General features: G+C 37.5%; 1 protein-coding gene across 1 annotated transcript; it reads right to left on the bottom strand.

The window, feature by feature from the left end:
• Nucleotides 1-2,121: 2,121 nt before the first annotated feature.
• On the bottom strand, nt 2,122-85,664 carry CMC1 (C-X9-C motif containing 1). The gene is made up of 4 exons (XM_028107229.2): nt 85,475-85,664; nt 60,542-60,631; nt 5,624-5,714; nt 2,122-2,368 (listed from the first exon to the last, which is right to left on the bottom strand). Exons 1-4 carry the CDS (start codon nt 85,491-85,493, stop codon nt 2,248-2,250), a joined length of 321 nt encoding a protein of 106 aa, XP_027963030.1. The 5' UTR covers nt 85,494-85,664; the 3' UTR covers nt 2,122-2,247.
• Between the last annotated feature and the right edge of the window lie 26,050 nt (nt 85,665-111,714).

The following is a 111,714-nucleotide window of genomic DNA, read 5'->3' as shown; positions in this document are numbered from 1 at the left end:
GACCCTGAGATCATGAACTGAAAAATTTTATGTTGAGTTCTTTCATACTGCTTGAAATTTACTCCAAAGGGCTTTCCTTGGAAATTTCTTTAATCTTTAGATTTTTATAACCCAGTTCACATTTCACATAACAGAACAAAGAGAACACAGGTAAGGACAAAAAGCCACTTACTCCTTCCTCGATCTCCCATTAGCGAAAATACAATTTGCATCTTCTCTTTAAAAGGAAACGGAGACTCTGCCAAAATGGAACCTAATTCCTAAGCAGAGCAGGGACATGTCTATGTGAGACAATTAGAAAACCAAGTAAGTAGGGGAAAATTTAGACTTAAATTGAGACCAAATCATGCAAAAACCATAATGATCTGATCCGGAGAGGCTACTTCAACAAGGTGAATCTTCAGGGGAAGAAAATCTGTGCACTGTTTCTTAACAGAAATAGTATCAGCCAGAGGTATGAATGAGCAAGCAAGACAACAAATGAGGCAGCTGTACTAGTCAGAGAAGTAGACAAGTGTGGTGGCTAGGCATGGATATCCTGAAAGCTGTGATAAATGAGTAGCTTCTGACATTACAGAAGAATGAACATATTTATATAACCTACTGTCCAGCACCTGTGGGGAAAGTGACATCTACATAAGTGAATTTTCTACATAAAATTGAAGGTGGCTCCTCTGATTCTCATCCAAATTAGAAATCAGCCACACATTATAAATTTTACCAGCTTTTTAAAGCAACGGCCTTTTCTTCATTTGCACCATTAAAAATAAAAATTAAGGTCCTGTGCTCTAGGAAATGTACCAATACCAAAAGGCCAACAGAAGAATATAGGCTTGTTTACTCCTATGGTATGTGGTCTCTAGGTTTCTATATTTGCTTTGCTTTTATCTGCTCTAGTAATCTTCCTTTTGATCTGTGGCCTGGGAAAATGTGGTTTCTTTGGGTTTCAAGTAAGAGTAAAATAGTTCTTTGAGTGGTTCAGTTGAGTAAAGTATGGAACTTGAACATCACATTGGTTCCTTAGGATCCTATCTGCTTTAAACTAAGTCCTTAAAAAACAAACAAACAAAAAAAAAAAACACCTCATCTATTTTATGGGATTGGGGTCAAAGTTAAATCTTGTTCTAGTATGTAGTAATTTCTATTTGTGATTTTAATGAGAACTATATATATATATATATATATATATAAAACTTATATATATATATATATATATATATATCCATACATTTTTTTTTATTTACTTGGAAACTGGTTGCCATGGCTATAGTGAAGAGTTAACAGCTCACGGAGGAAAAGGAAAGCAAGTTTTGATATAAAAAAAGCTCAACCTGGAACCAAATTATTGTATTCGGACAATTTTTTACATTAGCTCCTGAAATCATTAAAATATTTTTGGGGCACCTGGGTGACTCAGTCGTTAAGCGTCTGCCTTCGGCTCAGGTCATGATCCCAGGGTCCTCGGATCGAGCCCCGCATTGGGCTCCCTGCTCCGCGGGAAGCCTGCTTCTCCCTCTCCCACTCCCCCTGCTTGTGTTCCTTCTCTCGCTGTCTCTGTCAAATAAATAAAATCTTTAAAAAATATACATTTTTTTCAGTAGCCAAATTAACAGGTCAAGGAACGTAATAATTCATTTTAGGAAATTTTCCATCAAATATGTAAGTAAAATTAATTCATGTGTAAGTACTTTCTTCATCTGTTTCCAAATAATCTTTTACTACTACTAACAATAACCATTTAAGAGCATTTGCCACATCCGAGGCAGTGTCCTACATACTCTACTTACCTGCAATAGTCCTCACAATAACCGAAAATCATTTCCATGGTTACATAACTAGTAAGTGACACAACCAGGAAGGATTCTAATTCATCACTATTCTGCTGTACTGCCTTATTAATACCTTTGACGGCTGTCCATTCCTACTTTCCTTTGGTTACTTCTGGTCCCTATGATTAGCCACTGGACGAAAGTAATATAAGGTCTATATAGAACCCTAAAACTCAGTATCTCTGTTACAGAACTGTAGTTGTAGAAAAATTTACAAAAAATGCATGACGACCAGGCAGACCGTATCCCACTTCACTATTTACTACTCCCATCTCATTTAATAAAACTTGACTTTGAAATTTAAAAGGAAATCTTTATTATTTCTGTAATCTGGGATAAAGCAAACACTTCCTTGAGTCCATTATTTTAGGTGATAATGATTTCCATGAGTATCAGGGCTAAGTATCTGCGTATTTGCCTACATGCTTGTGGGAAGTTTCTGTAGCCTTTTCTTGGCAGGAATTCCAGTTTTTCTGAATTCTTCCCTTTCCTTCAGGTATTCCATTTTGCATTCTTCATAAAAGGCTGGATCATTATAACTACAAGAAGGAAATAAAAATCTTTTAAAAAAATGAAACTGCAAGTGTTTAATTCTAACTACAAGAAGGAAATAAAAATCTTAAAAAATGAAACCAAGTGTTTAATATAAGCTTGCTTTAATAATGTTCAGACATTTCATCAGGTGCAGTCTTTAGAAGTAGATTTTAAGAAATGGTCATAAATTTACTGTAAACATTAGGCTATCAAACTGGATAAGAGGGCGAGGGGGAAGACCCAGTGGTTTGTTCTTGAATGGCAGGATAGAGCGATGAGAAGCACAGCGCGTATCCTCAGGGAGTGCATGGTGTTGTGGGACAGGTAAGTAAAGGCTGCACAACAAGGAAGTATACAAAGTGCTGTCCCAGAGGCATGGCCCCGTGCACCATGGAGACCTCAGAAAGAAGTGGGGAAAGGAGAGATGGCAAGCAGAAGTGCAGAGTTGCACTTTGAAGGACAAGAGAGATCCAGATTGAAGGTACACTGGAAAGGCACAAAGACGAAAAACAAATGAAGCAACTGCAAATAAATAAGTATCATGACGGCAGATTATGCACGTAAGAGAAAGGGCCTGGGATGAAGCTAGACAGGGCATGGGCCACATCATGAAGGTCACTGTATGCCACACCAAGAAGTCGAAATCTATCCTGAAGGCAATGGGACAATATTAACAGAGCAACTCTGAAGATCAGTTTTGTGTCTTAGATGATTCTGACAGCATGTGACAGGCCAAAAGGGGGCAGCAGGGTTAGATGCAGGATGCCCAGTAAGTAAACTACCACAATAACCCAGGAAAGAATGATGAGGGCCTAAACTAACAGGAGAAGTTGGGATTAAAAGGACAAAATGGATCTGGGGGAGATTTAGGTAATAAAATCAATAGAAAATTACCATTTAGAGTTAGGAGACAAGGAGGATTCTAAATTCTAGATGCATGACGCAGGAGGAAGAAAAGGAGGTGAGTTCAGTTTTGGATCTGAAGAGAGCAATGTCATGACCTATAGGAAGTAACTGAATGCATGGGTGCAAACAGCTTTCACCGACGTAAGCATGAGGAGAGAACCGGGAACCCACTTTAAGAAATCGGTTAGGGAAGAAAATGCCAAGAAGAAATAAGATGTTGGGGGAACAGGAAAGAGTATAAGGGAAGCCGGATAGAAGGGAATTTTAAGGAATTTCTGGAGGGAAGCCAAGTAAAAGAATGAAAAGCAATTCACTGCATTTGGCTACCTGGAACCCACTAGAAACTTGAGGAGGAGCAGTGTCAGTGGAAGGGGGCAGAAGTGAGACTGCCTTTTACTAAGGAATGAAGATGAGACAGAGATAAAAGAACAAGCATTCATGTTTCAAGATGTCACTATGAATAGATGAGAGGGCAGTGGTTAACTTCATGCAATGTCAATAGTAAAGCAGAGCACTTTCTTATTCAAAGATGAAGAAATAGAGTGTTGAGACTTAAGGTCAAGTAAAACCCTTAACTCCATTTACTTTCAGCAAATGTCACAACCGTCTTTGTTTCCTTCACTGTTTCTCTCTCCTGAACAGAAGCAGCCTCCTCCAACCCTTCCCAGCCCCTTCCCCCCAAATAGACCACAAGTTCTCTATTTCCAGGGGTAAAAGATGGAAGGATTCTTAATGATTAAAATTCAGTTAACAAAAGCTAACAAATACAATTTTAAAGAGCTACCATTTATTGACTACCTACTATGTGCCACGCACTGCTGTAATGAGTTTACGTACAGTCCCTCCCAACCACTCCATGAGGAATAATTTTCCCGTCTTCTGTGAGGAACTTGCCTGAGGCCGCACCGCTAGCTAAGCTCTGGCTGGTCCAGAAGGTAAGCCCAGGCTGCCCTCTCCACAGCTGGCATTCCTGACCCTCTGCTCCAATGATGCCCATGGGAGGGATAATATGGCAAACTAAGAACAAGTTATTATGATGGCTAAAACTGAGGTGTGAAACCCCTTTAATATATAAACTTCTTTGTGACTGAATTTAAATTTTTAACAGGTTCATTTATTCATTACACATCTCTTGGGAGCATGAGGGAATAGAATTGGAAGAAAAACAAGTCAGAGAAGGAACTCTTACTCTATGATGAAATGCTTAGTGCAGGTCCTGGCCCATAAATAAGGGTATTTCCTCATCCATAAATGCAGAGATTAGGAGACTTGAGAAGTTAAATTAACTACAGAATTCTAAAATAAGTTCGTAAATTCAAATACATATGTACATTATTTGGTATCAAAATCGAAAACTAATATTTGATTCAGATAATCACTTCTTTTTATGTAATTCCCTAAGGAAGCATCAAACCATGCTGACCTATATGTTTCACAGGCTAGAGAAGTACAGAAGGAAATAAGGGATAACCACAACTAAGACCTCACAACTATCACTTAAACAATACTAACGTATTCTGCAATACTATCAATAACGCAGACAATGAAATGTGTGGGGAGATACAAGAGAAAGCACTCGGGGCACCTGGGTGGCTCAGTCCGTTGAGTGTCCGGCACTTGGTTTTCGCTCAGGTCATGATCTCAGGGTCATGAGATCGAGCCCCACCTCAGCCTCCGAGCTCAGCATGGAGTCAGCTTGAGATTCTTTCCTTCTCCCTCTGCCCCTCCCCCTGCTTGTGCTCTCTCTCTCTCTCTCTCTCTCTCTCTACAAATTAAAGTCTTTGAAAAAAGAAAGCACTTGCATTCAAAGAACTTTGCAAATTTTTATTTTGATATTCAACTAAATGTCAGTGAACATATTTAAGAATTATTTTAAAATCGATTAACTTCAAAAATCTAAACTTACCTTTGTATCCTTTATTTGATTACAACTTTCCCAGGAGTTAAATTATATTAATTCCCGAATCACAAGGCAGACAAATCATCTAATTCAGTAACTTTTCATTAAGAGAGACAAATATAAGCCCATCTATAATGTATTCTACAGATCAACCTGTTCATGAAAAGGAATTTGCTAAGTCATATGAAAAATCCTGTATTTTTGTTTGCTGACCTCATATGTTTAATCAGATACAATGGTGACCCATGTAACTTGACAAGACCTCTCATAAATATGTTGCTTAATATTTAACAAACTGAAATCTCAGATTGAGCTAACAGTATCAAAGGTTTGAGGGGGCAAAGTACAGAATCTATTACATGTAATGAGTTAAGTAGCATACTCTTACCTGCTACATATATTACACACATACACACACACACACACAGAGAAGCACAATGTGGTGACTACTTACTGAGCAGTTAGACATTCTTTCAATGCAGAATTTTCTTTCCGGCATTTTACTACCATAAGGATTCCAGAGTCCTTGCAACATTTTGTAAAATCTGAAAAAGTTTAGAAAGAAAAAAACGACTTGCAGTTACATCAAAAATTTTTTTTAAAGATTTATATAAGAGAGAGAGAGAGAGAGAGCACATGCGTGGGGCTGAGGGGCAGAGGGAGAGGGAGAGAGTCCCAAGCAGATCCCGTGCTGAGCACAGAGGCCAACGCAGGGCTCGATCCCATGACCCCGAGATCATGACCTGAACCAAAACCAAGAGTCAGCTGGCTACTCAACCGACTGTGCCACCCAGTCACTCCTAATTTTTAACAGCTCTAAAATACTCATCCATTTAACATCTATTACCCAGATTATGCTTAGCACATAGTACACACTCCACAAAAGACATGCATACAAATAAAGGGCAGAACAGGATGAGTGCCATTAACTTTGCAGAAATAAAGGATGAACTCCAAAAGGGGGGAGAGAGGACCTCTGAGGAGGCCTCATGAGGATAGAAGGGATGGGGAGAATCAGGAAGACTCCCAACAGAGAAGAAGGGCACCCTTTACAAGAAATGAGTGAGCGTAAAAGGGGAGATGGTTCCAGACACGGGCCTCTGGCGTCTAGTCTCCGCAGGTCACCTGAGGGCATCAAGGCACCCGCTTTAAGACAACCCTGCCAAAGGGCCTTCATACCTGATAACAGAGTTCCCACTCCTTTCCCAAGTCAACTCTTTGATGTCCCTGAAAACAGATTTCTGTCAAATTTCCATTCTGGTAGTTTGCCTTTTAAATTGTACTGCTCCCTTGGTATCCTGCCTTCTCAGCACTCCCAACTCTGAGAAGCCTGGCGCCATAATCCAGTTGGCTTTGGAAAGTCAGACTCGGTCCTACCTTTTCCTTCCCACAGGACAGTGTGCTTTGCTGCAGCTACTCTCCTAACTATTCTGGTCCTTCCTCTTGTCCACTGGCTACTCTAGTTTCAGCTCTGCCACCTCCAGTCCGCTGTAAGTAACGAACCATTTCCACGTCAGACTTCAATATGATACCATCCTCACACAGAAGCTGTAGGTAAAACAGTGTTTTCTGAGTGTCTTTTATAACTCCTTTAATGCAAAATTATCAAGATTTCCCTCTTTTCTTGGGCTATTACCCGTCTAGTTACTAAAGAATATAATTTATAATTGTCTTAAAGCAAGCAGATTAATTCAGGGGTCTCCATGTTACAAAATATGTAACAAAAATAGTTTTAAACCCAAGCAAACTGGAAATGACTGAGATTTAGTAAATGCATAAACAACCTCAGGAGAGGGGCTTTGCTGGGACAGGAGCCCCACAGCACAGACATCTGTATGTACCTGAAGCGGCACAGCATAGTCTGAAGGCAAAGTGGTAAAACAGGAACAAGGACAAAAGATGCAGGCAATGACTTTAATTCAAACAGTTTAATGCGTGTGATCACATGAAAGTGGATGACATGCAATAATTCTCCACATCAAAGACACACCCAGGACTCGCTTCCTTTACCTGCTTGTTCTCCAGTCCTGGCAGCCCCACCGCTGCTCTCTGACCCCTGAACCCAGTCAGCTAGCTTTTTTGCTTCAATTACAAATATTGTGTTCCACTCTATGCACATGAGCTGAGCTCGTGAGCCCAATCACACTGTGGGAATTTCCTCTGTGCCCTCTAACTAAGGACTCCCTCCAACTCAAAAAGGCAGAACAGACTTACAATCAGCTCATTATCAGGGGAGATCCTAAGGGGTGGCTACATGGCTATCAAAAAGTCTATTAATTTTCACTCTGAAATGTCATTAGCATTCCTACATGTGAATTTTTCTACTTAAAGCATGGTATTAAGATTTACTTTTCAACAAGCAATGGTTATGATGCTAATGAAGAATTAAGACATGGGAACCCCATTTGTGGGCACCTGGATGGCTCAGTTGGTTAAGCATCTACCTTCAGCTAAGGTCATGATCTCAGGGTCCTGGGATAGAGCCCCACACTGGGCTTCCTGCTCAGCGGGGAGTCTGCTTCTCCCTCTCCCTTTGCCTCTCCCCTCAACCTGTGCTCGTGCTTTCTCTCTCTCAAATAAATAAAATCTTAAAAAAAAAAAAAAAAGACCTGACAAATCCTCAAAGGGCATATGTATGTAAAGTTAACCCAGATGTGACTAAATCTGGCGAAGGTCTTCTTTAAGGGAACTGCCATATTCCATAGTGGTGACAAACCATGGGCTGATTGCCCTGCATCACCCAAACTTACTATAATCTCACTAGACCTACAGCAGACCAGTCCATGCTCAGATAGTGTCTAGAAGAAAGATCATTAGCATCATGAATTTGCCCAATGAAAATATCCTAGGTGATCAAAACCCTCCTTTCCTGGAGAGCACAAACACAATGGCTATTATCAAAAGTCCACTTTCCAAGTTTATTAAACCCAATACATTTGATAGATTCACAACAGAATGCTTACACACTGCATTATTTTCAGATGCGTTTTCCCTAATATGAATAAAAATATTCTCAGCAGGGAATTGATGCAAGATAGCATTTACATGTTCTGACCACAATAAAGGCACAGTCTGTATATTTTCACACTTGTCCAAATCTCTTGGAAAAACCGTGACTGGCCTAAAGCCTCAAGCTGTTTGTAAGGTTTCTGTCACTTGTTTAGCTACAAGATTTTAATGAGGATCTTGCTTTCATACCACATTAGCATACATTCATATAATAATGATGTTGCTAATACTGCCAACTGATTTCTAAAGTGGTATTCTAAGACATCCATATAAAGTCTTTGTCTTTCAATGTTAAATGTTATAAAGCTTATATGCCTATATATAATTTAATATTAATTACCACTAAAGATTAAGAAAACAAAATTTCATGCATTTAAGTATATCTTAAGGAAATACAAATGAGTATCAATAAACAGTAAGAACAGAGAGCTTTAAAAGTTATTTCAAAATTTAAAGAAACGTACTTAAAGATAACATTCAAGGCTTTTTTTCTTTAAGAACATGGTACCTATTCTTCTCAAACTATTCCAAAAACTGGAAGAGGAAAGAAAACTTCTAAATTCATTGTACCCCTGATACCAAAACCAGATAAAGAAACTACAAAAAAGGAAAACTATAGGCCAATATCTCTGATGAACACAGATGTTTAAATCCTCAACAAAATATAAAAAAAGTTCAACAATAGTGGAATTTACTCCAGGGATACAAGAGTGGCTCACTATTCACAAACCAATCAATGTGATACATCACATTAACAAGACAAAGGGATTAAAAAGCACTTGATCATCTCAACAGACGCAGAAAAAGCATTCGACAAAATGCAAGAGCAAACTAGGTTCAGAGGGAACATACTTCAACATAATAAAGGTCATATAAGAAAAACCCACAGCTAATATCATACTCAATAGTGAAAAACTGAGAGCTTTTCCTAAAAGTCAGGAACAAGACAAGGATGTCCACTCTCACTGCTTTTATTCAACATAGTACTGGAAGTCCTAGCTGTAGTAATTAGACAAGAAAAAGAAATAAAAGGCATCCAAATTGGAAAGAAGAAATAAAACTGTCACTATTTGCGGAAGACCTTAAATACTCCACTGAAGAACTATTAAAGTGATAAATGAATTCAGTAAACTTGCAGGATACAAAACTAATACACAGAAATTGACTGTGTTTCTATCCAGTGATAATGATGTAACAGAAAGAGAAATTAAAACAATTCCACTTAAAATTGCACCAAAGGGAATAAAATATGTAGGAATAAACTTAACCAAGGAGGTGAAAGCCCTATACCCTGAAAACTATAAAACCCTGATGAAAGAAATTGAAGACAACACAAACCAATGGAAAGATATTCCATGCTCATGGATTGGAAGAACAAATATTGTTAAAATGCCCATACTACACAAGGAGACCTACAGATTCAAAGTAATCCCTACTAAAACACCAATAGCATTTTTCACAGAACTGGAACAAAAAAATCCTAAACTGATTTGGAACCACAAAAGAACCTGAATAGCCAAAGCAATCTTGAGAAAGAACAAAGCTAGATCACAACCACAGATTTCAAGATATAGTATAAAGCTTTAATAATCAAAACAGTATGGTACTGGCACAAAAACAGACACAGAGATCAATTAAACAGAATAGACAGCAAAGAAATAATAAACCCACACTTATAGGTGTAATTAATCTTTGACAAAGGAGGCAAGAATATGCAATGGGGAAAAGACAATCTCTTCAACAAATGGTGCTGGGAAAACTTGATGGCTACATGCAAAAGAATGAAACTGGGCCACCATCTTACACCATACACAAAAATAAATTCAAAATGGATTAAAGACCTAAATGTGAGACCTGAAACCATGAAACTATATAAAACTCCTAGAAGAAAACATTAACAGTAATCTCTGACATCAGCCTTGGGAACATTTATTTTTTTTTTTAGATACGTCTCCTAAGGCAAGGGAAACAAAAGGAAAAATAAACTACTGGGACTACATCAAAATAAAAAGCTTTTGCACAGCAAAGGAAACCATCAACAGAATGAAAAGGCGACCTATTGGATGGGAGAAGATATTTGCAAAAATCTGATATTTAAAATAAATTAAAAAGCTTGAGGGGGGATACTCAGATTCATTATCTCCATTTGTTAGAACATAAAGGGGAATAACATGTGATTCTGACAAAGAGCATTTAGTATGTAGCACCTGGAACACAGATGACTTCTACTTATGGAAAACCAAAGGGCAATGATACACTAATATTGGGCAGGTTCTAAAATGGTTTTTGGAGATTTTCTGGAGAAGACTGCAAAGTAGGAAGACTCTAAGCTCACCTTGTCCCATGATACAACTAGATAACACTCACATCAGTATAAATAACCCAGAAAATTACCCCAAGACTGGCAAAGCAAACCATGAAATGTAGAGAAGAGAGCACCTCAAAGAGAGTAGGAAGGGTGGAGACATGGTGGGGAGGGATGGCAGGTGTGTGGAGAGGAAAGAGAAACAGACTCTCACACTGGAGAGCCCACATGGGAAAGACAAATCCCCGTAACATTTGGCTTTGAACACCAAAGGGGTCAAATTTCATGAGTTCTTACAATCAGCAGAGCTTAACACAGGCAACACTAAATATCAGTGGACTCAAGTTCTTGGAGAGCTGGGAGGACAAGAGGAAACTGAGTCCCCATCCTTAAAGTAGACAGCACAACAAACAGCCTTCAGAGATGCAGCATGGAAGTAGAAGTTTGAAAAATGTCTGGGGCACAGAGAAAGAAGAGTTATTTTAGTCATCTCAGAGCTCATCCTGGAGGGATAAGGATCACTGGGGGACTCCTCCAGGGACAAAGGAACTGGCAAGCACCATTTCTCTCCCCTGTCCCCTAGCATATACACACAGCTACCTGCGGGAACCAGCGGGGCACCAACCCTTGCCACCTGACTTGCTAACAGTGTGCCATCCCTCTGCCTGCAAATGTTGCTAACACTGCACCTCCCACTACAATGAGCTTCTACAAAGCTGCGCGTTCCAATACACTCTTGACCAGAGCCCATCCAAAGCAGAACCACAAGCCTGGCAGTGTGCAAGCAGCCATGACAGGGACCAGTGCCACTCCAAAGTGACTCCTGCCCTGGACAGAAGGGAAGATAACCACACACACTAGTCCGAATGCAACTACCCAGCAGTGGTGTGGGGGCAGACGGGAGTCTGATTGCAGGTTATGCCCACCAATGAAAGCTTCTCAACACAGGGAAAGTGTCCTGCAGTTTGGTGCTACTGCCCTCTAGTCTAACTCAACTCAAGCCCAAGGTGGCCCCTGACTGGTCCACTAACACCGCAGGAACCAAACACTGCCCACAACAGGCAGAGAGCCACTGCAGACAACCGGACTAAAGGAAGGAGCCAAATCACAACACCAGGGTGAATGCAACACACATAGAAGATACCCCTGAAGTGCCAGGTTCTGGTGAACAGGGAACACTGACTGCAGGGCACTACAGGACCTCTTCTTCATTAGGCCACTACTTTTAAGAGCTGGAAACATAGCTGACTTCCCCAACACACAAAAACAGACATGGAGTTAGGCAAATTGAGGACAGAGGAAAATGTCTCATATGAACGAACAGAACAAAATCACAGCAAGAGACCTGAGCAAAATGGAGAAAAGTAATATGCCTGATAGAGAATTTAAAGCAATAAATCATAGGGCACCTGGTGGCTCAGTTCGTTAAATGTCTGCCTTTCGCTCAGGTCATGATCCCAGGATCCTGGGATCAAGCCCCACATCAGGCTCTCTGTTCAGTGGGGAGCCTGCTTCTCCCTCTCCCTCTGCTTGTCACTCCCCCTGCTTGTGCTCTCTCTGTACCTGTCAAATAAATAAATAAATAAAAGCTTAAAAAAATAAAGTAATAAATCATAAAGGTAACTCACTGGACAGTGAGACCCTTAACAAAGAGACAGAAAACATAGAAAAGGAAAATTCATAGAAGAACTCAATAAATGAAATTAAAAATACACCAGATGGAATAGTGGACTAGAGGAAGCAAAAGAACAAATTAGTGACCTAGAGCACAGAGTAACGGAAAGTAATCAAGCTGATTAGGTGAGCGACAAAAAAAAAAAAAAAAGGTATAAAAATAGACCTAGGGAACTCAGTGACACCATCAAGCGTAATAACATCCACATTATAGGGATATCAGAAGGGTAAGAGAAGGGAAAGGAGGCAAATACATACTTGAAGAAATAATAGCTGAAAACTTCTCAAATCTGGGCAAGGAAACAGAAATCAAGATCGAGAAGGCACAGAATGCCCCAAACAAAATTAACCCAAGGAAGTCCACACCAAGACACAGAATAATTAAAATGGCAAGAAGTAGTGATAAAGAGAATTTTAAAAGCACCAAGAGAAAACAAAACAGTTACATACAAGGGCAACCTCTTAAGACTATCAGCTGATTTTTCAGCAGAAACTTTACAGGCCATAAAAAAAGGTGGCATGATACATTCAAAGTGCTGAAAAGAAAAAAAAAAAATCTGCAGCCAAGATTACTCAATCCAGCATGACTATCAGTCACAATAGAAGGAGAGATAAAGAGTTTCCCAGACAAACAAAGGTTAAAGGAATTCATCACCACTAAACCAGCACTACAAGATATGTTAAAGGGGACTCTCTGAGGGAAAAGGAAAGACCATAAGCAGGAATAAGAAAAGTAGACAGCACAAAAGCAGTAAAAGTATGTTTATATGTCAAAATCACTCAAGGGACAAAATAAAAGGGTGTAAAATGTAAAACCACATACCTAAACATGGAGGGGAGAGGCATAAAAAATGGATTCAAACTTAAGCAATCATCAAATTAATAGAGACTACTATATTCAGATGTTATAAACAAACCAAAATTCAAAAACCAGTAGTAGATATGCAAAAAATAGACAGGAATTCAAGTATATCACTAAAGCAAGCCAAATAATCGTGAGAGAAGAGAGCAAGGGAAGAAAGGAACAGAGAACTACAAAAACAACCATAAAACAAAAATGGCAGTAAGTATCTACCTGTCAATAATTACTTTGAATGTAAATGGGCTAAAGCCTCCAAACGAAGACAGAGGGTGATGGAATGGATAAAAAAAAAAAAACAAAAAAACCAAGACCCATTTATATGCTGCCTACAAGAGACTCATTTCACACCTAAAGAAACCTGCAGTTGAAAGTGAAGAGACAGAGAAACATTTATCATGAAATAGATGGGAAAAGAAGCCAGGGTACCAATACTTCTATCAGACAAAACAGACATTAAAACAAACATTGTAACAAGAGACAAAAAAGGACACTATAAAATCATAAAGGGGACAATTCAACAAGAAGATATGACAATTGTAACATCAGAGCACAGAAATACATACAAATACATAATAAAGGTTAATAACAAACAGAAGAGAAGTAATCAATAGTAAATATAGTAATAGCAAGGGATTTTCATGCCCAACTTGCATCAATGGGCAGATCATCCAAACAGAAAATCATCAAGGAAACAGTGGCTTTGAATGATACATTGGACCAAATGGATTTAACATCAGAACATTCCATCCTAAAACATCAGAATACACATTGTTTTCAAGTGCACACAGAACATTCTCCAGAACAGATCAACTATTAGGCCACAAAACAAGTCTCAACAAATTCAAAAAGACTGAAGTCATACCATGCATCTTTTCTGACCACAATGTTATGAAACTAGAAACAAACTTCAAGAAAAAAATCTGGAAAAGAGCATAAATACATGCAGCTTAAATATCATGTTACTAAACAATGAATGGGTCAACCAAGGAATCAAAGAAGAAATAAAAAAAAAATACATGGAGACAAATGAAAATGAACACAATGGTTCAAAATCTTTAGGGTGCAGCAAAAGTGGTCCTAAGAGGGAAGTTTATAGTAATACAGTTCTACCTCAAGAAGGAAGAAAAATCTCAAATCAACAACTTAACCCTACACCTCAAGGAACTAGAAAAATAACAAACAAAACCTCAAACCAGAAGGAAAGATATGATAAAGATTAGAGTACAAATAAATGAAATAGAAACTAAAAAAAAAATAAAAAAAAACCAATAAAACAGATCAATGAAACCAGTAGCTGGTTCTTTGAAAAGATCAATAAAACTGATAAACCTTTACCCAGATTCATCGAGAGAGAGAGAGAGAGAGAGAAGACTCAAACAAAATCAGAAATTGAAAGAGGAGAAATAACAACCAACAGCACAGGAATACAAATAACTATGAGAATATTATGAAAAATTATATGCTAACAAGCTGGACAATCTAGAAGAAATAGAGAAACTCCTAGAAACAGATAAACTACAAAAACTGAACCAGGGAGAAATAGAAAATTTCAACAGACTGATTATCAGCAATGAAACTGAATCAGTAATCAAAAAATTCCCAATAAACAAAAATCCAGGACCATACAGCTTGACAGGTGAATTCTACCAAATATTTAAAGAGTTAATACCTATTCTTCTCAAACTATTCCAAAAAATACAAGAGGAAGAAAAGCTTCCAAATTAATTCTATGAAGCCAGCATTACATTGATACCAAAACCAGATAAAGACATTACAAAAAGAAGGGAACTATAGGCCAATATTGCTGATGAACATAGATGGAAAAATGCTCAACAAAATATTAACAAACTGAATCCAACAATACATTTAAAAAATCACCACGATCAAGTGGGATTTCTTCATGGGATGTAAGGGTGATTCTATTCTGTATTCCCAAATCAATCAATGTGATACATCATATCAACAGGAGAAAAGATGAAAGCCACATGATCATCTCAACAGATGCAGAAAAAGCACTTGACAAAGTATAACATCCATTCATGATAAAAACCCTCAACAAAGTAGAATTAGAGAGAACATACATCAATATTATAAAGGCCATCTGTGAAGAATCTACAGCTACTACTTAATCAATAGTGAAAAACCGAGAGCTCCCCTAAGATCTGGAAAAGACAAGGATGTTCACTCTCACCACTTTTATCCAACACAGTACTAGAAGTCCTATCTGCAGCAATCAAACAAGAAAAAGGAAGAGAAGGCATTCAAATTGGTAAGGAAGAAGTCTAACTTTTACTATTTGTAGATGACATGATACTGTATACAGAAAACCCTAAATACTCTACCAAAAATCTACTAGAACTGGTATCTGAATTCACACAGGTCACAGGACACAAAACCAATATACAGAAATCTGTTGCATTTATATACACTAACAATGAAGCAGCAGAAAGAGAAATCAGGAAAACAATCCCATTCACAACTGCACCAAAAATAAGAAAATTCCTGGGAATAAACTTAACCAAAGCAGTCAAAGACTTGTACTCTGAAAACTATAAAACACTGAGATGAAAGAAACTGAAGAAGACAGAAACAAATGGAAAGACCTTCCATGCTCATGGACTGGAAGAACAAATATTGTTACTCAATGCCATCTACAGATTTAATGCAATACCTATCAAAACACCAACAGTTTTTTTTTCACAGAACTAGAATGAACAAATCCTAAGATTTGTATGGACCCACAAAAGACCTTGAACAGCCAAAGCAATTTTGAAAAAGAAAAAACTGGAGCAATCACAATGCCAGGTTTCAATTTATACTACAAGGCTGTAATAATCAAAACAGTATGGTACTGGCACCAAAATAAACACATTGACCAATGGGACAGAACAGAAAGCCCAGAAATAAACCCACATTTATATGGTCAACTCATCTTCGACAAAGCAGGAAAGAACATGCAATGGGAAAAAGAGACGTGTCTTTAACAAATGGTGCTGGGAAAACTGGACAGCAACATGCAAAAGAATGAAACTGCACCACTTTCTCACACCATACACATAAACTCAAAATGGATTAAAGACCTAAATGTGAGACCTGAAACCATAAAAATCCTAGAAGCATTTCTCTGACAGCAGTTGTAACTACATTTTTCTAGGTATGTCTCCCTGAGGCAAGGGAAATAAAACCAAAAATAAACTACTGAGACTACATCAAAATAGAAAGCTTCTGCATAGGAAAGGGAACAATCAACAAAACTAAAAAACAACTTTCTGAATGGGAGATGATATGTGCAAGTGATATATCTGATAAGGGTTTAGTATCCAAAATATATCAAGAACTTCTACAATTTAACACCAACAAAACCCAAATAATCCAATTAAAAATGGATGGAAGACATGAGCTGACATTTCTCCAAAGAAGATATACAGATGGCCAGCAGACACAAGAAAAGATGCTCAACATCACTGATCATCAGGAAAATGTAAATCAAAACTACAATGACATCACCTGACACCTGTCAGAATGGCTAAAATGATAAAAGAAACAAGTGTTGGTGAGGATGTAGACAAAAAAGAACGCTCGTGCACTATCGGTGGGAAAGCAAACTGGTGCAGCCACTGTAGAAAACAGTATCGAAGTTCCTCAGAAAATTAAAAATAGAAAAACCATATGATCCATGATTGCACTACTGGGTATTTACCCAAAAACTACATAAACACTAATTCAAAGGCATACCTGCACCCCTGTGTTTGTTGCAGCATCATTTACAATAGCCAAATTATGGAAGCAGCCCAAGTGTCCATGGAGAGATGAATGGATAAAGAAGATATGGGGTACACACACACACACACACACACACACACACACACACACACACTCTCGACTATTACTCAGCCATGAAAAAGAATGAAATCTTGCCATTTGCAACAACACAGATGGCTCTATAGAGTATTATGCTAAGCAAAATAAGTCAGAGAAAGAAAAATACCATATGATTTCACTCATATGTGGAATTTAAGATACACAACAAATGAACAAAGGTAAAATGAGACAAACCAAAAGCAGACTTAACTATAGAGAACAAACAGATGACTACCAGAGGGGAGGTGGGTAGGGGGGTGGTTGAAATAGGTGAAGGCATTAAGAGTACCCTTATCTTGACAAGTACAGAGTAATGTAGAGAACTGCTGCATCGCGATATTGTACACCTGAAATCAATATAACACTGTATGTTATCTATACTGGAATTAAAATTTTAAAAATTATAATTAAAAAATAAAATATGCATAAAGCTGTAAAAAATAAGTAAATAAAATGGTTCCTTTTTAAAAAGATTTCATTTATTCATTTATTTTGAGAAAGACTGTGCCACCACGGGGTGGGGAGCAGAGGGAGAGGGAGAGAAAGAATCTCAAGCAGACTCCACACTGAGTGCAGAGCCCGACACGGGGCTCGATCCCACCACCCTGAGAGCATGACCTGGGCCAAAATCAAGAGTCAGTTGCTTAATTGACTGAGCCACCTAGGTGCCCCAAAATAGTTCTTAACTCTTTTCTCCATTAGAAGAAACTGATTTCAGGTGGCTGTTTTGTTGGTTTGTTTTTCCATTTTCCCACGTAACTTCGTAATTCCTTTCAAGGTTTTTAAAGGTGTTAATAATAACAATAAGAACAAAATGATAATGGCAACTAAAATATGCTGAGCATTTATTATGTACCAGATACTGAGTACATTAGCTCACTTGAATTTTATAAAAGCACTATCAGATAAGCACTATTATTATCTTCATTTACCAGATGAGGAAATGGACCTTTAGGTTATGTCATATTTCTAAGACCACAGAGCCTGGCACAGACTAGCCTAGAACCAGGCCTCTTCTAATTCCGGAAAAATACTTGTAACTACTATTGAATCCCACTTACTCCTTCCACAATAAGAACATAAGAAAAATCTCCACATCTAGCTGCGATTTCCATGGTCACAGAGTAAACTAAACCCAGGCCAGTTAGCTCACGTGAGGTCACAACTGAAAAGTGGGGAGTGAGCGGGGGTGGCTCAGCACACCCCTATCATCACCACAGGAAAAAATAAGCTGTAGGCTTCCTGTTCAATTTTATGCTCTCATCTGAAATTAAGTAACACCAGATACCTCACTCTCTGGTCCCACCCTGTTTTCTAGAATTCCTATAAAATATATTTAAATATTTAAAGGATTTTACACACTAGAAAGTGGCTTCTCCAAATGGTATATAAGGAAATGCTAAATTCTGTGTTTCAGATTTTAAGTGCTACCAGCATTTGAAAGGTACACATTAGCACAGCCTAGTGTTGCTGAGGAAAGCACCCACCCAGCCCATCTTTTTTAAAAAGACTGCCTGTAAGAGATGCTTTAAGTCTCCTCAAATCACAGTATCCATGATCATTAATAATAGCAGAGGTGGAGGATTTAGAAGGTGATAAAGCAGGGGAAATATAAGTGAATGAGTCTGGTTCATGCCGTACGTTTTTGTTACATGTTCCTCTCTGCACCCACTGCCTCCAAAGTTCAAAGAGCTGTCCATTAACAGGCACTGATCCAAGCAGCTAACAAAGTGGCACATCTCTGAACATGGAGCCTTCCAGGCTTCCCTGCCATCTCCTGTTGGATGCTCCGCCCTCTCCCTCCTCTCACGAGAAGGATGATCACACAAAAGTAGGATCAATGCTTTTAATAATGCAAAGTAATGCTAGCAATAAACTAACCTGCCGTACTTTTTCACTCTTGCAAGAAGTTTTACAGCCTCTTCTGGGGATGAGTATGAGCCACTAGTGACCATTTACCCCAATTCCCAGAGGGTCCAGGGAAGAACGAGCTGCCTTGTTCCAGACTGCTGGGACTGAAATGGTGAGAGTGGGAAGGACTTCACAGGCCACTTAATCTAAACTCTTACTCGGTTCAAAAGGTCCTTGTTAACCATCTCTCTGTTTAAACACTGTGACAAAAACTCCTTATCTCCCACGGTTGCTAGTTCGTGTGTGTGTGTGTGTGTGTGTGTGTGTGTGTGTGTGTGTGTGTGTGTGTGTGTGTGTGTGTGTGTGTGTGTGTGTTATCTCCCACGGTTGCTAGTTCGTGTGTGTGTATGTGTGTGTGTGTGTGTGTGTGTATCTAATGCTGCCTCCTCATCAAATGCTACAGGAAATAACATCCCTTGTTTCCTTTTCCTGGTTCAGAGGCAGTGGGAACACTGTTCTCTCCTCCCTAATTGGGTCAGCTTTCTCGATTACTGACAAAACCTGGCCACCCTCCTCATAATCTTCTCGTTTGTCAAATTTATTTATGTATTTAACACCTTGCTTTGCTCCCAAAATGATCTAAAAGAGCTTGGCATCTCCCTTACAAAACACAGTAAGTTTTGCAAATTCAAACACAGTAGGCAATTAAAATATGAAAATGACCATGGCTAGGTCTTTCTTAACAAAAATGAAGATATAAATACATACATAAATATCAAAAATCCTTCGGAGGGAATCACTAAGAGAATGACACATTACTAACCTTTCCTCACTCTACCCTCTCTGAGCTGAAACAAAAAAAGATTTTTACCTAAGTAAAAAATAGCCTTTGACACCACTAAAAACCACTTATCAGCCTTCTTTTACTCTAACACAGTCATATCAACAACCGAAGGAGAAATACTATAGCATGAAATGCTATGCAGCCACTAAAAAAAAAACAAAACAAAAAACAAAACACACACACACACACAAAAACAAGGCACACTAACAGGAAATGATCCCTAGGACTCCACTGAAAACCAAGGTGCAGAGCCGTACAGTGCATGTTACCCTTTCTGTGTAGAATAACCCAGGTTTGTGTACGGGTGCATATCTATGTATCTATACAGACGGATGTTTATACAAAAGAAGAACTGGTAATTGGGGTTACCTCAGAGGAGGAAAACTGGGGCTCTGGGGGGCAAGAAATAAACACATTTGTACGTGTCTGGGTAGTAGACACATGTGTCAACCTTCCAAATCTAATTTAAAAAAAAAAGCAAGCAAGCAAGCAAGCTCTGGGTGGAGGGGAGAGTGGAGTCCGGCTCAGGCTTTGATGAGCAGTGTGAAAAAATACTCTGCGATTTCCTTCTTAAACAAGTGCTTCTCCCTGAAGGCTACTCAGCAACGACTGGGTGGGGAACCCCTCTATATCTCACTAAGAACACCCCGTTCATCACGCTCTAGGGATATTTCTGCACATATGGCTTCTTTTCATTAAATGCTAATTGTTCTCAAATACAAACTTGGACATTCCTTTTCACAAAATACACAGCTACATAGATCCTACTATTCCCATTATACCAGTGCCAAGTGAAAAGCACTATTCCAAGGTAAAATGACACTATCAAAAGTCACACTACTGACTTTCTTGTAATTTAACACGGTCACACCAACTGCCAAAACGGAAGAAATCTGACAATAACATGTGCTACCTTACTCATAAATAGGTCCAAATTCTCAGTTTTAAAAAGAAAAAAAAAAGAATAAAAGACATGCTATGCTAAATTTAGACATTTACTAAGTGTAGTGTCCCTAGTTAACAAGGCAAATCGATCCTTTCAGTTCTGGCTGCAGTTTATTTAAAGACTTTACAATTTTACTACTTAAGAGCAAGTCCTATGGAGGTGTTATCTCACCATTTATATTTTCACAACACTTATGATATTGCTATCACACTCTTAAAATAAATGAAAAGCCCATGCCACATTTCAGACCAATGTAATGCTACAGACTCTATTTTTATTTCTAGAAATAAACATTAATTCTGTATTGCTCATTTTATTCTTGCAATGTTGAACATTAAAAAAAAGTAAAACTAAGATTTTTTTTTTTTAAGTCCAAGGTATACTTGAAAAGCAGAAGTTAATCACTTGGCTTTAAAATTAGGCACTAGAAAAACACAACATTATAAAATTCTCACAACAATAGCATTTTGTGACAAAATTATTATGCTTTTAATTTTCTATTAAATTGTGATTTATTAGCTTGCTACTTTAAAGATTAGTTTGTGTATAGAACGAATTTAGTGGTGCATTTAATGAGACAAGAAGTTAGAATGATGAACATGAAAAGATCATTTCACATTGTAGTGCATGAGCTATTTGATAATTCTAACATAGTACAAAAGAAAGCTTCTCTCTAGATTGATCACGGTTCAGTTAACATCACTGAATATCTAATACCTCCAACTCAATTAATTCTCACCTGATTAAGATCAGGCTGATATTCAAACTAAATCATCTCTCCAGTCAAGTAGAAATCAATATTTCTGATTTTACTTTTAAATTACAAAAGAAAATAAAATGCACGCATCTTCAATATGCCAAGAGTAGCTTTTCTATTCTAGTCTACCATGGCATGGATAACACAGTTGATTAAAGAATTATTCTAATTTGAGCACCGATATGTAGCAGAATCTGATTAATTTGAACACAGAGATGGAATAAAGTAATTAAATATATCTTATACAGGGCAAACAGAAAATTGACATAAAGTAAACTTGACTTCTTTAAAACAAACCTCACTATTTATCAGCTCAAGTAGTTAGGAACATGGGCTTATTAAAGATTGATTACTCTGACAGAAGAGTCTTATTTCAGGCTCAGATATTTACAAGATGGGCAGACACAGTTCTTTTTAGATCATACTTTTTCTATCACGGTGACCTCCAAAAAGCATGCATCTAAACCTGAAAACGACCACATAATGACTTTTCTAGAAAAAAGACATACTGACTCATTCTTGCTAAGCAGGGTAAAAATCAGTGAATCCTAAAATAAGAAAATACTTAGATATTTGTAACTCTTACTACTGAGGAAAACACAAAATAGATTTTCCTTCTCTTTCATTCCTTAATGCCACTTCAAATTTAAGATGGAGGAGAAGAGTAAAGCCAAATTATTTGTTGGATTAATTGAATATAAAGTATTGCTTTGTTTGTTAGCAAACTTAGTAATTCAGATGAAAAGGACAGAAAATTTTCAAACTTTAAACAATACATTGAAGAAAGCAAAATCACAGCTAAAGGTACTATTAGAAGTGAAAATAATAATCCAATTTGGAGAGTACTTACTGTGTGCCAAACATTGTGCGTTATATACATTTACTATATATAATGTATATATCATATGAAAATACTTCTATAAAGTACTTTAAAAATATGAGAATTTATATAAAATATCTATTTCATACACATTATTCTCAAACCTCACAAAATAGGTTATTACTATGTACCTAATAACTCATAGGTGCTTACCTTAGATGTACCTTTTCTGGTGTCTTAGACATGTCAATTCATAGAAAAGAATATGAGGAACCAAAAATTATGCAAACTGGCCTGGAAATAAAGATTCCCAAAACCATACCCTATAAGAGACAGTCACAGAAGTTAGTTATATGTGATAGCTAAGGATATAAAAATTTAGATTTTATGTTAAGACAGGATACTCTCCAAAGACTTGTAGAATCTGATGCTGGGCTGCCTGGACAACTTGCACGTACACATGCAACTTGGAAGGTGGGCCACTTGTATGTTATACACAAAAGGACCATCCTTACTTTCATGAAAGACTGTTCTATTTTTGTTGAATCACACAGACATTTCAGTTTGATTTTCCTACTTATGACTGAAGCACATTATTTTTGGAGAAATATTTTATATATATGTGTGTGTGTATATATATTATAAATATATATTATGTATTTTATGTGTGTGTATATATATTTTATAGTATTTATATATACATATATATATATGTATAAAATAATTACTCCAAATACAGAAAGTAACAGTGCAAGCAGACTGTAATGAACCAGGGCACATGCCCCCCCCCCCGTTTAAAGGTATAGCAGTTACTTCATTCCAGATAACTTGTTTGCCTTGCAGGAATGGGAAACACATCATTTCCGGATCTGAGAATTTACATTTTTTTTAAGCTGGAATTTTTGTTTTAGGTAAAATCTCACAATTTTAAATAGTTTAGCTAACTTTGTTTTCTAAGACACTGCACAGAGGAAAAACAAAATATGTCTACATAATGGGTCTTGGTTGGAAAGCTGATGGTCTGTGTCATTGACGTGAAAGGCTTTCTTGAACACTTCACCTCTAGAATAACTATGCACATGTGGTTATCCATTCAAAAACTACTATCACTCACTTGACAACTACTGAAGAAGTCTCATAATTATTCTAAGTAACATCGTAGCCACAGAAGCCAAGTAAATGGAGACTCCCCAATCTTTCCATGATCCCATGAGACCATCTCTGTCATGACGGATGTGGTGTGTTTACCTCCTTCCAAGAACCAACAACAGGGAATCAAAATGGGCCCTTAACTGAAAGTTTACAGGTCCTTTGGGTTAAACATCTCTGTATGCTCCAAGAAGCACCTGAGGTAAGAAAAATGTTTCCTTTGAGTGGATGCTACTTTAAAAAATAAAGGGATTTCTTTTCCTCCTCTGTTAAATTACCAGACACTTGGTAACCTAACAAATCGTCTGTCTGCTGCCCTCAAGAAATGTCTAATGGAGCAGCAAAACAATGACACCCTTAAAATGTTAAACAATACAAAATAAAACTGCAATTATGGAAAAATGACAAATATCACATGACAGTAAAAGACCGACTGCCCAAAGAGGGCATGTGCAATGACTGATAATACCAGTCCACAGGTCCAAGGGCACATCTTAGCCTACTGGAAAGCAGCACAACATTTAAAGGACAACCCACCCCCCATTTGCAAACACGGATGGAAGAATTCCAAGAAATGTAAAACAGCCATCTCTATCTTTTTCCCCCTACTAGTCTATTAAACAATCTGTGAGTACAAAGGATAAAATGAAGAATTCTTTAAAGTATATCTAATAATTTTACATTCTCAGAATCCCATATAATAGCAGTTAATTATACTCATGCATAAAGCATTATGGCAAAATCTAACAAGTCAACAACATAGGGGTTGGTCTTCAGCTACTTAAAAGACACTGCTAAGTAAGAATTTTACTTTTGTTCTATATTTCACTAGTAACTTTCATTAAGATAATAAAAATAAAATATAAAGTATAAAAATAAAAAAGGATTTGGAAATGTTCTGTCGTAGGAAGTAGAGAAAGTAGTTGTCACAAAGTCTTATGTTAGAGTCCACAAAGAATATTTTTAATTTTAAAATAGAATGTCAACAGGGTTGATTGAAATAAAGAGAAATAAATTAATGCTAAATAATTACTAAGGAAGTTTTGTTTATGGAAATGAATAATTCAGTGTTTTACAAAGTAAATTCAAACAGCAGCTGCTTTGCTGACATTAAGCTTTCTCAAAATGTACAAACTTTAAAACTACAGAATCATCATTTTTTTTTTTAAAGTCAAACAGAAAGAAGTTATTTCCTAGGTCTTCTGGTTTTAGTATAAAATATTACATGGTTACCAGGGTAATCAACCAACGATTTAAAGAGTCTCAGCATTACATTTTTCATGGAAGGTATCTGACATTCTTGTTAACTGAATATATGCATAATTCCTGGCTTGTTAAGTCTAAGAACAGCTGGGGGAGAAAGGAATTCAGATTTCTAGCAATCTGTTCCCAATCCACTTGGTCCTGGGTTTTATTCAGATCTCAAAATAAATCTTATGCTTGCCTTTAACTCCACGGCACTTCCATGTCTGTCTCTTAACTACCACTTGCTCCCGTATATTGGATAGGAGCTCTTCCTCCTTCCAAGGGAAATGAACTCAAACGTAAAACAAACACACTTTAAAGAAATTGCACGTATTACAAATTAAGTTCATTTTTACTAAAATAGTGTATCCATAGCTTTTATCCAAAATTATTTTATCCAAATAATTGATCCATAAAATCAGTATCTCATAACAGCAGATAAGAGATATGGAAACTTGAAAAATAATGTTGCAAGTACCCTCAAAGATCAATCTGAAATTCGAGCAAGATACTTCCCAACAGTCACATAAGACAAAAAGAAAACCAGGTTCTAGTTACATAAGATTATTTTAGAATTATCTGTTGTATAAGGCAAACTACAGTCTGCAGTTTTAGTGCATCATGAAAATTTAGTAGATTACAAATGGTATTTGTTTTCAAAAATAAAAGAAAATAGGGGCACCTGGGTGGCTCAGTAGGTTAAACGTCCAACACTTGATTTTGGCACAGGTCATGATCTCAGTGTCATAAGATGGAGCCCTGCATCAGGCTCCTGCCCAGCGGGGAATCTGCTTGAGAGTTTCTCTCCCCCTCCCCTCCCCCTTCCCCTGTTCTCTAATAAATCTTTTAAAAATGAAAGAAAATAGGAAATATCAACATACACTATGCATTTCCTCTATATAAACCTATATATCTAGGGGTGTCTGGGTGGCTCAGTTATTAAGCGTCTGCTTTCAGCTAAGGTCATGATCCCAGGGTCCTGGGATTGAGCCCTGCATCAGGCTCCCTGCTCAGTGGGGAGTCTTCTTTTTTTTTTTTAATTTTTTTTACATGTTTATTTATTCATGAAAGTCAGAGAGAGAGAGAGAGAGAGAGAGAGAGAGAGAGGCAGAGGCAGAGGGAGAGGGAGAAGCAGGCTCCCTGCAGAGCAGGGAGCCCAATGCGGGACTCAATCCCAGGACTCTGGGATCATGACCTGAGCCGAAGGCAGACGCTTAACCATCTGAGCCACCCAGGCGCCCAGCGGGGAGTCTTCTTGAGATTCTCTCTCCCTCTGCACCCCCCGCCCGCTCATGCTCTCTCACTCTCTTTCTCAAATAAATCAATAAAATCTTTAAAAAATAAAAATTAAAAAATAAACCTATATATCTATATAAATATATTTCTATATACCAAGTCCTATTCTAGACACTTGGGACAAATGAGCAAAACAAACTCAGGATCTCTGCCCTCGTGAAACTTATCCAACAGGAAGAGACATAATATTGTATAGTATGTTCAAATATGATAAGAGTTGGAGTACCTAGGTGGCGTAATCAGTTGAGCATCTGACTCTTGGTTTCAGCTCAGGCCATGATCTCCAGGTTGTGAGATTGAGCCCTGCAGCAGGCTCCGTGCTCAGCGTGGAGTCTGCTTAAGTTTCTCTCTCTCTCTCCCTACACTGCCCCTGCCACTGTGCATGTGCACGCTCATTCTCTCTCTCAAATAAATAAATCTTAAAAAATGTATATATACGGTAAGAGTTATAGGGACAAAGGAGAGAGAAGTAAGGCGCATTATGGGAGGGTGGTGACAGTGGGTTGCATTTGATGTAGGGTCGTCAAGGTAGGCCCTTCTGAGAATTTGAGGGAAAAACTTAAAAGAAGTGGAGGAATGAGTATCATCATTTATACACCGAATGACAGCGTAATATAAATTCTTTAGTTTCTAATTCTGTACATGACAAATCAAAAAATATTTATAAGGCAAACAGACCTGAAGACAGAATTACTGTAGCTAAAACTAAATTTCAAGAACTGGATTCCTAAGCACAATACAGGTGGCCACTCCAAGCACCAAAGAGAAGGCAATGCTACTAATGTCAACAAAGTTGCTCTTGTGGGAATCAGAGCTTAATTTTAGGATGTCACTAAAATGAAAATAAACACTAAAGACAAAAGAAACACATAAAAAGTGATTTAAAATCTAAAGCAAAATGAGCTCAGATCAAAATGCATCTATTGAAAAAAACAATATTCACTAAAGATATTTCTAGGGTAGCCAAGCGTGAGAACAGCATTCTCCACTTCTAGAGTCTACGGATTCTTCTGTTTTCCTAAAAAAAAAAAAATCAGTAAATACCATAAATTAAGCATCTCTGCAACTTTTTCCTGGGTAACAAAGAATGAAGAAATGAGTTTAGTTAATTAACCCAAGCCTGATTTCTAATATAATAAGCTCCTTGAGTAATAGGGAACATGAGTATTGGCTGATGTTTTGGAATGACAAAACTGGAAGTAAGATTATATAATGCATGTACTAAGGACCTATGTCCTCTTTTTTTTCTAGTCAGAAAACACAAATATATTTCCTTAAAGAGAAAGTAGGAAAAATAATGTTACATCCTAGGTTAAAACCATGTTCTTAATTCATAAAAATGAAATAGCATGAGCAAATTTAGGATCTGGTATTGTTACTTTATGTTGACTTTCACTTATCTATGTTAGTTTCCATTCATGCTTTAACTTGCAATTAAAGAGGTTTATTTCTTTTTATTTATGAAATACAAGCAGTACTTAACTTCTGATACTTATCAATAACCATGTAGCTATACAAATATTTTATCTTACCTATCTTATAAAATCCTATGAAAAATTTTCTCAAATCCATCTGAAATGGTTAGTAAAATTTATTTCTCCTATATTGTAGAAAAGAGAAATTTATTTCATATGACAAAAAGGAAATATTATCCCCAACTTTTGCTATTTAACTATATAATCTGCAACTTCAAGCTGTTCTGTAAGAAAATAAGGCAATTTTTGCATATGAATGGGGAAAGATGTTTCTGTTTTGTACATACAACAACCGAGTCAGGGTCTCATAATTGCAATGCCAGTTCTGTAACTTTTTTGATGGAATTAATTTATGTGATTGCCCCAGAACTGGCACTGATTAAGGGTGCTTAATGGGTGTATACAAGTTATGGTAGATGGGATCCACTGAAAACTCTTCTACACAACTGGACATTAATTAAAAAAAAAAAATCACTAACTTCACATTTATTTTACCCAATTAAAATGAGTTCAAAAAAATTACAGTTATCTTCTTCCCTTATTTGAAATTCACACAGTTCAAATTTAATCATGCATCCAAACACACAAGGTCTTAGAAAGAAAATTAACACAGAGGGGTTCCTGGGTGGCTCAGTCGGTTAAGCATCTGCCTTCGGATCAGGCCATGATCCCAGGGTCCCGGGATCGAGCCCCACATCGGGCTCCCTGCTCAGCGAGGAGCCTGCTTCTCCCTCTGCCTGCCGCTCATCCTGCTTGTGTTCACTCTCTCTCTCTGCCAAATAAATAAATAAAATCTTAAAAAAAAATTAACACAGATTTTACAGAACTAAAGGGTTTTTGAGTTAAAGAAAGGTATATGTTTTGCTTTAAAAAAAACTCTGTTGTAATGCCTTATATTAGAGACCTAAGACACAAAACAAATTTTTGTTAAAAGCTGGGTATCTTCTTAACTATGTCTCAATTCACTGACCTCAAACTTAACATGTCCAGGTTCCCTGCTTCCTGCAAATCGCCTGAAGTCAAACTTTTGACATCATCACACTTCAGGGGTCATCTTTCCAGTCACTAAGTGCTGCTAATGTTTCCTCTGATGCTTCTCATTCTCACCGGCATCTTCCCCAAAAGAGGCCCTCTGCTTGTAACTTAGTGAAAGGAAAAGCATCCCCTTTCTCTAACATCTCCTCCTCCACCCAGCCATCCCCCATAAATAGAACAATCACTTGTTTTCTCTCATGTCACCAGAGGTGTGACGTGACGAGATAACAAGGACGCAACTCCATTGGAACTACTGCAGCTACCCTCCGGGAAAGTTCCTGTTTCTAAGAGAGACTTACATAAAAGGCATGATTAGCATCATATCAATTTAAGGGAGGACTGACTTGAGATTCAAAATAATCTCAACAATATGGACAACCAGGGGGAAAAAATTTAAGGTGAAATTTCTCAGGGATAAATGCAAACTCCTGCATTTAGGTTTAGGGAAATACTTCCAAGTTTTAGAAGAGAATGACAAATAAACTCAACGTGATCCAACAAAATGAAACACGATAAATAGAACACCTAAACCCATCTTAGTATCAGTGTCCCAGTCACAGTGGCACAAACTCACAGATATCTTGTGCCCTTCTCTGGGGACCACATATTTGTTTAGATGGATCTTGACAAATAAGCATGTTCCTAAAGAAAGATGATCAGGAGACTGAAAGAAAAACCACAGTGTATATACAGTTGACCCTCGAACAACATGGGTTTGAACTGTATGGGTCCACTTATATATGGGTTTTTTTTCAATACAGTACAATAGTATAAATGTATTTTCTCTTACGATTTTAATAACATATTCTAACTTAAAGAATACAGTATATAATACATATGCAAAATATGTGTTGACCGTTTATGTTTTTGGTAAGGCTTCTGGTCCAGGGTAAGCTAATAGTAGTTAAGTTTTGGGGGAGTGAAAAGTGATACGTGGATTGTCAGCCACGGAGACAGGGATGAGGACATTGGCATCCCTAACCCCCATGTTATTCAAGGGTCAGTTGTATACACCATGTTATGTACTAACTACATCTTGGAAATCTACTCAGGGTATGCATGGGAAAATACAGAAATTTTCAATTTAACCTGAAATGAGCTCAAGAAAGGAAACGAGACTATGATTAGTAAAGTAGGCTTAAATAAAATCTTGGAAGACCTTAAATGTAAGACTTTAGACCTGATCCTATCGGCAGTGGAGAATGACATGAACTAAACTGTATACTTCAGAAAGTTTTACCTAGCAACTTTTAGGGTAAAGTTAGGGAAGATGAAGGAAAAGAAATTTTCTAGATAGGGAGAGCTAGTCTATATGCTAATAAAACAATTCAGACAACAGATACTGAGGATAGTTCTGGGTTAAAAAAAAAAATCATAGGATACTGCAAGCTCATAAACTCTTCCACAGTAAGATAAACAAAAGGAGTTTCAAAAGAGGAAAAATTGTCCAACTGCCACAATACAAGGAAAGAGGTAATATATAGTCTCATACCTAAACTTCAAAAAAATAATAGGAAAGAAAGAAAAGACTGGCAAACTCAGCATGGTGAGGCTCAGCATGGCATGGCCACTAGTCCCATTTCCACCCCTTAGAACACACTGGGGAAAGAAAATGAATTTTAAAAAGTACTGAGAATCTCCACTAGTAGCACTCCTTATTCTTGAGAGCAGCAGACCGAGGGCATAAATAGGAATCCTAGAGAAAAGTAAAAAACAAAACAAGACCCCTTAGAATAAAAGCCTCTACCCACCTACAGAGGATCTCAGCAGGGGTGGAAAAGCCCACAGTAGGCCATTTCTCTCAGGGCTCCACGCTTTAATAGAGAGGATAACCCAAAGGTAACCCCACAGGAAAAAAGGAAACATTCCTGAAGGCTATTTAACCAAAACACTGCATTGGCCAGTATGCTCCTTTTCTCCCCTCCCTCCAGGCTTCAGGAAAGTACAGAGAAGAACACCTCAGCCCTCACACTATAGCCCACAAGGGAAGACAAACATATCAGAGAAAGGTGGCAGGAGTGTTAAAGAGAATTCACCCACAATTTTTCAGAGAAACAACAGGGCAACTCTGCAAACATACCCTAAGGAAAAAAAGATTCATCTCAAATGTCACACTATGTAAGAACTTAATAAAAATATAAATTCAAGAAAGCCAGACTTCAAGGAAGAGTTGATAAAACTGAGATTTAAGAGGAGATAAAAATCTAAATTAAAGCTCTAAACAGATCTGTAACAGTGCTGATATATTAGAAATATATCAAGAAGAGACTACACACAGCTAAAATTTAAATGAGAGATTTTGTGAGAATGACTTTAGATAATCATAGTAAATATAGAGGAAAAAATTTAAAACTTTATGCAAACACAGAGAAAACCAAAACGTGGTAGGCAGCTTCTAAGATGGCCTCAAAATATCCCAGTCTCCTGGTATCCATGCCCTAGAAGAAACCACTTCCCTTGAGAACAGGCTAAACCTAGCGGTTTCCTTCTAACTAAAGAACATGGCAATGTGAAGAACAGGATGTCACTGCCATGGTTAGATGACAAAAGAGCCTGACTTCTGTGTTGTTACCAGATGTTCTCTAGTCCTTTCCAGTTTGCATGCTCTGATGATAAAAACTGCCATGAGGGAGAGACTCATGTGCAAAGAACAGAGGGATGTCCTCCAGACAACAGTGAGCAAGGAACTGAGACTGTCAGCACCATATCCCACAGAGGAACTGAATGCTGCCAACAACCACTGGATAAGCTTCCCAAGTTGAGGCTTCAGATGAGACTGCAGACCCTGAGCCAACTCCTTGATTGCAGCCTTGTGAGAGAGAGACTAAAGCAGAGGACCCAGCTAAGTCATGTTAGATTCCTGTCCCACAGAAACTGTGAGGTAATAAATAGGTGCTGTTTTGGCCACTAAGTTTTGAGGTAATTTGTTACATAGCAAATAGCATCAAGTGGTAACCCTGTTTCAGTGTTCCAAGGATGACGGGTCTCTCTGAGGTAGAAAATCCAAAAAAAGAAAAGAAAAAAATATTTTACATGATAATTTAAGTTTTCTGACATGAAGAATTGAATCTGCAAATCAAAAAGACACCATATATTCCAAAAAGAACTGATATAGAACAATAACCACCTAAGATATAGCCTATAGACCTAACCAAAGAATTAAAAAAAGAATTTTTCTACTCTCCAAGAAAAATCAAAACTCCTATGGCAGGATAGTCATGAGGGAGGGATGAAAATCAGGCTCAGAATTCCCAGAGCAACATTCAATGTCATAAAATACTAAAACAAGGTGTACAAATTTCCAAGGGAAAGAAAATATGACCTGATAATTTTATACCTGCCCTATTACGTCATACACGTATAAGGCAACAAGCAGTCATTTCCAAACATGATAGATATCTAGGATTCTAAAACCCAAAGATTCTTAAACAAATTATTTGATAATGAAGTCTAGTCAATCAAGCAATGAATCAAAACAAAGAATAAAGGGAGGAGATGTGATGAGCACTGAATTTATGGTTACAGAAAAGAACGGATGTATTATAAATGTCAACAATAAAAAAAAAAAACTTATAAAAAAATGGAACCTAAAAGGCAGGATGTGGGGAAGTATAATTTCACCTTCAAAGCAAGGAATCAATTGATAATGCCCCAAACTAGAATATGAACTTTAAAACGCACAATGATTCAAGCTTATTAATGGCTTTTACATAATTTTTTCTTAAGATCTGAGGCACATTAAGCAGTAATACATTTTTTAACCAGGAAAATTTTACCTGAACTTCAGTAACTCTTTCAGTCTAGTTTAGTTTTGCTAAATTCAACTTTAAAAAATAGTGCTTTTTATATAATCCATTCTGTTTATGTTCACAGAGATACCTGTATTTGTGAATGCTGAGATTTAGGGTATGTTTTTGGAAGGGATTTCACCTTTTTTATATTCTTTACATTATATAAATGGAGTATTTATAATTTGTAGTAAAAGATATTTTTCTAAAAAATTAACAGTAACATGTAGGGGGAGTAAGTAATGAAAGCCTCAATCGGCATAGAGGTATTGAAAATAGAAATTTTCACATATTATTTGAAAGATTCCTGAACTGGGACTAGTAACCCTCAAAGGCTCCATCTAATGCTAGGTTTCCAAGATCACAGAATTTCTCCTATATAAAAATCTAGGCAACATGAAAATCCCTGTTTTCTATTATATCATTAAGTCTAGACTTCTTTGTTTGGCTTTCAAGGAGCACCAAAATACGATTCCAACTGCAACTAGTTTTACATAATTAGGCCAATCTGCTCACTGTCCCACAGATAGCTTGCACTGTATTCAGCTTTCATGTTTTAACTCCTATGTGGGATATCTTCTAAATAGTTGGATATTGAGATGTTACCAATTTATAGGCTATTTCATCCCCAATACTTAATAAGATAGACAGACTTGAGTTTTAAAAAAGCTATCTAAATCTAACCTAGCTAAAACGTCTATCTGCTGCATAGAATTCTTCCTAAACTCTTAGAAGTTAAAACATTTTTTTTTCAGAATTTCTAGAGCATTCAGACTTTTCTATATAAAAACTCTAAATTAATACTGTTATATAAATTTGATTAGTCTTAACACAAAAAATTTAAAAACCTGGAAGAATAGAAAAAGTAGTAAATATTAGGTTAAATATATTTAGTTAGAAAAAAACTTAAAAGAAAAAATTTTAAAGTTTTTAATTAAAAATAAAATGAAAGGGTGATACAAATAATTCTGATATGAAATATGTTCTTAAACCTTTGATATGGTCTTCCCAATCAAATATTTCATATTAGGTATTTTTAAAAGAGAATTTTATGCATTTATATAGAATGCTACAGTTTACAAAGTGTTTTAATGCTCTTTTACCTCTAAAAATAATTTTACAATTATAATTATCCACAAAAGGACAATGAGCACATTGAAAAACTAGAAAACTATAAAAATGAAAATTTTAATTGCTTCAGTAAGAAACAGTTTATGAAACATCACAGATTTATCACAGAAACATATTCATCAAAATCCTCTTTACCAAGACAAAACTACTTTTGCGAGTAAGCAGCTAAAGCTTTCTTACTTGTTCTTCCTCTCAGCCATGATTAAAATATTTATATTCCTTGTTTCAATATTCCAACATTCAGAATGGTAGCTGTAATTCTGTTTTTCCCCTTCATTGTAATTTTAAAATCTAAAATTATCTTTAGCTGATGCCTTGAGTAACAAAACTTTATTAATAAACCCTAACATTTAATGTTACATTTAGAGTAATGGGAAGGAGCATAAGTCAATGTAAAGATGAATATGGCTTAACTATATTCTCCTAAGAAAAGCATTTCCATATATTTCTACCACAAGATGGAGATAAAGTAGACATATTTACATATGTCTAAAAGATATAATTTTTATTAAAATATTTGATATCATGTAGTTCATAATTAGAAATATATGCTGATCTTTATGAGAAATAGAAAGGTAACACTAGTTCATATGACATCAGTTTCAATTAAAGTCATTTCCAAAATATTCTTTTGATAAAAGAAAACATAAAGACATACAATGTTTTCATGTTTCAATTCATTTTACACAGGAAACTACCAGTATATTAAGATTATTTTTAAACATACACTGAAAATGATTCATATGTCTATACCGGCGCTGTCCAAAAGAACTTTCTAAAATGACGGAAATGAACAATAGTCTGCATTATCCAATGTGGTACCCACAAGCCACACGTGGCTGTTGAGCATTTGAAATGTGACTAGTGCTAAGAAAAATTAAGTAACTAATAGGACTAGTGACTACTAGCTACTACTAGCTACTAATGACTACTAAATCTATATCATAGCCAGTTTAATATTTTAATTTATATCAACACCTAATGGAGTTTTCAGATATTAAATAAAAACCTAAAATATAATTATGAATTAATGATACAAAAATGTGTTCTGACAATAATCGAGGTTTTTCCATAACCATGAGGAAAAAAAGGGAAAAACTCAAACTACAGGGATGAAAAAAATATTGCACATTAGGGGTCAGTCGTTAAGCGTCTGCCTTCGGCTCAGGTCACGATCCCAGGGTCCTGGGATCAAGCCCCGCATCGGGCTCCCTGCTCCGCGGGAAGCCTGCTTCTCCCTCTCCCACTCCCTCTGCTTGCGTTCCCTCTTTTGCTGTGTCTCTCTGTCAAATAAATAAATAAAATCTTTAAAAAAAAGATTAAAAAAATAAAAGAAATAAAGTTTTATACCAACCTTCAAAGGGAATAAAAGGGCATTATTAAAACATACACAATACACACAAATCTTTTAAAAATATATTAATGACCATATGAACTTTCATATTTGATTTAGAAATATGCTTAAATATTCAAAATATTAAATATCAAATAATTGTACACAAAATAAACTCCATATTTACCACTTAATCAAGTCAAAGTTTAGTTAACATTTTCAAAAAAAAAAAAAAAAATTGCTCCCTCTTACCTAACAGTAAGAGTCTAACTCTGCAATTACAAAGTAGAGCACTTTGCAACAGAGAGAGATTCCAACAAAAATCCACTGGACCTCAATCAATTCCAAGCTGGGTACCATTTAGACTAGAGAGCCAATAGCCAGGGTGTTTCTAGCTAGGAGTACTCTCACCATCCAGACAAAGATGCCAGTCACAGGTGCTGAAACCAAAAGGAAAAAATTTCATGACTGCATCCTGAAAGCATAAAGATTCATGACCAAACCACTTTACTCATGTCTTTACTGGGTTTGGGCAGATAAGGGAGGGAGCTGACCTGAAATGTTATCAAAGCAACACTGAGGAGGTAAGAGTGTAGAAAAGAATTTGTGGAATGATCAGCAAATAATTCTTGAAAATATGTCGACGGCTGGACTATTCTGGCACTGGTGCTCTGACTTTAAAACAAAACAAACAAGAATATTTAATTATGTTTAATTATCTGTAGGTTACAAAATTAGGATGTTCTCATTCCCAATAAATAGTCAAAATCAGCCTGCCATTCAGCAGATCTACCCTTCCCCCAAAAGATCTCATTAAATGATTTCTACATGTGCTGTGTTGAAACTGAACCCCTAGAGGGCAACTGAGCTTCAATTTTTACCTCATAATATACTTCAGTTCCTAACCAGTTTATAGATACCATGACCTATTTCCTTATACCTTGGAACTTTTCCTTTAAAACAAAGGGAAATGGAAAGAAGAAAACTAAGATATTCCACCCACCAATGAAAAATACCATTACGGAATGTGCTCTTAAACACTGATAATTCAAAGATGAAGAATATGGTGTATTCTTATAGATGTATTCCTGAATAACACAGATCATAAACGAGTATCTGAATATTAGCACTCTCAGTAGGAACCATGTAGCAGATAGGAAAGTTATACTTAATGAGTCTATTTAATATAAATGCTTTGCATAACTTTACATTTGTTAAAGGACAAGTTAAAATTTATAGGGAAAAAAGGTGAAGAACCCAATCTCACTAACAATTAACCCTATATAAACTACCCAATATAACTCACTATAGGAAAACCAGTGGCCCCTTCAAAGTAAAAAATGTGACAAGATTTCCTAACTGCCCATCTCAGCTAATTCTATACCATGAGGTACAAGTGTTGATACTCAAATAGGCCTACTTAAAATACTGACATACCAAAAAAAGAAAGAAAAAACAAAACATTAATGTATCAATGTGAAAAAATACTAGCTAGCAAGGCCACTAACCTATACAATGCAACAATGACATATTTGATTAGCCTTTTTTTTAGTGAAACTTGAGAAATTAAGCATATGTAAGCCTAATATGTATATACCAGCAGAGAAACATAGCAGCATGAGTTGAACATTTACCTGGATGATATATGAGGTTATGATAGTAACTTGATTATTCGTGGTTTTTTTTAAAATCCAAAAAGATTTTTAAACAATAAACTCTCATATTTGTATATTTACTTTACAATATGTACTTGTTAATTGGAACAAAACTTTAACTCAATCCATAAGGTTGTTTTAAGATTTATTAATTTGACAGAGAGAAACAAAACAAGAGAGGGAACACAAGCAGGGGGAGTGGGAGAGGGAGAAGCACGCTTCCCACGGAGCAGGGAGCCCGATGCGGGGCTCGATCCCAGGACCCTGGGACCATGACCTGAGCCAAGGCAGACGACTGAGCGACCCAGGAGCCCCGGGTTTCTTTTTTAAGATTTTATTTATTTATTTGAGAGAGAAAGTGAGTGAGAGAGCACAAGCCAGCAGGGGAAGCCGAGGGAGAAGGAGAAGCAGACTCTCCGCCGAGCTGTATGCCATGGGATCATGACCTGAGCCGAAGGCAGACGCTTAACTGACTGAGCCACCCAGGTGCCCCCAATCCATGGAGTTTTTGAGTGTGAATGTGTAACCACACAAGGCCTTCCTCCCCACCAGGGTATGTCACCAGTGGCTCAGTGCCAGAACCACCATCCTCTGGAAGGCAGAGACTACAAGCACATGCTGGTTAAAGACCCTTTCTCCATGTCACAGTAATTTTCTTCACTAACTTTGCTGTAAACTAATCACATGTGCAATTACTTGTAATTATTCACATTACATCCTATGGACTCACAGATCTAAAATGATCACAAATCAAACTCTGCTCATGTAGATTAGAATCTGTATATAAATATGACAAATTAAGCATGGACTAATGGAACACAGAGAAGAGAGAGGCTGCTGAGAAGAGTGAAGTTTGTGTGCCATGAGGTCAGTAATTTTCAAAATAGGAAAGGGGGACAGGGAGTAGTATAGGATAAAAAGGAGGCAAGGGTTAAGACCTCAAGAGCATACTTGGGTTCATCACTTCCTAAGATTCTCTGGCCCCCTAGAAAAGAATCTGAAGGCTCGCCTAGAAAATGTGGTGCTCAACCTTGAAGATGGAAGGAAAGGAAATAAAGTTTCAAAAATAGAAAACACACACAGTCACAACAGCAACAACTAAAAGCTTCTGGTTCATACATAGAAGTGCTCTAGATAGTTAGGTGTGTATCTTGAAGATACACCAAATGAGCTGCAGATAGGAGTAAAATCCGTACGGCCTGTTCCCTGGTGCTGCTTTAAGGAGCAGTTCTGTGTCTTTGGCTAATCCCTTGGTTCTCAACCTTGGCTGCACATTCAAATCACCATGCGAGCCTTGAAGAGAAAACAGAAACATCCAACATTGACCTTTCTTTGTGGAGAGAAGCCTGTGCACTGGCATTGTTAAAAAGATTCCCAGATAACCTTGATGTACAGGAAAGGCTGAAGACCACTGATCTAGTCTGTGTGTGAGAGGATAAAATCACAAAGGCAGAGCAGAGGTTCTACCCTAAGAATATGACAATTTGAATCTCATCATCTGAAGAGATTTGACCAGGGAAGGAAGATGTGGAAGAAAAAGATAACACAGAAGAAACGGCCCAAAGCCTTTATCATTGAGGCATTTAATAAATAGGTCCACTCTGAAAATCATGGGGGTACTAATGAAATTAGATTTCCTTAATAAACTCAACCACATATAAGTCAACCATAGGTCTCGTCTCTTGAGGACAAAATAAGAAAAAAAATCACCTTTTTCACACTAGTACATAAAAGGTATGGCTGGTCAAACCTTCAATAAGATCGGAATTTTTCAGAAGTGTTATGAGCTGGGCATATCTATGGGAGATATGCCAGGCAAAGAATAGGATGCAACATATCTTCAGTTTTTACCCTGTACTGACACAATCTAGGATTCAGCTCCCTTTAAAGTGAGTTTCAAATTTCCAAACATAGTCTTGACTCTTCTAGGATGGTCTAGTTCACAGTTTGTGTAGGTGAGTGATAAGAAAAGTAAACAAGAGCTATACCTGCATTAACCTGCCCTGAGTTGGAATAGAACTGTTCCTACTGATCCAATAAAGGCATCTTCCACCACAATACAGGGCTACTATCTGTCTGGAACAGTCAGAACAGAAGTGAAATTACCCGAGCTCAAGGATCCAATAGACTTAGAAAGACAATTTAAAGAGTGAGACAATATGTTGATGCAGAAAGAGCTCAGTTCTAATCATGTATTTGATATTAACCTATGGTTTGAACTAAGGTTAGTCAATTACCTAATCTCTTACATAAAAGACACTGGAAAAGATGATACTTAAAAAGATTCTACCCATCCCTTAAATTCTATGTAAGACTTGGCTCTTTGGCAGTGTCAGTGACTAAGGAGGTGTAAATATGGGGCTGAACTAGAGAAATAATTTGTAATAAACACATGGTAAAGTTTAGAAAATCAAGAGGAAGCTGAATTTGTGTGTGATGACCTGGAAATCTTACTAAATATAATAAGTCCTAATAAGTTAAATCCAATAAGATTTTCTCAAACTTTGCTAAGAGAGAGATTTAAAATAAAGACAGACATCTAATAATACTGTGCTGTATTTCTGAGTTTGGTCATCATTAAAACTGGTTTTAGGGTTATGGTGCAGAATCAAAGGGATAAAAAAAATCAATGCAAACATACATTATTCACTCATGCATTTTAAAGGTTAAGGACCTGGGTACTGTATCAGAATGCGGAGTAAGACTACTGGTGGGGGGGTGGGGGAGGGTGGGAAGCAGCAGCCTGACAATGTCAACTTTCAAATTAGGTATGCAGCAGAAATCAACTCCATTAAATTAAGGGAATAAGCTGCCGGTTGGCTATTTAGCCATTCTTAGATCAAAGAAAGTTTTTTTTCTTCAGCTTTAAGGACTCAACATAAAATGTTATAAAAATCTGACAAATCAGTTTGTCTAAAAAAGGTAGTAATATATGCCTAAGGACACCTGTAGGAACAAAAAAAGATATGTCGCAGGTAACTCTGTGGAAGTATTACATGCAGTTAATGCTCAGTAACCTGACACTTTTCAGAAATGCCAGGGGTTCTGTTGCAGCAGCCGGTGACGGGGTGCCCCTTTAGCTCTGGCAAACACACATCACTGCCTGTCACTTTAATGAAGAATACCTTCTAGTTTTAGAAAAATGTAGAAAACCAGACTTTAGAAAGGAAATTTGTTAATATAGCCTGTGTTTTGCTGCAGAACTAATCTTTCAATTCTATGTGTATCGAGTCTCTTCCTGGAAAGGGAGGGAGAAAGAAAGAGAGGGAAGAAAGAAAGGGAGGGACAAAGGACAGACTTCAGATGCTTCTGGTTTCTTACTGGAAAACAAATCTAAACTTTTGCTGTAGATTTTTTAAGGCACTCCAAAATCAGGCTTGACTCCCAGTCTTTACTTGTCAATATTCCCCAAATGCACCACTGGTCTCTTAAGGTCGATCTCCCTACTGCTGTACAGACACACTGTGCCCATTCTTACCTCTGTGCCTTCAATCCTGAGTCTGTGGTATAAAATGCTTTTCCAGCATCCCTGTACTTACCCAAATCATTAGCCACCCTTCAAGGTCCACTTCATAGCCCATGTTGTTCTTCTTTCAGTCTCACCTGATTAAATTGAAACTTATTGGCTTTTCTTTTTTCGAAACTAACATGCAGATATTTTATTATAAATTGCTTTACATGATGTACTTCTATTTTACGTATGCCTGGTTTGTCTCTCATCAATCTCATCAACCAGACAAGTTTCTTAAACCAAGTTTCCTACTAGGCCTCTATAAAACTTCTTACAACGTTGAACATGTGATAGGCAGTCAATAAATATGTAATAAGACTATTACAATGAACTCTGTAAATTAAGGGCAGTACTATTCTTTAAAAGGGTTTTAAAAAAGGTTTGAGCAAATGTCTGCTTGTCTACTTAATCTTCTTGATCTATCTCCAATAAAAAATAATTGATGAGTATAAGAAAAATCTAGAAAACTTAGAAAAAGAACAAAATTTTTAAAAAGATTTTAGTTTTAAGTAATCTCTGTACCCAATATGGGGCTCAAACTTACAACCCCAAGGTCCAAAGTCACACAATCCACCAAGTGAGCCAGCCAGGTGCCCCAAGAACAAATTTTTTAAATCACAAATACTTCCAACATTTATATAAGTAACTTCTGTTAACATTTCTTCATAGTGCTCTTTCTTCACAGTATTGGCCATAATTTTAATTTGAACACTTATTGAATAACTACCTCCCCTGGTTAAACCCAGTAAGAACAAGGACTGAATCTATTTCTGTCATACTTATGTGCACAGTGTAGTGTATGTGCAATGCTTGGTCCATGGTAAGTGCTCATAAAAAACTTACGGAATGAGTTAATTTTGGTAAGCCCTTCTTGTATTTTTTAATTAAACCAGGGGTGAGGAAATTTTTCAGTAGTCACATGGTAAATATTTTCGGCTTTGTGAGTTATGCGGTAATTTGTTGCAACTATTCAACTCTACTACTGCAGTGTGAAAGCAGCCATAGGCAATACAGAAGTGATGGGCATAGCTGGGTTCCAATAAAGCACAGAGACGGGCAGTGGGCAAGATTTCACCATGAGACTGTAGACTGCCAATCCCTGAAAGAAAATAGTACGGTGTGACTAGTCTTTCATGTCAACAGTGGACTTAATTATGATCGCAAAGGCATATGTATCATTTCCCATAACATAATTTACATAGACTCTGTTGATATCCAAGTTTTGGGCAATATTCCATGTTATATATAATGCGGTACTGAATATACTAAGCCGTGTTTTATTGGATACCTCTGATCATTTCCTTAAGAGACACTCCTCCCACTGTAAATGCTAGGTTAAGCAGTAGCCACATGTATGAATTTTTGTTAGGAAAAAGAAATACTCAAACTGGGGGAGCTTGGGAAGATGGTGGAGCAGGGGGAATCTGAGCTCACCCCATCACACATTTACAACTAGGTATCATCCACATTCAAGTCAATAAACCAGAAAGTGATCAGAAGACTGGCAGAACAAACTCCACAACTAAATATAGAGAAGAAGCTGCATCTGAAAGGTTAGAAAGGTAAGGAAGATGGAGGTGATTACCGGCAGGAGGGAAAAAGCTCCTCACCTAGGGAAAACTAACTCCCGTAATCTCTGGCTTTAAAATCCAAAGGGGCTGAATTCAGTGAGTTTGTAAAACAAGTGAGACTCAGAACCTGGAGCTTTCGAAGTCAGCTGACTCAGCACTGGGCGAGCCTGGAGTGTGAGGAGAGCTGAGTCACTGCCCTTAAAGAGAAAGCAGCCCCAGCGGAGAGGCAAAATGAAAAAGGGCAGTTTACAAACAACGGGGCCACACAGGGGACAGATCTATTAATACTGATTTCAGAGAGTGTTGGGGCTTCTCCAAAAACAAGGGAGCTGGCAGGCACCATTTCCTTCCCCCACCTGCCAGCATAAACAGAGAGGCACATGCGGGAGGCCAGGCTGCAGACACTTGCTACCTCGATTGCTAGCAGTGGGCTTCCCTCACAAATTCTCCTCAGGACTCGCCTGCTCAAAGCCTGTTAGCCTCAGCTCTGGACTCAGGGCAAATTTTGTTAGTACACGTGCACCACGCCCACCACCAGATGCATAGCTACTGCCTCCCACAGTGCCCACGCACGCACCCCTAGCACCATCACGTGCTGGGCCCAGCCACGGGCCAGTCATCATCGCATTCCCCATCCAGCCACACACCCTCGACTGCCGCAGCACTTTGGGAGATCTGACATGGGACTAGGGGCCCTGCGCAAATTTTTCTACCACCACTGCCCGGCTGACAAGTACCCCGGCAGGCACACCCCTCAGAGCTGACCTGACTAGGTCCCACTAACATGAGAGAGAGCAAGCACAGCCCACAACAGGCAGAGTCACTGCCAACAACTGCACCCAAAGGAAAAGTGACTCAGACATGACAGCAGGACGTAAGCGACACACACAGGCTGCTCTCCTGAAGTGCTAGATGCTGGTGAACAGGGGACACACACTGCAGGGACTCCAGGACCTCCTCTGCATAAAGTCACTGCATGTAAGAGAGAAGACACAGATGATTTTCTTCACACACAAGAACACACACAGAGAGGCAGACAAACTGAGAAGACAGAGAAATGAAAATGAAAGAACAGGACAAGGCCATGGCCAGAGATCTAAACAAAACAGATATAAGTAACATGCCTGACAGAGAATTTAAAGCAGTGGTCATAAGGATACTCACTAGGTTTGAAAAAAGAATGGAAGACATGAGGGAGACCCTTTAAACAGAGGTAAGGAATAACATAGCAGAGATAAAGGGCTCATTAAACAAAATGAGAAAGATGCTTGGTGGACTGAACAGTAGGATGGAAGAAGCAGAGAAATGAATTAGCCACCTAAAAGACAGAGAAATGGAAAGTAATCAACCTAAACAAAAGAGAGAAAAAAGAATTCTACAAAATGTGAATAGACTTATGAGGGAACTTGGTGACCATCCAACGTAATAGCATTCATATTATAGAAGTCCCAGAAGAAGAGAGAGAAAATAGGGCAGAATATTTATTCGAAGAAATAACAGGTGAAAACTTCCCTAATCGGAGGGAAGAAACAGATATCCAGATCCAGAAGGCAAAGAGAGCTCCCATCGAAATCAACAAAAGCAGACCCACACCAAAACATATAATTAAATTCACAAAATATAGTGATAGAGAAAAAATTTTAAAAGCATCAAGACAAAAGAAAAACAGTAATTTAGAAGGGAAAACCCATAAGGCTGGCACAAGATTTTTCAACAGAAACTTTGAATATATCATGCCACTCCCTCTGGCTTGCAAAGTGCTCAAGGAGAAATTTCTGCAGCCAAGAATACTCTTTGCAGCAAGGCAATCACTCAGAATAGAAGGAGGAAAAGAGTTTCCCAGACAAATAAAAACTAAAGGAGCTCATGACCATTAAACGAGTCCTATGACAAATATGAAAGGGCACTCTTTGAGTGGAAAGGAGAGATCAAAAGTGACAGGATAGAGGCAGGAAACACAAAAGCAGTAAAAATGAGTATTTCTGTAAAAAATCAGTCAAGCAACTCAGACACACACACAAAAGGATACAAAATATAATAGCATATACCTAAAATGTTGGGAGGAGAGGAGAAAAGATTGGGTTCAAATTTAAACAACTATCAGCTTAATACAGACTGCTATACGCAGAAGAGGTTATATACAAACCCAACAGTAACCATATATCAAAAACCACAAATAAAAATGCAAACAAGAGAAAGAAACCCAAATATATCACTAAAGAAAATCACCTAACAGGAAAAAGAGACAAGAAAGGATCAGAGAAAATCTTCAAAAACCACCACAAAACAGCTAATAAAATGACAATAAACACATATCTGTCAATAATTACTTTGAATGTAAATGGATTAAATGCTCTGATCAAAAAGCATAGAGTGTCAGATCGGCTCAAAAAAACAAGGCCCATCTATATGCTGCCTAGAAGAGACTCATTTCAGACCTAAAGACACATGTAGCTGAAAGTGAGGGGACAAACAAACAACTATCATGCCAATGGATGCCAAAAGGAAGCCAGAGTAACGATACTTCTGTTGGACAAAATAAACTTTAAAACAAAGACTGTTAACAAGAGACAAAGAAGGACACTTTACAATTATAAAGGTAACAATCCAACAAAAAGATGTAACAGTTGTAAATACTTGTGCACCCAACATAGGACCACCCAAATGCATAAAACATTTAATAACAAACATAAAGGAACTAATCGATAATAATAGAGTAAGAGTAGGGGACTTTAACATCCCACTTATATCAATGGACAGATAATCTAAAGAGAACAGCAACAAGGAAACAATGGCTTTCAACGACACACGAACAGATGGATTTAACAGATATATTCAGAACATTCCTTCTTAAAACAGCAGAATACACATCCTTTTCAAGTGCACATGGAACATTCTCCAGAACAGATCACATATTAGCCCACAAAACAAGTCTCAACAAATTCAAAGACTGAAGTCAAACCATGCAACTTTTCTGAGCACACCACTATGAAAGTAGAAGTCAACCACCAACAAAAAATCTGGAAAGACCACAAATACATGGAGGTTAAATAACAAGCTACCAAACAATGAATGGGTCAACCAGGAAATGAAAAGAAATTAAAAAGTACAGGGAAACAAATGGAAATGAAAACACAACAGTCCACATCCTTTGGGATGCTGCAAAAGCAGTTTTAAGAGGGAAATTTATAGCAATACAGGCCTACCTCAAGAAGAAAAACCTTAAATAAACAACCTAACCTTACACCTAAAGGAGTTAGAAAAAGAAAAAGCAAAACCTCAAACCAGGAGAAGGAAGGAAATAATGAAGATTAGGGCAGAATAAATGGTAGAGGGAAAAAAAAAAAAAAAGAACAGACCAATGAAGCCAGGAGCTGGTTCGTTGAGAAAAAAATAAAATCAATAAAATTGATAAACCTCCAGCCAGACTTATCAAGAAAAACAGAAAAAATGACTCAAGTAAATAAGATCACAAATGATAGAGGATAAATAACAATCAACACCACAAAAACACAATCATAAGAGAATACTGTGAAAAACTAGATGCCAACATATAGAACTACCCAGAAGAAATGAATAAATTCCCGAAAACATATAAACTACCAAAACTGAAAAAGGAAGAAGTAAAAATATTTGAACAGACCAATAATCAGCAAAGAAATTGAATCAGTAATAAAAAAACTCCCAATTAAAAAAAAAAAAAGCCCAGGACTGGATGGCTTCACAGGTGACATCTACCAAACATTTAAAGAAGAATTAATACCTCTTCTTCTCAAACTATTCCAAAAAATTGAAGAGAGGAGAGCTTCCAAATTCATTCTATGAGGCCAGCATTATCCTGATACCAAAGACACCACTAAAAAAGAGAACTACAGGCCAATAACCTGATGAACACAGATGCAAAACTCCTCAGTAAAATACTAGCAAACTGAATCTAACAACACATTAAAAAAAATCATTGACCATGATCACATGGAATTTACTCATGGGTTGCAAGGGTGGTTCTATATTTGCAAATCAATCAACAGGGATCAATGAGAGAAAGGATAAGAACCATATGATCATTTCAATAGACAGAGAAAAAGCTTCTGGTAAAGTACAGCATCCATTCATGATAGAGATCCTCAACAAAGTAGGTTTAGTTGAACATACTTCAACATAATAATGGCCATCTATGAAAAACCCACAGCTGACATCATCCTCAATGGAAAAACATTGAGAGCTTTTCCCCTAAGGTCAAGAACAAAGATGTCCACTCTCACCACCTCTATTCAATATAGGCCCGGGAGTCCTAACCACAACAATCAGACAACCAAAAGAAATAAAAGGCATCCAAATTAGTAAGGAAGAAGTAAAACTTTCACCTTTTGCAGATGACATGATACTACATAGAAAAACCCAGAAAACTCCACCAAAAATTACTAGAACTGATTGAAGTTGCAGGACACAAAATCAACGTACAGAAATCTGTTGCATTTCTATACACCAATAATGAAGCAGCAGAAAGAGAAATTAGAAAAACAATCCATTTACAACTGCACCCAAAATAAGAGACCAAGGAATAATTCTAACCAAAGGGGTGAAAGATCTGGACTCTGAAAACTATAGAACATTGATGAAAGAAATTGAAGACAACACTAAGAAACAGAAAGATAAACCATGCTCATGGACTGGATGTCCAAATATTGTTAAGATGTCTATACTACCCAAAGCAATCTACACATTTATGCAATCCCTATCAAAATACTAACAGCATTTTACACAGAACTAGAACAAAGAATTCTAAAATTTGTATGGAACCACAAAGACCCCGAATGGCCAAAGCAATCTCAAAAAAGAAAAGTAAAGCTGGAGGCAATGCAATTCTGGACTTTAAGTTATATTACAAAGTGGTAGTAATCAAAACAGTATGGCACTGGCACAAAAATAGACACACAGACCAAAGGAATGGAACAGAAGACCCAGAAATAAACCTACAACTCTCTAGTCACTTAATCTTCGACAAAGCAGAAAGAATACCCAATGGGAAAGACTGTCTCTTCAACAAATGGTGTTGGGAAAACTGCAGCAACATGCAAAAGAACGAAACTGGATCACTTTCTTACACCATACCCAAAAATAAATTCAAAACAGATGAAAGACCTAAATGTGAGACCTGGAACCATAAAAATGCTAGAGGAGAACCCAGGCAGTAACCTCTTTGACTTTGGCCATGGCAACTATTTTCTAAATAGATCTCCTGAAGCAAGGAAAACAAAAGCAAAAATAAATTATTGGGACTACATCCAAAATAAAAACCTTCTGCACACTGAAGGAGATAATTAACAAAACCAAAAGGCAACCTACAGAATGGGAGAAGATATTCGCAAATGACATATCCAATAAAGGGTTAGTATCCAAAATATATACAGAACTTACAAAACTCAAACCCAAAAAACAATCCAATTTAGAAATGGACCGAAGACACGTACAGACATTTCTCCAAAGAAGACATGCAGATGGCCAACAGACAAATAAAAAGATACTCATCATTACTTACCATCAGGGAAATGCAAATCAAAACTACAATGCAATGAGATATCACCTCACACCTGTCAAAACAGCTAAAATCAAAAACCTGAGAAACAACAGGTGTTGCTGAGGATGTGGAGAAAAAGGAACACTTGTGCACTGTTGGTAAGAATGCAAATTGGTGCAGCCACTGTGGAAAACAGTATGGACATTCCTCAAAAAGTTAAAAATAAAACTACCTCATGAGCCAGCAATCACACTATTGGGTATTTACCCAAAAAATATGAAAGTAATTCAAAGCGATACATGCACCCCTATGTTTACTGCAGCATTATTTACAATAGCCAAACTACGGAAGCAGCCCAAGTGTCCATGGATTGATGAACTGATAAAGAAGATATGGTATATACATGCAATGGAATACTACCTGGTCATAAGAAAAAAAAAAAAAAGAATGAAATCTTGTCATTTGCAACGACATGGATGGAGCTAGGGACTATTATGCCAAGTGAAATAAGTCAATCAGAGAAAGACAAATACCATCTAATCTCACTCATATGTGTAATTTAAAAAACGAAACAAACCAGCAAAGGGGAAAAAGAGAGACAAACCAAGAAACAGACTCTTAACTACAGAGAACAAACTGATGGTTACCAGAGGGGAGATGAATGCGGGGATAGGTTAAAAAGGTGATGGGGGGGGCGCCTGGGTGGCTCAGTTGGTTAAGCGACTGCCTTCGGCTCAGGTCATGATCCTGGAGTCCCGGGATCGAGTCCCGCATCGGGCTCCCTGCTCGGCAGGGAGTCTGCTTCTCCCTCTGACCCTCTTCCCTCTTGTGCTAACTCTCATTCTATCTCTCTCAAATAAATAAATAAAATCTTTAAAAAAAAAAAAAAGGTGATGGGGATTCAGAAGTGCACTTCTCAGTGATGAGCACTGGATGATATATGGACTGTATTCAGCTGTATTGTACACCTGAAACTAATGTAACACTGTATGTTAACTGGAATTAAAATAAAAAAGAGAAAATACTCATAAACCCCTTTCATGACATTGTGCTGATCTGTATCTCTAGCCAGCAGTGTGCATACCTGCTTCTCCAAAGCCTCTTCAACATTGTACACGATAGGTTTTCTTACCCACAAAGACTTCATCGTGGACATGATTAGAATTCTATACTTGTTTACCTTTTTCTTATAACAGTTACATACAAGGAAATAAATCTTAAGTATAGCACTCCATGAAACAAAATATACACACCTCTGCATCACAAACCAACAAAATACAGAACATTAAAAATCACTCCAGTAAGTTCCTTTAAAGTTCCTTTCCAATTAGTCCTACTCGCACCCTAATGGTGCAACCATCATTTGGATTAGTTTAGCCTATTCTAGAACATAGCTTTTTTTTTTTTAAAGTATGTACTTTTATATTTCTTTTATATTTTACTCAGAATAAAGTTTTGAGATTCATCTGTGTTGTAATGTATAACAGGAGTTATTCAACTTTATTGTTAGAGTATTCCGTTGTACTTGTACACCGCAGTTAGGCTATCCCTTCTCCTTTTGAGAAATATCTGGCTTATTTTCCATTTTTGGCTCTTATAAAAAATCTACCATAAGCATTATTATACAGAAATGAAACTAACGTTGAAATGATTCGTTTCTCCCGGGTAGAGTTGCTGGGTCATTGTGGGCAGGTATGTGGTTAGTGAATATTTTCAGTGTTTTAACTGTGGGATCCTATCTCCCCTACAACGTATAGTGGGTAGCAGCTCAAAGTTTGGTGACTGAGTGGCTTAACTGAGTGGCTTGGAATTTGCTCCATAGGTAGTTTAGGACTGAGCCAGAGACACAGAGTTTATACACAATATAAGGCTCACCTTCTCTAGCTCTCAACTTGTTGGGATTTATGCTCTTTCCCTCCTCTTACACCATCACAAATAAAAACAAAGTTTTCTAAGTCGTTACACTAAATCCTGTTTTTGGTCCTTCAGACCAGTAAGACTAAAGGGTTTTTTTTGTTTGCTTGTTTGGTCAGAGTTGCAGCCACCTTACAAGATGGAGACTCACCCCGTACTATTCCCTTCCTTCAGTGTGACTCCCCTCTGATTTCTAATTGCTTTTGTCTACACTCAAATGCCTTCTTGTTATTTTTACATTTTGTTCATAGTTTATAGTTGTTTTCTGCAGAAAGACATGTACAATAAGAGCTACTAGGCCATGCCAGAAGCTGAACTTCTCCATTATGAACTTTTAAGTCATACCAAGTTTGCAGGTTACATATAGTACTGTAGGTATGGTTTGCAATTCACCCACTGAAAGTGAGGGCAAGTATTTTTCATGTTTAATAATATGTAATTTGTCAAAAAGAAACTCTGTCCTCTGTTCATTTTTTAAATTGGATATTTACCAATTCCTTACTGATAAGTCTTTAAGGATAGCAAACCTTTGTCACATACGCTACAAATATATTTTCCTTATTTGTGATCTATTATGTTTATATGACATATGTGACATACAAAAAGTTTCATTTTTTTATATTTAGTTTTGTATTATGAAATATAACATTTGATTCCTTAGAAAATACATGTTCATCATGGGAAATGAAAAAAAAATCCATTCTATGAAAATAAAAATCACCTATCATTCTCCTTCTTCCTCCAATACCCTTTTATGGCTGTTTTTTAAAAACCAGTTATACTTCCAGTCATTTGGTAGTCTGTTTAACATTATCTGCTGAAATTGAAGTTTTATATAGTGTATGACCCAGAAATCCCATTTCTCTGCTATAGATTATAGCACATTCATATAATAGTGCAATATGGCAATGAAAATGAAGGAACTATTACTATATGCAAAAACATGGATGAATCTAACAAATATAATGTTGAGTAAAAGAATCCAGGCACAGAAGATCATATACTGTATGGTTCCATCTAAACTAAAGCACAGGCAAACTAATCTATGCAGTTCTGTCAAAAGGATAGTTATTTTGGCAGAGCAGGAAAAGGACAGTGATTGGGAAGAGACCAAAAGAAGGGTGGCTTCTGGTAATTTCTATTTCTTGACTTCTACAGTGGTTACACATATGTTTACTCTGTCATAATTCATCAAGCTATACATTTATAATCTGTGCATGTAGGATATAAAAAAGCTTAATGTTTTCATTCTGAAGAATATGAAAAAGCTATGCAGAGAGAAAGAACCTATGATCCACCTTCTTCTCATGTTTCAGATACTTACTAAATTTTGGATATATTTACTTTTTCTAACATATCTGTAATGGTATTACAACTATACCATGTATATGATTTTATATAATGCCCTTTTACTTAGTGAATGAACATGTTCACATTTGTTAATGATCCTTCATAGACTCCACATATTTTGTTGAGTGATATCTTTCATAAGATATAAGGTAATGGAAATCAAAGAGTTTCAATTCTAGTAAAAAATAATCAAAGAAGTACATATTGTTAACTGTTATAAAAATAAGGAAAACATTCAAGTTCAATGCATAAATTATGCTGTACGGGTATGACTGCATTTTTAACGAGCAAATGGTCTGTAGTTTGTGTGGGTATAGGGCTAGAGCTCCAAAGTGTGCCATAGGAAAGATCAGAAATGTTCCCAGAAAATGAAATAAAAATTCAGAATTGCTTAAGCTACAGAAGAAAATAACTTTTCCATCTTGGTGAAGTCTGGGATAAATAATACACAGCACACACAATCCAGCAACAGAAAAGTATTAAATAGAAATAAACTAGCACACAGGCAAGAAAAAACAAATACTAGGCAGAGCATATAATCACCACCAAATCTACCACCCATGACAGACACAGCTAACTGATCTAATCACAGGGCTTTTTTATTTTATTTTATTTTATTATATTATGTTAGTCACCATACATCACCAGTTGTCAATGCAGTGATCCATGATTCACTGTTTCCGTAGAACACCCAGTGCTCCACGCAGAACGTGCCCTCTTTAATACCCATCACTGGGCTAACCCATCCCCCACCCCACCCGCCTCTAGAACCCTCGGTTTGTTTCTCAGAGTCAATAGTCTCTCATGGTTCATCTCTCCCTCCGATTTCCCCCGTTCATTTTTCCCTTCCTTCTCCTAATGTCCTCCATGCTCTTCCTTATGTTCCACAAATAGATGAAACCATATGATAACTGACTTTCTATGCTTGACTTATTTCACTTAGCATCATCTCCTCCAGATCCATCCATGTGGATGCAAGAGGTCGGTAGTCATCCTTTCTGATGGCTGAGTAATATTCCATCGTATATATGGACCACATCTTCTTTATCCATTCGTCTGTCGGAGGGCATCTCGGCTCCTTCCGCAGTCTGGCTCTTGCGGACATTGCTGCTGCGAACATTGGGGTGCATGTGCCCCTTCTTTTCACTACATCTGCGTCTTTGGGGTAAATACCCAGGAGTGCAATTGCTGGGTAATGACACTGTTTCTGACTGATCCCCTTTGTAGTATGCTAGGCAGCCACTTCCAGCTGATTAAAGTCAGCATAAAGTATATTTGCTATCTTTGACATAGTTAAATGGTATGTTAATGGAAGAGCACTCAACTGGGAATTAAGATACCTGGATTCTAATATCAACTCTGATATATTAACCAGTCACACCACACTGAAGAGGTAACTTAATCCATTTACTGTGTAGGAGACCATGTCCTCAGATTCCCCTCTGTCTGGCACCATTATTTTCCCCATGAGTAATGAGGTACAGTTTGTTAAATTATCAACAAACAAACAGACAAACAAATCAGTGTAGCTATGATTCGCTCTGGAAGGGAAATGGTCTATGTGGAATCTTAAAGGAAAACCAAGAAATAAAAATGTCAGTTTTTGATACCAGAACTATTGCAGTTGCATAAACATTCTACTCCCTTGTTTCCCTTTAAAATAATTTTTACCACTGTTTAATACAGTGGTTTCAAACTTAGATGTCTACTACTAGACACCTCAGAGTTAACATGTCCAAAACTAAACTCTTAATCCATCAATCACCAAAAACTAAACTAAAATAATAGTATTTCTCCACACACATTCTTCCTCATCTCTGGTCACTACAGTCCCATCATTTTACTTGTTCAGGACAAATAACAGGAAAGTATCTCTTTCGTGTTGCCTCTACTTTCAAAATACATCTCAAATGTCTCATCCTCACCTCCACTGCTACCACCCTTTTAATCCACCATCACGTCCTTAACCTGTGTCCCTGACTCTCCCCTTGACCCTAATGCATTTACACTTAGCACAACAGTGAGGGATGCTACTGAATAGTAAACCAGACCCTGTCTCTTTCCACTGCTCTAAGCCATCAACGTCTTGCCATTTCTCTCCTTAATACCTCCAGGTCCTCAGTACCAAAAGACCCAAAAGGATTCTACCCCCAGTTACTTTGCTGACCCCTTCACCTTTCACTCTTCTCCTCCCTCATTCTACCTTGCCACAGTGACCTTTTAGGTGTTCCTCAAACATGTCAGCTTCGTCTAGTGCCTCAAGGTCTGCATGTACTGTTTACATCGCTCTTCCCAGAGATAGCTGCACATCTCACTCCTTCACCTCGTTCACGAATTTTGTCCAAATGTCACTTTCTCAGTGAGAACTATACTGACCACCTATTAGAAACTGCAGTCCTGGGGTGCCTGGGTGGCTCAGTCAGTTAAGCATCCAACTCTTGGTTTTGGCTCAGGTCACGATCTCAGGGTTGTGGGATTGAGCCCCACGATGGGCTCTGTGCTCAGCACAGAGTCTGCTGGAGATTCTCTCCCTCTGCCCTTCCCCCTGCATGCACGCTCTTTCTCTCTCTCTCCAATTAAATAAAATCTTAAAAGGAAAGGAGGGAGGGAGGAAGGGAAGAATGGAGGGAGGGAGGGAGGGAGGGAGGAACTGCAGTGCCCTTCTAGCATTCCCCATGGCCCTCACTCAACTTTTTCTCCAGATCACTTATATTTACTTATAATAACCTACCATATTTATCTCCCTCCTTCATTGAAACGTAAGGTCCGTAATGGTAGGAATTTTTGTCTGTTTCATTCATTGTTCATATAATAGTGGCTGGGAAATACTCAGCAAACATTCTGAATGACTATGTTCCATATAACCCTAATGTTCCATTCAAGTGCTTAAGGGAACCTGAAAATTCTGTTTTTGCTTGTAAAAATATATCTTTAGGGGCACCTGGGTGGCTCAGTCGGTTAAGTGTCTGCCTTCAGCTCAGGTCATGATCCCTGGGTTCTGGGATCTCCCGGCTTCTCCCTCTCCTGCTCCCCCTGCTTGTGCTCTCTCTCTCTCTCTCTCTGTCAGGTAAATAAATAAAATCATATATATATGTATATCTTGAGTGATATAACTGGGTAACACTAAAATATATGCAAATAGTACTATTGAATGCTAACATACTGGAGACAACCAATATGTTAAAATATGATGCCAGATAAACTTATTTGGGGGCCTCAGATCAAAATTTTTCTCATAGCTGTTTAATTGAATGATACTCCAAAAATCCGAGTAAATCATAAGAAATCATTACTATTTAGACTACTATTTTATATGATTTAGGATTTACTCTATATTTTGTATTCCTCAAAAAAGCAAGCCAGAAAAATGAACTGGAAGATGAGACACATACTAGGCTATAACTGTAATCTACAACATCTGATTTAAAATTTGCTTCATGAAAATAATGCAACAACACTGTTTCCATCTGTTCATTCTGTAAATGTAACAAAATTAAACATACTACAATAAAATACTGCTTTTATCTGTTTTATACATTACAGTTCCAAGCAAATTCTAGCCCCCTGTAAAAAGGAACTGATTATTTTTGAAATGGTTCAAAATCTAAATGCATTCCAGAGTTTTGTACAAACCAGATTTCCCCTTTATCTTTCCAACAGACAGGATTCTTCTAAGAATGTATTTCAGTCAAAATACAATTATTTGTATTTGCAAAAAGTTAACCAGTCATCTGCTTTGATTATCTGGAAAGAATGTCAATTACAACTCAAGGATCATCAGTTAGCTGAAATGTGATTTTGTACTCAGATTTTATAAACAAGGATGGTACTGTTTAAAGACCATACTTAATTTTGGATTAATTTCTCAGAAAAGAATTTAAAACTATTATAGCAAAATCATTGAAAGGTGAGGCCTAGGAAAACTAGGGAAATAATAAAAATTTGTTAATGAAGTAATCACAGAACAGTTAGCTCATATTTTATATTAATATTTATTCATCTTAACAATATTCCTAAGTTTCAAGTCACGTAATTCTTTGCTTTTGTGTTCAAATGTAGACTTTTCACACTTATACCTTCAAAAATAAGCTGCATAAATTAGTTGTTTTAGATATTAAATTCATCTGCCCTGACAAAACTCCCTGCTAATCTAGTCATTTAAAGATTTAGCATTTAAAGATTTAACTTACTTCTAAAACTAAAACAGACTACACTTCTCTCAGTGAGAAGAAAACTAACCAATTTATTCAAGATTACTTAGGTACAATTATAATTACAAAATTGCCTTGTTATTCAAAAACAAGACAATCATAATAAGCTATTAAGTCTTACAATACAGGTATGAATTAACAAACATAACTGAGAACCACTATATCAATAAGTAATGACCACTATATACTTGGCTCAGTTGTTTTAAAAATAATTCAGCTGTATTTGTCAGATATAAGTCTACTACTCATCATGTCATGACTTTAGGCCTGAGAGGCATACATAAGTACTTATTGGCAATTAAATTGTATTATGTCCATGTGCAGAAAGGGGTGAACATGGCAGGCCTGATGCTGCTATCTTTAGAAAAGCCTGTTTGCAAGGTTGGTCTTTAAGCTGGTGTCTAACAACTTGGATTTTGGGAGTGTTCCCATCGTTCCCTAATTGCTAAGAGTGGCTTACTGTGTCTAAACTGTTTGTGCAAACCATATGGTTTATGCTGAACACCTGCTTTCCTTATGGAAGTCTTGAAATTTTGGTAATGCTAACCAAAGGATGCCCATGTGACCAGCTCCTAATAAAAATTCTGAGGACTAAGTCTCTAATGAGTTTCCCTAGTACACAACATTTCACACATGCTGTCACAATGCCACACTGGAGGAATTAAGCACATCCTGAGCGACTTTACTGGGAGAGGGCTCGCGGAAGCTTACGCCTGGTTTCCTCCGAACTTCATCTGATGTGCCTTTTCCCTTTGGGTGTAATAAATCTTAGCATGAGTATGAATAGGTCATGAGTCCAGTGCAAGGCCAAAGAAGGGGAACTGTACCTTCTCTTTATATTTCTTAGAGTACATAACCTACTCTTATACATAACAGATATGCATCATATTTGGTGATTTTACATATTTTACCCTCCTAGTATATCCAAGTTAGTTATCTCCATTTCAGTGTTAGTTAACACTGGTGAACTGTTAAATGGCAAAAATATACGTGGTGATAACACACCATTCAAACAACAAAGGACAAGTTTTTGGCAGATACAAGTAACGCAGTTGGATAAAAGATTGGTTTCTTTTGACTATTTGCAGTCTGCAGTCCTCCAATTTGTTTTAATAATGTTTTAATGTTTACAGGCTCACCTGTAAACATCCTAAAGAATATCCAAAGCATTCTTAATTTGATTTTGTCAGTTCATATTGTCTTTGGAATTTATAAAATGTAACATATTTAATTGCATGTGACTGACAGAAGACGACAGGCATTTTATGTTAACTACAGATCTGCAAGGTCTCTAGGAAATGAACAATCCGTGCTTCCTTATGCTTTATAGAATTCCTTTAGAACTAACCCCACCTATATTGGGCAAAAGATCAAAAAGACTGCTGTAGAAGACACTAATACAAAAGAAACATTAAAATAAAGTAAAAGAAAGCCCAAAGGATGAAAGGAGCTAGTAAGCAGCAGTTACATCTAGGTTAGAGAGAGCTCCAGGCCATCCCTGATGATAGGGTACTTCTTTGGTCTTGATGGGTCATAGAAACAAGAAAAAAAAGTTATTTTTAAATCTAACTTTGGTATTCAACATGGAAGCCTTATATCAAATGCCAACTATGCAATTCAAAAAAAGCAGCAAAATATAATGAATTTTTACAAAACAGTAATTCAGTGACTCTATCTCTCATGGACTATTTCCAGAAGAAAAATTGTAACACAAGACTGCATACTTTACTTATATGCATATTATATATAAGTGTATATATGACAAACTATATATATATCATATAACATATGATACAATATTACTAACATAGAAAATATAAATTAAATTAGCAAAGAGTCAAACATATGGAAAAAGTCACTGAATGAAAAGTAACCTCCAGAGGTCATCAAACCATCTTCCTAAAACACCTCAAGTTGGTAACTCCAGGATCCAAGAAAAGCAATGATTCTACCATCACACTTGATGGAAGAGAATTTGTTTTGGCTTTTGGGAAATGGGAGACCTGGAGACAGGCATGACATTTTAGAATTTTTCTTCAGTTTCATTCCCAACATAGTCAGTGTTCATTGTGTTAACATTTAAAAATACACTTTGGTAATTTTAGTGGCTCTATTTACTGCCAATATCACTGGCAAAAGAAGAATACTATAAAATTTAGTTGTCCATCTAAACGAATTGATCACTTTCTTTTCTGTTGATATATATACTCTACCAACAGTTAATCTTATCTAAGTGTATATAACAAGATCAGCATTCTCAATTCTGTATCTAATCTCTAAGTCAAGCCACCTTTACTCATCAAATCAAAGTTAAATTCCAAAAGAAAAGGTGATGAGTACTATTTTTCTACTCAAAACAAACAAAAAAACCCCAAAAAAGCGTATTTTATAAAGACAAAGATTGTCAAGTTGACACCAGTTTAATATGTTACCCAGAAGCTGAGATTTTCTTGTTTCTGGTTATAGTTTTCCTTATTTGAAATCAGTTACTGTGACTTTATAAAAATTCACTGTAGAATAAGAATTCTGAATTGTAAATAAAAATTAAATTTTAGAAGTATTAAGGCTTATAACAATGAAACATTCTGAATATTATTGGCTACTTAAGACAAATTTTAATTGTGTTTAAACATAAGATAAAATATGCAACTCAGACTAAATCAGTGTATAGTAAAAACCAATAGTATATATATATATAGATAATGAAGGTATCATGCAAACTGGTTAAAAATTATAATGAAGAGAGAACTAGTAAGAATATAGCAACCTGGCTGAAATTGATATTCATTAGGGTACTCTTCACATCAATAGGGAGCATTTGGACTCTGTGGTCTTTATCAGTGTCCCAGCTGGTAATGGTTGAAGGTTAATGCCTTACCCCATTCTGTTCAATTTTCTATCCTAATTAGCCCTCCAAATCTATAGCTGTGAGCACCAAGTGTCTGTGCTCAAAAGAAACTAATTAATGCTAGCAAATTAGATCAAGTCCAAAGATCCAACAGCCAAACTCTTAGTTAAATGCTCCTTGTTAATAGGAAGTGTAGCTGTCAATAACTGCTGTTGGTGACTATAATGAGGCATCTTTCTTTCATTGAAAGTGATTTCATTTCTCTTTGTCCTTGGAAAAGCTGTTCCATTCCCTTCACAAACCTAAGTTGCTGGCACTGTGACCCAGTTCTTATGATCAGCTGGGTTGAAATGACATGCAAAAAATTAAACAGAAAAGCTTTCCTACATAATCAGGTTTAAGGCATTTAGCAGAAAGCCAGATCACTTATTAAAATTCCTATATCTTTACCCAAGAACTATATACATAATGCTTTTATATAAATTCCTACAATTATTTAATAAAGCAAAGGCTGTAAGTAGTAAATAAACTACAAGGGAAGTGTCCTGATTCTAAATTACATCTTATGTTCAGTTCAAATGTAGCTCTTCTGCTGCTGCTTAATACCAACGTATGCTCTTTACTAAATCACATGATTAAGCAAGAAGAATTTACTAAAGAGTACTGTTTTATAAAATAATCAATTTTAGATTCTCTAACACTGTTTTAAACCATATGGCCTAAAAAAAATCAATATATGATTATGTATAAAAGATTCAAATATTCAAAAATCAATTGTTATAACATGTTCTAATAGGGACAAATGCATTGCAATAACCCAAGCAGATGTCAAATTTTAAGATGGTTTCAGTCTTAAGATTTTAAGTATATTAAAAAAAAAAACTTAACCAAGTCAACATCCTAAACAACTTAACTTTTGATAAAGCAAAAAATAAACATTTTTTCTGTACCACTCATTGTATGATAGTCGTTGTGCAACACAAACTTACAAATATTTTAAAGTTATACTCTCTTTCTTTCATTTAAAAAAACCAAAAACAGTTTCACCGTCTATGAGTAAACAAAGGCAGTTCTGAAACCCAAACCCAATTCTGCATTTTCATCTGAATCATGTGAGTAAAAACTCAATCTATAACTGAGTTAGCTAGCTTTTTTCATTCTAAATATCAGAATAATGTGTTAAAAACAGCATAAATACAGCTCATATTTATAACTTCGAACCAATATATCAGTAATAAGTAAATTTTCCTGGTAGTGAAATTTTAGCCCTGTAATTTCATCACACATTGTTAATTTTTATCCTCCCTCACCTGAGTCAGGACAGGTATTTTTTTTTTTTTCCCCCAAGTTCTAAGGCAAGGGGAGAATTATCTCTTGAGACTATCAGCATTACACCTGCCAATTCCAGATTTGCAGCAAGGCCTGTCTGCAGGTGGCAATGGGTTAGTTTCTCCTGACACCTGGGGGTGTGGGTGGAAGGAACCTTCCTTCCTGATTAAACAACTACTTCACAGTGAAAGCAAAACTGGTATCACAGAATGATACTAAGTAATTATTGATAACATTACTTATGGATGGATTTAACTTAAATCTTATGAATGGATTTGAAACTGGAATAGGTCATAATAAGTCATCTAAGAAACAGAAAGGACCATCACACAATGTCCATTCTGAGGAATTACTCTTCTTTTACTGCTTCAATCCATGGATTCCAAAGGTCATTCTCTAAGGAGAACACCATCAGAGGGACAGAAACGTTCCCGGCATCCAAACATTACTGACATGGTCCCCAAACTACAGTTGACACAGCTTGGCTCCCCTGTAGAGAAACCTGCTGTGGAATTACAGCCCATCATCCTTACAAGAATCACTGAGGTCCCTCAAGGAAGAAGACTACAGGGAAAGGTGAAGAAGGGAGACAGGAAACAGTCTACATCAACAAAAATTTTACCACTATTTCTTTTAGACAGCCATTCCAGGAGGTAGACTTGTTTAAAAAGACATTTCTACAGTAATATTGCCATCTGCTTTTCTAATGACCCTCCATATATGGCCTCATTTTTTACCTTCCACTGCTTTGTTTACATGTTTTCACTAAATATTATATACTAATCAACAGCATCTCTCTAGATTTACAGAATACAGGAGTATCTCATGTTAAGAAACATTTTCTAAAGAAAACAGGCATATGTGGGTGCCTAATGCATGCATTTACATAAATACCTTCCATTTAGAAATGTAAAATATAGGGGCACCTGGGTGGCTCAGTCGCTAAGCATCTGCCTTCGGCTCGGGTCATGATCCCAGGGTCCTGGGATCGAGCCCCATATCGGGCTCCCCGGTCCACGGGAAGCCTGCTTCTCCCCCTCCCACTCTCCCTGCTGGTGTTCCCTCTCTCGCTGTGTCTCTCTCTGTCAAATAAACAAAATCTTTAAAAAAAGAAATGTAAAATATAGAAAAGTAAAAAAATAAAAAACAAAAAGACTCACTGTAAGTACTACTGAGATTCCATTAACAATTCAGTAATAGACAATGGCACCAAAGAAAATCACCTTAGAATATACATCTGTAAGAATATATTGATGAAGAAAAAACAGGTACATGTTACCTTTGAGGTTTCTCTTTCCCTATCAAAATCACCAGAATTACTTGTTTCTCTAAAATACTCATAACCAAGTTTTTCTCTATATATGTAACTGTACTTCTGGGGAAAAAAATTTTTACTAATAATTTGGGAGAATATTTTTTATTTTTTTATTGTTACATTAATCATCATACATTACATCATTAGTTTTTGATGTAGTGTTCCATGATTCATTGTTTGTGCATAACACCCAGTGCTCCACGCAGAACGTGCCCTCTTGAATACCCATCACCGGGCTAACCCGTCCCCCTACTCCCCCCAGAACCCTCAGTTTGTTTTTCAGAGTCCATCGTCTCTCATGGTTCGTCTCCCCCTCCGACTTACTCCCCTTCATTCTTCCCCTCCTGCTATCTTCTGCTTTTTTTTTTCTTAACATATATTGCATTGTTTCAGAAGTACAGATCTGTGATTCATCAGTCTTGTACAATTCACAGCGCTCACCATAGCACATACCCTCCCCAATGTCTATCACCCAGCCACCCCATCCCTCCCACCCCACCCCTACTCCAGCAACCCTCAGTTTGTTTCCTGAGATTAAGAATTCCTCATATCAGTGAGGTCATATAATTTGGGAGAATATTTTTAAATTGTAAATGAATTGAACACCGTCTGGAAGTTCTGAAAGCTGAAATATTGGTATCTCCGTGAAAGGGTGAGAAGCAATTCATACATATTAATTCATTCACTACTTGACTCTGAGGCTAAGGATTAAATTCAGATCATATTATAAAAAATGTATTTGATATTTATATGAATATTTGAATCTTACCTTGAACTTGTTCAGAACATCTCTCTCGGGCTTTTTCTCTCATTATTTTAGGAATCAAAACATCCTTTTCGACATGTCTGAGATGCTGCCCTGGGGGTGGGGGGGAGCAGAGATCTTTCTTTAATATAGTGAAGTCTCACGTAAATCACCAGTTTAGGGAAAAAATAAGCACTCTGGTTTACTCAAAATGAAAACCTATACAAATATACTAAAAACTGACTCTTACAACCTCATAAAATCGTGATTATTTTAGTCAGTAAAAATCATTAAGTATTTTTTATATACAACAGAAAAAAATGTGGGACACAAGCAGTGTGTTTCTAAAAATGTCTACAAGCTATATTGCAACACTTTTATTTGAAAACATATTCCATGCAGTCTTGTCAAAATTAAAGTCATAAACTAAAACATATAATTTCTGGGACGCCTGGGTGGCTCAGTTGGTTAAGCGTCTGCCTTCAGTTCAGGTCATGATTCCAGGGTCCTGGGATTGAGTCCCACGTCAGGATCCCTGCTCGTGGCAGGGAGCCCACTTCCCCCTCTGCCTGCCACTCCGCCTGCTTGTGCTCTCTCTCTGACAAATAAAATAAAATCTTTAAAAAAAATAAATAAAACATTATAATTTTCCTTCTTAATATAATCCACAAAAAGAGGATTTTTATCAATACGGAGATTCAAGGATAAATGAAGAGATCCAAGATTAAGAGACACATGAGTAGTTTCTCAACCCAGTAATAAGAGTAGCCTAAGAAAGAAAGAACTGGCAGAAGAAAAAGTAGAACTACACATGCATATAAAAACACAGCACGTGAGACTTCTGTGCATTTTAAACAAAACCACCACAATTAGACTAAAACGGTAGACAAAGCACCTGCTCCAGAGACCTACCAGCTCCTTAAATTCATAGAGTCCTGAAAAACAAAGGGGTAGATGTCCTCAGAGAAACCAAAATAATCAGGAATCTCTTTGAAAGATAAAAGGCAGATGAGATCAGATTAAAGGAGGTAATCATATACTCAAGACTTTTTCCCCAGGAAAAAACTGATGCCCAAAGTGGAGACTGCTCCATGCACTGAAGCAGCAGAAATGTGAAGAGACTTCCCTGAAGGATACAAAAGCATTATTGGTTGAAATGCCTCCGTAGGAGCAAGTGGGTCACCTCTTCTGCTGCCTTTAGACCATGGGTAAAAGAAGTAAATACATGTAGTTACCCCCAAAGGATCAGGAAGTTTCCCAGTATCTAGTGACACCCAGGAAGACCAGGAACCCCTAAACTTTTCCTGGTACTATGCAATTCCTAACAACCTCTGGATACAGGCAACTATGAACTGAGAGTATTTGCAGAGAGTGTAAAAGGGCATCTCAAAAAGCAAACAAAATCAACAACAGCCAAGAATCACCTAAATTGGACGGGCCCAATTTAGGTGAAAGGGGGAAACCAAATGTAATTAATCAAGAAATATCCAAATCTTGGAGAGTTAAAAGAGTAAAAAAAAAAAAAAAAAAAGATTTTAAAGTATAATAAATAGACTGAGGCAAATAAAAAGACGAGTCCTCAGAAAGAAATGGATTAGAGATTACCTACGCGAACTCTGAAGAAATATCTGAAGGTCAAAACTCCTAAGAGCTTCAAAAGGGAGAAAATATCCACACAGAGGAATGAGATACATGAAGACAATGGAGAAATAACTTCAAAGCTCTGAGAGTGAATTACTTTACATCCAAGGGTTCCAAAGCCAATTAAGAGTGCAGTTAAAGATATTTTCAGGTATGTAGGGACTGAAACCTCTTGCAAATCCTACTGAAATGAAGTGACCCCTATTGTTGTGCAACAAGCCATCAATCAAACTTAGTGGTTTAATGAGAGACGATGGACTCTGAAAAACAAACTGAAGGTTCTAGAGGGGAGGAGGGTAGGGGGATGCGTTAGCCTGGTGATGGGTATTAAAGAGGGCACGTTCTGCATGGAGCACTGGGTGTTATGCACAAACAATGAATCATGGAACACTACATCAAAAACTAATGATGTAATATATGGTGATTAACATAACAATAAAAAAATTAAAAAAAAACCTTAGTGGTTTAAAACAATTTGTTATGCTTGGAGAGCCAACAGCCTAGAACTTCAGAAAGGTGAGGCAGAATTGACTGTTCTCTGCCTCACAGTATCTTGGGGCCTCCTCTAGGAAGAGTCAAATGACTGGCATTGACATCAACAGCTGCAAAAGCTGAGGCTGGAGGATCTACTTTCAAGATGATGTCTTTCTTCACTTACGTATTTGACCTCTGGGCTGGAATGGCTAATGAACAGGCTCAGTGAGGACTGTAAACTAGAGCAGCTATGCATGGCTTCCCCAAGGGGTTTGGCTTCTCACAGTGCAGCAGGTAGGTTCTGAGAGGGAGCAATCTAAGAAGGAATGTCTAAAGAGCAAGCAGTTCCAAGAAAACCAAGTGAAAGCAATCTGGCCTTTCCTGACCCTGTCATAGAAGCCAGGAAGCATCATTCCTACAGCACTACATTGATCAAGTCACTAAGGACAGGCTATACTCAAGTGCAGGGGAATGAAGACTCCATTCTTTATTGCAAGGCCACATTACAGAAGAGCATGAGGAATGGAAGATAATGTTGTGACCTTCTTTGTAAAACAAAACGTGCCATAATAAAGAATATACTCTGATAAAATAAAAACGAATCCATGATGTACAAATGTGAAATATATAAAACATATTAGAAAAACATATTTAAATTTACATATTAAAATTGTAAAATACTTGAACCACATTATCAACTACTTTGACCCATTTACAGAATATTCCTCTTAATAACAGTTGAATATTAACCAAGATAAAACAGAGTCTGGACTATGAAACAAATCTCAGTAAATTTAAAAGAATTCAAATCATACAAAGTATGTTCCCTGACACCAATGTAATTAAGTTAAAAATCAGTAACAGAAAAATGTCTTGATAATCTCCAAATATTTGGAAACTAAATAACATGCTTTTAAATAACCCATGGGTCTAAGAAGAAATCAAAAGGGAATTAAAGTATTTTGAAATAAATGAAAATGAAAATAAAACCTACTATAATTTGTGTGATGTAGTTAAAACAGTACTGAGAGGAAAATCTGTAGCACTAAAAGCCCACAATTGAGAAAGAAGGATGGTCTTAAATCAATGACATAAGCTTCCACCATGAGAAACCAGAAAAAGAATAAACACAAAATAAAGATCAAAGTCAAAATCAATAAACTAGAAGATAAACAAAATAATAGAAGGAATGAAACCAAAGCTGATTCTTTGCGAAGATTATTAAAATTGATGTCACCAGCCAGGAAAAAAAGAGGTATCACAAACATTAGAAATGACACAGTTTTAAATGATAATCTTTTCAAATATTTTTTAAATGTAGGCCAATAAAATTGACAGCACAAACAACCAAAGGTAACTCGAGAAGACGCAGAGAGATAACCACTATAGCCCTGTATCTACTGAGGAAATTGAATCTGTAGTTAAAAGCTTTCTCCCAAAAAATCATAGGTAGCCTCACGTGAATTTGACCATTTAAAAAATAAATAATACCAATTCCATACAAACGCTTACAGAAAATTGAAGTTTATCCTGATACCAAAACCAGGCAGACATTACAAGGAAACTACAAGCCAATATCTCATCAACATAGATGCAAAAAATCTTAATGAAAAATTAGCAAATTAAATCCAATAATATAAAAACGGATACTACTTCATGACCAAATGAGGTCTATCCCAGGATTGCAAGATTTACTTAACATTCAAAAATTGATAAATGTAATGCATCAGACTAAAAAGCTAAAAAAGGAAAAACACATGGTTATAATAGACACAGAAGATACATCTGACAAAATCCAACATCCATTCCTAATAAAACCTTCCAGTAAAGTAGAAACAGAAGGAAACTTCCTCAACATGATAAATAACAGCTACAGAAAAAACCCCACTAACGTATTTAGTGAACACCAAATGTTTTCCCCCCAAAATAGGGAACAAGGTAAAGAAGTCTGCTTTTGCCACTTCTATTTAACATTATACTTGACGTTCTAGACAGTATAATAAAGAAAAATAAAAGGCTTCTGGATTGAAAAGAAATAAAACTGTAGCTATTCAAAGGTAACATGATCATCTTTCTAGAAAATTCAATAGAATCTACAAAAAAAGCTACTAGAATGAATCAGTGAGTTCAGCAAGGTTTCCAGATATACGATCAATATACAAAAATCAAATGGAGATGACATTAAAAAATAGCTTTTTAAAAAATGAACAAAGGCTCAGGGACCTGCAAGACCAAAAAAAGAAATCTAGCACTTATTTTACCAGTCTCAGAAAAAAAGGAAAAAGAATGCAGAGACAAAAAAATATTTGAAGAAATAATGGCTGAAACCTTTCCAAATGCGGAAAAGACATAAACCTATTAATTTAAGAAAAACAGTTAAAAACCCCAAAAAACACACACCTAGACACATCATAATCAAACTTCTGAAAATGAAAGGCAAAGAAAAATCTTCAAAGCATCAGAGAGAAATATAGAACAAAGATTCAAAAGACAAAGGATTTCTCATCAGAAACCACAGATGCCAGAAGGAAGTGCATAATATTTTCAAGTACTAAAGAACTGTCAATCAAGAATTCTATATCCATCAAACATTCTTTAGGATTGAAGATGAAATAAAAACTCAGATGAAGGGAAGCTAAGGTAATTTCTTGCAGGCAGACCTATTTTCAAAGAATGGCTAGAGGAAGTTATTCAAACAGGAAAGATATGATAACAAGAGGAAACTCAGAACAACAGGAATGAAGAAAAGGCAACAGAAAGGTAAATAAACTATTCTTGAGTTTTAAATATTATTTTTGACAGAAGTAAAAATCATAGCATTCTCAATGTATATAGAGGTAATATTAAGGATGACTATACCATAAAGGGGAGACGGTAAAGCAACTTTGGTGATAGCAAGATTATCTATATTCCACTTAAGTGATAAAATGTTCACACTGGGAGACTGTAATAAACTATGTACATACAGTGTAATCTTTAAAACCACTAAAAAAAAAATTTTGAAAACACTAGATAAATCAAATGGAGTATCAACAAATGGAAAGTATTTTCTCTGACTATAATGGAATCAACTAGATACCAAGAACAAAAAGTAGCAGGAAAATCTCCTAACACTTGGAAACTAAATAGCACTCTTCTAAATAATTCATAGATCAAAGAAGTATCAAGGAGAGTGGAAGAATACAATGACCTGAATGAAAATAAAAACAAAATTTACTAAAATTTCTAAGACAAAGCTAAAGCAGTGCTTGTAGTGCAATTTATAGCAATAAATGTTCACATTTAAGAAGAAAGTCTCAAACTAATAATCTGTGCTTCCATCTGACAAAATTAGAGAAAGGACAAAAAGAACCTAAAACAAGCAAATAAAAAAATAAAAATAAGAGCAGAATTCAGTAAAATTGACAACAGGGAAACAAATGAGATAATCACACTGAAGTGTTTTTGTTGTTGTTGTTGTTTTAGAAAAATCAATAAAATTGGCCCAGATGGCTTCACTGACAAAGTCTCTGAAATATTTATAGAACAAATAGCACCAATTCTATAGTCTTTTCCCAGTACATTTTATGAGACCAGCATTACTCTAATATCAAAAGCAAAGGCAATATTAAAAACAAAAAACACAGACCAATACTCCTCATGAATACAGACTCAAAAATTCTCAACAAAGTATTAGCAAATCGAATACAGCAATATAGAAAAAGAAAAATACACCACATCAAGTTGGATTTATTCCAGGATACAAGGTTGGTTCACTATTTGAAAATCAATCAATGTGATCTATCAACAGTCTAAAAAAAAAAAACCATATGATCACATCAACTGAAGGAAAAAATTTAATAAATACTATTCATTAAAAACAAACAAAACTTTCAATAATAAAAAGGAACTTCTTCAACCTACAGTGTCTGCAAAAATCCTATAGCTAAAAAATCCTATACCACACTTAATGGTAAAACACTGAATGTTTTCCTTGTAAGAAGAGGAACATGGAGTAAAACTGCATACAACTATACACACACATATGCACGTATATAAAAACTGGTGAAAACTGAAGAGATCTACATTCTAGGTATAGTATTATACCAACTTCAGTTTCCTGCTTTTGATATTTTTTTAATTTAATTCAGTTTTATTATGTTATGTTAGTCACCATACAATACATCATTAGTTTTTGATGTAGTGTTCCATGATTCATTGTTTGCATATAACACCCAGTGCTCCATGCAGTACGTGCCCTCCTTAATACCCATCACCGGGTTAACCCATCCCCCTCCCCTAAAACCCTCAGTTTGTTTTTCCGAGTCCACAGTCTCTCATGGTTCATCTCCCCCTCCGATTCCCCCCCTTCATTTTTCCCTTCCTTCTCCTAATGTCCTCCATGCTATCCCTTATGTTCCACAAATACTGCTTTTGATATTATACTACAGTTATACAAGAAACCACCATTGAGGGAAGCAGCATGAAGGGCATGTAGGACTTTCTATAGTATTTTTTGCAACTTCCTGTGAGTCTCTAATTGTTTCAAAATAAAAAGTTAAAGGAAAAAAATTTCTGTAAGAAATCATAGGAGAAAATCTTCATGACCCAGTGTTAAACAAAGAGTTCTTATACATGACACCCAACTCATGATCCATAAAAGAAAAAAAAAAATCAATAAATTCAAACCTCATCCAAGTTAAAACTTTCACTCTACAAAAACTGCTCTTAGGAAGATAAAGACAAGCCACATAGTGGGAAAAAAATGATTCACAAATTTCATACCCGATAAAGGACTTGCATCCGATATATAAAGACTTTTTTACACTTCAACAGTAAGAAAACAATCCATTTGGAAATGGGCAAAAGACTTGAACAAACACTATACAAGGAGATATAAGGATAGCGAATAAACAAGAGATGCTTAACTCATTAGTCATTGGGGAAATCCAAACTAAAGTTACAAGTTACCATTAAAGACCTATTAAGACGGCTAAAAGAAAAAAAGTAATAATACTAACAAGGATGCAGAGTAACTGGATCTCTTAGACATTCCCAGTGGGAAAATTAAATGGTATATAGGCACTCTCGAAGATAATCAGGCAGTTTCTTATAAAGTTAAACATACATTTACCATATAACCCAGCAAACACACTCAACAGGATTTATTCGAGAAATGAAAATATGTTCACACAAAAACCTGTGCACAGATGTTCACTGTGGCTTTACCTGTAATAGCCAAAACATGAAATTAACCCAAAAGTACTTCAAAAGGTGAATGAATGACAGTTCAAGACAATGAAATATTACTCAGCAATAAAACAGAATGAACTACTGATACACAACAGCAACAGAAACTTGGATGGATCTCAAGCGCATTATATTGAATGAAAAAAAGACCATCTCAAAGGGCTATGTGTTATGATTCCATTTATATAACATCCTTAAAGTAACATAATTAGGGTGATGGAAAACAGATCACTGGTTGCCAGTAGTTCAGAGCTGAGGAAGCAGTATGACTATTAAAAGCAAACATGAGGGATTTCCTTTGTGCTGATAGAACAGTTCTGTAAGCTGTGATCATGGTTACTTGACTATTCACAGGCAATAAAATATCATAACTATACACACACACACACACACACACACACACACACACACACACACACACCATGTAAAGTTTGGTAAAATTCAACTAAGATTTGTATCTGAGTTAGCATACTAATGTCAATTCCTGGTTTCCTTAGGTACAATTAATTATAGCAGTGTGTCCCAACTTTTTTCCATTTTTACTCTAGAAGAGCCTTTTTAGAGATTTTTCTTCTAATGCCCCCATGAACTGTTAATACCACAGACACATTGTCTATCTATTTATATGCTGCATGTATAACAGTAGTTCATACATTAAAAGAGCAAGATTATTTTCTCCCTCCAATAACAATTTTTGCCCCTTTGAAGGCAATATCATATTCACTGAAGACCTGTACTATGGTTATGAGAGACAGTATCATTAGGAAAAGCTGGAGAAAAGGAACATAAAAACTGCCATGTTTTGCAGCTTGATGTGTTAAACTATTTCAAAACAAAGTTATAGTTTTAAAAAACTTAAAAATGTCTAAGAGTAAAGGACCTAGAATAACCAAAACAACATTAAAATAGAAGAACAAATTTAGATGACTTACACTACCTGATTTCAAGTGATTGCAAGTCTCACTACAAAGCTACAGCAATCAAAGTGGTGTAGTACTGGTATCATTAGGATAAACAAATAGATTCATGTAACAAAACAGAGTCCAGAAGTGTTTCCACCTATATACAGTCACTTTATTTTGACAGATTCACCAAGGTTACTGAATGAAGAAATAAAAGCAATATTTTTAAGATATTTTAGTTATTTATTTGAGAGAGCGAGAAAGAGAAAGAGAGAGAGGGCACAAGCAGGGAGGAGGGGCAGAGAGAGAGAAGCAGACTCCTCGCTGAGCAGGGAGCCCGACATGGGACTTGATCCCAGGTCCCTGAGATCATGACCTGAGCCAAAGGCAGATGCTTAACTGAATGAGCCACCCAGGCACCCAATAAAAGCATTTTCAACAAATGGTGGTAGACCTGGATAAAAATGGAGGGGGGAAAAATATCAGCCTAAACCTGATCTACTTCACAGTACCCACAAAAACTAAGCTGCCACAGATCATAAACCTAAATATAAAAACTAAAACTATTAAACCAAAAAAACCTTCAATTCCTCAGAGTAGACGAAGATTTTTTTTTTAAAGAAGACACAGAGGCACTAAACAGAAGAAAAAAAGATAAATTTAATTTCATCAAGTATAAAATCTGTTCATTAAAAAACACCATGAAGAAAAGTAAAAGGCAAACCAGGAGAAAGCGTTCACAGTAGATAGACAGACACAGAAATAGGTACAGGGCACCTGGGTGGCTCAGTCAGTTAAGCATCTGCCTTCGGCTCAGGTCATGATCCCAGGGTCCTGGGATCAAGTCCTGCATCGGGCTCCCTGCCTCTCCCTCTGCCCCTCACCTCACTTGTGCTCGCTCGCTCTCTCTCAAATAAATAAAATCTTAAAAAAAAATAGGTACAGATCTATATCTGTATACACAGATACATACATATATTTGACAAAGGACTTGAATTTAGCATATAAAAAGAACTCCTACATATCAATAACAAAAATATAAAACAAATAAGAAAACCCAATAAAAAAGGGACAAAAGGTGTGAATGGATTCTTCAAAAATATATACAAATTGTAAATATTTAGATGAACAGGTGTTCAAAATCAACAGTCATTAAGAAAATGCAAATGAACCCCATTATACCATTTCACACTCACAAGAATGACTAAAATTAAAAATACTGACAACACCAAATGTCAGAACATGGAGCAACTGGAACTTTCATCTATTGCAAGAGTGTGAAGAGATAAACTTCTTTGAAAAGCTAATCGTTAAGTTATAGTTAAATATACACCCAACCTACTTTCCACTCCTAGGTATTCATTCACCCAATGTAAATGACAACACACTTCCAGAAAATGACTTGTACAAGTCTGTTTATGGAAGCATTCATACTAGCCCCAAACTGGAAACAACCTAAATGCTCAACTGAATACTACTCAGCAATACAAAAGAACTAATAACTGATACACTCAGCATGGGAGGAGCTCAAGAACTCTGTTGAGGACAAGAAGCTAGGCACAAGAATAAATACTACCTGGTTCTAGAACCTGAAAAACTCAGTGGTGATGAATAGAACACTGGTTATCTATGGGAGGTGAGAAGGGTACTCTCTGGGGGATGTCTTGATTTGCTCATATACATTATCAAAACTTACAATCTATAAACTTCACTGCGTATTTTACCTCAATTTATAATATATTAGCTTTAAAACAGGATAAACATCTGCACTTATAGTAGGTGATTTTAACACATAACTTTAAATAATTAAGTAGAGAAAAAGTTCTATTATTTTCTCCTCGAAGATACTGTTCATCTTTTATTAGATTTATTTCTACTGGTAAAGGTATCTTTTCATAAGTAACATGTAATTATTTGTTGCTGGTTTCACTTGAACTTTTTATATTGTCCTTATAGCCAACATAATCTTACTTAACTCTCATTAGTTCTAATAAATTGGCCATAGTCTCTTCTAATTTCTATGAAGACAATCACTGGGACAGCTCTGCTCTTACTTTTTAAATTCTTACCGGCTATGTCCTTTAGAAAAACGATGGGTAGAAACTAACAGCACCTCTGTTTTGGATGCTCAAATTCCGTTTAGAATTTTTATAGTTATCTTCATGTTGAGATTTGCCTATGACTTTCTTCTGTGTTGCTTTGGTATCACAGTTACAAAAAAAGCCTGAAGAACAGAACTGAGATTTTCCTAAAGAATTCCTTCTGTAAACTGCAGCTTCAGCTCAGAACCAAGAGTTCCAATGCTGATAGTCATTCTTCCCCAGAGCCTGGCCTGCCCTACACTTCAGACTTGCCCAACTAGCTCCCACAGTCACATGACCTAGTATCTGGCCTTAATGTCTGTGTGTACGTACCTACACACAGTAGCCCTATGATCTCTACTGAACTCTTGACTGATACACCAGCTATTAGTGCCTAGATCTTGCAGTATGTATGTGTGAGACAGACACAGTTTTAACTACTAATTCAATTTTCTAAGGGCTTTTTATTTATTCTTTAGTCAGTTGCAGTTTTAGTAAATTTAGTTCTCAAGGAAACTATCCATTTCATCAAACTTTCCAAACAATGATATGAAATATTCACATGATTTTTTTCTTTACCATACCTATAGTTGCATCCCAATTTTCATTGCCTATGCCAGGGTTCAACAAGTTATTTCTAGTTAAGGACCATACTTGTGAATACTTTAAGCTTTCTGGGCTACAAACTATCTCTGTCATGTATATATCAATGATTAGTAACATTTGAAAATGTTACTAACCACTGATAGCTTACAGGCCTTACCAGATTTTGCCTGGACCATGGTTTGCTGAAATCTGGCCGAAACTAGTTATTTACACTTTCTCTTTCTCCTTAGCTTTGCCAGAGCTGCTGTAAGATGGGAAAAAGGAAACTGAGCTTATAGAAGGCACTGGAAGTATGGAAGGAGAAAAAAGGGCAGCTTTGAGGGAGACCCTACAAGATTCACAGGACCTAAGAAGAGAGGATTCAAAGAAAGCTCCCAGTTTTTCTGGCTCCCAGGGAAATGCTGTGGCCACTCACTGACACAGGGAACACAAGACAAACACCAGGTGGGAGAGGACTTCAGCTGTGGACCTGGTGAATTTCATATGCAAGACATCCTGTGGAGTGGAAAGCTGATGTGTACTTGAAGGGAAATAATATAACAGGGGACTATCTCCACATACTTCTTTTCTCCTGGTCTGCAGCACACATCATATGGGGCATCAGTTATTAATGCACAAATTAATGAGTAGAAGAACACTGTGATATACTGACCTATTTTATAAAATCAATTTCAAAATGTTATCTCTTCACTTATATAATTTTAATCTATACAACTTATTAATAATGTGTCCTGATGAGTATCTTTTGCTCTATAAACTTTGCAGTGGTCTTCGATAACAAAAGCACTAATTTTTCAAATCAGTCCCTTAAATACAGGCATAGCTGTGTAATATTGAACTATTTTTCCTTAAGAAATTATAGTAGAAATTTACCTATTTATGAATTCTAGGTTATGATTCCTATTTAAACACATTTTTTTAAATGGCTTGCAAAAACTCCTTCTGATCATTCTCCTAAAACCTCCTAGGGCAAAAAAAAAAAAACAATTCCAGAATTACATGAATATTGATTTAGATTTTCCAAACTCTTGATTTTAAATCAGAAATAACAGACTTAAAAATATATAAATAAATTCTGCTAAAGATTCTCTCATTTGATAGCATATCAACCACTGAATATTAAATATTAATTACGACTTTATACATATTACAAAGCTATCTTCAACACAATTACAAGTATACTTTCTATTCATAAAATTACAGAACGATTCTCTCAAAATCAACGTGGTGCATATGTTATACATTTGTACAAGAATCTACTGAAAAATAAAAATAAAAATTTGAGAGTTTGCTACTATACAGTCACATGAATTTATACTGAGATAAAGAATCAGGATAACACCACCAGGGAAAATTTCCAAAGCTCTAACTTCTCAACATTCTATCATCATCTGAAAGTCAATTTTCATCTTTTTCACTGGCTGAATTTGTTAGCTCAGATTTTGCTTTGGGGCTCACGTGTTCTTGCAGGATGGCAGTAGTAGATGATAAGTCTACTGACAACAGCACCTGCTATGAATCCACAAAGGTTAACAGTGAAGCAAATCAGAATATTACAGAATCTTTCACTGGAAAGTCGTGATGCCGGAAGGGCAAACTATGCCTTTACAATAGTGAAAATGTTCTAATTTAACTAATTTGATTCTTTTTTAGATAATGCCATTTTTTTTTTTAACTTCCTAGTTAAATGTATTTGCTCCTGAAGGGTGCTACTCTTTAGTCTGGAGGAAAAACAAGAAAAATGCTTGCAGTAAGTTTGCAACAGTATTCTCATTAGCCACAGTTTCTATCTTTAGGTCTCTTCTTTACTAGCTAGCTACCAAGAGCCTGGAAATGAAGGGCTCCAGGCAGATGGTATCAGGCACAACATAGAAAGACCAGCGTTCTCGATTGCTACATTTCCAGTAAGTGCTTCATTTCACACCAGGAAGCTAGGCAGCCTCCAGTTCTCCTCAAAAGCACAAAAATAGGGATGCTCTTGATCAGATTTCCAGGTTCTTGCCAGCTTGCTTGTGCTTTCTTGCTATGCTAAAATGAGGAAGGGGGGGGTGGGTGGCAGAGATACTTAGGCTGGGGAAATTAAGACAGTGAAGATAGTGCTCCTTTCACATTCTTACCTTCAAGCCTTACTTGAACTGACAAAACCAGAAGAAATAAAATCAGTAATAGGAGATATTCTGCACCCTTCCCCACCCCACCCCACCACCCCCCCAGCCAAAAAAAAAAAAAAAAAATTCTGGGCTGCCTCTGGCTATGAGGCCTTCAAGATGAGGGCAATGAATGCCCCATAGTCTGTGTAACAGCACTTCCAGGTAAAGTACTTTGATTCCATTTTGCAGATAAAGAAGTGGAGACCCACAGAGGTGAAATAACCCAAGTCTCTGATAAAGCCGCAATGCCAAGATCATGTAACCCAGGTCTTGAATCTTCTTCCATGACACACCACACACATGGGGGTGGTGGCCTACTTAAGGGGATTTCAGCAAACAAGGTTATGTAAGCTTCCGAAGATGCAAAGTATGAAATAACCCTTAGATAGTTAAGACTGTTTCAGAAGCATCAGAAGCACAGGCAAAATAAAAAACTCACTGTTCAGATTTTTTTATCAGAAAGTTAAATGGAATTCTGATTCTCTGATTTCTAGCATGGAGAAAATTATTTAAAAGAAAAAAAAAAAACACACACACAAGAGGAGCCATTTGTCAGCCGGCTGAAAAAATACCTTCAAAGAAAGTAAACATCACATATTAGGTCAACTGGCAACAATCTAATTTTTTATAAGCTCAAACTTCAACAAAATATGGAAAGCACATCAGTGAGGTAGATGTGCCTATTTCTGCTTAGCTTCTGGGTCAAATACCACCTATATCCCACAATAGTAGTCTTCATTTGAAGTACTTTGTCCTATCAGCTTTCACTGTTAATAACCACCTAGTTCACACTAGATGTGCCCATTTCCCAAAAGCACCTATTTCTTGGACCTCAGATTCTGTAGATTGCTAGGTGTGAAAACTTCCTCTTCCACCCACATTACTTTAACCAAGATGAGGCCAAAAGGGGACAACAAATCTAAACGTATACCAAAGCAGGAAATCAACTTATACAAGAAGACATGCCAATTTAAGAAACGTGCTGCAATCTCCATTGGTTTACTTTCTACTTTTTTTTTTTTTTTTTTTTTACTTTACTTGGTAAAACTTTGAGACCATCTTTTCTTACAAGCACAACTTCCCACTGATATATACTAGAAAATCAGCAGTGTTAGGGGAGACAGAAACAGGTATTTGAGAAAGAAATAAGTGACAGCCTGCCTATGCCTTCTCAGCAATACACACCTGATTTTTCTCTGATGTACATCTAGAACATGGTAGACTATCCTCAAATCTATGAATGTTCCTCAGTGCTTTTGGCCACTCTATTTCACCAGTTGTCCTTCATCTTACAATATTTCATAACATTTCTTCAAAGAACATGTGCCACTTTGTAATGGAGTGGGGGAATTATTTTTACATTGAGAGGTTATTCACTTACTTCAAAGAGTCAAAACTTTGCTCACACTACTCAACGTCTTTCTTGGTGTGGCCTTCCGAGTCAGTGTGCATTAACATGAAAACTCCATAATACAACTTTTCTGGGGGAGGAGCATTTCCCAGGATGATCATCTACCACCTTCACCAGATTGCCCCTGGCTAACCTTGGCTGAAATCCAAGTTCACCTCCTACACAAAAAATGTGCTAAAAATGAGGATATTGAGATGAATGGACCGTACTGGCTGAAGGCAAATCCTAAAGGAGTCTCAAAAATATTCTGAACAAATGTAGTAATACTAGAAAAAGCACAAACGATTCCAAGGTAAGATCTGCTCCTATTCCTCCTGTGGCAACCCCACAAGGTTCTACCTTTAAAGATGCTGCTGATTATGCCATGTTCTCAGGGCTTATTTCCAGCTCCAAATCTACTCTGCCCACATTTTCAGGTGTCTATTGGCAATTTCCAAGTCCCACCAGCACCACGATTTCAACTTAAAAATTTCAACAATTTAAATCTTCATTCTGCCATCCTGGTGGTTATGTTATCCTTCTTACCTAAAAAAAATCAGCTTACATTTATACAGTACACAAAAGAAGGACAATAAATATTTAAAGAAGGAAGGAAGAAGTGGTAGAAGGAATTGTTTTACAAACATCACCACACACAAGATATTATAAAGTAGTGGGGAGGCTCAGAAAACTCAAAGCAATCTTGCAACATGACCCAGCAAAAAACTTCAAAGTCAAACTCCAGCTCAATCTTCTGCTCTTATTTACCATTTTCTACCTTTTCCTTTTCAAAGTCCACCGATTTAAAACCAGACACTTGTGGGCGCCTGGGTGGCTCAGTTGTTAAACGGCTGCCTTCGGCTCAGGTCATGATCCTGGAGTCCCTGGATCAAGTCCCGCATCGGGCTCCCTGCTCAGCAGGGAGTCTGCTTCTCCCTCTGACCCTCCCTCCTCTCATGTGCTCTCTCTCTAATGAATAAATAAAATCTTAAAAAAAAAAAATAAATAAATAAATAAAATAAAATCAGACACTTGTTCCATCCCCAGGTTCTCTCTGAACCCAGCACCCAAAAGTGCTTTCTCCTCCTTTAAGGCCAAGATTTTGTGTTCACCAATGCTATGGCTCTGATTCTGGACTTAACACATCACATCACACCGTCTGTGCAATCTTCTTCTCCTGATAGATCAGTGGTTGCCATGGACTGAATCTTTGTCCCCCTCCCCCAATCCACTTCATACTGACGCTCTAAACCCTAATATAACTTTATTTGGGCAATCTATTCATTTAACAATCATATGTTAAAGGAGATCATATGGGTAGGGCCCCAATCTGACAGGTGGTCTCATAAGAAGAATCAGCAACCAAACTGGCCAGCACCTTGAGCTTGGACATTCCGGCCTCCAGAACTGTGGAAAAATAAATACCTGTTGTTTAAGCCACTCAGTCTATGGTATGCTGTTATGGCAGGCCAAAGAGATTAAGACAGATTTTGGTACCAGAAAATCTCAATTCTGGCTGCATCCAATAAGCACCTGAGAGGGCTTGATAAAATTATGATGTCTGGGCACCACCCAGACCAGTTAAATCAGAAATGCTGGGATAAACCCAGGCATTGGTATTTTTAAAAGCTCCTCAAATAATTCTAATACGTAGCTAAATGAAGGAATGCTGCATGAAACTTTAATGAGGTCTGAGACCATGTCTAATTCATCTCTTAATTCCCTTTAACTGCTGGCACATGATAAGTATACACTCAGTTTAATAAATGACCCATGATTAACAGTGTTTCAATATTTCATAATTATAGATATTCACTCTGTTAACAGATATCAGGCACCTACTACGTATCAGTCACCATGCTAGGGCTTTTCTACACAATGATGAGTAAAGCAAGCTAGTTCCTTATTCTGCTGCATAAACATTTGAAACTCAGGTTTTTTTTTAAAGATTTTATTTATTCATTTGAAACACAGAGACAGAGAAAGAGAGCATGAGCAGGGGGAGAGGCAGAAGCAGGCCCCCACTGAGACAGGCGCCCGATGTGGGGCTCCATCCCAGGACCCTGGGACCAGGACTTGAGCCGAAGGCAGTCGCCCAACCATCTGAGACACCCAGGCAGGTGCCCCACTGAAATTTAGTATTTTAATTCATGCTTAATTAACATATCCTTTGATCTGTAAAAACAAAAACAAAAAACAAAAAATTCCCAGTAACAGTTCCTCAGCAAAAACACAATGCAGGATATTAAATACCATGTCTAAAAAAATTTTCCCCTCAATCTCTTTACTTAAAAATGTTAAAATACAATCGGGGCTGGTGGGGGAGAAGGTTAATTTGGGCCAGTGTTCTTATTTGGCAGTTTTGTTTGATCCACTTATATCAAGTAAAAGGTAATATTTTTTGGCATCTATAAACTTAGGGAATTCTACACATATGCTATTAACACCTTTATACAAAAATAAGAATATTCATCCAGCCAATGGAACATAAACTTCTGTGCTGAGTCAAGAACCCCTTGAGACCAACTGCAAGTATTTAAAAATCATAAAAGTTTAAGGCTTAAAACAGCTTTCAGGGGCACCTGGGTGGCTCAGTTGGTTAAGCGGCTGCCTCTGGCTTAGGTCATGATCCCGGGGTCCTGGGATCGAGCCCCAAATTGGGCTCCCTGCTCTGCAGGGGGGCCTGCTTCTCCCTCTCTCTGCTGCTCTCTTAAATAAATAAAATCTTAAAAAAAAAAAAAGCAGCTTTTACAATTATCTGATAAACCTTACTCTCCCACCCTCACCCTCAAACCTGAGATTATGCCATTTAGAATTGGGCCTAAGGTTAATGGCAAAGTCTAAAACAAGAAGATATCATTACTAATTTCCCAATTCAATTGGGTGCTATTTCCATAACAGGACAGTGCTCTCCCCCCCAGCCTGAGCCCCCATTGGTGGGTAATCTCTTATCATCTAGATGTAATTAACTGGTTTATCTTCTCTAATCATCTAGTCTCTGATAAACTTAAAGAGGTGAAATCATATGAGAAATATTTACTGTTTACTACACAGGTAAATATTCTCATTCTCTACACGATGCTTTTCTTTCTCTCTCAAATCATTGGACACATACCAACAATTCACATCTGTAAGTTTCACTTTATTTCTCAAGGAAAAAAACTAGGTCTAGAATGAAAAACTCTATACCCAGGTTATATGACATTTTGGTAGTTTTTAAAAATCTCAAATAAATTGTTTTTTGAAAGATTGTGGGGTGGTAACAATCAGGGAAAGCGTCCTATGTAAATGATTCTAAAGTGAGGTGTGAAAAATGAACAAGAATTAGATTTGGGGATGGGGAAGAGAGGGAAAATTCTAAAAAGAAAGAACAGCATGTCAAATGACCTAGAGGAAAAAAAACAAAGCACAGTTTGGCAGATGTTAGGTATATCTTAGGCCAATGTCATTACCACAACCCCATGATGTCCACACCTGGAGCCAGTACACACACCTGTGCGTATTTATATATTTGTGCAAGTAGCCCTTCCTACCTGACCTACCACTATCCAAACTCTCACTACCTGAACAAAGGTTCCTAGGAGCTTCAGATAAATGATTTTTAGGACAAAGCTGGAATCCCCCCCCCCACCCCCCGCAGCAGAATGCAGAAGCATTCACCCCTGCAACCTTTTCAGGACTGCCCCTGGCCATGGTAGCACATTCCAGCTTTCCTTCCTGCTGCCCCTCTCCCATCTCCTGCAGTGGGCAAGGACTGACAGAGGGCACAAAAGCCCAGTGCCCTTGCCTCCAAAGTGGGATAAGCCTGCACTTAGTGGTCCACCAGAGCTGATCAGGTTGAGACCAGCCTTCCCTGAAACCACATCCTTGCTCAGCTTCCTCCCCTTCCCTTTCCTGTTGCCCTCAGTCCCTCACAGGTTTTTCCCTAAGAGCATGCCACTCATAAACTTGCGTGTGAAACGTCCAATGGTCCTCAGACCTTGTTCTGTAATGTCATGCCCAAATAAAGGAACATAGGGTTTGTCAGAGATAGGACGAATTCTATGGATGAGCCAGAAACACCTTGTGTGAGGAAAAAAAGGAAATGCTCCAAAAAAGGATCGGAGCATATCACAAGGACCCAGAAGCTAGTTTGAAGGAACTCTCTCACTGGCTAAATCTGGGAAAATGTGAGCACCAAATTACATACAGTAACAAATTATAAACCAGTGGAAAAATAGGAATTCATGAGTGCACATCTATAATAAATCTATAAATAAATAAACAAGAAACAAAATAGTCTCTGGCTTATATCGAAATGTCAACAACCATCTAATAAATGTGGAGAGAATGCTGGAGGCAGAAAATCGTCATTCTGCAACCACAGTAGGAGAGACTGAATCAGGCAAAAATCATCAATGGATACCACATCAAAGGGGAATTTTTTGATGAGGAATGGGTATTTGCCTAGTCTTAAATGGTCTTCCCACAGATTACTAATTAATGACGAGAGGAAAAACAAAGAAATGGGACAAAGCCCTTGACCGGGTGATCAAAATTACTATCACTTATGAGAAACAAACATTATGTGCCTCCACATATGATACTGAGAGAAAGATACATCACCACTATAACCTGGATCTGATGAAAAGTCAGATAAACAGAAAATGAAGGAAAGTTCTATTTGCCTAAAAATCTGCAGCATCTTCCCATTGTTCTCAGGATAAAATTCAAACTCCTTGAGCTGGTTGACAAAACATTTCATGATTCATAACTCCTATAACAAATATACTTTGAGTTTAGAAATATGTAAAATTTACAAGTTAAACAGATTTTTAGCTCTGAACTACAAATGTATTTTATGTCTAAGAGAATACTATAGAGCTACAGAAGCAAGAATAAAATCAAAATTTTTCTAATCAGCTACATAACCTTTTATATATTAATTACACAGTGCTGGGAAAAGAGCCTTCAAATCTGTTTAGATGTCTAACTTAAAAATTTCCAGTGAATTTAATAAGTGCTAGTACCCCTAAAGCTAATCTACCTACATGCCCACAGGAACCACTAAAAGAACCCCTATCATTCAAATACTCCAAGAACTGCCATGAGGACACCCTCCCAAGACCCACCCTCAACATCTACTCATGGGATATCCTGAGATTCCTGACTCCACTTTCCATCCCCTGAGCCCTCGCTGTCCGATCTTCCTCCCCTACTTAGATTCCTGGAAAACACCGTTAGAGGGACACACACACTTGATAAAGGAAACTTCTCTCTGCTGCTATTGCTCCATCACGCAAAAGTGGAGAACAAATCCACACTAATGGATGAGGAAAGGGGAGCTAGCTACCCTGCTAAAAGAGGAAATGGTACAAGAAAAAAAAAAAAAAAGGAAAAAAGGAATCTCTTCTGGTTATTAGAGAAAGTAATCAAAATTATCAGGCCCAGGTTTCTGTAGGTTGTCTTCTGGGAATATAATCAGGTTGGAAAATTCTCTGGAGTCTGGAAATAGCAAAGGTATAACTGGGTGTTCTTTCAGTACAGCCCTGGGCTTGACTTTCCATTACCAGGCCCTTTTATAACTTGTTACGGGAGGAGGTTAATATCTAGAACTTTGTTGAATAAAGAGAGACATAACTTCTGACCAGTGAAAAAGATAACCCCAAAGATTACAGTATATGGTCCTGTTGTAAACTAACCATTTTTCTTTTATCTAAGCAAGTAATCTATGAAACTGTCGATGCACCAGAGTTTCTCAAATGCTTTTGGACTGTTTTACATTTTACTTCCCTAATTAAGGAGTTGAAGAAAATCTTCAACACATGTTCATTTTGTATTTGCATGAGTAATAATTTTACCTTTTTGAAAATTCTACTTTAACAAGCACCACTTTTAAAATTGTTCCTATAGGTGATGTGTTACGCATTCAAAATACACAACCATTTAAATTTGCAATCAATTAAGTCTGACTAGATTCTTAAAATATACAATACTTGTAGAAGGGGTTCTAAATTGGCAAATATAAGTTGGACTAGACTATGCTTAAGTCCTATTATACGAGAATGAGCTATACTGTATATTTCTGAACCATTACTATGTCATCAAATGTCCCATTCATGGCTAAAAATGTAGGGATAATTTTCTCTGGAAATAGGAAGATTAGACTGATAAGAAAACAAAGCTGAAGAATAAGTCAATAAAAGTGGAAGAGTTCGGAACAGTGGTTCCTCCTCTACTCTATTTGCATATTAGAACTGTCTATGGACTATATAAAATGTCAGAGGCTTAGTAAATTAAATCTGAATATCCAGGAGTGCAACCCACATACGAGTAGTTTTTACAAATATTAATCTCTTTCCACAGCCACTTTTCTTGGGTGTTGTGAACTCCTCCAGCTTTTCTCTCTGCATTCAAATAGTAAGAGAAAATAATGAACATAATTACAGCTGAAAAATGTACAAAGAGTGCCCTTATTACCTCTACATTAACAAAAAGAAAAAGAGTTTCAATAAAACTACATAGAAGAGTAAGTATATAACCTGCATTTCAGTGCTGGGTTCAGAGTTTCTTGAGAAAAATGGACCCTACAAAGTTAGTTAAAAGCTGTTGCCAAATGAAGATCAAACTTGTATAAAGATCTTTAAAAATCTAACATAAACCAGTGAAGGCAACCTATTGAATGGGAGAAGATATTTACAAATGACACATCTGATAAAGGTTTAGTATCCAAAGTATATAAAGAACTCATACAACTCAACACCAAAAAACCAAATAACCCAGTTAAAAAAATAAGCAGAACACATGAATAGACATTTTTCCAAAGACATCCAAATGGCTGACACGTGAAAAGATGCTCAACATCACTCATCATCAGGGAAATGCAAATCAAAACTACAATAAGACATCACCTCATACCTGTAAAAATGGCTAAAATCAAAAACACATGAAACAAGTGTTGGAGAGGATATGGAGAAAAAGGAACCTTCATGCACTGTTGGTGGGGATGCAAACTGGTGCAGCCACTGCGGAAAATAGTACAGAGATTCCTCCAAAACTTAAAAATAGAACTACCCTACAATCCAGCAATCACACTATGAGGTATTTATCAAAAAAATTCAAAAAACACTAATTCAAAGGGATACATGCACCCCTATGTTTACAGCAGCATTATTTACACCAAATTATGGAAGCAGCCCAATTGTCCATCAATAGATGAATGGATAAAGAAGATGTGGTATATACATACACAATGGAATATTATTCAACCATAAAAAGGAATGAAATCTTGCCATTTGGGATGACATGGATGGAGCTAGAGAGTATTATGCTAAGTGAAATAAGTCAGTCAGAAAAAGACAAATACCATATGATTTCCTCATATGTGGAATTTAGGAAACAAAACAAGCAAAAGGAAAAAAAAAGAGAAACAGACAAATGAAGAAACAGACTCTTAACTATAGAGAACAAACATATGGTTACCAGAGGTAGGTGGAGGAATGGATGAAACGGGTGATAGGGATTAAAGAGTATATTTATCCTGATGAACACTGAGTTCTATGCTATAGAATCACTATAGTGTACACCTGAAACTAATATAACACTGTGTCAACTATACTGGAATTAAAATTAAAAACTTAATAAAAAAAGATTTTTTAAAAATCTAACATAAACCAGTGGGAAAAGAGACTTTGCTATGCAAACCTCATTTGATGTAACTACTAGTATGGGCACATACCACTGTATAAAAAGCAAGAGAAATATCAAAATGTGAACCTATGCTTCAACTTAGGAACCAAACAAAAATGAAGTTAAAAAAAACACAAAACTGGCTTTAATATATTTTTATTCTGGAATTTAAACAGATAAGAAAAATTTAAAACGTCCAACTTGCTGACTCCACTTTCTTCCTTCCCATTCAATCTTGCTTCCATCCCTGCTTTTATCAAGTTTCCAATGATCATACTGTTAGATTTGACCATCACCAGCCACTCAGTTGGTAAAAAACCTACTAATTATCCTTAATGCCTCCCTTTCCCTCACCACCTTTATTCAATGCAACAGCAGCTCAACTGCTCCTCCAAAACAGCAACCGAATAAGCTTTATATTCTTTTCCAGCTTTTCTAATACCATTCCAGGGTAAGATACTAACATATTTGGCCTAGACTACAGCTACCATCTCTTAACCTGTCTCCCTGCTTCCACTCAGGACCCCTCCACAGTGCATGCTACCACTGCAGTCAGGGTAGTAAAGACATAATTTATATTATGTCATTGCCCTCTTTAGAAGCCTCCAAATGCTTTCTTATCAGAGCCTTCAAGGCCCTGCAGCATCAAGCTCCTGCCTACTTTCCCAACATCTTCCCTTACGGATCTCCCTCCACCCCTCTGGCCCTCATTCCAGGCAAATATTTAAGCATTTGCTACTTCTGACTGCCTGGCGTACTTTTCCCCTACCTCTTCATATTGCTACTTCATCTTGTCCTTCAGATTTCCAATTCAAACAACACTTCCTCACAGAGCTCTTCACTGATCACTCAGAGGTAGGCCTCTCTTCACCACCTACCACATGACACTGCTTATTTTCTTCATAATGTTTATCATAATCTGGCAAAATGTATATGGGGGCAGAGGGATGAGCTGTCTTCTTTCTTCTAACACTGTATGCTTGTGACATGTAACGGGCATGTATTTGTTTAATCAATAAATACTCCAACAGAGGCATGGTCTGTAACACTGGCCTGGAAATGAATTACGGAGTTCTATTCCAGACTTGACTCTACCAGCAATTCGCTGGGTAGCCTTGGGCATACCACAAGATTTGAGTGGGTTAAGAGTAACTGGACAGTAAAAAAGTGGATGGGGCACCTGGGTGGCTCAGTCGGTTGAGCGCCTGCCTTCAGCTCAGGTCATGATCCCAGGATCCCGGGATCAAGCCCCACGTCCAGCTCCCTCTCTCTCCCTCTGCTGCTCCCTGCTCAGCTGGGAGCCTGCTTCTCTCTCTCCCTCTGCCTCTCCCCCTGCTTGTGCTCGCGGGCTCTCTGTCAAATAAATAAATAAATAAAATCTTAAAAAAAAAAAGTGGAGACGGCAAGTATTTTTTTCTAAATTTTTTCGTGGATCTAAATTCAAGAATATAGATATTTGAAAGCCTTTGACCTCTCTCTGCATCCGTTTCCTCATTTGTATGAGACTGCTTTGAATTTCAGCTGGAAATACTAGAACTATGGGACACCTGGGCGGCTCAGTCGCTTGAGTTTTGGACTCTTGATCTCAGCTCAGGTCTCGATCTCAGGTTTTGAGTTCAAGCCCCACAATGGGTTCCACGCTGGGTGTGACGTTATTGTAATAGGCCTTAATCCACTTTCTAATTCTCCTTACTCACCCCTTATTTACACCCTGCAACCAAACATCACACAGTGCACTTTACTGCCCATACATTTCCTCATTCGGCTGCCTCTTTTCCAACTCCAACCACTGGAAATTATCCTTTAAAGCCCAGATCAATTGTTAACTGCCTCATAAAGTCTAATCCAACCACCTGGCCCAATACTGGTATGATTATTAGGTGTTCCAGAAATTATTTTATGCGTTAGAGTAGTCCCTTATCCTCTCTCCTGTTTCCTAATCCGTAAGAGGGAGATAACACTATCTACCACACCACACACTATTGTTGGACAAGTGAGAATACTTAGCTTGATAATAAAGCGTTCAATAATTGGTATTACTTGTTGGCTACCTACACTTTCCGCTCTCCTTGAGAGCCACCAAAGTGACGTTTCCATTTCTGAATCTCCAAAGGTTTGAAGCCATTACTACTCCTCCCAATGCCTCAAGTTTCCATATTCATAAAATGAAGGGAGTGGACTAGACCAATTACCATTCCCTTCAAAAATGAAGTTCCCTATATTTACATGAATACCCAATAACGATACCTCAGGCTTCCGTAACATAATAGCTTAAAGCAAGGACACCGCAGGTGAGCTTCTGTAAGGACGGGAATTCGAAGGCAACAAACTACCGCTGCTAATGAAGTGGGGTGGAAACACTAAAGTGAAAATAACGTTGATCAAAACCTTGGGAATCCTTTCTCAAGAAACGGACTCTTGCCACAATGATGGGTCTTCTGGATTATCGCTTTTAAGTCAGATTACAGATACTTAAAGGAATCAGTGCCCCAGAGGGGCGAAAAAGATGAGACCAGTCGCGTTAAGAAGGAAATGTGTGTAAGCCACAAATGGACGAAAGCTTATACAGCAAAGCCAAGCCTTTCACCTAACCCGAACCCCAAGGAGCGGGAAGAAGACCGAAGACTGCAGGGAAGAAGTTGGGGCTGCCAGAAACCCTAAGGCAGCAGGCCGGCGGGCCGGGCGTGAGCGGACGTCTGCGAAAGCGGTGCAACCTCAGCGCTCGGCCCCTTTCCCAGGCCGGCCCCCAACCGCACAGCCGCGGTTAGGGACCCGGGCCGTGACTCCTCAGCAACCCCCGCGTCCCGCCCCCGTACCTGCGGGGTCGAGCGCCATCTCGGCGGGCGGAGGAAAGCAGCTCCTGGCCGCTCCCGGGAGGGGGGGAAGGGAGGGGAGGAGCCTGGGCTGGGCGGCACGTGCGGCCGCCCGGACCTTCCCGCGGGAGGAAGAGTGGGTGGAGGAGGAGCGCAGTGCCCTCCGCAAAGCGCGGCAGGCCTCTTTCCTTCCTTCTTATTTCCCTACTCGCTACTTCCGCCGCCCATTGCGCTTGCGCTCTCCTGGCCCCGCCCCGAAGCCTGTAACTGAAGGGGAACGGACATCTCCCAGAGAATGACCGGGAAGGGGGCGTGGCCTCGCGTGCCTTGGAGGCGGGACTGTTTCAGACGCACGCAGTCTGGCTTGGGAAGGAGCGTGAGCAGCCGCTTGCAGACTCGGGTCTGCGGGGACCAGAGCCGAAGCTGTGGGCCTTTGGGAGTGCGCCTCACGTGGCTACTAGGTTCACGGCCAAGCCCCTCCCTCCACGTCCGCCTTTGGAGAACGGAATGAATCATCCTCTTCCTTTACTTTTTCTTCGTTAATGTTCATTCATTCATAAATGTCTATTTTATGCCTGTCAGGTTCCAGCCACGGGTTCTAAATACGAGGGGCAAATAACTGAATAAAAATAAGATCCCCCTATTCTCCAGTACTATTGTATTGGCAGGAGAGTCAGATACAAGCAACACGCTGTTAAATGTGATAAATTCCACACATGCGAGATATGCACAGCTTGTTCTACTATAGAGGTGGTCTAGTTCATGCGGTATCATTATTTCTCCCACAAATCAGGAGCCTGTGGCTCCCCTGGAGGGGAAATAAAAAATTGGGCGCTAGCAAATATTATCCTTAGGGCGTACAGCATGATTTGGGTGATGTTACAAATCCCGACTCTGTCAATTAAAGCTGTATGTTTTTGAGAAAAATGAAGGAAGGTGATAGCTATGCTCCTGAAGAACCCCAACTGCCCTCTTATCGTTAAAGGAAACTTTCTGGTGGCAGTTATGCTCATTTCCACTCACCAACCAGCCTTCAGAAATGCTTCCTTGTCATATCCACGTTTTGCTAGTTGGAGATTCCAAAGGGTGAAGTGCGGCCGGGACAGATGGGACAGATGTTAGAAAAACAAGGAGCAGCTGCTTCTTCCCTGGGAGGGATTTAGAGCTTTCAAAATGATCCCCTCCCCACCTACCTGCAGTCCCTCCTCCCCTGCTGCTGCTTCAGCCTGGTCAGTTGGCAGAAAAAGCAGCCGCAGTTGAACAGGGCTGGGAAAGTGGGTCTCTGCTCAGCAGGTCTTCCGTTTAAGGGCCTATTTGGGCATAACGGCCCTTATTACAGCTGTAGGTTGAGATGCCAAGGTGAAGAATTAATGTTTCACTCAGCCAGGCAGGAAAGCAGGTCGGTTTTCTTGTGTGTTTTATAAATGTGTTTTGAAACATACCAAATTCATTCTGGTGCCCCTTTTCTTTTTCAGGAGGTGGAATATTTCGTTTAGAAAATAAATCTTTTTAAGGAGATGAGGTGGGGTATAAAAACACAAGCCAGACACTCACACTTAGGTAATTAAACTAAATCTTCCTACATGCAAAAGGGCATCACCTGGAGCTTTAAGTCAGAGACCTAAGTACCTCTACCTGAATCCTGCGTCACAACCTATTAACTTTATGACTTGAATAAATTCCAACGTTTCTCTAGACTTTAGTTTCTAATTTGTAAAATCATGGTGAGGAATAAATGTGATATCATTTAACATTGTTTCAGCCATTGAAAAACCGCTTCTACAGTTTTTGCCATAACTGAGTATCACTTGAACTGTTATTTAATATTTTTTATCTAAACTCACTTAAAGAAAAACTTACATGGGCACTATCCACTTTAGCCTTACCCTACGCAATAATATCTGTAAAATCAAGGGTTTTGTGTGTCCCATAAAATGGACTGCTGAACATATCACACTATGAGAAGCACCTCAGTACCTGGTACATAACAATGTACCCCTCTCCTGTCTCATGCTAAATAAGATCATTTGGGGGCAAAGTCTTTATAATATACCTGGGAAAGATAAGTTATTTATTAAAAGTTAAATCATAGAAATGTAATTGGTAATTCAAAACAGAAGAAATTTCCTAAGATATCACGTTATTAATGGGCAATTCTTTGAGCCATAACTGCAATGGGAACAAAAAGAGGAGAGCACATTGTCCTGGAAATGAAGAAATCTGTATTATCCAAGCATGACCTCTAGGGCTTAGACAATATCTGGTACATAATGGCTGAATGCTGGCGTGGGTGGTTAGGAAGGACTTCAAAGATGAGGCAGAAATTATGGTTGGCAGTTTAAGATGGGTAGCATGTGTCAGCAGAGAAGAATGCATGTCACACTAGGAGAAAAGTAAACAAAAGTGTCTGGGAGGGGCACCTGAGTGGCTCAGTCGGTTAAGCGTCTGCCTTGGGCTCAGGCCACAATCCCAGGGCCCTGGGATCCAGTCCTGCGTTGGGCTCTCTGCTCAGCGGAGAGTCTGCTTCTCCCTCTCCCTCTGCCTCCTTTCCCTGCTTGTGCTCTGTCTCTGTCTCTCTCAAATAAATAAATAAAATCCTTAAAAAAAAAAAGTGTCTGGGATTTGAGGTGTTCTTGAAGGACAAATGAAGCATGGAAAAGATAGAAGGTAAGGAATAAAAACACATGTGCAGAAGCTAGGGGTAGGAAGCAGAGCTGTGTGGCAGGCATGGTGGAGAGCAATGCCTGAAACCATTCGTTTGAGGATTTGGGAAGCTAGGATGATTATAAATGAGACTGCAAATGTTAGAAGAAGTCAGATTCCCAAAGCCTTAAACATTAGGCTGAGGAGTGTTTGAATTTGATGCTATAAGCAGTCAGGGGCTATTGAAGGTTAACAAGTAGAAAAACGGCCTTGTGGTCAAAGTGGTGTCTTTTAAAGATTTTGTGTAGGCTAGATACAGGCGGTGAGGAGGAGGCAGGGGTTAAGCAGAAGGGTAAGGGGCTATTGCAGTTTAGGTAGGATATGAAAAGAGCCTGAATTAGTATATGTGGCAATGTAAAAGAAAGGACGGATGTGAATGTACCTGGAAAGGAAGAATCCATTCTTCATAACTGACTTAGGAGACTAGAACAAGGAGTCAAGATTTTCTAGGTGATTCCATTCCTTGGCAAATGTCCACAGACAAATGGGTGCATTTGTCTGTGCAGAGAAATCGCACCACGAGAAAATCGTGGCAATGCACCCATTGCCTCAAATGATCTGCCATTGATCCTCATTACTGGGGAGCAACACTGAGACAGAGGAACCAACTAGGAGGAAATTGTAGTGACCCAAGGGAGGCAAGGACAGTAACTGATCTGTGGCAGAGCATGCAAAAGCGAAGAGAAGTGAACTGCTTAGTATGTAGACTAGACATGAATGCACACACACATATACATATCTTAATTTAATATCTAAGGAATTTGCAAGTACACATAAATATCTTGTTTATTGCATCAATTCTGACTAGATCTAGCATACTTTTTTGCTCTCTGTTGATATCCAGTTAGTTATTTTTAAAGGTCGAGATAGTCCCTGATTGCTTCCAACTGCCCAACATCAGAACTGAAGACTTTTCACTGATAACTCTGCTCTGCCCTGTCTTTGAGCCAATGAGAATTGCATTTGGAAGAATACTAGAAGCTCCATCCCTACCGTACATGAAATTTGGAACCAGTTCTTGGCTAGAAGATCACTATCCATTGGACCCTGGTGGCCCTGTCTGCTTTCTGAGCTGCATAATTTGGCCCCCAGTACCCCAGAACCTGTGCCTTTTCCCATTTGAATGGACTTAGGTCCAGGTTAACACTTACATTAGTTTGTTAGGGCTGCCATGACAAAGTACCACAGAATGCGTGGCCTCAACAACAGAAACTTATTTTTTTCACAATTGGAGGCTAGAAGTCCAAGATCAAGGTATCTGTAGGTTTGGTTTCTTCTGAGGCCTCTCTTCTTGGCTTACAGATGGCTGTTTTCTCCCAGTATCTTCACATAGTCTTCAGGTTGTGGGTGTCTGTGTCCAAAGGACCAGACCCCTTCCTGGAGTCCCCAAATCACCTGGCTAGAGCCCTGACAACTTCCCTAGCTTTAGCGTCACCCTAGCACAATAGAGTTTGTCCCTGTCTTTCTGGTGGTTGAATAGGTTCTGCCTTGCTATGGCTCAGTCCACCTAGCTACTTCAGTCAGCTCCTCTTTGTCCCCCATTGCCCACACCCAACTGATCACAACATCCACCTGGCTCTTTAACAAATCTTTTTATTTCATCTGCCAACCTCACTGGTATGACTCAGTCCAAGATCTACTTGCTTTTGCAGAGATGTTTACAACAGTCTCCTAACTTGCTCTCTGTTCCTAGGCTGTTTCTCCTCCCATCATTTCTTTCCAGCTCAGTCCACCCACAACAGCAAATAGGATCATAAAACTTTTTATGTAAAATCCCTCAGTGGTTCCTCATATAAATAAAATCCAAACCCTTTCCTTGGACAAGGTTCACAAAGCCCCTGATAGACAAGTTGCAGCTTATTATATCATCCCTTCATCAACAACCTGCTTGTACTCTACATTATTCACTATATGAGCCTACTTGCAATAGTTTAGAAAGTATCTGTGGGGACTTTTCTGTACACTATCCTAGAAAAACAGATAAAATTCTGTGTTGAACATAGAAACTTGAAACTGATTTCTGAAAGAGTGTGTAGTGGAAAGACAGGAGCTGTAGAACTAAACAGAGCCAAATTCTAATTCCTCTTGCCTTCTTTTACTTTTTAACTGTTTTATTGAGATGTAACTTATATACAGAAAAGGGCACAAATCTTTGTGCAGCTGAATGAGTTCTTAAGTATGTATATACTTTTGAACTACACCTCTGTTGAGACCTAGAGCATTTCTAGGCATTCAAGAAGGTTCCTTGATACCTCCTCCTAGTGAAACCCCTCTCATAAAAATAACTACTCTCCTGACTTCTATGAGAATGTATTAGTTTTGCCCGGTCTTGAACTTATGCAAACATAATCATACAGTGTAGTCTCTCATATCTGGCTTCTTTTGCTCAGCTCAATCAATAGCTGTGAGACTCGTTCATGTTGTATATATCCACATATCTGCTCTCCTACTTCTAATTTACATTTGGTAAACTGTGTCTCCTCCTAAGTCTCAGTGTCCTCAATCACACCATCCCTGCACAATTGATATGAGCATTAAAGAAGACCTGTAACAAACAGTGATAGTGTTTTCTAGCACATGGTAGGCCATTGCTAAATTCTAACTATTGTTATTGTGATGATTATCTTTTACTTTTACAAAACTGTCCTTTTGAACTATTGCACTATATTCAGGGGTTTTTTTTTTTTTTAATGTAATACTTCTGAGCTACTCTGCCTTCAAGACTGAAATCTGGGTAACAATATGTTTAAATCAGTATTATGTGAACACCTTTCAAATGAACAAAGGAGATTTAACAGTGTGCCCTATCACTTATCAGGTGAGAAAAAAAAAGTGTGAAAAAAAATCACCTCTCACCTCTGTGGAATGCTTTTTATATATTATGTTTTGTTTTTACTGTGAATTGTTTTCTGGGTGGCCTCCTTTAAGATAGACCACAGTTGTTTCTGGGGTCACAGACTTTTGTTCCTAAAAAATACTCAAAAAAAAAGTAATAAAGATAATGATCAGACTATGACATGACTTATATTGGATTTCTCTTACCTTGGTCTTATGCAGATGCTATGATCCTTTGTAGAATTTCTCATAGGAGCTGGCAAACTTGACAAACAAAAACAGAAGTGCTTTTCATTGTACAGTGTGTCTGAAAGAACAGTGACATTCTGATTAGATGGCCAGCTGCCCTGAAAACATCTCAAGGATCTTTTGCTTATTTGGAGGAAATAAAGTTAGTGAAAACTCTAACAACTGATTCCAGATGTTTCTGCACTATTAATCTGACAGAGGGCAAACTTCCTGAATTCATTACCCACTCCTCTCCCAAGTCAGAGAGCCTACTATGTGCCATACACTGTGCTGAGTCCTGGAATAAATAAATAAGATGATGTCCTTTCCCTTAAGGAACTCACAGTACAGGGGGCATAAGACAAACACACAAACAGATAATTACAGTCCAACATGATAAACTATGATGTGGGAGCCCAGACGGAGCCCAATTCATTTGACTTCCAGAAGATAAACATAAACATGAATGCTTATATTTGAAGTAACTCTTTAAAAATTATAATTCAACAAGAGAAAGACAATGGAGTCATAGTTGACAGCACTTTGCTGTATAGAATAGGCATAGGGTAACCATCATGAACAACAAATATGGTTGAAATAGTGAGTTTGGCCACTATTAGTTGGAGCCACATAGACACTCAAGGAGATAAAAATGAGAATTGCTATCAAGTTCTGATGCTTTCTCACTAGTGCTATGTTCAGTCAAAACAATCCTATGTCATCGATTTTGGTATATTTATCATAGGACATTAAGCAATAAGTCCAAATGAAGAGCTCCCAAAAGCTCAGGACTTGACCTTCAGTAAAGGAGAGTGTTTACACAGATCTGTTCCATTAACTAAATTCTGTGTCATGGGATGCCTGGGTGGCTCAGCTGGTTAAACGTCTGCCTTCAGCTTAGGTCATGATCCCAGGGTCCTGGGATCAAGCCCGGCATCACATCAGGCTCCCAGCTCAGCAGGGAGTCTGCTTCTCCCTCTCCCACTCCCTCACCTGCTCCCTCTGCCTCTCCCCTCCTGCTCATGCTCTTGTTCTCTCTCTCTCTCTCTCTCTCTCTCTCTCAAATGAATAAATAAAATCTTAAAAAAATTAAAAAACAAATTCTATGTCATGGAGCCAGGGATCCCAAGGTACGGATGAAGAGTTTCCTAAAAGAATGTGGTATTGCTGTTGCTAAGGCACACGACTCTGCTGTTTGAGGAGAGAGACAGTCTTATGCACCATTATAGCACCTCTCAGAGGACTTGGCATCTGGCAAGGTAAATGTTGGTTGCATAAGATCCTGTTAATGGAGAATATAGGGGCACCATGTAAAACTAATATGGGTCACATGATCCATTGATTATTTCTCTTCAGCATCACTTCCATCCTCCTCCTGTCACTAACCCCTACCTCAATTCAGTCTCTATTTTGCCATTTCTGATCTTTGGCTAAAGACAACTTTTTCATTCTTTAAGATATGTTTTCTGGTCAAGGCATCTCCTCACTTAGAACACGATATACACATTTATGGCACGATCTGCTTGACATCTTGTTCTTTTGGACACTGCTCCTCCCCTGCTTTATTACATGGTTTCTACCAATGTTTTCATGTCCTTATAGGACATCTCTCTCTAGCCATACTCATTTGTCAAAGAATGGATACATGACCTAAAGTGACCAATGACGTTTTGCCTAGGAAATATTAGCTGTGGGTCTAAGTATATCAATTTGTCTCCTGAGTTTAGAACTGTAAAATGCAGAATGTGTCAGTCATTAAGACATGAGTTTTATGGGTGCCTGGGTGGCTCAGTCAGTTAAGCATCTGCCTTCCGCTCAGGTCATGATCCTGGAGTCCCAGGATCGAGTCCCGCATCAGGCTCCCTGCTCAGCAGGGAGTCTGCTTCTCCCTCTGACCCTCTCCCCTCTCGTGTTCTCTCTCAACCCCTCTCTTTCTCTCAAATAAATGAATAAAATCTTTAAAAAAAGAAAAGAAAAAGATGAATTTTGTGCCATGTAGAGAAAGTTATCTCTAAGGAAAAGGGAAAGATGATGCCTAACCTAAAAGGTACAGAGATTCAAGACTGAGAAAATCCATATGGAGTTTGAACCTCTGGTTGTAGCTTCTCTGAGATTCATCTCTCTTCCTGCTTTTCTGAGTCTTGGCTCTTTCAGCCACCAAAGACTCATATATAGGACATGTCTTGTATATGACTCCAAATCTTCTCGGCCACAATTCTTGCATGTGACCACTAGTTCTTTGTAGGCTTCAGATACTTTCATATAGGTGTAAGCTGGTAATACTTTGTACCTCTCTCACACTACTGCACAAAACACCCATATGGATCCTCCGAAGAGTCACACATATACACATATACAGAAGTGCAGGGCGAGTTAATGTCTATGGGGCCACTGTGATCAACAGTGAATGGAATCCAATGGATAAATATGTCCCACTTTTTATTCCCTGAGAAGACAGTTCTGAAGCACATTTTATAAGACCTCTCCAACAGTCTCATGGTATCCAGTACCAGTCACCTGTAAAATGGGACACTCATTAAAACATGAATATATTATCTTTCCCTCCTTCCTTGCTTCACTTTTCCCTGTCCCTCCTTCCCACTTCCTGGGATGATATTCAAAGATAACCCACTTGCACATAATCTAGGCAAAAAGAGCACTTGTGCCTTGTTTCTTTTTGTTTAAACGGATTCAAGTTGGTTCTTGCTCCTTGCGACTCAAAGACATTGTCCAGATTAATTCAAAGCCCTGCAATGGTTCCCCCATCGCCCATAGAATATGAGCATACAAGCAACAGAACTAGATGGGAACACATGGAAATCTGATCCAGGGTTTACATTCTTAACTTCTGTAGTGCTTTGTAAATGTTTATCACCCTCTCCCAGTTGAAAGTCAATCAAATTCTCCCTAACTATGCAATGTGCCATTGAGAATACATAAAAATCCAGACACACACACAAAAATCCTACTCCACGTCACTATTTGTTCTTTTCCTGTTGCGAGCTGTGTCTAGGTACCACACTTTACCTCACTGTTTACCTATTGTTGAAGATTTGGGCTGTTTCTAATTTTTCTTTTAAAATTAACACTGAAGTGAATATTCTAAAAATAAAGCTTTCATCTTAGGTCTGTGTATTTCCGAAGGATAATTCCTAGAAATGGAATTATGGTACTAATTACTGTGGATAAATTACCAACAATATAGGGGCAATATAGGGTCACTTTAAATATATTTGCTAAGTTGACACAGACAGGCATTTTGTTACAACTCATTAATTTTTATTAGTAGTGATAAATACTTTGCTTAATAGACTTATTGTCCTTTTATGAATTCTCTATCCATATTCTTTCCCATTTTAAATTAAACCATTACCATTTTCTTATTGATTTATCTATTGCTTTTTTATATGAAGCTTTTTTCTATCCTGTTTGTGGCATTTATTATAATTGTTTTCCTTTTACTTTTATGAATAATAATTTGACAGACTCATGTACATATGGAGTATTTTTCTTTTGGTTATTTATTTCATTATTTAATTCTTAGAGATAACCTATCCTATCCTCTATATTTCTTGTTTCCTGTTTTTTTTTTTTAATAAATAGATTGCTAGGGCACCTGGGTGGTTTAGTCGGTTAAGTGTCTGCCTTTGGCTCAGGTCATGATCCCAGGGTCCTGGGATCGAGTGCTGCATTGGGCTCCCTGCTCAGCGGGGAGCATGCTTCTCCCTCTCCCTTTGCTGCTCTCCCTGCTTGTGCTCTCTCTCTCTCTCTCTCTCCCCCCTCCCTCTTGCAAATAAATAAATAAATAAATAAATAAATAGCTACTTTACAACTATTTTCTTTTCTTCCTCTTTATTTTATTTTCTTATGGTGGGAAACGAAAATCTATCCTTTTCTCCAAAGAACTAACCAATTCTTCTAACACTGTTTTCCCAAAAGTATTTACCAAATAACCTACCTTTTCCTTTTCAGTTTTTTCTGATCTTGAATCTATTTCTAGGCTCTTTGTCTTCTCCATCTCCCTGCCTACTTCTGTGACTATGTCATAGTCTTTTCATTTTTCAACTAACTCTTAAGCTCTGGGTAGGTAAAGAGAAGATACAAATGATGTTTCATCTCTTCCCATTTCAGGCCACGTCTCAGCACACTTTAGCACTGAACTTACTGAAGGCTCAAGACAATGTCTGTGATTGGTATGTGTCAGGACACTGAGCAGTGTCACCTGCCCCATCCACTCTGGCTCTGTGCCTGCTGGCTCCTAGTTTGTGAGCAGACAGATGGGGGATGGGCTACGAGAGCCCATGGCCCCTTCCCCAGGTTCAACTAAAGAATGATTCTTGACTTCCCATCCTTGGTTGCAGAGCATGTTTATATTTATTCCATACTATTTATATTATTATACCTTGGGTCCCTGGGAAGCAGATTCTGAGGTGGAGATTAACACAGGAAGTTTGCTAGGGAGTGCTCTGGTGGTCAAGACTTTTGGAAGAGAAAGGGAGGAAATAGGATTAGGTAGAAGGAGGAGATAAACTGTGGTATAGTCCTAACAAGAATTTAGCCAAACTCTGAAGCTGGATGACCCTTCAGAACTATCCTGAATTGGAGCAAGGGGGCTGGGCTTCATACTCCTGCATTGACAAATCATTGGTAGAAGCCTGCTCTAGGAAGTCTTCTGTTTGGATGACCTTGGATGACCTTGGATGAGGCATGTCTCTTTAGCAGGTAGCACTAATCATGATTACAATTACCAGAATTATAATTACAAATTAACATGAATTTGTGAAATGCATTCATTATTAACTGTCCCTCTCTATATCATAAGCTCCAAGAAGTAAAGGACCATGTCTGTTTCTTAATCACTGTTGCAACCTCAGACCATAGCAATGTTTTGTTGAGTACCTAATGCATACAAAGGACTCCATAAATAATTGCTGAATAAATAAATGACTAGAGGAGGCAATATTCTCTTCTTTGTCTATATTTTACAAAGAAGAAAGTGAGGTACAAAATAGAGCTAATAAATGGTAGAGCTGAAATATAAGTCCACATGAATTTGGTTCCAGAGGCCATGCTCTTTCTACTATGACAGTGTCTTAGTCAGCTCAGGCTGCCAAAACAAAATACCACAGACTGGGTAGCTTAGACAAAAGAAATTTATATTCTCACAGTTCTGGAGATTGGAAGTCCAAGATCAAGGGATCATCAGAATTGGTTACTGGTGAAATCTCTCATCCTGGCTTGTAGGGACACCTTTTTGCGGTGCTCTCACGTGGCCTCTTCCCTGGGCACATGCAGAGAGGGAGGGGGAGAGAGTAAGAGAGAGAGAAAGAAAGAGAGAGGGATCTCTGGTGTTTCTTCCACTTCTTATAAGGACACCAGTTCTATCAGATTAAGGCCCCACATTTATAACTTCATTTAACCTTTACTACCTCCTTATAGGCCCTATCTCCAAATGCAGTCACACTGGGGATTAGGGCTTCAACATATAATTTTGGGGGGGACATGATTCAGTCCATAACAGGAAGACTTCCAGGGCTTATTATAAAACCATTAAGATTTAGGGGAGCCTACCTTAGGCTGTACTGTGGCACTCTCTTTCTGCCTTCTGCGCTATTGTAAAAGTAATGCTGCCATTTATGTCTAATTATATAAGAAATAAGACAAAAACAGAAAAATGTTGAAATGAAAGGTATGAGAAACTTTAAAAATAGACAGTAGTACTCAACATTAGGGTTATTTGGTCCTCCCATAACTAGTGACTCCAAATTGCTGCAGACCATGAAGTATCTTTCTAACCACTGTATCAAATTCTGACCCACATTTTCTCATTGAAGATATTTAGCTTTCAGCTTCTCTTTCTTGTATTCTGCAATAGCTATGGTCTTCAGCCATTAATCTAGTCCATCTTCCATACCTGGGCTAGTTTTCATCCTGAGAAGAAAATAGGACCTTGTCACTCCCTCGCTTAACTCCTCCCTGTAGTCTCATTTTTCCTTGTGACAGTGGTTCTAAAACTTCATTGTCCATCAGAATCACCTAGAAGGCTCATTAAAACATGGACTGGTGTCCCTCCACCAACATCCCCCCCACCCCCAGAGTTTCTGATGCTGTAGGGCTGGGGCAAGGCCTGAGAATTTGTATTTCTAACCTGTTGCCGTGATGTTAATGAAACGGATCCTGGGACTACCTTTGGAGAACCTCTGCCCTGCAGAGAAGGCTGACCCCCAGCTTTTGCCTCTATCTGGCCTCAGCTTGCTTACCCTTGCTTACCCCCCTCCCGCTTACCCTTCTGCACCCCCCTCCTTCTAACTCCCATAGATCTTACATTCTACCCACGTATTTTCACCACATCTGGAATACTTCCGGTGCTGTCATACTTCATGCCTTCATGGCTGGCAGTCTATTTCCTACCCAGCTCACATGCTCCTTCTCTGGGCGGCCTTCCCTTACTCTTTTGGAGTATTTTAATGATTCCACACACTGTGTTCGTATCTCTGTTTTATATTACCGCTTTATTTTTATTACTTTTCAAGCCCTTCTCTTTCACTGTGGGTTTGACTGTACAGGGGACATGTCTCACTTTTGTATTTCTGATGATTCACATAGCGTCTGCCAAGAATTGCTGCTTGGTATATGTTGAATTTGTGTTTGAGGTTAATTCAGTTTAATTATTCATAAAAGGCTTAAACCATTCGTGGGCTATATGGTGGCTCTGACATCCTGTAAGTTTCCTTTCATTCTATTAGGATCTGAGATCCTACACCAAGAGTGGGCTCTTTTTTCAGTTTTAAAAGGCATAGAGATACTGCCTTCTACTACAAGGGGAATAAAACAATCTTGGGATACCATTCAAAAACTGGGGAACAATAATTCTTAATAATGTCCAACTTGCAGTATTATTGTCGGTATTAAATGAGGGAATAATTGCGGAAATGCTAGATAATGCATGTGCACAGTTGGTGGTTAGATGCCCCATAATAGTACCATAAATGTTAGATGTCCCATAATAGTACCATAGTCCCAGAAATAGCTTAGGCATCCATGGGCTTTCTTACAGGAAATACAAATGGTCATGAATAGTTATATTTTCTGGTCAAGTAGAGTGAATTGCTCCTTGGAGTGTTCTCGAGAAGAATATTGGAACACTTAAAGTACCCAATTAGACACATCTGGTGTTCTAGAAAGGCTATTGGAGGGGAGATGGACAAGCTCAGTAGGAAATGTGCATATTCCACTATGCAAAACAGAATCACATTTGCCAAGAGGAGGTTTATTGTGAAGAGATGAGACAAGTAGGAAATCACTAAAACTGCTGCTTCTGTGAATGGATTTGGAAGCTGAATGCATTGGGACCACTTCTCATCCCTCATTTTCTGCCTCTCTGTGGTATCCAACACTGTTGCCCACTCCCCCCACCCCGAGCTGTTCTTTTTGAAAGCCTTTTTCTCTGTACCAGATTGAAACTATATTCACCTACTTCTCCCATGAAGTCTGCCCTTTTCTTCTCTCGGATTTACCCTCTTCCATTTTAAAATACTTGACTTTTCCATTATGTACAATCTTGAGATCCATGGTCTTCTCTGTGGACTTTCTCTTAGAGAATCCATCCATTTTTGGAGATGCAACTGTTGCAGTTTATGTGGAGGGTTCCCAAATATTACTGGAGTTCTAATTTCTCAAATTTCAGGTTTGCATCTCCAGCTCCCTATCGAATAATGTTGATGTTGTATCAATACGTCAAACTCAGCACAAACTCATCATGGAATTGCTTATTGAAAACCCTTCAATTATCTAAGTTTCCACAGGTTACCACAGATTTTCCAAACTCGTAGGCCTTCCAGGCCTACATCTGGCCTAAGCTGACTTTATAATCCCACTCCTTCCCACTATCACTATCCCTCTGGGGCCCCATTCATTCCATTTATAGAAGGTTTTAGATAGGCAGCAACTCTTTCAAGGAAGGGTAGAGACCTAAAATCTTCCCGAGATACTTCATTTTCTGTCCAGAACACCTCCTCATGATTATAAACCCCTCTTTAGAGACACAACTTGATTTCACAAATATAAAGTGGCACTAGGATGTCAGTAGGTGCTTCTAATAAGCACTTCTTGTCATCTCCCTATAATCTAAATACTGAGAACTGGCAAATTTCCCAAGTGTTCTCTTTATTCATACAAAGATCATAAAAAAATAGATCCTTCAATGTTTGCATTTTTCATCACATTAGAAGTTTAAAATTTATTTTTTATTATTAAATGTTTTAAATAGAAAATATAATAGGTACTCCTATACCTATCATCAGACTTAATAGATGAGAAAGGTCAAAAAGGTCATATTTACTGCAGGTCACTTTAAAAAATGTTCTTTATGGGGTGCCTGGGTGGCTCAGTCAATTAAGCATCCAACTCTTCAGCTCAGGTCATAATCTCAGAGTTGTGAGATCGAGCCTCTCACTGGGCATAGAGACTGCTTAAGATTCTCTCTCTCCCTCGCCCTCACCCCCTCCGCTCCCCCTTGAGCTCTCTTTCTCTCAAAAAAATAAAAAAAAAAAAATAAATAAATAATGTTCTTTACTCTAGTTCATCCTACTAATGAATGATTTGCAACTGATAACTATTAATAATTGGATATTATGATTTTAATCTGTTGATTAAGAAGCAAATACACTTGCATTCATTTCTTTGGCAGTGTCTAAAAGAATATAAGGATGTAACAAGTCCTATGACCCAAACTTCCTGTTCACCTGAAGTTCTATAATGCTGCACCAATAACTCAGAAGACATAAAAAATATTGATATTTGGGTAATATTTATGTTAGATTTTGTCTATGACTTGATGGGAATGGAAAAAAGTCTGCCTAGGAAAGAACAAGTCAGTACATGTTCTTTTATTAGACTCAGAACTGAGTTAGCCAGTGAATTTCCCATCATATCTTAGCTGCCAGGAAACTTGCACTATTTAATTGCTAAGCTTCATAAATTAACTCATCCCAGATCCCTGTACATCTGTTATTCTCCTTCTTTTTAACAGGTTTTGTACTTTTAATTCTTACTTGTCTTACATGTTTTAAAAGATGACTGTAATCACTTATCGAACATTTAAAAAAAACCCACAGAAACACACTTACATGACATGTTAATGAAAATCATCAGAGAATTCTAAGATAGAGTATTCCATGGCAAGTTCGTCAAGTTTCTTAAGATAGTACATAAATAGTGACTTGTTTTAAATGGGAATAATGAAACCTAATTTTTATGAAACCCACAGTAATCCAAAAGCTTCAATTTCATTTGTGTCTACCTTCTCTTCAACACCAAACTTCTTACCAAACCAATTAGAGAATAAAGAACTGGTACAGATTTATCAACTTTTTTCATCATTTTGATAAGTCAGGGACTCAAATTCAAATGATCAAAAAGATGGAAAAAGAAATAATATACCTGATTAATTTACAGATGGAGAACTCTGTTGCCATTGAACTATCTTATCATACAAGTGAGGCATTTCACTCTCTGTTCGTAGCCCATATGTAAGTTTGGCTGCTGAATTCACTAAAGTAAAATAGTGGCGAGAAGCCAAAGGAATTTGAAGTAGAGGGATAAGTAGATCTTAAACAACTTGCCCGATGGAAAATGAGTTCATACCAAAGTCCAGCCTAGAATCCAGATTTCCTGGCATATCTAGGAACATTACAACTGGTTTGTGTTAATGTTTCATGTTGAGAAAATTTTACTTGTTTTTGAGTAATAGCATAAGCTGATAGTTGGCTAAAGTAACCATTTTGAAAGTCAAGACTTATGTGAATTAGTAAATTCTCTCATGTCTGTTGAAAAACTATGCCCACTATTAAATTATAGGCTAGGTATTTTATATAGGTGTTGGTCGAACAGTGGTAAATAAAACAGTGCTCATGGCCCACAAGATTCTTGTGTCTAGAAGTAAGTTTTTAATTATTATAATAAAGTTGAGAAGTGGGTGGGGTTTTATGGAGATTGGGCCATGTGTGCCTAGGAGGGATGCCTACTCCAGCCAACCATGGAGTGGAGCTGAAGGTGAGAAGTCCAGAAAGGCTTCTGAGAGGAACTAACATTTAAAATTTGAGATCAATAAGAGTAATTTAGGCTAAAAAATAGGAGAGGGAGGAGAAAGATATTCCAGGTTCAGGAAAGTATGTGCTAAATCCATCAGAAATCCTGATGCATTTTAAAAACCTAAGGAAGTTCATTCAGTCTGGCTGATGCTTTGGAGCAAGACTAAGGTGAGGTTGTAGACACAGGCCCCTTCACCTTACGGGTAACATTAACAGGGTTGGCATTCGTCCTGAAAGCGAGGAGAGGCCACTTACTGGACAAACAATGAAGTGATATGAAATTGCATTTTAGAACAAAAGACTTCCAATAGGGTAGGCTCATTCAGTGGGGCTCAAGGGGCCACAGGCATAACGAATTTTAAATAATCAATGTTCAGGTCCTCTTTAAGAAAGAGGATCTTCTTGAGAAAGCATACACTTGCAGTGAAGGCATGATGCAGGGTTCCTTTCCCTGGTACATCTCACATCTATCATTCACTCATTCTGAATCTGGCTCTGGTGGCTTATTCAGGAGCTCCAAATAAATGGACAAATCTAAATACCAATACTGGTGAAGTCTTCATTTCTCAAGACATAGTAAATCTGCTTATAGATTTGAGATTTCCTCTTGTTTAAAAATAGTTTCATTAAGCATAAAACACGGTATCAGAAACAGAGTCTTAGAGTATTTTGAAGTCAGGTATATTGCACAGTGGAGATGCAGGAGTGATGGTAACTTTAACTTAATAATTTTGTCCATTTCATTCCTGAATTACCATCAAAGAATGCATCTTCCCGAAAAGAACTTGGAAAGAGCAAAGAAAGAGAATTTTGGTCAAAAACATCGATGAAAGTGGCACTTTATTTCATCCTGGCAAAGTTCCCTGCTTTATCTATTTTTTTTAGAATTATAAAAAGCCTGTTAGAAAATAAGAATCTGCAACAAAGTGTGCCTTCTGAACATTTTCATCCTCCTCAGTAAAGAGAAAGTACTTTCCAACACCAGCGAGAGAATTCTCATTTACCTCTGTTTCAGCTGTGTATTTGGCCTGATTTCAGAGAGAAAAAAGTGCAAAATTATTTATTTATTTTCAACTGATTTTATAACTTCAGTAAAAGGAACATATGACAAAGTTAACTTCATGTTTGATTTTTTTATTCAGGTTGTGGAGAAACAATTTCATTACTCTTTATAAGGGATTATTGAATACTGTGAACACATAACAAAATTTTTGCTTGGACAAAGTCTTCTGCTCTGTGTCTCTCATCAATGTCTTTAGTCATCTACTCATTCCTCCCAAGTATTTATTCTGAGAATAACTTAAAGGAAATGTGTTCTGGATTCTACTCTAAATAATGCAATGAACTAAAATCATTAATATATAGCAATATCTTTTCTTCTGTTTACTCTTAATTCTTACACATTAATCTAATACTCTGAACCTAAAATCAGTATCAGCTTATTGTGATTAAATCCAGTATTTCAAGTGTGGATTTGCTGCTCTAATTCTGTGTTTGTTTTCACCCCGAAATATTATCATACTATCTATATATAATAATTCTCAAGAGCCCATCTTTGTCTACCTGTCAGGATTTTTTTAGAAAGATTTTTATTTATTTATTTGACAGAGAGAGATAGAGAGAGAATGAAAGCTCATGAGCAGGGAGTATGGCAGGCAGAGGGAGAGGCAGACTCCCTGCAAAGCAGGGAGCCCAATGTGGGGCTCGATCCCAGGACCCAGAGATCATGACCTGAGCTGAAGGCAGATGCTTAACCAACTGAGCCACCCAGGTGCCCCTAACTGTCATGATTTTTAAAGCATCAAGAAATGACCTAGAAAACTGAACTTTGGCACAAATGTAAAGGTCTTTTTTTGAACAGATGGCAGAAAATATCCTAACGTGGAATTCAATATATATGTGAAATTTATGAATTTATATGAATATAAAGCCTAGATTTGACTAATTTTAGATTCATAAATAAGGTACCTCTAAGTAAAAGAGTAAAATTAATTGTCACCTGATAAGTTTTTTAATGTTTTTATTTTAATTCTAATATAGTTAACATACAGTATTATGTTAATTTCAGTTGTACACTATAGTGATTCAGTACATCCATACATCACTCTGTGCTCATTACAAGTGTGCTCCTTAATCTCCACTTTGATGGACACTTGGGCCGCTTCCATAATTTGGCTGTTGTAAATAATGCTGCAATAAACATAGGGGTGCATGTATGCTTTTAAATTAGTGTTTTTGAATTTTGGGGGGTAAATACCAAGTAGTGCAATTGCTAGATCATGAGGTAGTTTTATTTTTAACTTTTTGAGGAAACTCCATACTATTTTCCACAGTGGCTGCACCAGTTTGCATTCCCACCAACAGTGCATGAGTGTTCCTTTTCTTCATATCCTTGTCAACAGCTGTTGTGTTATTGATTTTAGCTATTTTGACAGGTGTGAGGTAATATCTCATTGTAGTTTTGATTTGCATTTCCCTGATGGTGAGTGATGATGAGTATCTTTTTGTCTCTTGGCCATCTGGAAATCTTCTTTGGAGAAATGTCTATTCATGTCCATTTTTTAATTGGATTATTTAATTTTGGGATGTTGAGTTGTATCAATTCTTTACATATTTTGGATACTAACCCTTTATTGGATATGTCATTCGCAAATACCTTCCATTGTGTAGACTGTCTTTTAGTTTTGTTGAGTGTTTCCTTAGCTGTACAGGAGGTTTTTATTTTGATGTAATCCCAGTGGTTTATTTTTGCTTTTGTTTCCCTTGCCTCAGAAGACATATTTAGAAAAAAGTTGCTACAGCCAATGTGAAAGAGGTTACCATCTGGGTTCTATTCTAGGATTTTTATGGTTTCCGGTCTCACAGTTAAGTCTTTCATCCATTTTGAGTTTATTTTTGTGTATGGTGTGAAAAAGTGGGCCTGTTGCTTTATTTTACATGACCAGTTTTCCCCAACACCATTTGTTGAAGAGACTCTCTTTTTCCCATTGCATATTCTTCTTGCTTTGTTGAAAATTAATTGACCATATAGTTGTGGGTTCATTTCTGAGCTTTCTATTCTGTTCCATCGATCTATGTGTCTATTTTTGTGCCGGTACCATACTGTTTTGATTACTACAGCTTTGTAGCATAACTTGAGGTGAATTGTGATGCCTCCAGCTTTGCTTTTCTTTTTCTAGGTTGCTTTGGCTATTGGCGATCTTTTGTGGTTCCATACAAATTTTAGGATGGTTTGTTCTAGTTCTGTGAAAATGGTATTTCAGTAGGGGTTGCATTAAGTGTGTAGATTACTTTCGGTAGTACAGACATTATAACAAATTTGTTCTTTCAACTCATAAGCATGGAATGCCTTTCCATTTCTTTGTAACATTTCAATTTCTTACTTCAGGGTTTTATAGGTTTCAGAACATAGGTCTTTCACCTCTTTTGTTAGGATTATTCCTAGGTATCTTTTTATTTGGTGTGCAATTGTGAATGGGATTGTTTTCTTAATTTATCTTTCTGCTGCTTCGTTATTGGTGCATAGAAAGGAACAGATTTCTGTAGATTGATTTAGTATCCTGTGACTTTACTGAATTCGTTTTATCAAATCTAGCAATTTTTTTGGTGGTCTTTTAGGGTTTTCTGTATATAGTATCATGTCATCTACAAATACTGATTTACTTCTTCCTTACTGGTTTGGGTGCCTTTTATTTCCTTTTGTTTTCTGGCTATGACTAGGACTTCCAGGATTATGTTGAATAAAAGTGGTGAAATGGACATCCTTGTCTTGTTCCTGACCTTAGTGGAAAAGCTCTCAGTTTTTCCCCATTGAGGATGATGTTAGCTGTGGGTTTTTCACATTTGGCCTTTATTGTGTTGAGGTATGTCCCCTCTAAATCTGTTTTGTTGAGCGTTTTTAACCTGAATATGTGTTGAACTTTGTCAAATGCGTTTTCTGTGCCTGTTGAAATGATCATATGGTACTTATCTTTTCTCTTATTGATGTGATGTATCACATTGATTTGCGAATGCTGAAGCATGCTTGCCATCCAGGAATAAATCCCACGTGATCATGGTGAGTGGTTTTTTTAACGTGTTATTGAATTCGGTGTGCTAGTATTTTATTGAAAATTTTTGTGTCTCTGTTCATCAGGGGTATTTGGCCTGTAGTTCTCTTTTTTAGTGGTCCATTTGTCTGGTTTGGTAATAGGGTAATGCTGGCCTCATAGAATGAATTTGGATGTTTTCCTTCCATTTCCGTGTTTTTGGAATAGTTTGAGAAGAATAGATATCAACTCTTCTTTAAATGTTTCGTAAAATTCCCCTGAGAAGCCATCTGGTCCTGGAGTTTTGTTTCTTGGGAAATTTTTGATAACTGAGTCAATTTCTTTGCTGGCTCTCAGTCTGTTCAAATTTTCTATTTACTCCTGTTTCAGTTCTGGTACTTTTTGTGTTTCTAAAAATTTCTCCATTTCTTCTAGGTTATACAATTTATTGGCATATAGTTTTTCATAAAATTCTCTTACAGTTGTTTATATTTCTGTGGTGCCAATTGTTATTTCTCCTTTCTCACTTGTGCTTTTATGTAATTGAATCCTTTCTCTTTTTCTCTTTTTTTGTGGTAAGTCTGGCTAAGGCCTATCAATTTTATCAATTTTTTTCAAAGAACCTGCTCCTGGTTTCATTGATCTGTCCTATTGTGTTTGTTGTTGTTCTTAGTTTCTATATCATTTATTTCTGCTCTAAACTTTATCATTGCCTTCCTTCTTCTGGTTTTAGGCTTCATTTGTTGTTCTTTTCCTAGCTCCTTTAGGTGTATGGTTCAGTTGTTTGAGATTTTTCTTGCTTCTTGAGGTAAGCCTGTATTGCTATAAATTTCCCTCTTAGAACCACTTTTGCTGCATCCCAGAGGTTTTGGACCATTGTGTTTTCATTTTCATTTGTTTGCATGTAACTTTTTATTTCTTCTTTTGTTTCCTGGTTGACCCAGTCATTGTTCAGTAGCATGTTATTTAACCACCATATATTTGTGGTCTTTCCAGATTTTTTTCTTGCGGTTCACCTCTAGTTTATAGTGTTGTGCTCAGAAAAGATGCATGGTTTGATTTTGAATTTCTTGAATTTGTTGAGGCTGGTTTGTGGGCTAATATGTAATCTATTCTGGAGGATGTTCCATGTGTACTTGAAAAGAATGTGTATTCTTCTGTATTAAGTTGGAATGTTCTGAATATATCTGTTAAATCCATCTGGTCCAATGTGTCATTCAAAGCCCTGTTGCTGTTCTGTTTAGATGATCTGTCCACTGATGTAAGTGGGGTATTGATATCCCCTGCTATTCTAGAATTATTATTGATTACTTCCTTTGTGTTGGGTACTAACTGTTTTATGTATTTGGGCGCTCCTATGTTGGGTGTATAAATATTTACAATTGTTATATCTTCTTGTTGGATTGTCCCCTTTATTATTATACAGTGTCCTTCTTTGTCTCTTATTATAGTCTTTGTTTAAAAGTCTATTTGGTCTGATTGAAGTATTGCTATTCCGACTTTCTTTTGACATCCATTTGCATGATAAGTGTGTTTCCATGTTCTCACTTTCAATCTGCAGGTGTCTTTAGGTCTAAAATGGGTCTCTTGTAGGCGGCATACAGATAGGTCTTGTTTCTTTATCCATTCTGTCACCCTATGTCTTTTGGTTAGTCCATCTACATTCAAAGTAATTATTTAATTATTGATAGATATGTATATATTGTCATTTTATTACTTGTTTTGTGGTTGTTTCTGAAGATTTTCTCTGATCCTTTCTTGTCTTTCTCTCCTTCATGGTTTGCTGATTTTCTTTAGTGATATATTTGGGTTTCTTTCTCTTTATTCTTTGCATATTTATGAGTGGTTTTTGATTCACGGTTACCATTAGGTTGTATATAACCTCTTCTGCATATAGCAGTCTATATTGAGTTGATGGTCATTTAATTTGAACCCATTCTTTTCTCCTGTCCTCCCCACATTTTAGGATATTTATATCCTGTTTTTGAGAGTTGCTTGACTGATCTTTTACAGAAATATTCATGTATACTGCTTTTGTGTTTTCTACTTCCAAACTTACTTTTGATCCTCCTTCCCCTTCAAAGAGTCCCTTGTAGTATTTCTTGCAGAGCTGGTTCGGTGGTCATGAACTCCTTTAGAGTTTGTTTGTCTGGGAACCTGTCGATCTCTCCTTCTGTTCTGAATGATAGCATTGCTGGATAGAGTATTCTTGCCTGCAGATTTTTTCCATTCAGCGCTTTGAATATATCACGCCACTATCTTCTGGTTTGCAAAGTTTCTGTTGAAAAATCTCCTGCTAGCCTTGTGGGTTTTCCCTTGTAAGTTAATGACTTCTTTTATCTTGGTGCCTTTAAAAGTTTTTCTGTATCACTATATTTTGCAAATTTGATGAGAATACATCTTAGTGTCTGTCTGCTTTTGTTGATTCTGTTGGCAGTTCTCTGTGCCTCCTGGATCTGGATATCTGTTCCTTCCCCAGATTCAGGAAGTTTTCAGCTATTATTTCTTCAAATAAATTTTTTGCCCCCTTTTCTCTCTTTTCCTCTTCTGGGACTCCTATAATACGAATGTTATTACATGTGATAGAGTCACTGAGTTCCCCAAGTCTATTCTTATCTTGCATAATTCTTTTCTCTCTCTTTTGCTCAGCTTGATTACTTTCCATTTCTCTTCTTCCAGGTCACTGATTTGTTCCTGTGCTTCTTCCATCCTGCTGCCCATTCCATCAAGCGTGTTCCTCATTTCATTTATTGAGCCCTTCATCTCTGCTACGTTATTCCTCATCTCTGTGTTAAGGGTGTCACTCCTGTCTTCCACTCTTTTCTCAAGTCCCGTGAGTATCCTTATGACCATTGCTTTAAATTCTCTATCAGGCAAGTTACTTGTATCTGTTTCACTTAGATCTCTGGTTGTAGCCTTGTCCTGTTCTTTCATTTGGGATAAATTTCTCTGTCTCCTCATTTTGCCTGCCTCTCTCTGTTTCTGTGTGTTAAGAGAGTCAGGTATGTCTTCTGCTTTTGAAAGTAGTGACTTTATGCGGTACCTGGGCAGCTCATTCAGTTAAGTGTCTGCCTTCAGCTCAGGTCATGATCTCAGGGTCCTGGGATAGAGCCCACCTCAGGCTCCCTGCTTGGTGGGGAGTCTGCTTCTCCCTTTTCCTCTGCCCCTCCACCCCCCGCTCACGCTCTCTCTCTCTCCGTCTCAAATAAATGAATAAAATCTTAAAAGAAGAAAAAAAGGAGTAACATCATGCAGAAGAGTGCCCTCCAGTGCAGTGTCTTCTGTCTACCAGTGACTGGCACTTTGGAAGGTATCTGACGTGTCTTGCTTATGTCCTGCTATTGTGTCAGAGTTAGTTTTCCTTTCAGTTCAGTCATCTGCACTGACTCTCTGCCTGTTTTGGGCTGTGCTTTCTCTCTGTGGTGTTAGTGGGACCCAGCCAGACCAGCCTTTAGGGGATGTGCCCACCAGGAACTTGGGAGCAGGCCAGTGGTGTTAGCAAACTTGAGCTGGGCTAGTAGTCCTATTATAGATCCCCTGAAGTGCTGTGGGGCAGCCTGCGGTGCGAGACTCCTTATAGAGTGTGACAATAGCTGGAAGTGGGTGGCTGGGTGTGGTTTAGTGGCTTGGCGGGGCACATGGTGGCTGCTATGTACCTGGAAGCTGGGTGCGTCCTGAGTGTGTGTGGCTTTAACAAAATTTGCCCTAAGCTCATGGCTGAGGCTAATGGGCTTGGAGTAGGTGAGTCCTCAGGAGAATTCCTAATAAGGTTTGTTAAAGCTTTTTTGGTATACTCTCAGGCATTGGCCAAGAAAATAACACTAATAACTGGTAATATGTCCTTTCTCAAGTTAAGGGGTGTGCAGTTGTGTGCTTTGTATAAGATGAAGGAGGATCTAATCATGTTTTCAATTGATATAGCAATGTAAAAAAACACATGATATATTATATATTTATATTTACATTATATATATATAAATATAATTATATAATATATTATATATTATATCATGTTTTTTTTGGCATATTGCTTGAAAAGAGTTTAAGGAAATGACTGTCATTGCTATAATAAAGTTCCTTCCTGACCCACATAGTTATTTATGGAATCAAAGCTTCTCAAAAATTATATCTGTAAGGCCAAATATGGGTATAGAATTTATTGTGAATTCTTTATCATTCTAGAGATATATAATGTTTATCCACAGACACAAGACTTATCTATCTCATTAAGAGGTGGTTTTCTTATAAAATTTTACTTTCATGTGTAATAAATATTTTTCTAAATATGTAATATATTTATGCTGTTTTCATCGGTTATATTGTAAAGTAAGTATAACAGTAACTCAATCTGTAAGAACTTAATAATCCGTACAACCTTATGGTCACAGGAAATTTTTAAACATTTTGACTTATATGTATGTTTTTCTGCATTGTGATAGGATAATCAACCAAGACTAAAAATTAAAAATTATTCTTTAGGATAAAAACTGTGGGGAAAAAAATGGTGTGGAAATACAAGTTCAAGGAAAAAAATCAAACCCATTTCCTGTTGATAGAGAGGAACTTGTTCATGTATTTTTAAGAGAACAATGAGAGGTATCAAATCTTATCATTTAGATTCATTTGGATATATTCAAAAAAGGACACAGCTGTTTTATTTTTTGTATCAGTGTTATATATATTCCACTCTTTGTAATTATCTAATTTTTATAGTAAAATAATTTTATGTGAACTTACAAAAAAGTAAGAAAGTACATATATTTTTCAAAAAATTCTAAGGGGGTTTGTAAGCAAAAAAGTGTAATGACCGCTGCAGAAAATCTGTTTGAGTACAGTATGAAAAGGAACCAAAGGGAGCAAGACTGGAGACAAGAAGACTAGCTAGTAGGATGTTGTAATAAATGAGTCAGAATAATGGTTGCCCTGACTGTGATGGATAGGAGTAGATGAATCTGAGATACATTGGGAGGTAGAATGAATAGGATATGTTGAGAGATTAGATGTGGAGGTACAAGAGGAAGGGTAAAGGATGAGATCCAGATTTCTACTTGGGTAACTGATGTTACTGAGAGAGGGAAACATAGTGAAGGAGTAGGTGTGGGGGACAGGTGTGTGATACCGAGTGTGTGTGTGGGGGGGGGCATGCATGTGTGTAGTGGTGTGTGTGTACATACTTTCAGATACGTATATGGAATTGAAGGTGAGAAGAGATATTTGGGCTAGAGGCTTAAACTTGGCAGGCAGAAGAATATATTCATAGTAACTGAATCTACAGGAGTAAGTGAGATCTCCCAAGAAGAGATGCTGGAGGAAAATTAAGAACATGTCTTGGCATGGAAAACAAGAGAAGGCAATGTTTCAAAAAGGAAGGATTATTTAGTGGTGTCAAATGTTAATGCAAAGTCAAGGTAAAGAAAGATGGGGAAGACCTTTTCAGAACGATTTCAGTAAAAAAAAAAAAAATGGAGACAGAAGCCAGCTTGGAGGGGGAGAATGATGTATGCGTACACCTACACACACACCCACATTCAAGGTAGGGCAATAGGAACTAAAAGGTTGAACAGCTGACAGTGGATTTATTTGGTGCTGATAAACTATTGCTAATTAATAGAAATTTTTTTGTATGTAACAAAAAATTGTGCAGCTGATTTATGAATTGAAAAAAATCATGTTTTTTACTCTTTAAAGAGTCAAGATTTTGAAAACGTATGAAAGTCGGGGTGCCTGGGTGGCTCAGTCGTTAAGCGTCTGCCTTCGACTCAGGTCATGATCCCAGGGTCCTGGGATCAAGCCCCACATCGGGCTCCCTGCTCAGCGGAAAACCTGCTTCTCCCTCTCCCACTCCCCCTGCTTGTGTTCCCTCTCTCGCTATGTCTCTCTCTTTCAAATAAATAAATAAATAAATAAATAAATAAAATCTTAAAAAAAAAAAGAAAATGTATGAAAGTCCATGAAAATGCAACTTTATAACAACTTTTGTCTCCTCATTTACTATTTAGGCTTGATTCAATAGACAGGGTTGTCCACTCAGTATAAAGCACTGGGCTAAATTGAGCTGGGATAATGAGTCAGACATGTAGCCAGATCTCAAGGCATTACAGAGGAGATAACATATCTTTAAAATACCACACTATAAGGCAGTAAGTGATATGTGTTGCAAAGTGTATATCACTTTGGCTTTAAAAATATAAATATGGGTAAATATTTTTTTCTAAAGGCTTTTAATACAATGTACCCAGAATCCTGGTTTTGAATCCCTAGTAATTAGATCTGCATTCCTTCAACAGTGTTTCTGCCTTTTCCTGATTATCATTACTTAAAGAGAACACACAGGTAAACATAGGAAATTAACAAAATA

This window comes from Eumetopias jubatus, unplaced genomic scaffold (genome assembly GCF_037043125.1).
Source record: "Eumetopias jubatus isolate StellerSeaLion01/CBP00866 unplaced genomic scaffold, mEumJub1_p1.0 scaffold_1, whole genome shotgun sequence".
In the NCBI taxonomy this organism is placed as follows: domain Eukaryota; kingdom Metazoa; phylum Chordata; class Mammalia; order Carnivora; family Otariidae; genus Eumetopias; species Eumetopias jubatus.
This window is presented reverse-complemented; position numbering and strand designations above follow the sequence as displayed.

Coding starts and splice junctions, on each gene's coding strand:
- CMC1 (XM_028107229.2), bottom strand. Junction 5,715..60,541: donor ATGTTCTGAACAAGTTCAAG/GTAAGATTCAAA, acceptor AAACTTTTTCAG/ATTTTACAAAATGTTGCAAG. Junction 2,369..5,623: donor AAAGAATGTCTAACTGCTCA/GTAAGTAGTCAC, acceptor TCCTTCTTGTAG/TTATAATGATCCAGCCTTTT.